Source organism: Anolis sagrei, chromosome X (assembly GCF_037176765.1).
Source record: "Anolis sagrei isolate rAnoSag1 chromosome X, rAnoSag1.mat, whole genome shotgun sequence".
Lineage (NCBI taxonomy): Eukaryota > Metazoa > Chordata > Lepidosauria > Squamata > Dactyloidae > Anolis > Anolis sagrei.
In genome coordinates, this window is record NC_090034.1 from 62,402,592 (window position 1) to 62,546,770 (window position 144,179).

At 45.1% G+C, this 144,179-nt stretch overlaps 4 protein-coding genes across 9 annotated transcripts; all 4 read right to left on the minus strand.

The window, feature by feature from the left end:
* Positions 1-13,566: 13,566 nt before the first annotated feature.
* On the minus strand, positions 13,567-41,093 carry LOC132780872 (nuclear receptor subfamily 2 group F member 6-like). The gene is made up of 4 exons (XM_060784726.2): positions 40,637-41,093; positions 22,041-22,135; positions 20,907-21,485; positions 13,567-16,714 (listed from the first exon to the last, which is right to left on the minus strand). Exons 1-4 carry the CDS (start codon positions 40,912-40,914, stop codon positions 16,434-16,436), a joined length of 1,233 nt encoding a protein of 410 aa, XP_060640709.2. The 5' UTR covers positions 40,915-41,093; the 3' UTR covers positions 13,567-16,433.
* Positions 41,094-49,107: 8,014 nt separating this feature from the next.
* On the minus strand, positions 49,108-83,366 carry FCHO1 (FCH and mu domain containing endocytic adaptor 1). Of its 4 annotated transcripts, none has more exons than XM_067473621.1 (28): positions 83,257-83,326; positions 80,101-80,144; positions 77,234-77,298; positions 67,537-67,628; positions 67,339-67,413; positions 67,010-67,151; positions 66,048-66,200; positions 65,843-65,947; positions 65,630-65,728; positions 64,128-64,224; positions 63,958-64,002; positions 62,948-63,020; positions 62,481-62,505; positions 61,836-61,890; positions 61,053-61,312; positions 60,902-60,926; positions 60,703-60,811; positions 60,516-60,607; positions 57,749-58,195; positions 54,008-54,102; positions 53,819-53,912; positions 53,552-53,663; positions 53,307-53,462; positions 53,086-53,218; positions 51,639-51,844; positions 51,385-51,434; positions 51,118-51,282; positions 49,108-49,645 (listed from the first exon to the last, which is right to left on the minus strand). In XM_067473621.1, the coding sequence occupies exons 3-28, from the start codon at positions 77,258-77,260 to the stop codon at positions 49,623-49,625; spliced, it is 2,955 nt and encodes a 984-aa protein (XP_067329722.1). In that variant the 5' UTR covers positions 77,261-77,298; positions 80,101-80,144; positions 83,257-83,326; the 3' UTR covers positions 49,108-49,622. The 4 variants fall into 4 exon arrangements, with proteins under 4 accessions (XP_067329722.1, XP_067329723.1, XP_067329725.1 ...); XM_067473622.1 differs by having other exon boundaries at positions 83,279-83,299; XM_067473624.1 differs by lacking the exon at positions 77,234-77,298 and having other exon boundaries at positions 83,279-83,366.
* An 11,764-nt stretch (positions 83,367-95,130) lies between these two features.
* On the minus strand, positions 95,131-120,406 carry MAP1S (microtubule associated protein 1S). Of its 2 annotated transcripts, XM_060784721.2 has the most exons (7): positions 120,236-120,406; positions 110,404-110,505; positions 105,605-105,687; positions 104,660-104,800; positions 100,800-103,959; positions 99,615-99,832; positions 95,131-97,502 (listed from the first exon to the last, which is right to left on the minus strand). In XM_060784721.2, exons 1-7 carry the CDS (start codon positions 120,363-120,365, stop codon positions 97,347-97,349), a joined length of 3,990 nt encoding a protein of 1,329 aa, XP_060640704.2. In that variant the 5' UTR covers positions 120,366-120,406; the 3' UTR covers positions 95,131-97,346. The 2 variants fall into 2 exon arrangements, with proteins under 2 accessions (XP_060640704.2, XP_060640705.2); XM_060784722.2 differs by lacking the exons at positions 110,404-110,505; positions 120,236-120,406 and adding an exon at positions 108,140-108,212.
* Positions 120,407-132,489: 12,083 nt separating this feature from the next.
* GNG7 (G protein subunit gamma 7) lies at positions 132,490-141,358 on the minus strand. Of its 2 annotated transcripts, none has more exons than XM_060784732.2 (4): positions 141,224-141,358; positions 135,623-135,705; positions 135,319-135,427; positions 132,490-133,170 (listed from the first exon to the last, which is right to left on the minus strand). In XM_060784732.2, the coding sequence occupies exons 3-4, from the start codon at positions 135,397-135,399 to the stop codon at positions 133,045-133,047; spliced, it is 207 nt and encodes a 68-aa protein (XP_060640715.1). In that variant the 5' UTR covers positions 135,400-135,427; positions 135,623-135,705; positions 141,224-141,358; the 3' UTR covers positions 132,490-133,044. The 2 variants fall into 2 exon arrangements, with proteins under 2 accessions (XP_060640715.1, XP_060640716.1); XM_060784733.2 differs by lacking the exon at positions 141,224-141,358 and adding an exon at positions 137,404-137,499.
* Positions 141,359-144,179: the final 2,821 nt, after the last annotated feature.

The window sequence follows — 144,179 nt, forward strand, 5'->3', positions numbered from 1 at the left end:
GGTTTTGTCATAATTTTAGTTAATATCATCGTCTTGGTCTTATTTATATTAAAGCCCAAACGTTTATCACATTCCTCAATTTTTTTTCTAGCCAATTTTTTATATTTCCCAAAGGATCCTCAATTATGTAAAAGCCCTGACCTTGTATTGCTCTTTTTTCACCTTAGTTCCCTTCAGGTTTTCATCTTCCCTTATTGACCTTATCAATATTTCCAACACTAAAATGAATAAAAGCGGGAAGAGTTGGCATCCTTGCCTCGTACCTCTGTTTATTTATTTATTTATTTATTTATTTATTTATTTATTTCGGGTACTTCTACCATGTCCTTCTCAACCCCCTAAGCGGGACTCAGAGTGGCTTCCAACCGGCATACGTTGATGCCTACAATTCACACAATAAAATACATAGAATCATAGAATCAAAGAGTTGGAAGAGACCTCATGGGCCATCCAGTCCAACCCCCTGCCAAGGAGCAGGAATATTGCATTCAAATCACCCATGACAGATGGCCATCCAGCCTCTGTTTAAAAGCTTCCAAAGAAGGAGCCTCCACCACACTCCGGGGCAGAGAGTTCCACAGGCTCTCACAGTCAGGAAGTTCTTCCTCATGTTCAGATGGAATCTCCTCTCTTGTAGTTTGAAGCCATTGTTCCGCGTCCTAGTCTCCAAGGAAGCAGAAAACAAGCTTGCTCCCTCCTCCCTGTGGCTTCCTCTCACATATTTATACATGGCTATCATATCTCCTCTCAGCCTTCTCTTCTTCAGGCTAGACATGCCCAGCTCCTTAAGCCGCTCCTCATAGGGCTTGTTCTCCAGACCCTTGATCATTTGAGTCGCCCTCCTCTGGACACATTCCAGCTTGTCAATATCTCTCTTGAATTGTGGTGCCCAGAATATTCCAGGTGTGGTCTAACCAAGGCGGAATAGAGGGGTAGCATTACTTCCCTAGATCTAGACACTATGCTCCTATTGATGCAGGCCAAAATCCCATTGGCTTTTTTTGCCGCCACATCACATTGTTGGCTCATGTTTAACTTGTTGTCCACGAGGACTCCAAGATCTTTTTCACACGTACTGCCCTCGAGCCAGGCATCGTCCTCCATTTTGTATCTTTGCATTTCATTTTTCCTGCCAAAGTGGAGTATCTTGCATTTGTCCCTGTTGAACTTCATTTTGTTAGTTTTGGCCCATCTCTCTAATCTGTCAAGATCGTTTTGAATCCTGCTCCTGTCCTCTGGAGTATTGGCTATCCCTCCCAATTTGGTGTCATCTGCAAACTTGATGATCATGCCTTCTAGCCCTTCATCTAAGTCATTAATAAAGATGCTTAACAGGACCAGGCCCAGGACGGAACCATGCGGCACTCCACTTGTCACTTCTTTCCAGGATGAAGAGGAAGCATTAGTGAGCACTCTCTGGGTTCGTCCATTTAACCAATTACAGATCCACCTCACCATAGTTTTGCCTAGCCCACATCGGACTAGTTTGTTTGCCAGAAGGTCATGGGGGACCTAATAGTAGGGTGTATCTGGAATAATGAGGATGAGGATGATATGGCATTATTCTATGGAAACAAGTCAATATATCCAGTTCAGCAAAGTTTGGCTGTTTGGTCAGCCCTTCACTTGGTCTTCCCAGTGTCTGGCTTAGCTTCCTTTGCAATGGGTGGCCTTTTTCAGGTCATCTCTATCTGTATCATTATCATTTCTATAAAGCAGAGTCTGGATGTCCCTCTGTTGGGAGGGATTGGGTGGTGAAAATGGGGTTGGGATGGGTGACCTCTGAGGACACCTTCCGAGGATTCCATGGTTGCCTTTGTGGAAACTGGGGCAGGCATTGTGCCCAATTCCCAAGCCTGACCTACTTCCCAGGGTTGGCGTGTTTAGGGCCCAAAAGCCTTGGTGGAAAAGAAGGAAGGAGCAGGAAGCAGCAAGCAGGATTTGTGTCAATCAAGATTTATTTGGGCGGATAAGGAGAGATCTGCCCAGGAAAATGTTTCAGTTTCTGCAAGGCCTAGACTTGGTTGGGGGTGAACAGGATCCCCTCCCCTTCATTCATTCCTATGCATTCATTCATGTGCATTGCAGCCAAGCACTGACCCCCTTCAGTGATTACCTTCTCACCTTGCTACTGGGTGATTTTAATGGGGGCTGATCTGTATGCTCGCCACAGCAGGGACTCACAGGAAAGGGGCAACTCAGATTTATCACTTCTCTGGGTTTCTGTCAATAGGCTTCTTCCTGGTCTCACTGCCAGAGTTGCCTCCTAAATTGGGGGCAACATTAACTAATAATAATAATACACCTTATATTACCTTGCTCTTTTCTCTCTCCATTGGTGTGGAATTTGCATGATCTCGCCCACTGCCGCTCCCTTTCCTACACTTTCCTCATGTTGATTCATGGAGGAACCAATGATACTGCTAGGCATACTTTTCAAAAGATCATAAATGATTTTTGAGCTCTAGGAACAAAGCTAAAACAATGTAATGTACAGGTGGTCTTTTCATCCCATCTCCCAGTCGTAAGACACGGTCCTACAAGGGCCAGAAAAATATTACAGGTCAATAACTGGCTTAGAAAATAGTGTCAGGAGGAATGCTTTGGTTTCCTCTACCATGGCCTTCTGGCAAGGGATGGGGTGCATCTCACACAAGTAGGAAAATACCTTTTTGCTCACAGAGTCGCAAACCTCATTAGGCGCACTTTAAACTAGGTCCACTGGGGGAGGGGGACAGCAGCCTTGCGAACAGTACTTTACCCGCAATGTCAGGGAACTGCCAGAAGGCTAAACGGAGGGCTGCACAAACCTAACGAGGACCAAGTACCGAAAGCACAATAATCCCAATTAAACAGCTCAGGGGAAGATCTCAGGGGCCCACATGTCTTTACACTAATGCACAGAGCATGGGAAATAAACATGACAAACTCCAACTTTTAGCACAACACCACAAATATGATATCATAGGCATCACTGAAACCTGGTGGGATGACTCCTATCGCTGGAATGTAGACATGGAGGGCTATAACCTCTTTCACAGAAACCAAACAAAGGGGAGAGGAGGCGGAGTAGCCTTATATGTCAAAAACTCTTATGCTGCAGAAGAGATGCAAGACAGCAATCCGGGAAACCAGCTTGAAAGCATATGGATAAGAATCAAGGGAACTGGGAGTCAAAAAGATCTAGTCGTAGGCCTCCAAGCCAGGAGGAACTTGTAGTTCCTCCTCCAAGTCAGGAGGAAGAACTACAGACCTCCAAGCCAGGAGGAAGAACTTGATGAAGTCTTCTGCCAACAGTTGACAAAACAGGCACAGAGAAGAGATGTAGTAGTCATGGGCGATTTCAACTATCCCGATATTTGCTGGAAAACAAACTCGGCCAAGAGTACAAGGTCCAACAAATTCCTCGCTTGCCTTGCAGACAATTTCATGGTTCAGAAGGTAGAAGAGGCAACAAGGGGATTGGCTACTCTTGATCTCATCCTAACAAATGCGGAGGACCTGATCGATGCGGTTGAAGTGGATCCTTAGGGGCAAGTGACCATGTGCTCCTGCAATTTGAGGTACAAAAGAAGACTGAAACTAAGACAAGTCAAACCCACATTTTGGACTTTAGGAGAGCTGATTTCCAAAAAATGAAGGAAACACTAAGCAGCATTCCGAGGACACAGATATTAAAAGACAAGGGAGTTACGGATGGATGGGAATTTCTCGAGAGTGAAATACTCAAGGCGCAATTGCAAACCGTGCCAACAAAGAGAAAAAATAGGACAAGTGCAAAGAATGGATGTCCAAAGAACTTCTAACTGTGCTAAGACACAAAAGAGACATGCACAAAAAGTGGAAAAAGGGAGAAATCACCAAAGAAGAATTCAAACTAATAGCCAACACCTGTAGGGAAAAGGTCCGCAAGGCTAAAGCACAAAACGAGCTCAAGCTTGCCAGGGACATTAAAAACAATAAAAAAAGGGCTTCTTTTCTTATGTCAGTAGAAAAAGGAAAATCAAGGAGGCAATAGGGCCTCTTCGAGGAGAAGATGAGGCAATGCTGACGGGATCGGGAAAAGGCAGAACTACTTAATACCTTCTTTGCCTCGGTCTTCTCACAAAAAGAAAGTCATCTTCAACCTCAACCTCAAAACAAGTCATCCAGGAATACCTGGTCGCTATAAATGAGTTCAAGTTCCCGGGGCCAGATCAACTACACCCAAGAGTATTGAAGGGACTAGCGGAAGTCATTTTGGAACCATTGGCAATAATCTTTGAGAGTTCTTGGAGAACGGGAGAAGTTCCAGCAGATTGGAGGAGGGCCAATATGGTCCCAAACTTCACTTGGCCAATATTGCGTTCACAAGGAACCGTCCGGCAGAGCTGTTCCGAGTAGTCAGAGGGTTGTTGAATCCCACCTCGAGTGGGTCCCCTGACGACTAGGCAGCGCGCTGTGAAGCATTTGCTCAGTACTTTGCAGACAAAGTCGCTTTGATCCGCACGGGCTTTGACACCACATTAACTGCAGTCTGAGGATGTAACTCAAGCATCTGCTTGTCCAGTTTTGTTGGATTCGTTTCAATCTGTTCAACTCGATGAGGTCATCAGGGTTCTGGGAAAGGCGAGACCTACCACATGCATCCTAGACCCCTGCCCTTCCTGGCTGGTAAAAGAAGCCAGAGGGGGTTTGGCAGAGTGAGTAAAGGTGGTGGTTAATGCCTCCCTTCGGGAAGGCAAGATTCCAGCCAGCTTAAAACAAGCTGTCATCAAACCGCTGTTGAAAAAACCATCACTAGACCCCACCCAATTCGTCAACTTTCGGCCAGTCTCCAATCTCCCCTACTTGGGCAAAGTCCTGGAACGTGTGGTGGCCTCGTAACTCCAGGAATTCCTGGTGGACACGGACTATCTAGATCTGTCACAGTCTGGCTTTAGGCCAGGACATGGTACTGAGACAGCCTTGGTCACCTTAATGGATGATCTTCGCCAGGAACTGGACAGGGGGAGTGTGTCCCTGTTGGTTCTGCTGGACCTCTCTTCGGCCTTCGATACCGTCGACCACGGTATCCTCCTGGGACGCCTCGCGGGAATGGGTCTTGGGGGTACTGCCTTGTTGTGAAATAAATAAGGGAAAAAAGGATGACCCAAACAACTACTGTCCGGTCAGCCTCACGTCGATACCAGGCAAGATTCTGGAAAAGATTGTCAAGGAAGTGGTCTGCAAACACTTAGAAACAAATGCGGTCATCGCTAATAGTCAACACGGATTTGTCAAAAAGAAGTCATGCCAGACTAATATGATCTCTTTTTTCAATAGAGTTACAAGCTGGATAGATGCCGTAGATGTTGCGTACCTGGATTTCAGTAAGGCCTTCGACAAGGTCCCCCATGACCTTCTGGCAAACAAACTAGTCCAATGTGGGCTAGACAAAACTACGGTGAGGTGGATCTGTAATTGATTAAGCGAACGAACCCAGAGGGTGCTTACTAATGCTTCCTCTTCACCTTAGAAAGAAGTGACTAGCAGAGTGCCGCAGGGTTCGTCCTGGGCCCGGTCCTGTTCTTTATTAATGTCTTAGATGAAGGGCTAGAAGGCAGGATCATCAAGTTTGCAGATGACACCAAATTGGGAGGGATAGCCAATACTCCAGAGGACAGGAGCAGAATTCAAAACAATATTGACAGATTAGAGAGATGGGCCAAAACTAACAAAATGAAGTTCAGCAGTGACAAATGCAAGATACTCCAATTGGGCAGAAAAAACGAAATGCAAAGATACAGAATGGGGGACAAAGCCTGGCTCGAGAGCAGTATGTGTGAAAAAGATCTTGGAGTCCTCGTGGACAAGAAGTTTAACATGAGCCAACAATGTGATGTGGCGGCAAAAAAAGCCAATGGGATTTTGGCCTGCATCAATAGGAGCATAGTGTCTAGATCTAGGGAAGTAATGCTACCCCTCTATTCCGCTTTGGTTAGACCACACCTGGAATATTGTGTCCAGTTTTGGGCACCACAATTCAAGAGAGATATTGACAAGCTGGAACGTGTCCAGAGGAGGGTGACTAAAATGATCAAGGGTCTGGAGAATAAGCCCTATGAGGAGCGGCTTAAGGAGCTGGGCATGTTTAGCCTGAAGAAGAGAAGGCTGAGAGGGGATATGATAGCCATGTATAAATATGTGAGAGGAAGCCACAGGGAGGAGAGAGCAAGCTTGTTTTCTGCTTCCTTGGAGACTAGGACGCAGAACAATGGCTTCAAACTACAAGAGAGGAGATTCCATCTGAACATTAGGAAGAACTTCCTGACTGTGAGAGCCGTTCAGCAGTGGAACTCTCTGTCCCAGAGTATGGTGGAGGCTCCTTCTTTGGAAGCTTTTAAACAGGGGCTGGATGGCCATCTGTCAGGGGTGATTTGAATGCAATATTCCTGCTTCTTGGCAGGGGGTTGGACTGGATGGCCCATGAGGTCTCTTCCAACTCTTTGATTCTATGATTCTATGATTCCTATGGCACACAGCAAACACAGAGGAATTGAATGGGATTTTCCTGCTTGGCAGAATGGAAGAGACCTCGTAGAAGACCCACGAGGTCTCTTCCAACTCCAGGATTTTCTGATTCTCTGAATTCCCAAACCGCAGCAGACCCCAAGGGCCATTTCTTCCTTCAACGCCTTTGTTCTTTATTTTCCCAGGAAAGATCAATGGAGGCGAAAAGGCAAGTTAAAACAAGGGGAAAGACCAAGGTGCCAGACAAACAAAAGCATCCTCCTTTAGGGATTATATACATATGTGTGTGTGTCTATATGATAGGCAAGGAGCTAGTCCCTTCCGTGAGATTTCGCAGGAAAGATAGGGAATTCCCCAAAGGACATTCTGCAGAAAGACTTCCTTGACATTTCCTGGCAAAACCCAGTGGATAAGGCAGCTTGGGAAAGGGTTAAAAGTCTGTGATAATCATTATATATTATATTCATATATAATACCCACTATTATCATTTATAATATTATATAAACATATATATATATACACACACACACATATATATATATAATGTTATGTAATTCTCTCTCTCTCTCTCTCTCTCTCTATATATATATATATATACTGTATATACTCAAGTATAAGCCTAGTTTTTCAGCCCTTTTTTAGGCTGAAAAAGTCCCCCTCGGCTTATACTCCAGTCAAAGTTATTTATTATTTTACTCTGTTATTATCATTATTGTCATCATCATCATCATTATTATTACATTTATCATTTTATTCTATTATTATTATTGCATTTATTATTTGCCTTTATTATTGCTGTTATTACATTTATTTTACTCTATTATTATTATTATTATATTCTCTTTATTATTATTGGAAGCTTACGTAAGCACATTTACAATGAAGAAGGTTAGAAGGTTAGAATAATGCTTTGATCAGAGTTCTGCAGTCTTAAATTATAGTTTTATGTAAATATTCAATATTCTATCTTGTGGGGTTCCTCAGGGGGCCATTCTCTCTCCTCTGTTGTTTAACATCTATATGCAACCACTTGCTTAGCTGGTTCGAGGTTTTGGGCTGGAGTGTTACCAGTACGCCGATGACACTCAGCTGGTGCTGAAGATGGAAGGCCGACCGGACTCTGTACCCGATTATTTCCATCAATGCCTCGAGGCCGTTACTGGATGGCTGCATGCCAGCAGGTTGAGGGTGAATCCAGCAAAGACGGAGATCCTATGGCTAGGTCAACCGGGCAGTGGGGATATCCAGCTGCCTACCCTGGATGGTGAGGCGCTACGCCCGTCATCATTGGTAAAGAGTCTGGGAGTCCTTTTGGACCCTCTGCTGACGATGGAGGCCCAGGTCTCCGCCATTAGCAGAACCGCCTTTTTTCATCTGCGGCAGGCTAGACGGCTGGCCCCCTACCTGTCCAGGGACAACCTAGCTACGGTGATCCAGGCCACGGTCATCTCAAGACTGGACTACTCTAACGCCCTCTACATTGGCCTTCCTCTGTCAGTGATCCGGAAGCTCAAGTTGGTACAAAATGCAGCTGCTCGGCTTCTTGCGGGAATTCCGATGAGATGCCACATAACACCAATCTTACTGCAGCTGCACTGGTTACCAATTGAGCACCGGATCACTTTCAAAGCGATGGTACTCACCTTTAAGACCTTGCACGGTCTGGGACCGATGTACCCGAGGGACCGCCTCACCCCCTACCAACCCCAGAGATCCCTCCGTTCTGAGGACCAAGATCTATTGGAAATTCCCAGTGTCAAGACCTTGCGTCTAACAGCAACCAGACGCAGAGCCTTTACAGCAGTGGCACCATCACTCTGGAACACTCTGCCACCTGAAGTCCGTGCCTTGCGGGGACTTACCAGCTTTCCGCAGGGCATGTAAGACATACCTGTTTCGACAGGCCTTTGATTGTTGATATTGCTGTTTTTAAATTGTTTTTAAACTGTGTTAGATTTTAGCCATTCTTGTAAGCTGCTCCGAGCCCCAGGGGAGTGGTGGCATATAAGTTCAAATAATAAATAAATAAATAATTATGTATCTACTCATCTATCTACTTTCTATTCATCCACTTATCACTATTATCTCTGTCTATCTATCTATCTATTGCCATCTCGCTGTCCATCTACCACTATTAGCTCTCCATCTATCTCTATCCATTTATTACGATTATCTATATTGTCTATTGCCATCCATCACTATTATGTATGTACTCATCTATTTACTTTCTATCTATCCATCTATCACTATGATCTATCTATTGCTACTGTCACAATGATATCTATCTATCTATCTATCTATCTATCTATCTATCTATCTATCTATCTATCTATCATCTATCTATCTATCTATCATCTATCTCAATGATGGGCAACCTTTTGAGTTTGGTGTGTCAATACTCGCCAAAAAACCGAGCATAACTCGAGGAGGATGTCGCTTCGAGAAAAACCCATAATTTCATGATATTTATAGTTTAGTAAGAAAAATATATTATTGTAATATATAACTGTATTTAATAAACCAAAAACTAATTATTTAAGTTACCTGCTTTTTCTATAATGCCATATATCTCGGCATTAGAGAAAAATGCTGGTGTAGGAGCCGAGGATGAAATGTCCTTCACAGCATGCGGCTGTGTGTCATCGAAAATGGCTACGCGTGTCAGTGCTGACACACGTGTCATAGGTTCACCATCATGGCTTCTATCACTATTCTCTCTTTCAGGGCATGTAAGACATACCTGTTTCGACAGGCTTTTAATGTTTGATACTGCTGTTTTTAAATTGTTTTAAATTGCTTTTAAATTTTGTTAGATTTTAGCTATTCTTGTAAGCCACTCCGAGCCCCAGGGGAGTGGTGGCATATAAGTTCAAATAATAAATAAACAAATAAATAAACAAATAAAAACATTTAACCTACTGATGCCTCAATTGATGTACTTTTACTGGTTTCTATTTTTATTTTGAAATTGACCCGTAGCTGGGTTGTCGTAGGTTTTTCCGGGCTATATGGCCATGTTCTGGAGGCAATTTTTCTCCTGACGTTTCGCCTGCATCTATGGCAAGCATCCTCAGAGGTAGTGAGGTCTGTTGGAAGTAGGAAAAATGGGTTTATATATCTGTGGAATGACCAGGGTAATGTTTCAGCTGATCACCTTGATTTGCATTCAATGGCCTGGAAGCGCCTGGGGGGAATCTCTTGTTGAGAGTGAATTGATGTGCCTGATTGTTTACTCTCTGTTGTTTTGCTGTTGTATTTTTTGAGTTTTTTAATACTGGTAGCCAGATTTTGTTCATCTTCATGGTTTCCTCCTTTCTGTTGAAATTGTCCACATGTCTAATGTGGATTTCAATGGCTTCTCTGTGTAGTCTGACATGGTGGTTGTGATAGTGGTCCAGCACTTCGGTGTTCTCAAATAATATGCTGTGTCCACGTTGGTTCATCAGGTGCTCTGCTATGGCTGATTTCTCTGGTTGGAGTAGTTTGCAGGCACATCAATTCACTCTCAACAAGAGATTCCCCCCAGGCGCTTCCAGGCCATTAATGCAAATCAAGGTGATCCGCTGAAACATTACCCTGGTCAATCCACAGATATATAAACCCATTTTCCTACTTCCAACAGACCTCACTACCTCTGAGGATGCTTGCCATAGATGCAGACGAAACGTCAGGAGAAAAATTGCCTCCAGAACATGGCCATATAGCCTGGAAAAACCTACAACAACCCAGTGATCCCGGCCATGAAAGCCTTCGACAATACATTGACCCGTAGCTGCTGCATTTTCCACCCTTGGCTTATACTCAAGTCAATAAGTTTTCCCAGTTTTTTGTGATAAAATTAGGTGCCTCGGCTTATATTCGGGTCGGCTTATACTCGAGTATATATGGTATGTATATGTATATATATATAGAGAGAGAGAGAGAGAGAGTTGTTGTTCTGTAGGCATGCTTCCTCCGAGGCCTTGGTTCTGTTTCGGAGGCTTGCAGTTCAGACTTCAAAGTGGAGCGGATACCACTTTAAGCTGGGCTTCTAGCTTCTTTCGGCCCCGCTGCTTCCTGTTGGCTCTTCGTGCGTCACTCGTTTCTTGGCTTCAACCCATGGCTTTCAAGCAACTCAAATAAAAACAAAGGTGTTGGATGCAGCGCGAGCAGCACTTCTGGCACGACTGATTCTTGAGTGCAAGGATTTGGCCAACGACAGGCACTTTCAAGATATTACGTCACTTTAAATATCATTATAATATTGCTTTAAATGTATATTACTTTCCTGCCCTATTTCTGCCATGAGCCAAGGTGAGGCTGTGGCAGAAAAGGCAAATGCGATCCTAGGCTGCTGCATCCATAGTAAACGAATATAAGAGAATGGATGGATGAGGGACAGTTGGAAATAGCCGTAGGAAATGCATCAGAAGCTGAAGGTGACCCTGTGCTGTAATGTTGCAGTAGGAAAGGCCTTGAAGGCAGCAACAGCAGCAGCAGCTACAACCACAACAGCAACTAATGACTCTGCCATCAGTCCAAAGCAGGCCCACACTTCCCATTGAAAGACTTAAATGCTCTGCATTGTAAATACTGTATCGTTCTTTCATGTCAGATGTCTGTACCCTCTTTCTCCCCACCTTTTCTTTCTTTCTTTCTTTCTTTCTTTCTTTCTTTCTCATTATTTCCTCTCTTCTACTATTCCCCCCTCCTCCCTTTCCTTCTTCGTACTTCCTTTTATCCCTTCCTTCCTTCCCTTTCTCTCTCTCCGTCTGTTTCTCATTCCTTCTTTCCTTCCGTCTCTCCCTTCTGATTTCTCGCTTTCCTTTTCTTTCCTTCCTTTCATCTCTCCTTCCTTTCCTATTTCTCATCTGTCTCAATTTTTCATTCCTTCTTTTCGCCTTTCTTTCCCTCCCTCTTTCCTATCTCCCCTTCTATCTCTTTTTTCTCTCCTTTATTTCTCCCTCTTTTCTTCCCTTCCTTTTTGTACTTTCTTTCTCCCTTTCCCTTCTTTTTCTTCTTTCTCATTCCTTCCTTCCTTCCTTCTCCCCTTGTCTCTGTTTCAATTTCTTTCAGCCCTTCTTTTCTCCCTCCATTTTCTTTCTCCCTTTCCCTTCTTTTTCTTCTTTCTCATTCCTTCCTTCCTTCCTTCTCCCCTTGTCTCTGTTTCAATTTCTTTCAGCCCTTCTTTTCTCCCTCCATTTTCTTTCTCCCTTTCCCTTCTTTTTCTTCTTTCTCATTCCTTCCTTCCTTCTCCCCTTGACTCTGTTTCAATTTCTTTCAGCCCTTCTTTTCTCCCTCCATTTTCTTTCTCCCTTTCCCTTCTTTTTCTTCTTTCTCATTCCTTCCTTCCTTCCTTCCTTCCTTCTCCCCTTGTCTCTGTTTCAATTTCTTTCAGCCCTTCTTTTCTCCCTCCATTTTCTTTCTCCCTTTCCCTTCTTTTTCTTTCTCCTTCCTTCCTTCCTTCCTTCCTTCCTTCCTTCCTTCCTTCCTTCTCCCCTTGTCTCTTTCTGTTTCAATTTCTTTCAGCCCTTCTTTTCTCCCTCCATTTTCTTTCTCCCTGTCCCTTCTTTTTCTTGCTCTTCCTCTTTACTCTCTCCTCTTTTATCTCCCATTTCATAGGTCGCCCATTTTTCCCACCACTTTCTATTGCCATGAAGGCGAACCTATGACACGTGTGTCAGCACTGACACGCGTAGCTATTTTCAATGACACACAGCCGCATGCGGCCGCATACAGAGAAGATGGGGCCACATCCCAAGAAGGACATTTCATCCTCGGCTCCTACACCAGCATTTTTCTATAATGCCGAGATATATGGCATTATAGAAAAAGCAGGTAACTTAAATAATTAGTTTTTGGTTTATTAAATACAGTTATATATTACAATAATATATTTTTCTTACTAAACTATAAATATCATGAAATTATGGGTTTTTCTCGAAGTGACACCCCACTTGAGTTATGCTCAGTTTTTTGGCGAGTATTGACACACCAAACTCAAAAGGTTACCCATCATTGATCTATTGGTTTCAACAACTCAGGGGTGCCATCCTGTGGTGGCATGGGATATTACAGGAAGGCCCATTCAGGATTATCTTCCCAATTGGAAGCATTATTACATTTTGTGTCAAGAGTGACTTGAGAAACGGCAAGTCTCTTCTGGTGTGAGATAATTGACCATCTGCAGGGACGTTGCCTAGGAGATGCCCTAAAGGTCTTTCATGTTTTCCCATCCTTGTGAGAGGCTTCTCTCATGTCCCTGCATGGGGAGCTGGAGCTGACAAAGGGAGCTCATATGTGCTCTCCCTGGATTCGAACCGCCGACCTATCAATCTTCAGTCCTGCCAGCACAAGGGTTTAACCCACTGTACTGTGGGGGGGGGGGTCCATGGGTTGCTGTGCATTTTCCGGGCTGCCTGGCCATGTTCCAGCAGCATTCTCTCCTGACGTTTGGCCCACATCTATGGCAGGCATCCTCAGAGGTTGTGTTGGAATCTAGGCAACTGGGGTGTATATATATCCCTGTGGAATGGTGTCCAGGGTGGGAGAAAGAAAGAACTCTTGTCTGTTGGAGACAACTGGGAAAATTGCAATCAATCACCTTGACTAGCATTGCAAAAATCAGGACAGTAAATGAAGAGTAACACTCAAAAAACAGGGGAATTCTAGACAGGATATAATTAGGGTCAGCTAACACCTCCCAACGAAGGATTTCCCCCAGACAGGAAGCAACCAGGCCTTGAAGCTGCAAGGTTTGCAATGCTAATCAAAGTGATTAATTGCAACAGACGAGAGTTTTTTCTTTCTCCCACCCTGAGCATCATTCCACAGATATATAAACCTTTCTTGCCGAGTTTCCAATATACCTCACAACCTCTGAGGATGCCTGCTATAGATGAGGGCAAAATGTCAGAAGAGAATCTGCTGGAACATGGCCAGATAGCCCGAAAAACTCACAGCAACCCAAGATCACTATGCTGCCGCCTTCTTCTCCTTCTCCTTCTTCTTATTATGCAGTCCAATCTCTGTTGCTAAGCCTCCAAAGCAGGGGAAGCCCAAGAGCCATTTTAGTAATAAGAAAAAAAAAATGATAAGAAAGAAGAATTATTTTTATTGATTCATTGGTTGAGCATCAATCAGAACAAAAGAGGGAAACCGGAAACAGAAATCGTTGCAAACAAATTAAGACAATTCACAATCAGCGGCCCTTTTCTGGTCCTCCTTCAGGTCTCTTTTGCTGAGCAGAGAAAGCGAAAGGAAGAGAAGGAAGGGAAGAAAACTGAAAGAATGAGAAGGAAGGAAAGGAAGAAGAGAGGAGAGAAGAAAGGAACAAAAGGAAAAGAGAAAGGGGAAGAAAAGAGATGGAAGGAAGTAATGGAAAGGAAAGAAACGGAAGGAAAGGAAGGACAAGTGAAACATTTGGGGCTTTCTAGGCCTTTGAGAGTGCACCGAAAGATGGGAACGAATCACATCCAGAAGAAGAAGGGAAATGAAAGAGTGACTTAGAGACAGAAAGGAAGGAATCAGGGAAAGAGGGAGAGAGAGAGAAGGGAAAAGAACAGAAGGAAGGAGGAAGGAATCATGGAAAAGGGAGGGAAAGGAAGGAAGGGAAAGAATAATGAAAGGAAAGAAGAAAGGAAGGGAGGAGAAGAACAGAGAGGAGATGGGAACAAATAACATTTGAAATAAGGGATGGAGGACGAGAGGAAGGAAGGAATCAGGGAAAGAGGGAGGGAGAGAGAAGGGAAAAGAACAGAAGGAAGGAGAAAGGAATCATGGAAAAGGGAGGGAAAGGAAGGAAGGAAAGGAAGAGGAAAGGCAAGAATAATGAAAGGAAAGAAGAAAGGAAGGGAGGAGAAGAACAGAGAGGAGATGGGAACAAATCACATTTGAAATAAGAAGGGATGGAGGAAGAGAGGGAGGAAGGAATCAGGGAAAGGGAGAGAGAGAGAAGGGAAAAGAACAGGAGGAAGGAGAAAGGAATCATGGAAAAGGGAGGGAAAGGAAGGAAGGAAGAGGAAAGGCAAGAATAATGAAAGGAAAGAAGAAAGGAAGGGAGGAGAAGAACAGAGAGGAGATGGGAACAAATCACATTTGAAATAAGACGGGACGGGGGAAGAGAGGAAGGAAGAAATCAGGGAAAGGGATGAAGGAAAGGAGGGAGGAGAAGGAAACAGAACGAAGAAAGGATAATAATGGGAAAGGAAGGAAAAGAGTGAAGAAGAAATCAGGGAAAGAAAGAGGAAGGGAAAAGGAAGAAAAGGAGGGAAGGGGGAGAAGGGAAAGGAAGGAAGGAACTGACAAGAGGAAAGGAGGGAAGGAAAGGAGGGAAGGGAACATACAGAGGAAGAATAATAAAGGGAAAGAAAGGAAAGAAGAAGGAAGGGAGGAATCATGAAAAGAAGGAGGGGGAAAGGAAGGAAAGAAGGAAGGGAAAGGAAGGAAGGAAGGAAGGAAGGAAGGAAGGAAGAAAGAAAAGAAGGAGGGGGGAAAGGAAGGAAAGAAAGAAAGAAGCAGGGAAAGAAGGAGGGAGGGAGGGAGGGAGGGAGGGAAAGGAAGGAAGGAAGGAAGGAAGAAAGAAAGAAAAAAAGAAAGAAAGAAAGAAAGAAAGAAAGAAAGAAAGAAAGAAAGGAGGAAGTGATGGTAGGTGTTTGCATAGATGAGTTTTGAGCCTTGAAAGTTTTGAGCCTGCCGGCAATCAGGCCTTTGTATAGCAGCGGCCTCACAGACATCATTTCATAGAATCATAGCGTTGGAAGAGACCTCATGGGCCATCCAGTCCAACCCCCTGCCAAGAAGCAGGAAAATTGCATTCAAAGTTCTTTGGGGGGGCAAAAGAACAAAACAACAGGTTTGATTTTCGGGGGGGACAGGGAACATACAGACATTCAAAGTAGGTGAGACTCCAAGAGGGGAAGGAAGGGGAACTCCCTCCCTCCCTCCCAGACACAACAACTCCTCTTCCTTGTGGGAGGGTGAGTATTTCCCCTTAGAAGTTCCTTTTTCTTGAGGGGGGGTTCTTCCCTCCGCTCCAAACATCTTTGGTACCGAGTTTCTTTTCAAACCGTCCCTTGGGCCCCTTTTCTCAAAGCATGTACGCAATGGGATTTCTTCCAACAGGCGACAGATCGGGACCCAACTTGGCACACAGACCCGTCAGGACCAATTGTAAACACTGGCTGGGTTTGGGGGTGGCTGTGGTGGAGGATGATGGGAATTGTCATCCACCCCAATTGAAACAGCTTAGTGACTCCCGCCAATGATGGAATCAACCCAAACTTGGCACACAGACCCATCAGGACCAACAGACAGTAATGGAGGGGTTTTGGGGTGAAAGATGATCTTGGGAGCTGTAGTCACCGAAGCCTGGATCTTGTAGTGACCCTGGTGTTGCAGCCCATCCCCTTCCAGAGAGAGAGCAGTTGTGAATCCTACCAATGATGGATTTGGCGCAAACCACCTTTAAAGACTGGTGCAGATTGCAGGTGCAATGGCAGGAGGTGTAGTCGCCCTGGATGATGGGAGTTGCAGTCCACCCATATTCCAGAGCGAGAGCACTATGACGCCCACCAACGATAGACCAAACCAAAGCCTTTAATAACTGGTGCATTTTGGGGGTGTAATGGCAGGATGCTGGGAGTTGTAGTCCATCCCAATGCAACTACCACCAATGGATCCAGATGGGCGTTGCGTGACGGAGACAAGGGCAAGGGGACGTGCATGCGTGTGTGTGTTTCCCACAGAAAGCACTGCAACATCAGGATGCTGGGAGTTGTAGTCACCCCGGAAGACAGGAGTTGCAGTCCATCACCATCCACAGAGTCCTACCAGGGGTGGATTTGGACCAAACCACCTTTATGGACTGGTGCAGATGGTGGGTGCAATTGCAGGATGGTGGGAGTTGTAGTCCGCTCCAAGGCGACTCCTGCCAATGGATCCAGAAGGCAAGGAGGGTTTGTCACTGCCCACTGGTGGGGCCATAGGGCCAGTTGAAGGTGCTTCCGGAGAGAAGCATGTCCCGGATGAGGGTCTCGATGGGGGTCTTGCCCACCAGGCGCATGAAGAAGAGCTGCGAGATGAGGGCGGCTGGGACAGCGCGCAGGGCGGGCAGGCGCAGCAGCAGGCGGCCAAAGCGTTGGGGCTGCGAGGGGCACTGCATGCGTAGGTACTCTGCCAGTGCCACTTGCGCCTTCTCCTGCAGTGCCTCCACCTGCGAGGAGTCCGACAGCCCACACGCGTCTGCAAGGGGGAAGGGATAGAACATAATATATAAGATATGACTACTACTTCTACTAATAGAAAACAGACGCCTATAACAAAGGGGACAGTGACTCCGTCAGGATGCGCAGGGAGACACACACACTTGCCCTTGCCCACTGATAACATGGATAATAGAAAACAATAAAGTAATATTATAACATCATAATACAATAATTACAAAATATAATATATAATATTTTAATACTACTAATATATATAATATAAAACAATATAATAAAATTTAATAAAAATAGTATAATTCTAAAATATTAAATTTATTTATTTATTTATTTGGCTCGGAGCGCTTTACAGCAGTAGATTAAAACAATACAACCAACTTTAAAATACAATAAAACGAGAACCGACATAGTCCCGAGTTATTCACCCATCAAAAGCTTGTCGGAAAAGAAAGGTTTTACAGGCTTTCCGAAAAGCAAGTAGCTCTCGGATGGTTCGGGTTTCAACTGGCAAGGCATTCCATAAATAAGGGGCCACAATCGAGAAGGCTCTCTGCCTAGTAGAGGACAGATGATAAGTCCGGATGTTGGGGACCTCAAGCAAATTTTGGTCTTCGGACCGAAGTAATCTCTGGGGTTGGTAGGGGGATAAGCGGGCCCTCAGGTACGCCGGCCCCAGACAATATAAGGCCTTAAAGGTTAGTACCAGCACCTTGAAAGTAATCTGGTACTCAATCGGAAGCCAGTGCAGCTGTTGTAGAATTGGGGTGATACGACACCTCACCGGCACCCCGGCGAGATGAGCCGGCGCATTTTGCACCAGCTTCAGTTTCCGGATCACTGACAAAGGAAGGCCAATGTAGTGGCCGTTACAGTAGTCAAGCCTCGAGATGACCGTCGCCTGGATCACCGTAGCCAGGTCGTTCCTAGATAGGTAGGGAGCCAGTCGCCTAGCCTGACGTAGGTGGAAAAACGCAGATCTGCTCACAGCAGAGACCTGGGCCTCCATTGTGAGCAGAGGGTCCAATAAGACACCAAGGCTTTTTACAGAAGGTGACGGATGTAGTGTCTCGCCATCCAGGGTAGGCAGCTGGATCTCCCTCCCACTCGGACGGCCCAGCCAAAGGATCTCCGTCTTCGCTGGGTTCACCCTCAACCTGCTGGCACGCAACCATCCAGTAACGGCCTCAAGGCACTGATGGAAATTTTCGGGTACAGAGTCCGGTCGGCCCTCCATCCTCAGAATGAGCTGAGTGTCATCAGCGTACTGGTGGCACTCAAGCCCAAAAGCTCCGCACCAGTCGGGCAAGCGGTCGCATATAGATGCTAAATAATAGAGGAGAGAGAATAGCTCCCTGCGGGACCCCGCAAGTTAGCGGAGATCTCTCGGAAACCATCCCTCCCCTCACCACACGCTATCCTCAATTCTGGAGGAAGGAGGACACCCATTTAAGGGGTATCCCCCTAACCCTAGTCATGGCTAGGCGGTGGGTCAATAGATTGTGATCGACCGTATCAAATGCTGCTGTGAGGTCCAATAACACAAGCAGCGCTGATCCGCCTTGATCCATCTGGCAGCGAAGCTGGTCTGTGATGGCAACTAGCACAGTCTCCGTCCCGTGCCCCCTACGGAAGCCAGACTGGAAGGGATCGAGTCCGGCTGTGTCATTAAGGAACTGCTGCAACTGTTCCGCTGCTGCCCTCTCAACCACCTTGCCCAGAAACGGAAGGTTCGAGACTGGGCGGTAGCTAGAGGGAACCGAACGATCTAAGTGTGGTTTCTTCAGCAGCGGAGATACCATCGCCTCTTTTAAACCCTCTGGAAAAACTCCTTGCTCAAGGGAGCTGTTTATTATATTCAACAGAAGTTCACGTAATCCCTCCAGGCAAGATTTTACTAGCCAGGAGGGACACGGATCGAGGGAGCAGGTGGTCGGTCTAGCTGCAGTCATGATCCTATCGACAGCCTCTGCATCCAGCGGGGTGAACCGGTTGAGGATGGGCCCAGCGAGTGGCCACGGAGTCTCAAGTTCACTTACTGTATCAATCGTGGCAGGGAGATCCCGGCGGAGAAGTGAGATCTTGTCTGCAAAATAGCTCCGGGAAACCTTTTACTAATTACTAATTACTAATAGCAATACATAAAATATAAAACAATATCACAACATCTAATAAGAAATATAATAATTAGTAATATATATAACAATGAAATAATAAAATATAATAATAAATATAATTATATAAGAGAATAATGTAACAGAAAATAATAATATAAAACAGAATAAAATAGATCAATAAGAATACATAAAATATAATAATAAAATAATACATTTTAATAATAAAATATATTAAAATATAGTATAAAATTATAATAATATAATAACAGTAAGAACAAAATAGAATAAATAATAATAATTTAAATAATAATGTAATAATAATAAGTATAATGCCTGTCTTCCTCAATGACTGACATGGTGAGAAGAGTGCGATGGCTTTGAGGGTGCAAAAGAAGAATATTATATATATAATAAGAATAATGCCTTCCTGCTTTCAGGTCTCACCATAATAATAATAATAATGATGATGATTATGACTATGATGGCTCACTGACTGACTGACCTGGTGAGAAGGGGGCGATGGCCTTGAATGTGTGAAATAAGAAAATAATAATAATAATAATAATAATAATAATAATAATAATAATAGTAATAGTAATATAATTCTAGGGAAATATGCCTGCCAAGTTTGTCTGGGTACAGCTGAAGGAAGAGATGAACAGCAGATTTGGATTTCAGCACTTTACTATTTGCAAAATAGTGATGACAGTGTCACCTCATGTGCACCCTTTACTGGGGTGGACCTCTACTTATAGCAACTTAAAAGCATGCAGAGATAGCTGATGAACAATGAAATTTTACTGACTAATGTCATCCTTAGACATGTACAGTGAACTCCAACTTGCATTAATCATTACATCAGGTAAACATCCATATCCCGGATGAGCCCCCAAATAGCTGTGGATTTTCAGTATTGGGGGGGGGGGGTAATTAGATTTCCAATTTAGCAAGTTCAAAGTAGTAAAAGGTACATGCTGAGAAGTGCTCTTTTGGATCAGAGCTGGTTTTTCCTCTTCAATAATAAGAATAAGAATAAGAATAATGGCTCACTGTCTGCCCTGGTGAGAAGATGGCCTTGAGTGCGTAAAATAATAATAATAATGGCTCACTATCTGACCTGGGGAGAAGAGTGTGATGGCTTTGAGTGCGTGAAATACGAATAATAATATTATAATATTATAATACTGCTGACCTGGTGAGAAGAGAGTGATTGCCTTGAATAGTAATAATAATAATAATAATAATAATAATAATAATAATAATAATATAATGGCTCACTATCTGACCTGGGGAGAAGAGTGTGATGGCTTTGAGTGTGTGAAATACGAATAATAATATAATAATATTATAATACTGCTGACCTGGTGAGAAGAGAGTGATTGCCTTGAATAGTAATAATAATAATAATAATAATAATAATAATAATAATAATGGCTCACTGTCTGACCTGGGGAAAAGAGTGTCATGGCTTTGAGTGCATGAAATACGAATAATAATATAATAATATTATAATACTGCTGACCTGGTGAGAAGAGAGTGATTGCCTTGAGTAGTAATGATAATAATAATAATAATAATAATAATAATAATAATAATAATAATATAATGGCTCACTGTCTGACCTGGGGAGAAGAGTGTGATGGCTTTGAGTGTGTGAAATACGAATAATAATATAATAATATTATAATACTGCTGACCTGGTGAGAAGAGAGTGATTGCCTTGAGTAGTAATAATAATAATAATAATAATAATAATAATAATAATAATATAATGGCTCACTGTCTGACCTGGGGAGAAGAGTGTGATGGCTTTGAGTGCGTGAAATACGAATAATAATATTATAATATTATAATACTGCTGACCTGGTGAGAAGAGAGCAATTGCCTTGAGTGCGTGAAATAATAATAATAGTAATAATAATAATAATAATAATAATGGCTGACCTGGTGAGAAGAGGGCAATGGCCTTGAGTGCATGAAATAATAATAATAATAATAATAATAATGGCTGACCTGGTGAGAAGAGAGCGATTGCCTTGAGTGCGTGAAATAATAATAATAATAATAATAATAATAATAATAATAATAATGGCTGACCTGGTGAGAAGAGGGCAATGGCCTTGAGTGCACTGTACTCAGCAGCGTCGACCTGGAGGGCGTGGAGCTTGTGCACCTGCTCCTGGAAGAGGCGCACTTGGTCCATGAAAGCCACCACACGGGGGGCAGGCAGCGGGGGGGCAGCGTGGAGCCCAGCGGCAGCCAGGAGTGGGGCCAGGTGCAGCGGGAGGGCCGACTGGGCCGCGTTCAGCACAAAGAGCTCGCTCCAGCTCAGCCGCAGCAGCGCCACCTGGTCCCCGGCCGGCAGCGACGGGAAGGCCGGCACCCCGCGGCACCACTCCACTGCACTGAACAGCAGCCGCGCCGCCAACTCACAGATGTTGTCGATGCCCATCATCCCGCCACCTTCGCCACCAGAAGAAGTGTTATGTGCCAGCTGTGAGCCCAGGCGCGAGGCCGGGTAGGGTTCCGCCCGCAGCAGCTGCGAGATCAGCTCTGGAACTGGGTGGCCATTGAGGAACTCAGAGCCAATGCCACCAACGGGCACCAAGGAGGAGTTGTTGGCACTGGAGTTGGGGCTGGATGCATGCGATGGAGGGATGCGTCCCCGCTGGACAGCTGCAGGGACGGACAGAGATAGAGAGAGGATTGTCATCTGCCAGGAGGGATCACCTGATGCCCCTCCACTAAAACCATAACATAACATAGTAAAAGAATACTACAAAACAAAAAATAAAAGACAACAAAATATATAAAATAAATTGATATTATACAATAAAAAGTGGAATACAAGAAAATATATATGAATACAAAATAATAAAAATATATAAAATACATTATAAATGAATAAATATAATCAATAATATAAAATATAATAAAATAAAGAAATAATATAAAACAATAAAATCATAATATAACATCATATAATACAAAATAAAAATACAACAAAAAGTATATGAATATAAAATAACAAAATGTAATACTAAAATCAAAATAAAACGTTAATAATAATGTTAATTATATTTTATTAGTAATAATATACATATAAATATATTATATTAGTATTACTAATAAAATATTAAATGAAACATGACAATTCAGGGAAAAAGAAGAAGCAACTGCTTGTCTCTAAGGTTCAAGGCCCCTTTACAGGGAACGAACCAGGAAACACACCTTCCTTCCTCATCCCGACACGGAAGCACTTCTTCAGGCGGCAATATTGGCATTGGTTGCGGTGGTGCTGGTCGATCTGACAGTCGCGATTCGATCTGCACGGAATCATAACAAGCATATTATTATTATTATTATTATTATTATTGTTTTACTGACATAAAAACACAATGTGACACAGCAAACGAGATCTAGATGCTGGATTTCACACCAAAAATTCACAAGTCAAGCACTTCCCAAGCGTTTAGGGCTGTGTGATGTATTTCTGAATGATGCGCGCAGATCCAAGTAAGGTGGCCTGTTGCAGTTGACAGATAGTGATTTTGTCAATGTTTATTGTTTCCAAATGCTGGCTGAGATCTTTTGGCATGGCACCCAGTGTGCCGATAACCACTGGGACCACCTGCACAGGTTTATGTCAGAGCCTCTGCAGTTCAATTTTGAGGTCTTGATAATGGCTGAGTTTTTCCTGTTGTTTTTCGTCAATTCGACTGTCACCTGATATGGCGACATCAATATTTTTCTTTTCCACAATCGTGATGTCTGGTGCATTGTGTTCCAGAACTTTGTCAGTCTAGATTCGAAAGTCCCACAGTATTTCTGCGTGTTCATTTTCCACTCCCTTTCCAGGTTTATGATCCCTTTACCAGTTCTTTACTATCACCATTGCTCAGATGATTCATTGGAACTTGTGCCACAAATACCATCTGCCTGCAACAAACAACTGGTGGGATCACAAGCTGGACAAAGTCACACAAAATGAACACGTCAAACTACTCTGGGACTTCCAAATTCAGACAGACAGAGTTTTGGAGCACAATATTCCTAACCTCACGATTGTGTTCAAAAACAAAGTATGGATCGTCAATGTTGCAATCCTATGTGACAGCAGGATTGAAGAGAAACAACTGGAAAAGCTGACACGATACGAGGATTTAGAGTTCGAACTGCAAACACTCTGGCACAAGTCAGTAAAGGTGGTCCCAGTGGTGATCGGCACACTCGGTGCAGTCCCTGAAGACCTTGGCCTGTACTTAAACATAAATTCGTGTTGACAAAATCACCACCTGTCAGCTGCTAAAGGCCATCCTACTTGGATCTGCATGCATTCTTTGACGATACATCACATGGTCCTAGACACTTGGGAAGGGTCCGACGTGGGATCCAGTACAACAGACAGCAGAGTGTCTTGTTTGCTGTGTACTCTTCTTATTGTGCTTCAAATAATAATGATGATGATGATGATGATGTTTATGTATACCCTACTTTTTCGGTCTACAAAGCAGCTAATACTAAAAATCTTTTGAAACACACACATATTTTTATATTATATTGAATTCTATTATATGAATAAAATTATCATATCATATTATATTATTATATAATAATATAATTATAAAGGTTTTGAGACCAAAAGTGGGAGACGCTGGACGCAGGGGCTGTCGATAGGCTCATAGCTGCAGCTAGACCGACCACTTGCTCCCTCGATCCGTGTCCCTCTTGGTTGGTGAAATTCTGCTTGGAGGGATTACGTGACCCTCTGTTGAAGATCATAAACAGCTCGCTTGAGCAAGGAGTTTTTTCCAGAGGGTTTAAAAGAGGCGGTGGTCTCTCCTCTGCTGAAGAAACCAGATTTAGATTCTTCGGTTCCCTCCAGTTACCGCCCAGTTTCGAATCTCTCTTTCCTTAGCAAGGTGATTGAGAGGGCAGCAGCGGAGCAGTTGCAGCAATTCCTAGACGACACAGCCGGACTAGATCCCTTCCAGTCCGGCTTCCGTGCGGGGCACGGGACAGAGACTGTGCTGGTCTCCATCACGGATCACCTTCGATGCCAGCTTGACCAGGGCGGGGCGGCGCTGCTTGTGTTATTGGATCTCACAGCAGCATTTGACACAGTCGACCACAATCTTCTGACCCACCGCCTTGCTGCTGTTGGAGTCCGGGGGACAGCTTTAAACTGGCTGTCCTCCTTTCTTCACAACTGTGGACAGTGAGTGGAGAGGGGAGGCCTGGTCTCTGAGAGGTCCCCTCTACCTTGTGGGGTTCCTCAGGGGACCATTCTCTCCCCTCTGTTGTTTAACATCTATATGCGACCACTTGCTCAGCTGGTTCAAGGTTTTGGGCTTGAGTATTACCAGTATGCTGATGACACTCAGCTGGTGCTGAAGATGGAAGGCCGACCGGACTCTGTACCCGATTGTTTCCATCAGTGCCTCGAGGCCGTTACTGGATGGCTGCGTGCCAGCAGGTTGAGGGTGAATCTAGCAAAGACGGAGATCCTATGGCTGAGTCAACCGGGCAGTGGGGACATCCAGCTGCCTACCCTGAATGGCGAGGCGCTATGCCCGTCATCATTGGTAAAGAATCTAGGAGTCCTTTTGGACCCTCTGCTGACGATGGAGGCCCAAGTCTCCGCCACTAGCAGAACCGCCTTCTTTCACCTGCGGCAGGCTAGACGGCTGGCCCCCTCCCTGTCCAGGGACGACCTAGCTACGGTGATCCAGGCCACGGTCATCTCAAGACTGGACTACTGTAACGCCCTCTACATTGGCCTTCCTCTGTCAGTGATCCGGAAGCTCAAGTTGGTGCAAAATGCAGCTGCTCGGCTTCTTGCGGGAATTCCGATGAGATGCCACATGACACCAATCTTAATGCAGCTGCATTGGTTACCAATTGAGCACCGGATCGCTTTCAAAGTGATGGTACTCACCTTTAAGCCCTTGCATAGTCTGGGGCCAATGTACCTGAGGGACCGCCTCACCCCCTACCAACCCCAGAGATCCCTCCGTTCTGAAGACCAAGATTTGTTGGAAATTCCCAATGTCAAGACCTTGCGTCTAACAGCAACCAGACGCAGAGCCTTTACAGCAGTGGCACCATCACTCTGGAACACTCTGCCACCTGAAGTCTGTGCCTTGCGGGACTTATCAGCTTTCCACAGGGCATGTAAGACATACCTGTTTCAACAGGCCTTTGATCTTTGAAATTGTTGTTTTTAAATTGTTTTTAAATTGTGTTCGATTTTAGCCTGTTCTTGTAAGCTGCTCCGAGCCCCAGGGGAGTGGCGGCATATAAGTTTGAATAATAAATAAATAAATATAATATTTACATATATGAAAGACCAAATGCTGGATACAAATATTATTATTATACATATAAAAGAACAATATTATCTATATCTATCTATATATATACCTATACCTATATCTAATCTATATATCTATATATCTATATATACATTTCTATATCTATATTCCTATATAGGTGGTTCATTTTTAGGACGAACCACCTAAAAACCCAATGTATGTCCGTCATTCAAAAAATTGATTTTGTCATTTGGGAGTTGTAGTTGCTGGGATTTATAGTTCACCTACAATCAAAGAGCATTCTGAACCCCATCAACGATGGAATTGAACCAAACTTGGCACACAGTTCTCCCATGACCAACACAAAATACTGGAAGGGGTTGGTGGGCAGTGTCCTTTAGCTTTGGAGTTGTAGACTAAAACAATGATGGATCTGGACCAAATTCTACACGAATAGAGTTTGGGGATAATAGAATCTTGACATTTGGGAGTCATAGTTGCTGGGATGTATAGTTCACCTACAATCACAAAGCATTCTGAACACCACCAACAATAGAATTGGGCCAAACCTCCCACGCAGAACCCCCATGACCACCAGAGTGGGCCACAGCGAGGCACGGCAGGGGATGACTAGTATATAATAAAAGTATATAAATAAAAGAGAATGTTTGTATGTGGAGAGAGGACTGGGGGGAGGGAGGGAGGGAGGACGAATGTAGGGCGGACGTAGAGCGGAGGTGTATGTGGTAGCTTTCTGATTGGCTACCACTGTGGTACAATTTGCATATGGTCTCTAATTGGCCAGCCTCAATATTCCAAGATTCTGAGATGACAAAAAGAGAAGAGGAGAGGAAAAGGCCTGAGGATGTGTCAGAAAATTACCAATACAGAGCAAACTTGGCACACAGAGCCCCCATGACCCATTCTACATCCTACTGCAGTTTGGAGGAGGATGGCCCATGGATGATGGGACTTGAAGTACCTCAACTCACTTCTGAAACCACTACGACCCTTATCCAATGACTGATCAAGACCAAAGTTGGCACACAGAGCCCCCATCACCCTCTCTACATCCTGGTGCACACTTGTGGTCCTGATCCATCATTGTTGGCAGTTGTAATGGTCTCAGGAAGGGAGTGCAGGTATTGAAAGTCCCATCGTCCATGGTACATCCTCCTCCAAACCGCAGCAGGATGTAGAGTGCATCATGGAGACTCAGTGTGCCAAGTTTGGTCTTTATCGGTAATTGGATGAGGGTTGCAGTGGTCTCAGGAATTGAGCGATGGTACTGCAAGTCCCATAATCCATGGTCCATCCCTGGCCGAACCACACCAGAGCGTAAAGTGGGTCATGAGAGGTTTATGTTCCAAGTTTGGTCTTGATAAGTCATTGAATGAAGGTTACAGCGGTCTCAGAAAGTGAGTGAATGTAATGCAAGTCCCTCAGGCCCTTTCCTTTCCCCTTTCATCCACTTGAGAATGTTAGAATGTTTGAGGCTGGCCAATCAGAAACCATAAGCAAATTTCCTTTCCCTTCTCAGCCACTTGAGAATGTTGGAATGTTGAGGCTGGCCAATCAGAGACCACATGCAAATTATACCACAGTGGCAGCCAATTAGAAAGCTGCCACATACACCTACGTCCTCCGCATACATACATACATACATACATTCACTTTTATTATAGATATAGAAGATATAGATAGATAGATTATTGCCATTATTATTATTATCCTGCTTCTATCTACCTGGTTGGGATGCATAGGCCGGACCACTGAGAGGAAAGAGATACATAACTAAATCCAAAGCCCGACTCATAAAGTCAGAAGAGTAGGAAGGGACCCCTAAAGGCAATCTAGTCCAACCCCCTTCTGCCATGATGCAAGGAAAGCACCACCAAAACCCTCCCCACAGATGGCCACATGTTTCAGAGAGTTTGGCCACAAATAAGAGAAAAGGCAAGGCCTTTTCTGCAGATAGCTATACATACATACACATGCACATACACATAATAAAAGTGAAAATCTGTGTGTGTGTGTGTGTGTGTGTGTGTGTGTGTGGCTGGGGTGCCCACTTACACAGACAAGCTCCTGCCTCCACAAACAGCTATAGCTCCCACTACTCAAGAGACACCAATGGCCCTCCCTCCAATGACATTGCAGGTTATAGTGAGCGCTGTAAACATGTCCAAGAGCCCTGCCGATGACCTCCACAAATACTACACTGCCCACCACCCAAGTGAAGGCTTTCACATGGGGACCATTCCATCCTAGATTTCATGTATTTCCTCCACTACAGGCATCCCAGTGTTTCTGACTCTCTCCATTGGTGAGGAATTTGCATGACCCTGCCCACTGCCTCTCCCTTAAGGGTAAAGGTAAAGGTTGTCCCCTGACATTAAGTCCAATCATGTCTGACTCTGGGGTGTGGTGCTCATCTCCATTTCTAAGCCGAAGAGCCGGCGTTGTCCATAGACACCTCCAAGGTCATGTGGCCAGAATGACTACATGGAGCGCAGTTACCTTGATCTACTCACATTTGCATGTTTTCGAATTGCTAGGTTGGCAGAAGCAAGGGCTGACAGCGGAAGCTCACACCGCTCCCCGGAATCGAACCTGCGACCTTTCGGTCAACAAGCTCAGCAGCTCAGCGCTTTAACCCACTGCAACACCGGGGCTCCGCCTCTCCCTTAACCCTTATTTTCTATGACACACAGCAAACAGGGGAATTGGTCAGCCATTGAACATTCTAGAGAGGTTTGGGGAGAATTCACCATGATTTGTAGAAGTTGTAGGTCCTGGGATGTATAGTTCACCTGCAGTCTAAGAACTGCACTCTGAACTTCACCAATGATGAACCTGGAACTAATTTGGCACACAGAACCCCCATGACCAACAAAACATACTGGAGGTCTTTGGAGGGATTTAGAGGAGTTGTAGTTCATCTACACCCAGAACGCACTGTGAACGCAAACAATGATGGATCAGTACCAAATTTGGCATGTATACTGCCAAATGGGTTCTGAGGAGAATTGGCCTGGACATTTTGGAGTTGCAGGTACTGGGATCTATAGTTCACCTGCAATCAAGGAGCATTCTGAAGTCCACCAAAGAGGGAATTGGACCAAACTTGGCACACAGAGCCCACAGGACCAGCAAAAATACAGGAGGTCTTTGGGGAAAATTCACCTTGATTTGGGACACTGTGAACCCAACCAATGATGGATCTGTACCAAACTTGGTATGCCGACCTGTTATGCCGAAATTTGATTACTGGAGGGGTTTGGGGAGGGCATGAGCTTCCCTTTTGGGAGTTGTAGTTCGCCCACAACCAGAGAAACTGTGACCTCCACCAATGACAGATCTGGACCAAACTTGGCACACAGAACCCCCATGACTAACTCAACCTACTGGAGGAGATTGAGGGGACTGACTCACCATAGTGGGCGTTGGAGTTTACCCTACACCCAGAGAGCACACTGAACCCTAGAGCAAACTTGCTCAACATCACAAACTTTCAATACTCATGGAGTTTCTCAGGGTGAACCTGGCCTAATGTGAACTGTGGTTCACCCACAACCTTATGCATTTTGTGCAATTAAAAATTAACTTTTTCAAATATCTTGGGCAAATATCCTGGACCCAAGTTATATGTATGTATGTATGTATGTATACATACACACATGACCAGAGGCCCCTTTCCTCTTCTTTGGTGCTTTGTGTTGAAGGTAAACACAAGGGTTCAAAGGACAGCAATGGGAGGGGCCTTGTTTGTTTTGTCTGGAAGGAAAACCCTTGCAAAGATGGATGGGAAGAGAAAGAATGTGGGTGAAGCTTTCGGAAAATATAGTAATATTGTCATGAATGAAATCAGAACAACGTAGAAGACATTGAGGAATATATCTTCACAATAACATTGCAATGGGTGAAATCAGAAAAAATGGAGAATTGGTTTTAATAACTGATAACGTTAATATTTAATTTGATAACAATAACAATTTAATAATAATAATAATAATAATAATAGCATGTCCCAGCCTTACAAGTAGCTGATTTTGAGTCTCGTTTGAAGGGGAAAATAATAGTATATAATAATCATCATCATAATATGATAATAAACATAAAGTGAATAAACATAAAATAATAAGAATAAAACATAATAAACATCATGAAAAATAATACCATATATCACACAATAATACAAATATAATAATATAATACAAATAACAAATATATTATGTTTGTTTTTAATTCGTATTATTATAAGAAGAAACATAATTATATGTATTGTCGAAGGCTTTCATGGCTGGAATCACTCAGTTCTTGTGGGTTTTTTCGGGCTATATGGCCATGTTCTAGAGGCATTTCTCCTGACGTTTCGCCTGCATCTATGGCAAGCATCCTCAGAGGTAATAATCATTTTTCCCAGTTCCAGCAGACCTCACCTCTGAGGATGCTTGCCATAGATGCAGGCGAAACGTCAGGAGAAATGCCTCTAGAACATGGCCATATAGCCCGAAAAAACCCACAAGAACTGAGGAATATAATTATACACAATACACATAATTATTAAATAATAAAATAAAAATAATAATACTCATAATATACATATAATAAGCAGAAGAAGAACAGATAAGGCAGTATCCCTCCAAACCGGGTCTACATAATATACATAATCATTAAATAATACAATAAATAATAATAATAAGAAGAAGAATAGATAACTATCCCTCTAAACGGGATCTATAATTATATACACATATAAACATAATCATTAAATAATACAATAAATAATAAAGTAATAATAATACACATCATAAACATCAGTATCCCTCCAAAGGGGGTCCCTAGCTCTTCTGGTGCCCGGAAGCGTGACTCCTGGGCGCCCCGGTGGTCCTAAGGCTGCTCTTTTTCAAAGAGGCTGAAAGGGGTTTCTTTACAAAGGGCCATTACAAAGAGGGGGAAAGAAAGAAAAGGAACTCCCCAAAGCCCCCTTCTTTCTGTCTCTTTGGGGGAAAACACTGCATCTCAAAGAAAAAGACTGTTGTGGGTTCATTCAGCCCCATTATATGTGGGGGAAGGCAGTGAATGGAGGGAGGGGAGGGGGCTTCATGCCCTTAGGGTTCAAGGGAAAGGAAGCCTTCTTCTGGGGGAAGGCGGGGGGGGGTTATTTAGCTCGACCTTCTTGAGACTCCCCTCATGTTTAAAAAGATAGTAGATGGTAGATGACAGAGGCAGGCAGGCATATAGATGGGAGGGAGGATGGATGGATGGCTAAACAGATGGAAGGATGACGGGATAGATAGTTGAATTGATATCTGGATGAACTGAAAGACAGACACAGAGAGATGAGATGAAAGAATAGATAGTAGAATTGATATCTGGATGAATAGAAAGGTATACAGGAGGATTGAGAGCCTTCTAATCAAGATGAAAGAAGAAAGCGCAAAAGCTAGGTTGCAGTTAAACATAAAAAACCAAGACTATGGCAACAAGAATGACTGACAACTGGGAAATAGAGGGAGAAAACATGGAGGCCGTGACAGACTTTGTATTTCTAGGTGCAAAGATTACTGCAGACGCAGACTGCAGCCAGGAAATCAGGAGACGCTTACTTCTTGGGAGGTGAGCAATGACCAATCTCGATAAAATAGTGAAGACTAGAGACATAACACTGGCAACGATTTATTTATTTATTTATTTCGTGTACTTATACCCTGCCCTTCTCACCCCCGAGGGGGGACTCGGGGTGGCTTACAAAAGGCACATCTTGGTGCCTACACAAATACAATAACATATAAAACCAGCAATTAAATTGTCAACAATTAAAACAATTAAAAACAACAATATATCACACAATCAATAGCCAATCTCAGACATAGCGTTCGCCAACTCAGAATTCATATTTCGCTCTACCTTGTCCAGTTCCTATCTATCGTCACAGTCCCTTATTCATCTGCCAGATTGCCCAAACGCCTGGTCTCACATCTACGTCTTTAATTTCTTTCTGAATGAAAGGAGGGATGTTGCTGATCTGATCTCCCCAGGGAGTGAATTCCATAGGTGAGGGGCCACCACTGAGAAGGCCCTGCTCCTCGTCCCCGCCAATCTCACTTGTGACAGAGGCGGGGTCGAGAGCAGGGCCTCCCCAGAGGATCTCAAACTCTGAGATGGGACATAAAGGGAGATGCGTTCGGACAGATACGCTGGGCCGGAATCGTAGAGTTTTGTAGGTCAAAACCAGCACTTTGAAATGTGCTCGGAACTGGATCGGCAGCCAGTGGAGCTGACATAGCAGGGGGGTGGTATGCTCCCTGTATGACGCTCCGGTGAGCAATCTGGCTGCCTCCCGCTGGACTAATTGAAGTTTCCGAACAGTCTTCAAAGGCAATCCCACGTAGAGTGCGTTGCAGTAATCTATCCGGGATGTAACCAGAGCGTGGACCACCGTGGCCAGATCCGACTTCCCAAGATACGGGTGCAGCTGGCGCACAAGTTTTAATTATGCAAAAGCTCTCCTGGCCACCGCCGAGACCTGGGGTTCCAGGCTCAGCGACGAGTCCAGGATCACTCCCAAGCTGCGAACCTGCGTCTTCAGGGGAAGTGTAACCCCGTCTAACACAGGCTGTAACCCTATACCCTGTTCGGCCTTACGACTGACCAGTAGGACCTCTGTCTTGTCTGGATTCAGTTTCAATTTGTTAGCTCTCATCCCGCATAGTTAAAGCAATGGTATTCCCCGTAGTAACCTACAGATGTGAGAGCTGGACTATAGGGAAGGGTGAGCGAAGGAAGATAGATGCTTTTGAACTGTGGTGTTGAGCCCTGCTACATGCACAATGGAGGACCTCCTTGCGGCAACACCAGAGGCACTCCAAGTGGCCAGACACTGGTCAAAGGACATTTAATTGACTACCAAGCTTGCAAATACTGTGTTTTGTCTGTTTGTTTGTTTTTGTTAAAAATGTAATACAAATGTCTGGTTGCTGATAACACAATAAATAAATACTGTGGTGTTGGAGGAAAGTTCTGAGAGTGCCTTGGACTGTGAGAAGATCCAACCAGTCCATACTCCAGGAAATAAAGCCTGATTGCTCATTGGAGGGAAGAATATTAGAGACAAAGATGAAGTACTTTGGCCACATAATGAGAAGACAGGAAAGCATAGAGAAGACACTATGCTGGGGAAAATGGAAGGAAAAGGGGCTGACCAAGGGCAAGATGGATGGATGGTATCCTTGAAGTGACTGGCTTGACCTTGAAGGAGCTGGGGGTGGTGACGGCCGACAGGGAGCTCTGGTGTGGGCAGGTCTCAGAGGTCACAAAGAGTCGGAAGTGACTGAAGTAATGCTACCGCTCTATTCCGCCTTGGTTAGACCACACCTGGAATATTGGGCACCACAATTCAAGAGAGATGTTGACAAGCTGGAATGTGTCCAGAGGAGGGCGACTAAAATGATCAAGGGTCTGGAGAACAAGCCCTATGAGGAGCGGCTTAAGGAGCTGGGCATGTTTAGCCTGAAGAAGAGAAGGCTGAGAGGAGATATGAAAGCCATGTATAAATATGTGAGAGGAAGTCACAGGGAGGAGGGAGCAAGCTTGTTTTCTGCTTCCCTGGAGACTAGGACGCGGAACAATGGCTTCAAACTACAAGAGAGGAGATTCCATCTGAACATGAGGAAGAACTTCCTGACTGTGAGAGCCGTTCAGCAGTGGAACTCTCTGTCCCGGAGTGTGGTGGAGGCTCCTTCTTTGGAGGTATTTAACCAGAGGCTAGATGGCCACCTGTCAGGGGTGCTTTGAATGCAACATTCCTGCTTCTTGGCAGGGGCTTGGACTGGATGGCCCATGAGGTCTCTTCCAACTCTATGATTCTATGAATGAATGAACAACAACAGAGAGACAGAGAGATATATAGATAGATGAGATGATAGAAAGTTGGATTGATAGTTGGATGAATACGAGGGTTGAATGAAAAATAATGCCTCCACCTTCGTAACTCCTCAACAGATGACAGTACTGGTATGCAGCAGGCACAGGCTTGTTCAGTAGACTCTCCTCTACAGTTCCATTTTGGCGTGAAGCCTTAGAATTGATCAGTTTTGTTGTTAAAGTGCAAAGTATGGAACCCTGCGAAGACGGTTGGTCAATGCAACTTAAGCAACATGCAGTCATTGAATTCTTGACAGCAGAAGGTGTCACCCCAAATGAGATTAATCAGAAAATGCAAGCTGTTTATGGTGATTGTGTTGATGTGAGTACTGTGTGTCGTTGGGCAAGTAAGTTTAAAGATGTTGAGATGGGAACATCTGACTTCCGTGACAAAGAGTTGGACGTCCTGTGACAGCAGCCACCGAGTTTCACAAGCAAAAGGTTGACAGATTGATTCAGGACGATCATCATATCACTCAGAGAGAAATTTCAAGCATAATCAGCATTTCACAAGAACGTGTGGGTCACATTATTGCTTTGATTGGCTATCAGAAGATCTGTGCACGATAGGTTGCAGAAACAGAGTGTTGACTTCTTCCGTGACGGCGTCAGAAAACTTGTTCATCCTTGCCAGAAATGTATCCAATTGTCTGGTGATTATGTGGAAAAGTGAATAGTGGTAGTTAAAGAGCGCATTCTAGGGATTATTTCTGCGTTTGATTTATTAAAATATTCCCATCCAAACCCAAGTAACGAAAGTGGAGGCATTACTTTTCATTCAACCCTCGTAGGTAGGTAGATAGATTGATCGATAGATAGAAGGATAGATAGATGAGGGGATAGATATTTGGATGCATAGAAAAGAAGGATAGAGATAGATAGATAGATAGATAATTAGATAGATGAGAAGATAGATATAGATGAGAGAATAGATGGATGAGAGGACAGATAGATGAGATGATGGGTGGATGGATGGATGAGAGAATAGATATGTGAATGGATAGACGGATGGATAGATATAGACAGATAGATGAGAGGATAGATGGAGAGAGACAGACAGACAGACAGATATAGATGAGATGATAGATAGATAGATGGATGAGAGGGTGGACGGATGAATAGAGATAGATGAGAGAATAGAAAGATGAAATAATAGATAGGTAGATAGATGGATGAGTAGATAGAGAGGTAGACAGAAAAACAGACAAAATGTAAAATTAGAAAGATAGGCTTAGGGGTGGAAGAAGGGAAGAGGAATAGGATCAGGTGGACTAGATGGCCCTTGGAGGCCTCCCCGGGAAACCTACAAAACTCCTCTAAGTTTCCAGATGGCTTCCAGAGATTGGACTGCCACTCCCAGAATTCCCACAATGGACCATACGGAATAGGAGAGGCACTGAGGCTGAGAGAGTGTCACCCATTGGGTGACCATAGCCAAGCGACAATTTGAACCCAGGGCTCCCCTTGAATAGAAAGGAGGGGCTTGACAAAAAGAGATTATTATTTTAGGTAAGAGGACACCAATAATAATAATAACTGAAATAATAATAATAATAATAATAATAATTCTGAGACAGGAGGACACAATCTAACCATTCCCAACAGAGTGCCAGCCAGCCTTACCTTAATAACAACAAGAACAACAACAACAGAATCCGAGAGTTGGAAGAGACCCTAAGGGATGTCCCTACTCATGTCAGGCAGAAAAGACACCCAACAGAGGGCCAGCCAGTCTCGCCTTAACAACAACAACAATTCTTCCAGAGAAGAAGATACAATCAAAGCGCTCCTACCAGAGAGCCATCCCATCTCAACCTAATAATAATAAACAACAATCCCCTTTGGGGAGATTAATATGTGTGTGTGTGTGTGTGTGTGTGTGTATCATTCTTCCAGGTAAGAGGGCACCATTCGATCCCTCATGATTGAGGGTCATCCAGTCTCACCTTAAAAAAATAACAATGACTCCAGGTAAGAGGACACAATTAAAGCCCTCTTCACAGAGGGCCATCCAGCCTTACAGTAATAACGATGATGATGACAATAATTCTTCCAGGTGAGAAGGAACAATCAAAGACTTCCTGACAAAGGGCCAGCCAGCCTCACCTCTTATCATTATTAGGATGATTATTATGGCTATTATTATTATTATTATTATTATTATTATTATTAATATTACGATTATTATTATTCCAGGCGAGAGAGCACCACCCGACCCCCCTGTCATAATAATGATGATGATTATTATTATCATTATCATTATCAATATTATGATTATAACAATAATAATGACAACAACCACCCCAGGTAAGAGGACACAATCAAAGCCCTCCCAGCAGATGATCATCAATTATTATTATTATTGTTATTAAAATTATTATTATTCCAGGTGAGAGAGCACCACCTGATCCCTCTTGAGAGAGGGCCAGCCAGCCTCACCTCTATTATTATTAGGATGATTTTAATTGACTATTATTAATATTAATATTAATATTATCATTATTATTATTATTACTATTCCGATCCCTCCCAACAGAGGGCCTCTAGCCTCACAATAACAACAACAACAACAATAATTCCATAATAATAACAATAATAATAATTCCAGGTGGGAGGGCACCACCCGATCCCTCCCGACAGAGGGCCCTCTAGCCTCACTTCTATTTCAAGAGTGAAATACTCAAGACACAATTGCAAACAGTGCCAACAAAGAGAAAAAGTAGGACAAGTGCAAAGAACCCAGAATGGATGTCCAAAGAACTTCTAATTGTGCTAAGACTCAAAAGAGACATGCACAAGAAGTGGAAAAAGGGAGAAATCACCAAAGAAGAATTCAAACAAATAGCCAACTCCTGTAGGGAAAAGGTCTGCAAGGCTAAAGCACAAAACAAGCTCAGGCTTGCCAGGGACATTAAAAACCAATAAAAAGGGCTTCTTTGCTTATGTCAGTAGAAAAAGGAAGAACAAGGAGGCGATAGGGCCTCTTTGAGGAGAAGATGGGGCAATGCTGACAGGGGATAAGGAAAAGGCAGATCTACTTAATGCCTTCTTTGCCTCGGTCTTCTCACAAAAAGAAAGTCATCTTCAACCTCAGCAAGATGACATCCAACCCCAAATTGAGAAACAAGTCGTCCAGGAATACCTGGCCGCTCTAAATGCATTCAAGTCCCCAGGGCCAAATCAACTACACCCAAGGGTATTGAAGGAACTAGCGGAAATCATCTCGGAACCATTGGCAATCATCTTTGAGAGTTCTTGTAGAACGGGAGAAGTTCCAGCAGATTGGAGGAGGGCCAATGTGGTCCCAATCTTCAAGAAGGGAAAAAAAGGATGACCTAAACAATTACCTTCCGGTCAGCCTCACATCGGTACCAGGCAAGATTGTTAAGGAAGCGGTCTGCAAACACTTAGAAACAAATGCGGTCATCGCTAATAGTCAACACAGATTTATCAAAAACTAATCTGATCTCTTTTTTTGATAGAGTTACAAGCTGGGTAGATGCGGGGAATGCTGTGGATGTAGCGTACCTGGATTTCAGTAAGACTTTCAACAAGGTCCCCCATGACCTTCTGGCAAACAAACTAGTCAAATGTGGGCTAGGCAAAACTACGGTTAGGTGGATCTGTGATTGATTAAGTGGACGAACCCAGAGGGTGCTCACCAGTGTTTCTATTCCATCCTGGAAATAAGTGATGAGCAGAGCGCCATAAGCAGGGTTCCATCCTGGGCCCGGTCCTGGTCAGGATATTGATTAATTGACTTAGCTGAAGGCATGATCAACAAGTCTGCAGATGACACCAAATTGGGAGGGATAGCCAATACTCCAGAGTACAGGAGCAGAATTCAAAATGATCTTGACAGATTAGAGAGATGGGTCCAAGCTAACAAAATGAAGTTCAACAGTGGCAAATGCAAGATACTCCACTTAGGCATAAAAAACGAAATGCAAAGATACAGAATGGGGGACAATGCCTGGCTCGAGAGCAGTACGTGTGAAAAAGATCTTTGAATCCTCGTGGACAAGAAGTTTAACATGTGATGTGGCGGCAAAAAAAACCAATGGGATTTTGGCCTGCATCAATAGGAGCATAGTGTCTAGATCTAGGGAAGTCATGCTACCCCTCTATTCTGCTTTGGTTAGACCACATCTGGAATATTGTGTCCAATTCTGGGCACCACAATTCAAGAGAGATATTGACAAGCTGGAATGTGTCCAGAGGAGGGCGACTAAAATGATCAAGGGTCTGGAGAACAAGCCCTATGAGGAGTGGCTTAAGGAGCTGGGTATGTTTAGCCTGAAGATGAGAAGGCTGAGAGGAGATATGATAGCCATGTATAAATATGTAAAAGGAAGTCACAGGGAGGAGGGAGCAAGCTTGTTTTCTGCTACCTTGGAGACTAGGACATGGAACAATGGCTTCAAACTACAAGAAAGGAGATTCCATCTGAACATGAGGAAGAACTTCCTGACTGTGAGAGCCGTTCAGCAGTGGGACTCTCTGCCCCAGAGTGTGGTGGAGGCTCATTCTTTGATAGCTTTTAAACAGAGGCTGGATGGCCATCTGTTGGGGGTGCTTTGAATACAATATTCCTGCTTCTTGGCATGGGGTTAAACTGGATGGCCTATGAGGCCAACTCTATGATTCTATGATGATGATCATCATCATAGAATCATAGAGTTGGCCTCATTATAAACATTATGATTATTACAATTATTACTATTCCAGGTGAGAAGGCACCACTTCATCCCCCTTGACAGATGGTCCTCCAGCCTCAATAATAATAATAATAATAATAATAATAATAATTCCAAGTGAGAGCCCTCCAGCTGATCCCTCCTGATAGAGGGCCCTCTAGCCTCACCTCTATTATTATTAGGATGGTTATGGCTATGACTATTATTATTCCAGGCAAGAGGGCACCACCTGATCCCTCCCGACAGATGGCTCTCCAGCCTCATAACAACAATAATAATGATGATGATTGCAGGTGAGAGGCCCCCATATCTGATCCCACCTGGAAGAATGGTTGCAATCATAATAATAATTGCAACCATTCTTCCAGGTGAGAGGACACAAGGAAAGCCCTCTTGACAGGGGGTCCTCCAGCCTCAGCTCTATTATTGTTATTATATTATTATTATTATTTCCTATATTATTATTATTATTATTTCCTATATTATAGTTAGGACATTAAGATCGTCTGGGGAGGCCCTCCTCTCGGTCCCGCCGGCTTCACAAGCACGCCTGGCGGGGACGAGAGACACGGCCTTCTCAGTGGTGGCCCCTCGGGTGTGGAACGCCCTTCCTGCAGATATCAGATCGGCCCCCTCCTTACTGGCATTCCAGAGAAAAGTGAAGACCTGGCTGTTTGAACAGGCATTTGACTAAGCCGTGCAATTGATTGATTAGCGGAACATGGAATAATGGATAACGAGACTGGATTCTGATTTTATTGATGAGATCTGATGGATTTGTTATATTGATGTATTGTTGTATTGATATTTACTGTTTAATTAACTTGTTATGTTATTGCTTTTAAATGTCCAATGATCTTGTATTGTGTATACTGAAACTGTTGCTGTGAACCGCTCTGAGTCCGCTAAGGGCTGAGAAGAGCGGTATACAAATGAGGTAAATAAATAAATAAATAAATATTATGATTATTATGACTATGACGATGATTATGATTGTGATGCTTCCAGGTGAGAGAGCACCACAAGGAAAGCCCTCCCGACAATGACCCTCCAGCCTCACCTCTATCGTGATGATTATGACTATGAGTAGTATGATTCCAGCTGAGAGGGCACCACCCGATCCCTTCCAACAGAGGGCCCGCCAGCCTCATAACAATCATGATCATGATTCCAGGTGAGAGGACACAAGGAAAGCCCTCCTGACAGGGGGCCCTCCAGCCTCAGCTCTATTATTGTTATACTATTATTATTATTTCCTATATTATGATTATTATGACTATGACGAGGATTATGATTGTGATGTTTCCAGCTGAGAGAGCACCACAAGGAAAGCCCTCTCGACAGCTGATCCTCCAGCTTCACCTCTTACCATGATGATTCGACTCTGGCTATTATGATTCCAGGTGATCCCTCCCGACAGAGAGCCCTCCAGCCTCAGCTGTATTATTGTTTTATTATTATTATTATTATTATTATTATTTCCTATATTATAATTATTATGACCATGACGAGGATTATGATTGTGATGCTTCCAGGTGAGAGAGCACCTCAAGGAAAGCCCTCCCGACAGCTGATCCTCCAGCCTCACCTCTATCATGAAGATTATGACTATGAGTATTATGATTCCAGGTGAGAGGGCACCAACAGAGGGCCCACCAGCCTCAAAACAATCATGATCATGATTCCAGGTGAGAGGACACAAGGAAAGCCCTCCCGACAGCTGATCCTCCAGCTTCACCTCTACCATGATTACGACTCTGGCTATTATGATTCCAGGTGATCCCTCCTGACAGAGACCCCTCCAGCCTCAACTGTATTATTGTTATTATTATTATATTATTATTATTATTTCTTATATTATGATTATTATGACCATGACGAGGATTATGAAGCTTCCAGGTGAGAGAGCAGCACAAGGAAAGCCCTCCCGACAATGACCCTCCAGCTTCACCTCTACCATGATGATTACGACTCTGGTGATCCCTCCCGACAGAGACCCCTCCAGCCTCAGCTGTATTATTGTTATTATATTATTATTATTATTATTCTTTCCTATATTATGATTATTATGACTACGACGAGGATTATGATTGTGATGTTTCCAGCTGAGAGAGCACCACAAGGAAAGCCCTCCCGACAATGACCCTCCAGCTTCACCTCTACCATGATGATTACACTCTGGTGATCCCTCCCGACAAAGACCCCTCCAGCCTCAGCTGTATTATATTATTATTATTATCATTATTATTTCCTATATTATTATTATTATGACTATGAGGAGGATTATGATTGTGATGCTTCCAGATGAGAGAGCACCACAAGGAAAGCCCTCCCGACAATGACCCTCCAGCCTCACCTCTATCATGATGATTATGACTATGAGTATTATGATTCCAGGTGAGAGGGCACCACCCGATCCCTTCCAACAGAGGGCCCACCAGACTCATGATTCCAGGTGAGAGGACACAAGGAAAGCCCTCCTGACAGCTGATCCTTCAGCTTCACCTCTACCATGATGATTACGACTCTGGCTATTATGATTCCAGGTGATCCCTCCCGACAGAGACCCCTCCAGCCTCAGCTATATTATTGTTATATTATTATTATTTCCTATATTATGACCATGGCGAGGATTATGATTGTGATGCTTCCAGGTGAGAGAGCACCACAAGGAAAGCCCTCCCGACAGCTGATCCTCCAGCTTCACCTCTACCATGATGATTACGACTCTGGCTATTATGATCCCTCCCGACAGAGACCCCTCCAGCCTCAGCTGTGTTATTGTTATATTATTATTATTTCCAATACGATGCTTATTAAACCTCTGATGAGGATTGTGAGCGAGGGAAGCCCTCCCGACCGAGGGTCCTGCCGCCTGCCTGCCTACCTGCAGGTGTAGCTGAGGTTCCTGCGGATGGAGCGCTTGAAGAAGCTCTTGCATCCCTCGCAGGTGAAGACGCCGTAGTGCTTCCCGCTGGACTTGTCCCCGCACACGCCGCAGTCCGCCGCCGGGCCGCCCTTCTCCTCCTCGGCCTCGCTGCCCCCCCGCGGCGGGGAAGAGGGCGAGGCCGCGTCCTCCTCCGCAGGGAGTCCACCCCCCGCCGGGTACCCGCCGTTGTCCTCCCCGTTGGCCGGCCCCCACGCGCGCGCCCCCGGCACCGACATCCTCCCTCCTCCTTCCTTCCTTCCTTCCTTCCCTCCCTCCTTCCTCCGCGCGCTGAGGTGAAAACTTCTCCCGCAGGCCCCGCCCACACAGGGGCTGGAGGCGCCTCTTCCGCTGGGAGGATAGGGCCCAAACTACTCTAGGACACGCCCACAGAGACTAGGCCCCGCCTCTTCCGCTACGGACAGAGGGATGGAGGGAGCACACTGTGAGCTGAGGGGAAAACTTCTCCTCAGGACGGGACACGCCTCCTCCGCACGCCTCCTCCCGCCCACTGGGCCCAGGCCCCGCCCCTTCCGCTCTCGGCACGGAGGGACGCACACTGAGGGAAAAGTCTCCCTCAGGCCACACTGGGTGGGACGCGCCTCTTCCGCCGACGTTAACGCTGGGAGGATAGGCCGCAAACTACTTTAGGCCACGCCCACAGAGCCCAGCGCGCGCCTCTTCCGCTACTGACTGAGGCAGGTCGCACACTGGGAGCTGAGGGGAAAGGTCTACTTCAGGCCTACTCCCGGGAGGTCTCGCCAACGTTTTTCTGCCTCACACAGAGGAAAGGCGGGCTCACAATGGGAGAGAAGTAAAAGCAAGTTTCACGCCACGCCCCCCTGTGCGAGGAGAGGACACGCCCCCGGAGTGTAGGCTACGCCTCTTCTGCTGGCGAATTATTAGAATATAATAATATTCTATAAACACCAGAGCCCCCGGTGGCGCAGTGGGTTAAAGCCCTGTGCCAGCAAGACTGAAGACCGACAGGTCGCAGGTTCGAATCCGGGGAGAGGCGGATGAGCTCTCTCTATTAGCTCCAGCTCCTCATGCGGGGACATGAGAGAAGCCTCCCACAAGGATGATAAAAACATCAAAATCATCCAGGCGTCCCCTGGGCAACGTCCTTGCAGATGGCCAATTCTCTCACACCAGAAACGATTTGCAGTTTCTCAAGTCACTCCTGACACAACAAAACATATATATTCTAACATGCTCAAGTGAATAAGAAGAGAAAGGAAAGGGCCTGAGGGATTTGCAGTACCTTAATTCACTCTACATCCTACTGCAGTTTGGAGGAGAATGGACCATCACTTCTGAGACCGCTGTGAGCTTCATCCAATGACTGATCTAGACCAAACTTGGCACATAGACCTCTCTTGACCCACTTTATGCCCTGGTGAGGTTTGGCCGGGGATGGACCATGGCTTATGGAACTTGCAGTACCTTTTCTCAATTCCTGAGACCACTTCAACCCTCATCCAATTAGCAATAAAGACCAAACTTGGCACACTGAGTCTCCATGACACACTCTATATCCTGGTGTGGTTTGGAAGAGGATGCACCATGGACGATGGGACTTGCAATACCTGCACTCCCTTCCTAAGACCATTACAACTGCCAACAATGATGGATCAGGACCACAATTCACACAGAGAGCCTGCACGACCCATTCTACATCTTGGTGCGGTTTGGAAGAATTTGGAGATGGATGATGGGTCTTGCAGTAACTTCACTCACTTCCTGAGACCACTGAGACCCTCGCCAATCATCCAGCACCTTGTTTTTCGGTCAAAGTTCTTAATTTGTTCCATCCCTAGATCATCCAGGCCAGCTGCTTTCTGTTTTTACATTTATTGAGAGCTGTCTCCAATTTGGTAGATGTAAAGGGTTCTGTCCCGCCTGAAGAGTTTCCTCACTAAATGGGTCTTTGTTGTGGAGCCTGGCAGCATGGCAGCTGTGTCCCCTGTTTTAACATGGTAAGATGTGTTCCACACTGAGCATGCGTACTAAGCAACAGAGTAACAAAAGGCTACTCTTAATAATATTGTATAATAATAATAATAATAATAATAATAATAATAATAATAATAATATATTAGTAATAATATGGTTATTTATACTATAATTGCAATAGCATTATATAATAATATAATATTATAATATTAATATTTTATAATGATGCTAACAATATTAGTAATGATCTTGCTATTGACAGAGAGGTGCCTGAATGGATGGAAAGGAAGTGGCGAGATGTTGACTCTTCTTTCCCAAAAGCGGCCTCGTGACCTCTGATCTTTCCATTCCGCAGCCAGTGAAGCCTGACCCCTTTGGTCCCCCATTTGAATCTGAAACAAAAAAGGGGGAAAAGAGCACTGACCTTCAACCTGTGGGTCAAGCCCGCCATCCCCTGGGAAAGTTATTATTATTTGACTCTGAGAGTTGGGAGGGGCCCCCAAAGGACATACAGCCCAACCCCTTCCTTTCTTCCAGGCAGAAAAAGCATCATCAAAGCCTTCCTGACAGATGCCCACCCAGCCTCTGCTTAATATTAATAGAAGAAGAAGAAAGAAAGAAAGAAGAGAGGCCATGGAGTGATGAAAGCAGGATAATAATAATAATAATAATAATAATAATAGCGGCTCAAGGTAGGAGCGCCCGGTGGCGCAGAGGGTTAAACCCCTGTGCCAGCAGGACTGAAGACCGACAGGTTAGAATCCGGGGAGAGACGGATGAGCTCCCTCTATCAGCTCCAGCTCCTTATGCGGGGACATGAGAGAAGCCTCCCACAAGGATAATAAAACATCAAATCATCCAGGCGTCCCCCGAGCAACGTCCTTGCAGACGGCCAATTCTCTCACACCAGAAGCGACTTGCAGTTTCTCAAGTCGCTCCTGACACAACAACAAAAAAAAGCGGCTCAAGGTGGTGAACAAATAAAAATAGCAAAATAAAAGTAACAACAATAATTGGAAGCTTCTCAAAGCATAGCAGACAAAGAATCAGTACAAGAAAACTGCACAACAAACCAGAGCTGACAGCTGGCACAACAAAGCATTACATGGGCAGTTCCTTGACAAAATTGAAGGAAAAGTTGACAAGGAAAAGACCTGGTTATGGCTCAAGAAAGGTACACTGAAGAAGGAGACAGAAGGCCTGATTCTTGCAGCCCAGGACCAAGCCATCAGAACAAATGTCATTAAGGCCAGGACTGGAAAATCAGCTGATGTCCCAAAATGTGCAAGGAAGCTGATGAAACCATGGACCATATCCTCAGCTGCTGCAAGAAAATTGCACAGACAGACTACAAACAGAGGCACAACTCTGTGGCCCAAATGATTCATTGCAACTTATGTCACAAGTACCACCTGCTAGTAGTAAAGAACTGGATCACAAACCTGCAAAGGTAGTAGAAAATGAACACGCAAAAATACTGTGGGACTTTTGAATCCAAACTGACAAAGTTTTGGAACACAATACACCAGACATCACAATTGTGGAAAAGAAAAAAAGTTTGGATTATTGATGTCGCCATTCCATGTGACAGTCGCATTGAGGAAAAACAACAGGAAAAACTCAGCCGTTATCAAGACCTCAAGATCGAACTACAAAGGCTCTGGCATAAACCAGGACAGGTGGTGCCGTGCCAAAAGATCTCAGCAGGCCTTTGGAAATAATAAACATTTACAAAATCGCGATCTGTTAACTGCAAAAGGCCACCTTACTTGGATCTGTGCGCATCATTCGAAAATATATCACACAGTCCTAAACACTTGGGAAGTGTTCGACTTGTGATTTTGTGATAGGTAATCCAGCATATAGATCTTGTTTGCTGTGTCATACTGTGTTTTTGTGTCAGAGTAATAATAATAATAATAATAATAATAATAATAATAATAATAATAGGAGATAGGACCAGAGAGCCCCAAGGCAAAGCTATTTGAAGTGCCCAAGCCTTCAAATACATCTACTCCATTCTTGAACCCTAGGCATTCCCTTCTGCTGGCCATTGAATGAGAGACAGACAGCTCCTTGGGGGAAAGAATGAGGCATACAAGCAGGGTCTGGATCAATATATTTGTCTCAACCGCCGATCAAACAATCGATCGTGTCTGGAGCAGGAAAGGAAGAAGACCCAGCAGGACTAACGGGAATCATTGGCTATGGAGCTTTGTTGTTTAGAAGCGAATCCAAGGTGCCTTCCCTCATTGAATCCCAGTTGGATGGGACTGCTAAAGGCCATCTAGTCCAACCCCTTCTTTCTGCCATCATGCAAGAAAAGCACCAACAAAGAACTCCCAACAGATAGCCATCCTCTGCTTAAAAGCCTACAAAGGAACTCCTATAGATGTGATAGATATTATATACTAGCTTGGGGACCTGGCGGTGCCCAGGTTATTTAAGAAAGTTATTTGCATTGCTTGTCTTTGCTTCAAATTGAGTCTAGATCCAATGTCAGCTGGTTCAGTGGGTGTACATCTGCCTGCCACCTCAGGAGGAGAAGGAGGAAATCCTGCTGCTTCTGTTAATGGTTTTTGAAATAGTGTATTGTAGTTTTCAAAGTTAGTGTTTGTGTGTTTAGTATGTAATGCAATGTGCTGAGAGTATAATTCGTGTGGAAAGAATTAACTGGATCATGGGGAGATCAGCATTCCTAGAGAGTCATAAATCTTAGTGCGGAGAGTATTGGATGCTGCATCGCTGCTTCGTACGTTGTACGTCATATGTCACTGTGGAATGTAAGGAGGAGTGGTAGATGTAGCCGCTGTTTGAGATGAAAGCTAATTTTTGTTCTACTTAGCTTCTAGTGTAAATATTGTTTAATAAGTTAGCTTTTTAGACTAAGGAGATGTGTTTCTTTGCCTTGCTGTGCTGAGATCTACATTGACAGCTTCTCCCCCCCCCCCCCCCCAGCCAGCTAAGAGCAGAAAGGGGACTGAGGAAGAGACTTTTAAAATCACCTGTCTCCTGGCTGTTGCTTACTAAATCTGCCTGCCACCTCAAGAGGAGGAGGAAATCCTGCTGCTTCTCCCCCCCCCCCCAAGCCAGCTAAGAGGAGAAAGGGGACTGAGGAAGAGACTTTAAAAACACCTGTCTCCTGGCTGTTGCTTACTACATCTGCTGGCCACCTCAGGAGGAGAAGGAGGAAATCCTGCTGTTTCTTCCCCCCTCCAAGCCAGCTATGAGGAGAAAGGTGACAGGAAGAGACTTTAAAAACACATGTCTCCTGGCTGTTGCTTACTACATCTGCTGGCCACCTCAGGAGGAGAAGGAGGAAATCCTGCTGTTCCCCCCTCCCCCCCAGCCAGCTAAGAGGAGAAAGGGGACTGAGGAAGAGACTTTAAAAAAACCTCAGGAGGAGAAGGAGGATATCCTGCTGCTCTCTCCCCCCCCCCCCCCCAGCCAGCTAAGAGGAGAAAGGGGACTGAGGAAGAGACTTTAAAAACACCTGTCTCCTGGCTGTTGCTTACTACATCTGCTGGCCACCTCAGGAGGAGAAGGAGGAAATCCTGCTGTTTCTTCCCCCCTCCAAGCCAGCTATGAGGAGAAAGGTGACAGGAAGAGACTTTAAAAACACATGTCTCCTGGCTGTTGCTTACTACATCTGCTGGCCACCTCAGGAGGAGAAGGAGGAAATCCTGCTGTTCCCCCCTCCCCCCCAGCCAGCTAAGAGGAGAAAGGGGACTGAGGAAGAGACTTTAAAAAAACCTCAGGAGGAGAAGGAGGATATCCTGCTGCTCTCCCCCCCCCCCCCCCAGCCAGCTAAGAGGAGAAAGGGGACTGAGGAAGAGACTTTAAAAACACCTGTCTCCTGGCTGTTGCTTACTACATCTGCTGGCCACCTCAGGAGAAGGAGGATATCCTGCTGCTTCTCCCCCCCCCCCCTCCAAGCCAGCTAAAAGGAGAAAGGGGACTGAGGAGGAGACTTTAAAAACATCTGTCTCCTGGCTGTTGCTTATTGTTTCTGTTGTGGTTTCATGTTGTGTTTACTGCTTTTATGTGCATTTTGATATTATGTGCATTGACTTGCTGCCTGTAAACTGCCTTGAGTTGCCAAAAGTCTGAGAAAGGTGGTATACAAATACAGTAAGTAAGTCAATCATAGGGGTCACAGTAGCCTGTGGAAGTGGGAGCCAATCAGAAAGTTGCCATATACCCAAACTGCTGCTCCACTGCACATATACAAACACTGACTTATTATATACTACCTTGGGGACCCGGCAGTACTCAGGTTATTTGAGAAAGCAATTGTTTGTCTGTGCTCCAAGTTTAGTCTAGATCCAATTTCAGCTGGGTTTAATGGGTGCAGGTGAACTACAGCTCCCATATCAGGAGGTAGAGTGAGTAGAGTGAGTCATGTGGTCTCTGTGTGCCAAGTTTGCTCTTGATCAGTCATTGATGAGGGTCGCAGTGGTCTCACGAAGTGAGTGAAGGTACTGTAGTCTCATCATCCATGGTCCATCTTCACCCAAACTGCACCAGGATGTAGAGTGGGTCATGCGGACTCTCTGTGTGAATTGCGGTCCTCATCCATCATTGTTGGCAGTTGTAATGGTCTTAGGAAGGGAGTGCATGTATTGCAAGTACTATCGTCCATGGTGCATCCTCCTCCAAACTGCACCAGGATGTAGAGTGCGTCGTGGAGACTCAGTGTGCCAAGTTTGGTCTTTATCGGTAATTGGATGAGGGTTGAAGTGGTCTCAAGAATTGAGCAAAGGTACTGCAAGTCCCATAATCCATGGTCCATCCCCAGCCAAACCACACCAGGACATAAAGTGGGTCATGAGAGGTCTATGTGCCAAGTTTGGTCCTGATCAGTCATTGGATGAGGTCAACAGCGGTCTCAGAATGTGAGTGATGGCACTGAAAGTCCCATCATCCATGGTCCATCCTCCTCCAAACTGCAGTAGGATGTAGAGTGGGTCATGGGGGCTTTGTGTGCCAAGTTTGGTCTGTATTGGTAATTTTCTGACACAGCCCCCTCTGGCCTTTTCCTTTCCTCTCTTTGTCATCTCGGAATCTTGGAATTGAGGCTGGCCAATCAGAGACCGTATGCAAAGTTACAGAAAATGAACACATCGAACTCCTCTGGGACTTCCAAATTCAGGCTGACAGAATTTTGGAGCACAATACCCCTCACCTCACGATCGTGGGGGAATAAAGAACAAGTATGGATTGTCGATATTGCAATCCCAAGTGACAGCAGAATGGACGAGAAGCAACTGGAAAAGCTCACACGATATGAAGACTTAAAGATCAAACTGCAAAGACTCCAGCACAAGCCAGTCAAGGTGGTCCCAGTAGGGATTGGCACACTGGGTGCAGGGCCTCAAGACCTTGGCCTGCACTTAAAAACAATCAGTGCTGATAAAATTGCCACCTGCTAGCTGCAAAAGGCCACCAGACTCGGATCTGCTTGCATTATTCGTCAATACATCACACAATCCTAGGCACTTGGGAAGTGGCCAACGTGTGATCCAATACAACAGCCAGCCAAGTGTTTGCTGTGGACTAATCTTGTTGTGTATCTAATAATAATAATCAGGAGGAGGAGGAGGACAAGGGCGTGAAGGAGGAAGAGAACCCCCTCAGGGCCATCTGGTCCCAATAATCTATACACATAATAAAAGCAAAAAAAAAGTGTATGTGGCGGAAGTGTCCACTGACACACACAGACTCCCGTTTCCACCATTCAGGAGGCACCAATGGTCCTCCCTCCAAGGTACATTGCAGGTTACAGCAAGTTCCTTACTCTCTCCATTGGTGTGGAGTTTGCATGACCTCACCCACTGCCTCACCCGTAACCCTTTCCTACAATTTTCTATGGCACACAATAATAAGGAATTGATCAGCAAATGAACAGGGGTTTGGGGGACTGTCTCAACGGGATGGAAGTTATAGGATGGGACCCCCACCGACCATGAGCCTGGATCACATTTGGCACACACAACCCCCATGATCAGGTTTGGGGGGAATTCACCTTGATTTATAGGTGTTGTAGTTCACCTACATCCAGAGAGCACAGTGAAGCCAACCAATGATGGATCTGGACCACACTTGCCATGGACGATGGGACTTGCAGTACCTTCACTCATTTCCAGTACCTTCACACTTGGCACAGCCTGCTTGGTCCTGCACACATTATTCGCCGATACATCAGAGTCCTAGACACTTGTTTGCTGTGTACTAATCTTGTTGTGTATCAAACAACAACACAACTACAACAACAACAACAATAATAATAATAATAATAATAATAATAATAATAATAATAATCTATAATGAAAGAACTTAATGATAAAGGTATTGAAATAAAATATAACGAAACCCTAAAATAATACAAATAATGAAATAAAATACAAGAAAGACACAAAATGATCAAATAGTAATAGAAATATTGAAATAAAATATAGCAAATTCACAAAACCATATAATGAAAAATAAGAAAATACATTTAATGAAAGTATGAAAATATAATATCAATAATGCAAAGAATGAAATATAATATGAGAAATACACCCAACAGGGAGCAACACAAAGGCCCCCGAATGCCATTGAATCACAGTGCCCATCGTCCACGGCAGCTTGTGTTCAAATGGGTAAAAAACATTGCACTTTTTGCTCCATTTTTATTAAAGCCAATGATGGCCCGAACCTACAAACTGATGCATTTTTTTAATTAGAAAAAAACAATATATTCTTTTGATATTAAAAGAGTAACAACAGGATGATTGACGGAGAAGCCAGTCAGTTATCTTTTCTTCGCAAAAAACAAAATAAAATGAAACTTTGCATCCGGGCCTTCCAGTGTCACAAAATCCAGTGTTTTTAAAACCGAATCCTATGATAATAATAATAATAATAATTTAAAAACACACAAATATATTCTCTCAAAAATAATAATAACGACAATGCTAAAATAAACAGTCAGAAGGGTCACCATTGTTCACAAGCCGGCGAGATAAATGCCTGGTGGAAAAATAAATAAGATTAGGAATAAATAATACAAATAAATGTCTTATTGAGATAGAAAGATAAATATAATCTGGAAATTGTAGAAATTGTAGAGTATATTCCGTGATTTCAAGCCACGTTTCTCTAACTCACTGCTTTCCATTCCCAACATGGGACAATTCCCATTATTCTGCAAGGTGATGGGAATTGTAGTCTGGTCTTGTAGAAGAAAAGTCTCACTATCTGATCTGTATTTGCCCTGGCTTCCCAACCTCCTCAATGTATGGGACTACAAATCCCATTGCCCTGCATAATGGGTGGAATTTGTAGTCCAGCCTCAAATTAAGAGAGGAAATATCCCATTATCTCAGTAACTTTTGCTCGGACTTTCTAACCCCTCGACGTGGAGCTACAACTCCCATAATCCTTCATAATGGATGGGATTTGTAGTCCAGCCTAAGATGAAGAGAGTAAATGCACCAATATCATAGTCTGGCATTAGGTTGAAATGTCCCAATAGTAATATCAGAGTTACTTTTGTTCTGACTTCCTAATCTCCTCAATAGGTGTCACTACAATTCCTAACGTCCTGCAAAAATGGATATTATTTGTAGTCTGGCCGCAGTGGAAATGTCCCAATAATAATAATAATAATAATAATAATAATAATAATAATATCTGAGTTATTTTTGCTCTGGCTTCCCAACCTCCTCGACACGTGGGACTACAATTCCCATCCCTCTTGCAGGGCAATGGGAGTTGTAGTCATCTGCCTTGAATATAGAGCAGACCAAGAGAGAGATGTCGGTCCTAGCTTCCCAGCCTCCACAATAGGCGTGACTACAACTCCCATCACCCTGAAAAATGGATGTGGTTTGTAGACCAGCCTCAGATTCAGAGTGGAAATATACCAATAATAATAATAATAATAATAATAATAATAATATCTTAGTTACTTTTGCTAACCTTCTCAATACGTCCTCCTCAACATGTGGGACTACAATTCCCATTGTCCTGCATAAGATTGAGATTTGTAGTCCAGCCTCAGATTAAGAGAGACAATGTCCCAATAATAATAATAATAATAATAACAATAACAATAATAATAATGGATGGTAAGGAATGGTGGAGGATGCAGTCTAGGAATAGATGAAGGTGGTGGTAATAAATAACAATAATGGATGGTACAATGGGGATGCCCTCGACATGTGGGACTACAACACCCATCCCTCTTGCAGGACAATGGGGGTTGTAGTCATCTGCCTCAGATATGGAAAAGGCCGAGAGAGATATATAAGTTGGCCCCAGCTTCCCAACCACGTCAATAGGTGGGACTACAACCCCCATTGCCCTGCATAAGGATGAGATATGTAGTCTGCCTCAGATGGGGAGAGGAAATGTCCCAATATCTAAGCTCCTTGTGCCCTGGCTCACTCGTCCCCTCCCTCCTGCAGGGCGATGGGAGTTACAGTCAGGCGGCCGCTCACCGGTGGCAAAGCGCTTCTTGACTAGGGACATCCGGAATCCACTGCCCAGCAGCTCCACGCCAGCCCCCGAGATGCAGCCTCCCTCGCTGGAGAACTGGGCGGCCACCAGGACCGGGCGGCTGGGGCCCTCCAGGGGTTGCCAACTGGCTGTCAGCCGGCCTGAGCCTGCAAAGGAGTCAAGAAGGAGGAAGGAGGAAGGGGTCAGTTGAGCCATGCCCAAACACCAGACCCCAAGCCCCCCCCCCACCACCACCACGCCCCCCTCACCTGAATGCATGTCCCCCAGCTGCCATTGCAAGCGCTTCTCCTCCGGGTTCCTGCAAAAGAAGGGGAGCAGAGGATTGCAGCTCCCATCATCCCCAATGCTAAATGGTAACGACCCCCCCCCCCATTCCTTTGCAACTGGGGAGTGCTGCACACTGCCTCCAGGCAGGCACTCTGTTGTCATTATTGTCATCACCATGATTATATCCATCCCTTCCTAGACTGCTCCTCCCATCGCGCCCCCCCCCCCAACTCACCAGGTGGCCTTGGGCTGTGGCCGGACATTGGCGGCTGGTTCCTCAATGGGCAGCAGCACCTGGACATTGGTGAGGGTGGCTGGAGGAATAGCCAGAGCCCCTGCTTTGTTATAGCCGTAGTCAACGCAGACACGAGTGGCCTCCGGGTCACAGTCCCAGCTGACCGCCAGTTGCAAAGGAGCCCAGGCCTGGCCTTGCTTCGAAAACTGCAGCCAGAGAAGGAGGGAGGAAGGGTCAGTTATATAGGGATGTGTTGTAGTACAGCCTAGGGCTGATGGGTTTACTGATGATTTAGAGAGGACTGTGGGATTTCCAGTGGGTCTTCCTGGGGCACAAAGTGATGAAGATTCAAGTCAGGGAAATGATGGTTCTCTCCGGGGAAAACCTGACTCAGGAAGTGCAGGGCTACAAGGCAAGTCAGAGGAGTCAGAAACTGCAACATTAGATAAGGAGTCGGGCAAAGAGCTAAATGGTATGGAAGGCTCCCAGGGAAAAACACCTGGAGCTACAGAGATCAATAAAAGCCTTCGTTTACACATTACAGCAGAAAATAAGCAGTGCTGGCCAGAGAGATTACATGGGAAAGTTGGGGAGAAAATTCATAGGAAAAGAAATAACTTTATGGGTGCCGATTAATTATCAAGCTGTTTACCTAAGGGTAAGTTCAGGCAATGTAGGGTTTTGAGTGAGAAGCTAGGTTCTTGTTTCAAGTCAAGCCTCAGTTTTGGATTTAAGTATCTTGAGGGTGAAGGGAAGTTCAGCTATGGAGGGAGTCAATGTTATTATTACATTATTATATTGTTATTGTTATATTATTGAGTCCCTTCAGAGAGAGAGACTATTGTCATGAATACTATTATTGTCATGACTAATACTGTTATCCCCCGCTTGAGACCGAAGGGAGAGTCAGCTTATTTATTTATCGTGTCAGGAGCAACCAGACATTTGTATTACATTTTTAACAAAACAAACAAACAAACAAACAGACAAAACACAAAGTTTGCAAGCTTGGTAGTTGGTTAAATGTCCTTTGACCAGTATCTGGCCACTTGGAGTGCCTCTGGTGTTGCCGCAAGAAGGTCCTCCATTGTGCATGTAGCAGGGCTCAGGTTGCATTGCAGTAGGTGGTCAGTGGTTTGCTCTTCTCTACATTCGCATGTCGTGGATTCTACTTTGTAGCCCCATTTCTTAAGGTTGGCTCTGCATCTCGTGGTGCCAGAGCAGTCTGTTCAGCGCCTTCCAAGTCGCCCAATTTTCTGTGTGCCCAGGGGGGAGTCTCTCATTTGGTATCAGCCATTGATTGAGGTTCTGGGTTTGAGCCTGCCACTTTTGGACTCTTGCTTGCTGGGGTGTTCCAGCAAATGTCAGCTGAGGAGGGAGGACTGCTAATGTATCCCCCCACGAGGCGAAGGAAGAGTCAGTTATGGAGGGATGACCGCTAGCGTACCTGGTATCTGAGCAGCGTGATGTTGTAGTAAGGGGCCCCCGGGGAGTGGTCAGCCTGCCGTTGGAGCTGGGTGGTCAAGGCAGCCATATTGAGCCAGAAGTCCCGGCTGGAGGGGTCACTCTGGGAGGGGTCGCTGGCCGAATGGAGAAAGGAGAGTGGGGTGAGCTCATTGCAAGGTCGCTGCGGCCGAAGACACTCTCTATCAACGAATGCTTCTTTACCTGAAGAGGAGGTCAGGGCTGGGCAGGAAGTGGTCAATGGCTGTCGTCCAAAGAAGGCGGAAGCTCAGGACTGGGGCTGAAGGGCAGCCATTGAAGGCGCGCAGGATCCCCGCCGGGAAGGACATGGTCATCTCCCCTGTGACCTTGACCAGGCAGCTGCAGGGAGGGGGATTATTAGTGCCATTCTTAACTATTTTAATTATGATCACTACTGTTGTTATTATTATTATTGTGCTTCTTCTGACCTGTCGGGGCTGTGGCCCTTGAAGAAAGCGTGGACGTATTCGGTGAAGGCGGTGGCTACTGGGAGCCCCCCCTGGGAGCCTGGCACCACTGGGGAGGGGCCCCTCGACACTCCTGGAAAGAAGGAAAGAAAGAATTAAAGAATGAAGCAGAGGAAGGAAAGAAGGAAGGAAGGAAGGAAGGAAGGAAGGAAGGAAGGAAGGAAGGAAGGAAGGAAGGAAGGAAGGAGAGAGAGGAGGTGAATGGACACTTCACCCGACCTGACTTACCGATCCCGGGCTGAGTGGCTACAAAGAAAGCCCGTTCGGCGGCACTTGAGGGGGCTGACAGACTCCAGAGCCGGGAGGGGCTCAGGGACCGGGGCTGCAAGAAGAAAATGGAAGGGGGGAGGTCAAAGATCAGGGGGTGACTGACCCCATCCTATGCTCCCCTCCCCTCCCAAGCTGGTCGTTGCTCACCGTCTCGCTGGCCAGGCAAGCAGCTGGAATGGCCGAGGGGCGCTTGGAATGGGGGCGCCGTGGGGGAGGCACCATGGAGCCCACAGCGGGCGACCCTGGCGAGGCAGATAATAATAATAATAATAATAATAATAATAATAATAATAATATCAAGACCTCAAAATCGAACTGCAAAGGCTCTGGCATAAACCAGTACAGGTGGTCTCAGTGGTTATTGGCGCACTGGGTGCCATGCCAAAGATCTCAGCCGGCATTTGGAAACAAGAAACACTGACAAAATCACAATCTATCAACTGCAAAAGGCCACCTTACTTGGATCTGCGTGCATCATTTGAAAATACATCACACAATCCTAGACGCTTGGGAAGTGTTCAACTTGTGATTTTTTTATACGAAATCCAGCATATAGATCTCGTTTGCTGTGACATACTGTGCTTTTGTGTCAGAATAATAATAATAATAATAATAATAATAATGTGTTGTTGAAGCCTTTCAAGGCTGGTTTGTTGTGAGTTTTCTGGGCTGCCTGGCCATGTTCCAGAAGCTTTCTCTCTTGACATTTCACCCGCATCTATGGCAGGCATCCTCAGAGGTTGAGGGGTCTGTTGGAAACTAGGATAGTGTGGAATCATGTCCAGGGTGGGAGAAAGAACTATTGTACACTTGAGGTAGGTGTGAATGTTTCAATTGGACACCTTGATTAGCACTGAATGGCCTAGTAGTTTCCACGTCTGGCTTCTTACTGTCTGGGGGAATCCTTTGTTGGGAATTGCTAGCTGGCCCCGATTGTTTCCTGTCTGGAATTTCCATTTTTGAGTGTTAGTCTTTATTTACTGGCTGACTTCTCTGGTTGGATTAGTCTGCAGTGCCTTTCACCTTCCTTGATTTGTGTCTGTGTTTGGTGGTCCCTTCTCATCCACAGCTGCATGGTATTCGGTAAGACTCCTGCAGAAGGGAGAGGATCCCTCTTGTCCTTTGCTGAATGTAGCATTTGTTGAATGTTCTTGGTGGATCTGTAGATTGTTTGGAGGTTGTGTTTCTCCCTCAGCTTCCCTCTGCAGTCAGTGGCTCCCTTGATGTACAGTAAGATCCTTTATAAGGATCTTTGTCTTTATTCTCATGGCTTGTTCTTGACCTTGCAGTTTTTCTGATGCCTGTGGCAGAACCTCCATTGGCCTGGAGAGCCCAGTTTAGGGGGTTCCATTCGCCTTGAAGGAGGTGAGCTTCACAGATGCTTTTTGCACCGTCTCCCAGGGCTTTGATTGGGCTTCTTTTTTGACATGGGTGATGGTTAGAGTTCCAGCAGTCACCAGCCACCCCCTCTCCAATGCCAGAGATACAGCTTAATGGTGTAACATTAGAAAATGTTGACCATTTCCGCTACCTTGTCAGCCACCTCTCCACCAAAGTCAACATCGACGCCGAAATACAACATCGCCTGAGCTCTGCAAGTGCAGCATTTTCCCGAATGAAGCAGAGAGTGTTTGAGGACCGGGACATCCGTAGGGATACCAAGGTGCTTGTCTATAAAGCTATTGTCCTCCCAACCCTGCTATATGCCTGTGAAACGTGGACTGTCTACAGACGTCACATGCAGCTCCTGGAACGATTCCATCAGCGCTGCCTCTGGAAAATCCTGCAAATCTCCTGGGAAGATAAGCGGACAAACGTCAGCGTGCTGGAAGAAGCAAAGACCACCAGCATTCAAGCGATGGTCCTCCAACATCAACTCCGCTGGGCCGGCCATGTTGTCCGGGTGCCTGACCACCGTCTCCCAAAGCAGTTGCTCTACTCTGAACTTAAGAATGGAAAATGGAACGTTGGTGGACAGGAAAAGAGATTTAAAGATGGGCTCAAAGCCAACCTTAAAAACTCTGGCATAGACACTGAGAACTGGGAAGCCCTGGCCCTTGAGCGGAGCGACAGCTGGGAAGCCCTGGCCCTTGAGCGGAGCGACAGCTGGAGGACAGCTGTGACCAGCAGTGCTGCAGAATTCGAGGAGGCACGAGTGGAGGGTGAAAGAGAGAAACGTGCCAAGAGGAAGGCGCGTCAAGTCAACCCCAACCGGGACCGCCTTCCACCTGGAAACCAATGCCCTCACTGCGGAAGAAGATGCAGAGCAAGAATAGGGCTCCACAGTCACATACGGACCCACAGGGAAACCCATGATGGAAGACCATCTTACTTGTCCAACGAGGGATCGCCTAAGTAAGTAAGTAAGTAAGGCTAGAGTTTTTATGTATCTGTGTCTGTAGGTTTTCTGCAAACTGCGTGACCCAATTGTTGGTTGGGTTTGTGGATAACTAGGACATCTAAAAATTGGCAGTTTTCCTTCATTTTCTTTTTCTGTGGTGAATGGGATGTTTGGGTGGATGCTGTTGAGGTGGTCCAGGAATGTGTTGAGTTCCATGGCGCCAAATGGTGAAGGTGTCACCCACATATCTGAAGCATATGGTGGGCTTTTTTTGCTGTGTCCAGGGCTACCAGAATTTTAAAAACTCTAAAATCTTAACAGTAAATAAAGACCAACACTCAGAAAACAGGGGAATTCTAGACAGGAAACAATCAGGGCCAACTAACACCTCAAGAGTTGTATTGTCGAAGGCTTTCATGGCTGGAATCACTAGGTTCATGTGGGTTTTTTCGGGCTATAGGGCCATGTTCTAGAGGCATTTCTCCTGACGTTTCGCCTGCATCTATGGCAAGCATCCACAGACGTAGTGAGGATGAGAATGCTTGCCATAGATGCAGGCGAAACGTCAGGAGAAATGCCTCTAGAACATGGCCCTATAGCCCGAAAAAACCCACAAGAACCTCAAGAGTTCTTTCCCCCACCCTGGACATCATTCCACAGATATATAAACCCCACTTGCTTAGTTTACAACAGACCTCACAATCTCTGAGGATGCTTGCCATAGATGAGAATGCTTCTGGAACATGGCCTAACAGACCAGACAAACCAATAATGACAACAACAACAACAACAACAACAATAATAATAATAATAATGTATTGTCGAAGGCTTTCATGGCTGGAATCACTCAGTTCTTGTGGGTTTTTTCAGGCTATATGGCCATGTTCTAGAGGCATTTCTCCTGACGTTTCGCCTGCATCTATGGCAAGCATCCTCAGAGGTGACCTCACCTCTGAGGATGCTTGCCATAGATGCAGGCGAAACGTCAGGAGAAATGCCTCTAGAACATGGCCATATAGCCCGAAAAAACCCACAAGAACTGAATAATAATAATAATAATAATAATAATAATAATAAATGACATTGGCACAAAGGGTTTTCTAATAATAACAACAATAATAATATAGAATCACATTAGCACATAGGGCTTTCTGATAAATAATAATAATAATAATAATAATAATAATAATAATAATAGACCCAGCATGGATGTATCTTGACCTCAGGTGACCCTCTCGGACTTGTGTTCACTGTGACCTTGGGTGACCCCTCCTCAACATGAGTCTATCATGTTTCTGTCTATATAATATCATAATCATCATCATCATCATGATCATCATCATCTCAACATGGGTCCATCATGTCTTTATATAATAATAATACTAATAGACCCAACATGGGCGCATCATGACCTCAGGTGGCCCTCCAGACTTGTGTTCACGGTGACCTCGAGTGACTCCCTCACCAATAGGGGCCTATCATGTCTATCTATTGTGAATAATAATGACAACCCCCATCTGGGTGCCCCCCAGCCCTCCTTCACTCACCGATGGGGTCGGTACGCAGGGGCGTGTCCTCAGGGAGTTCCCTTCCATGGGAGCCCCCCCAAGGGGAGGGGCTGGAGGCGGAGTCCCCACTGCTGATGCTGGGGGGAGCAGGGGAGGAGGAGGAGGAGGAGGCAGAGTTGGAGGAGAGGCAGCTGTCCCCCTCCCCGCCCCCACCCCCAGATGGCACCCTCTGGTGCAGGCCCTCTGCTGGGGGGAGGGGGTCTGGGGAGCCCCCAGGGTGGGGAGGGCCCCACACAGAGGGCCTGGGGGGTGGAGCCTGAGGCACCCAGGGGTCGGGGCCCCGCCATCTCCTCCCCCCCACATGAGCGGGGTCAGAGGCTGCCATGGAGGGAGGTGGGGGTGAGTCCAGTCCAGAGTCCCCTATGTTCTCGGGGGAGGGGGAGGAGAAGGGGGAGGGGCTCGAGGGCAGCAGCCGGGAGGCGGAGCCTGAGAGGTAAGAAAAGGGAGGATCCAGTTAGTTGCCATCCATATACACTCACATAAAATTAATTTAATGTACAATTATAATTAATAGAATAGAATAATTAATATAATTAATAGAATAGAATAATTAATATAATTAATAGAATAGAATAATTAAAATAATTAATATGTACAATTTAATACATTAATGTAATATAATTAATAGTTAAAATTCTTTGGAATATAATAATTAAAAATAATTGATATAATAATTACTAAGAAATTTAATTACTATAGTATGATGACACATTAAACTAAATTAATTATAATAATACATTAATATAATATAATAATAAATTAAATTCATTCAATATAATTAATGTAATTAATATAATAGTTATAGTATATTAACTAAATTTAATTAATATAGTAAAATTATTAAATTTAAGTAATTGAATAATTCATAGAATACAATGTGATAATTAAAAACAGTCAATATTATATAATCATGTAATTAATATAATTTTAATATAATAATAAATATAATTGATATAATATAATCGATATATATATAAAAATGCTCTGTGCATAATGAGTACCTTAAAAACAAAACAACCAATGAACGAAATTACACCAAATTTGGCAACAAAACGTCTCACAACACAAGGAGTGACCATCACTCAAAAGATTATGATTTTGTCATTTGGGAGTTGTAGTTGTTGGGGTTTATAGTTCACCTATAATCAGAGAGCATTCTGAACTCCACCAGCAGTGAAATTGAACCAAACTTGGCACACAGGACTCCCATGACCAACAGAAAACACTAGAAGGGTTTGGTGGGCATTGACCTAGAGTTTTGGAGTTGTAGTTCACCTACATCCAGAGAGTACTGTAGACTCAAACAATGATGGATCTGGACCAAACTTGGCACGAATACTCAACATGCCCAAATGTGAACACTGGTGGAATTTGAGGATAATAGAACTTGACATTTGGGAGTTGTAGTCACTGGGATTCACAGTTCACCTACAATCAAAGAGCATTCTGAACCCCACGAACAACCGAATCGGGGCAAACTTCCCACATAGAACCACCATGACCAACAGAAAATACTTAAGGCCATCCAAGGCCAATTTCCAGATCAACAGACTGGGCCACAGCAACGCGTGGCAGGGGACAGCTAGTATAATATACAGGGTTAGTCAAAATGAATAGGCCAATAAGAAAATTAATTTAATTCTTATTGGCCTATTCATTTTGACTAACCCTGTATTTACTAGGCTTGGGTAACCACGGAAAAATTTGGTTCTAAACTCGTTTCGTTTTTAGGGGGGCCTTTGCGTTTCGTTTTTTTTAAAGAATTCCGAATTTTTCCTTTAAAAAAGTTCATTATATACGAAATTTCGTAAAATTACGAATCGATTCGTTAATGGCGGACGCGATTGCGCAATATGCTAAAAAACCCTCCAAATGGGACAGGGGGAACTTCTGAAGCTTCCCTCTCCCTCTGTTGTTGACTGTTGGTGTGATAATTTATTTTTTATCACTGATAAAACAAACAACAACTATAAAACTTGCACCAAACATACGGAAATAATTACGAAACAATTACGAAACAATTTCGAAACAATTTTGAATCAATTACGAAACAATACCAAATAAATTGGAAAAATTGTTTCGATTTTTAATTACTCCTCACAGTAGTCCTGCATGGCTCAATATTGGATCGTAAGCTAATTTAAATACGAATTAATAACAAATTACGAAATTGACGAACGAAACCGCCCAAGCCTAATATTTACATTCATAGAATCATAGAATCATAGAATCAAAGAGTTGGAAGAGACCTCATGGGCCATCCAGTCCAACCCCCTGCCAAGAAGCAGGAATATTGCATTCCAATCACCCCTGACAGATGGCCATCCAGCCTCTGCTTAAAAGCTTCCAAAGAAGGAGCCACCACCACACTCCGGGGCAGAGAGTTCCACTGCTGAACGGCTCTCACAGTCAGGAAGTTCTTCCTCATGTTCAGATGGAATCTCCTCTCTTGTAGTTTGAAGCCATTGTTCCGCGTCCTAGTCTTCAAGGAAGCAGAAAACAAGCTTGCTCCCTCCTCCCTGTGGCTTCCTCTCACATATTTATACATGGCTATCATATCTCCTCTCAGCCTTCTCTTCTTCAGGCTAAACATGCCCAGTTCCCCAAGCCGCTCCTCATAGGGCTTGCTCTCCAGACCCTTGATCATTTTAGTCGCCCTCCTCTGGACGACTATTGGATTGCATGACAATCCCAGGGGTGAGCCCACCCAAAAAAACCCATTTATTCTCCCCGTTGATGGATTTACCTGCAAAGTCCTCATTTTCAAAGGCAGATTCCAAGGGAGGCCCAAAGAGCGCATTGGCGGAAAGGGGCTCGGGGTCCGCATTGGTGTTGCAACTGCAAAGGAAGGAAGCCAGGGCATTTTTGGGGGGCAATTCATGGGATTCCGCCTGGAGAGGGGAGTCACTTCCCATAGGATTATTCGGGGTCACCTATTGGTCAAACAAGGGGTCATCTTCTTGCTTGGGCCGATCGGAGCGACATTCGAGTCAGCTGAAGAATCCGCCACAGCCGCAGCTGCAGCCAGGGATTTCAAATGCCCTGCCGGGAAATGGATGCAGCAAGTCATATAAACATGACAAAAAATGAACATGAGATAAAGGGGGCATTGAAGAGAGAGAGGGGACTCACGGGAGGAATGCCTCTTCACGGTGTTCTGCAAAAGAGGCACAAAAGGGATATGTAAATGCCCAGGAAAGGGAGCCCCAAAGGCCATCCAGAACACCCCCTTTTTGGCCATAAAGAAAGGCACCCTGACAAGTACATCAGAGAATCCTCTCACCCCGATGCCGATGCCGGGCCCCAGGATGAGGCTCCCCACCGAGGCTTTGAGCTGCTCCATGGAGGCCTGGGCAGCAGCTGCGGTTGCGCTGTTGCTTGACCACGGGGGCTGCTGCTGTGGTTGTTGTAGCTGCTGTGGCTGCTGCTCCTTGGCCTGGAGGGGCTTGATCCGGATATAGAACTTGTGGGGCCCCTCTCCCTCTTCCTCCCCCTCAAAGTCCGAGTCGCTGGATGAGCAGCACAGGCCGCAGGGGGCTGGGCCTGCGGTCAACGGTCAAGGGCAACGCGGTCAAGGCACAGAGGGGGGAGGGGAGGGGCCCCAAAGGACTTCTAGACTGAACCTCCATGCCCAATCATGGAATCATATGCAAACATAAAAATAAAGTTGGGTGGCCATCTAGACCGATTCCCTTTCTGCCAGAGAGCAAGGCACCCCAGAATCACAGGATTGGAAGGGGCCTCCAAAGGGCATCTAGACTGACTACCATTATGCCAAAAAGCAAGACACAAGCCTTAATCATATAGGAAGAGTCCCCCAAAGGCCATTTAGACAGAACCCCATTCCCAATAATAGAATAATATGGAAACATAAAACAAAAAGTTGGGAAATACCCCCAAAAGGCCATCTAGTCCACCCCAAGCATCCTAAAGGGGGGGGGGGTGACTCTAGACTGGCTCCCATTGTGCCAATAAAGCAAGGCACAAGCCCAGAATCACAGGGTTGGAAGGGAACCACAAAGGCCATCTAGTCCAACCCTGTTTTCCATCCGATGCCCAAGGATATCATTCCGGTCCGTTTCTGGCCGGACGGTGAAGCCTTCCTCATCAACTTCGGGAGGCTGAGCATTCAGGACAGGATAATTAAAAATTGTATAATATGATATGAGATGATAAAGGTAATAAGTTCATATGATAATAAAATATGTATTTATTTATTTTATTAAAAGCATTTATATTCCACCCTTCTTGGTTGGCCATGTCTGGGACTTAGGGTGGAGCACAACGTGTATACGGCAAGCATTCCATGCCGGCGGAAGAATAAACTATAAATATACATGAACACTAAAATCACTGTTTAAAACCATCTCAAGTCATCCATATCGTATTCAGTCAGCAGGGTAACGTTTCCTATTGTTGCCTTATTGCACTGCCCCAAAAAGGGAGACGTGTTTGGACAGGTAAACTGGGCCAGGGCCATTTAGGGCTTTATAGGCCAGTCAACACTTTGAATTGTGCCCAGTAGCAAACAGGCAGCCAGTGGAGCTGATGCAACATATTATAAAATATATAATAATATATAATAAATATAATAATAAGTGGATATTCTAATAAAATAATATAATATATAATAAATATAATAAGTAGATACAGTATAATAACAAAATAATAATATAACACAAATAATACAGTAAAAAGGATTTTTACTGACTGTTGACTCAGCGTCCGGAGACTCCCTAGACGAAGGAAGAAAGGAAGGAAGGAAAGAGCCTTGTTTAAGAAAACAAAGCAAAATAATCATCATCATAATAATAGCAAACATAGAAGTTTCCCCTTGACATTAAGTCCAGTCGTGCCCAACTCTGGGACTCTGGTGCTCATCTCCATTTCTAAGCCGAAGAGTCCATAGGTGCCTCCAAGGTCATGTGGCCCCTGGCATGACTGCATGTTTCACCGTTACCTTCCAGCTGGAACGGTACCTATTGATCTACTCACTTTTGCATGTTTTCGAACTGCTAGGTTGGCAGGAGCTGGGGCCAACAGCAGGCGCTCACCCCCCTTCCCGGATTCAAACCGCCAACCAGCAAGTTCAGCAGCTCAATAGTTTAACCCGCTGCACCACCAGGGGCTCCATAATAATAATAAGAGGATAGAAATAAAGGGGATTTTTCTGCTCACACAGAGTCCCTTTCACGCTCCTTTCGGCTCAAACCAGGGATGCGGAAGGCCTTGCTGCGGGTTCGCTTCGGACCTGATATAGAATAATAATATATAATCATACATAATCCTAATCCTAATAAAGAAGGCAAAGGATATAGTTATTATTATTCTAACATTATTATTAGTATTATTGGTAGTATATTATTAGTATTATTATGATTAGTAGTAGTAGTATTGGGAATATTATATTATTAGTAGTATTAGTATTTTATTATTATTAGTAGTAGTAGTATTGCTATTATAACATTAGTAGGTAAAAGGTAAAGGTAGTCCCCTGACATAAAGTCCAGTCATGTCTGACTCTGGGGTGTGGTGCTCATCTCCATTTCTAAGCCGAAGAGCCAGCGTTGTCCGTAGACACCTCCAAGGTCATGTGGCCGGCATGACTGCATGGAGCGCCCTTACCTTCCTGCCGGAGCGGTACCTATTGATCTACTCACATTTGCATGTTTTCGAACTGCTAGGTTGGCAGAAGCTAGGACTGACAGCGGAAGCTCACGCCGCTCCCCGGAATCGAACCTGCGACCTTTCGATCAACAAGCTCAGCAGCTCGGTGCTTTAACCCACTGCGCCACCGGGGGCCCCATAACATTAGTAGTAGTATTGTATTATTATAACAACAACAACAACAACAATACTATTAATAATAATAATAATAATAATAATAATAATAACAACAATAATAAAAATATTAGTAATACTACCAATATTAATGACATTTTAATAAAATACTAAAGCTACTAATAATAACATTAGTAGTAGTATTGTATTATTAGTAGCTTTAGTATTTTATTAAAATGTCATTAATATTGGTAGTATTATTAATATTTTTTATTATTGTTGTTGTTATTATTATTATTATTATTATTAATAGTATTATTGTTGTTGTTGTTGTTGTTGTTGTTGTTGTCGCTGTGACTGCTGCAACTCCAAAGCCCCTTCCCCTGCCCCCTGGTGCTGGTACTTGCCTTCCTGCAAAGGTGCCAAGCTGAGCTCCTCAAAGTCCAAGGGCCCTGAAGGGAGGGAGGGAAGGAGGAAGGCACAAAGATTAGTACTATGAATGCTATGATCTATAATAGAAGACCTGACCTGCTCCCCTTGCGTGCAATTCTATTGCCAAGCCAGAGGCACTTCCAACCTGGTGGGTGTCGCCCGGTGCCTTTGCTTTCAGCAAAGTTCCTGAGCAAGGTCTCCACCCCGATGTTCTCCATGTTTTGCTTGAACTCTTCATGGACCTACAGGAATATACATACAATTTCAACATATTTCATGTTAATATCTTCCAAATGCTCCTATTAACAGGGTTTTTGAATAATATTTTAATGACACCTTCACCATTTGGAGCCATGGAGAAGAAGAACTCAACAGGTTCCTGGACCATCCTAACAGCATCCACCCAAAAATCCAATTCACAATGGAAAAAGAAAATGAAGGAAGACTGCCTTTTCTAGATGTCCTAGTTATCCGCAAACCAGATCAACAAGTGGGTCACACCGTCTACAGAAAACCCACACACACAGATAGATATCTACATAAAAACTCCAACCATCACCCAAGTCAAAAAAGAAGCACCATTAAAGCCTTGGCAGACCGTGCAAAAAGAATCTGCGAACCCCACTTCCTCCAAGATGAACTGAACCACCTCAACTGGGCTCTCCCGGCCAATGGATATTCCACCTCAGACATCAGAAGAGCTGCAAGACCAAGAACAAGCCACGAGAGTAAAGATGAAGATCCACCCAGAGGAAAAGTGTTCCTGCCATACATCAAGGGAACCACTGACCACATAGGGAAGCTGATGAGGAAACACAACATACAAACCACTTACAAACCCACCAAGAAAATCTAACAAATGCTACGTTCAGCAAAGAACAAGAAGGATCCTCTCACCTCTGCAGGAGTCTACCGTATACCATGCAGCTGTGGACAAGTCTACATAGGGACCACCAAACGCAGCATTGCCCAGACACGAATCAAGGAAAATGAAAGGCACTGCAGACTACTTCAACCAGAGAAGTCCGCCATAGCAGAGCACCTGATGAACCAGCCTGGACACAGCATATTATTTGAGAACACAGAAATGCTGGACCACTCTCACAACCACCATGTCAGACTACACAGAGAAGCCATTGAAATCCACAAGCATGTGGACAATTTCAACAGAAAGGAAGCGACCATGAAAATGAACAAAATCTGGTTACCAGTATTAAAAAAAACTCTAAAATTACAAGAGCAAAACAGCAGAGAGGAAACAACCAGGCACATCTTAACACCTCTCAACAGGGGATTTTCCCAGGCTCAGGCAGACCTTCAAATGCTAATGAAGGTAGTCAGTTGAAACATTCACACCTAGCTCCAGCAGGGAAGAGCTCTTTGCCCCACCCCAGCCATTCCACAGATATAGAAACCCATTTTCCTAATTCCAACAGACCTCACTACCTCTGAGGATGCTTGCCATAGATGCAGGCGAAACGTCAGGAGAAATGCCTCTAGAACATGGTCTTATAGCCCGAAAAAACCCACAAGAACCTAGTGATTCCAGCCATGAAAGCCTTCAACAATACAATATTTTAATGTTATTATTAATTTCATTGATAATATAATGTTATTGTACTTCCATACGAAGGTAGATCCTCTTACCTGCCCAATCTGGACGTGGGCGTCTTCCACCGAGTGGATAAAGGAGCCAATCAGGGCCTTCATCTGCTGCAGGTGGGACTCCTCCACTTCCTGGAAGCGCTGCAAGGAAGCAAGCAGAGGGGATGCTGGAAGCTGTAGTCCTTCTCCAGCTCTTCCTTCTTTGCTTCCTTCTGTACCAGCCCCATCCATCACCCCCCTGCCCCGCATCTTTACCGCGGCTGAGTCCCGCATCTTGCGCTCAAAGTCGCTCCGCGCAAAGTTGTACTTCTCCGCTGCGCGACGCAGCGCCTCTGCCGCCTTCCGGGACTTCAGCTCCGCCTGAGAGGAGCAGCAACAAGAATAGTAATACTAATAGGAAAAGTCCCTGCAGCAGGGTGCCCCCCAGCCTCCCCTGAAAGGACGGGCATGCAGGAGGCACCTTCTCAACCTCCTTGGGCCCGGCACCCTCCCTGCGCAGGCGATCCAGCTCCATCCCACGGCTCTGGAAGGCCTCCCTGGCCTTGGGCAGCAGCTGTGTCGCACCCTGCAGTGCCTGCACCGCCTCCAGCGTCCCCGACACCTCTTCCTTCGACTGCAAGTGGGCAAAGACACAAATAAACATAGACCCCCACAGACCTTCTTGTGGGTCCGTAGCTGCTCGTCTTCCTAGCGCCCAAGGTCCTTTCCATCTTTCCTTCCTTCCCTCCCTCTTCCCTTCCCTCTTTTTCATTTGTTCCTTTCTTCATCCCTTTCTTCCATCCTTTCAGCATCCCTCCCTTTCCTCCTTCCTTTTTTCCTCCCTTTCTTTCTTTCCTCCTTCCTTCCTTCTTTTGCATCCTTTGTGTTTCCTTCCTTCCATCCTCCCTCCCTCTCTCTTCTCCTTCCTTCCTGCCCCATAGCCTCCCATAGACCTCCTTCTGCGTCCTCAGCTGCTCCTCTCTTAACCACCTGCCCTCACTTCCTTCCCTTTCCTTTAATCTTTCCTTCCTTCCATCCTTCCTTTCCTCCTTCCCCTTTTTTCCTTCCTCTCTTTCCTTTCCTCCTTCCATCTTTCTTTTCCTCCTTTCTTTCCTCCTCTCTCCTTTGGACAGATCTTGTGTGTCCTGATTTGTTTCCCTCCATAGCACCCCACTTCCTTTCCTCCTTCCTTTCCTTTCTTCTGTCCTTCCTTCCATTCTTCCTTTTCTCCTTCCATCCTTTCCTCCCTCATTGCTTTCCTTTCATGCTTCCTTCCTTCTTTTCCTCATTCCTTTCCTTCTTCCTCTTTTAATTTCCTCTTTCCTTCTCTTTTCTTTCCTTATCCCTCCCTCCCTTCCCTCCTTCCTTCTTTTTCTCCTTCCTTCCTTCCTTCCCTCCCTCTCTTTCCTTCCTTCCCTCGCCCCCTCCCTCCCTCAGAAGAACCTTCTTGTGGGTCCTGCTCTGCTCCTCTGTGTAGCGCCCGACTTCGCGCAGCAGGTCTTGCAGCCTCCGGGCCAACTCCAGGTGGCAGAGCGCCAGTTTATCCGACGAGATGCGGAATACCTCCCACAGCGGGGCGAACGTCCTGCCCGGGAAGACAAGGCAAGGCTAGCCTTAAGGGCACCCAGGTCAGGCCTGCCCAAACTTCGCCCCCCACTCCCTCCAGGTGTGCTGGGCTCCCACAGTCCCCAATAGCTGGTAATAATAATACTATGATAATATCATAAGCAATCCTGCATCTCCCTCCCTCCCTCCCTCTCTCTCTGTCTCACCCCAACTGGGTACTGCTGCCGGCCAGCTTGGACATCTTGGCCATGGACTTGGCATAGGCTTCTTCCACCGCTGCCCTGCAAGGAAGGAAGGAAGGACAGATGCTAGTCTCAAAGGCCCCCAGCAAAGCCCTCCCGACAGAGGGCCAGGCATCCAGGGAGAGAGCGGGGGGAATAGGGACCTCCCATCTACCCACTCACCTCTCCCGGACAAAGTCGGCCAGCTCCTTGGCCGAGACCTGGCCCTGCTTCATGTTCTGGTACAGCACCTCAAAGCCATGGCTCTTCTCCCCCTGCCAATAGCAACAACAACATTATATTTTTTATTATTTATATTATTTTATTCCATTTATTTATATTCTATTATTATTATAGTAATATTATATTATATTATTACTATGTTGTTGTTATATTATATTATTGTTGTATTATATTATTATTTTATTATGTTGCTATTATATATCATATCAATATAGACTAGACTAGACCTATTGAAAGCATAGAACTGGAGAAGCTTAGAGCAGGAACGGGGCCCCTAAAGGCCATCCAAACGTACCCCCTTCTGCCCACGATATATACCCCACACACACATACACATATAAAAAGGTAAAGGTAAAGGTAGTCCCCTGACATTAAGTCCAGTCATGTCTGACTCTGGGGTGTGGTGCTCATCTCCATTTCTAAGCCGAAGAGCCAGCGTTGTCCGTAGACACCTCCAAGGTCATGTGGCCGGCATGACTGCATGGAGCGCCGTTACCTTCCCGCTGGAGCGGTACCTATTGATCTACTCACATTTGCATGTTTTCGAACTGCTAGGTTGGCAGAAGCTAGGGCTGACAGCGGAAGCTCACGTCGCTCCCCGGAATCGAACCTGCGACCTTTCGATCAACAAGCTCAGCAGCTCAGTGCTTTAACCCACTGCACCACCGGGGGCTCTACACACATATACACACATTTATTTATTTATTTTGTTGTGTCAGGAGCGACTTGAGAAACTGCAAGTCGCTTCTGGTGTGAGAGAATTGGCCGTCCGCAAGGACATTGCCCAGGGGACACCCGGATGATTTGATGTTTTTATCATCCTTGTGTTTTTATCATCCATGTCCCCGCATGAGAATCTGGAGTTGATAGAGGGAGCTCATCCGCCTCTCCCCGAATTTGAACCTGCAACCTGTCGGTCTTCAGTCCTGCCGGCACAGGGCTTTAACCCACTACACCACCGGGTGCTTCTATTATTTATTTATTTATAAATTTATAAATAAATAAATGTAAATAAATAATATATTTATGTATTACATTTGTACCCCATCTTTCTCACCCCCAAGGAGGGACTCAGGGTGGCTTCACAACAGGCACTCGTTCAGTGCCATCCACATTCATAAAAATACGTTTAAAACAATTCATTAAAACATTATAGAATCATAGAATCAAAGAGTTGGAAGAGACCTCATGGGCCATCCAGTCCAACCCCCTGCCAAGAAGCAGGAATATTGCATTCAAAACACCCCTGACAAATGACCATCCAGCCTCTGCTTAAAAGCTTCCAAAGAAGGAGCCTCCACCACACTCCGGGGCAGAGAGGTCCACTGCTGAACGGCTCTCACAGACAGGAAGTTCTTCCTAATGTTCAGATGGAATCTCCTCTCTTGTAGTTTGAAGCCATTGTTCCGTGTTCTAGTCTCCAGGGAAGCAGAAAACAAGCTTGCTCCCTCCTCCCTGTGGCTTCCTCTCACATATTTATACATTATTTATTACATTAATAAGGCATTTGTTTAAAATCACGCAGGTTTTAAAATCCAAGTCCGGGTCAGTCCATTGTCATTCATATCACTTGAGTCTTCTTCTGGATTGCTGCCTATATAGTTCAAATGCTTGGCCTCATAACCAGGTTTTGAGTTTCTTTCTGAAGGCCAGAAGGGAGGAGGGCAGTCTGATGTCACTGGGGAGAGAGTTCCACAGGCGAGGAGCCACCACTTGAGAAGGCCCTGTCTCTCGTTCCCACCAGTTGCATTTGCAATGGTGGTGGGCTCAAGAGCAGGGCCTCTCCAGCTGATCTTAAATTTTGTGATGTTCGTAATGGGAGATACGTTCGGACAGGTAATCTGGGCTGGAACCGTTCAGGGATTTACAGGTTAAGACCAGCGCTTTGAATTGTGCTCGGTAGCAGATTGGCAGCCAGGGGAGCTGCCGCAGCAGAAGGGTTGTATGCTCTCTGTATGCTGCAACAGTGAGCAACCTGGCTGACAACAGTTGGACTAGTTGGAGCTTTCAGGCAGTCTTCAAAAGCAACCCCACGTAAAGTGCATTCCAGTAGTCTATTCGGGATGTAACAAGAGTGTGGACCACAGTGTCCAAGTCAGACTTCTCAAGGTATGGACACACAAGTTTTAGTTGTGCAAAAGCTCTCCCAGCCACCGCCAAGACCTGGAGTCCCAGGCTCAGCAATGAGTCCAGGAGAACCCCCAAACTGTGAACCTGTGTCTTCAAGGGGAGTGTGACCCCATCCAGCACAGGCTGTAACTCTATGCCCTGTTTGGTCTTGCAGATGACCAGGAGGACCTCTGTCTTGTCTGGATTCAATTTCAATTTGTTCACCCTCATCCAGATCATCACAGCGGCCAAGCACCAGATCAGGGCCTGAACAGCCTCCTTAGCAGCATAGAATCATAGAATCAAAGAGTTGGAAGAGACCTCATGGGCCATCCAGTCCAACCCCCTGCCAAGAAGCAGGAATATTGCATTCAAATCACCCCTGACAGATGGCCACCCAGCCTCTGTTTAAAAGCTTCCAAAGAAGGAGCCTCCACCACACAGAGAGTTCCACTGCTGAACGGCTCTCACAGTCAGGAAGTTCTTCCTCGTGTTCAGATGGAATCTCCTCTCGTAGTTTGAAGCCATTGTACCGCGTCCTAGTCTCCAAGGAAGCAGAAACAAGCTTGCTCCCTCCTCCCTGTGGCTTCCTCTCACATATTTATACATGGCTATCATATCTCCTCTCAGCTTTCTCTTCTTCAGGCTAAACATGCCCAGCTCCTTAAGCCGCTCCTCATAGGGCTTGTTCTCCAGACCCTTGGTCATTTTAGTCACCTTCCTCTGGACACATTCCAGCTTGTCAATATCTCTCTTGAATTGTGGTGCCCAGAATTGGACACAATATTCCAGGTGTGGTCTAACCAAAGCGGAATAGAGGGGTAGCAGGTGGGAAGAAGTGATAGAGATTAACATCATCTGCGTATAGATGACATCTGACCCCAAAACTCTTGATGATCTCTCCTAGCGACTTCATGTAAAATGTTAAACACTGATCCCTGCGGGACTCCACAAGTCAATGGTTGTGAGGTCGAGCAACACCTTCTGGGAATGACCCTCAAGCAAGGACAAGAGCCACTGCAGAATAGTACCTCCAAGTCTATTGTGATTGTGTTTATTAGAATGTTTATTTTAATTTTTATGTCATTTTGATAATGTTGTTGTATATGCTTTGATTTTATTGCTGTATTATGTTGTCCGGGCTTGGCCGCTCCGAGTCCCCATCGGGGAGATGTAAGCCGCTCCGAGTCCCCATCGGGGAGATGTTGGCGGGGTAGAAATAAAGTTTATTATTATTATTATTATTATTATTATTAAGTCCCATATCAGTGAGGCATCCCAGAAGGATACCATGGTCAACAATATTGAAGGCCGCTGAGAGGTCCAGGAGAACCCACAGGGTCACACTCCCCCTGTCCTGTTCCCTGCATAGATCATCTACTAAGGCAGTGGTTCTCAACCTGGGGTCCCCAGATGTTTTTGGCCTTCAACTCCCAGAAATCCTATCAGCTGCTAAACTGGCTGGGATTTCTGGGATTTGTAGGCCAAAAACATCTGGGGACCCCAGGTTGAGAACCACTGTACTAAGGCGACCAAGGTTGTCTCAGTACCATGTCCCAACCTAAAGCCAGACTGTGCCAGATCTAGATCATCAGTGTCTTCCAAGAACCCCTGGAGCTGTGAGGCAACCACATGTTCTAGGACTTTGCCCAAGAAGGGGAGATTGGAAATTGTCCGAAAGTTGTTCAATTCAGTTCTTGTGGGTTTTTTCGGGCTATATGGCCATGTTCTAGAGGCATTTCTCCTGACGTTTCGCCTGCATCTATGGCAAGCATCCTCTCACTCTGAGGATGCTTGCCACAGATGCAGGTGAAACGTCAGGAGAAATGCCTCTAGAACATGGCTCTATAGCTCGAAAAAACCCACAAGAACTGAGTGATTCCAGCCATGAAAGCCTTCGACAGTTGTTCAATTGTTTTTCTGTATAGTTATAGGTCTATAACTATATATACATACACACACACACACACACATATGTGTGTGTGTGTGTTTATATATGCATATATATACACATACATATATACACATATACATATGTACACACATATGCACATACATACACACATATACATATATGCATATCTATAAATATATATATACACATACACACACACATATATATACATAAACAAACAGATATACATACATACACACATGCTGGATAGATTATAGGATCCTAGAACAGGAAAGGGCCTCCATACACACACGCGCACACATATACATACATACATAAGGTAAAGGTTGTCCCCTGACATTAAGTCCAGTCATGTCTGACTCTGGGGTGTGGTGCTCATCTCCATTTCTAAGCCGAAGAGCCGGCGTTGCCCGTAGACACCTCCAAGGTCATGTGGCCGGCATGACTGCATGGAGCGCCCTTACCTTCCCGTCGGAGCGGTACCTATTGATCTACTCACATTTGCATGTTTTCGAACTGCTAGGTTGGCAGAAGCTGGGGCTGACAGCGGAAGCTCACGCCGCTCCCCGGAATCGAACCTGCAACCTTTCGATCAACAAGCTCAGCAGCTCAGTGCTTTAACACACTGCGCCACCGGGGGCTCCACATACATACATACATATAAACAGGTGTATGTATATATCTAAATATCTCTATATACAGGCCCGTAGCCAGGATTTCGTTTCGGGGGGGGGGGGGGGGCTGAATTTTTTTCAGGGGGGTTTGGGGGGGGGCTGAGTTTCGGGGGGGCTGAGTCTGAGTGAAAGAGGGTCTAGCCTAGCAAATCTTTTGTATCATTACCCCACTACCACCATGCATATGGGATATATTGAGTATGGTGATCAGATCATGATATGAATAAACATAACAGTTTAAATAATGCACCAGTAAGGCCTTCTCGTGGACCACCATGAGAATTTCGGGGGGGGGGGGCTGAAGCCCCTCAAGCCCCCCCCCCCCCCGGCTACATGCCTGTCTATATATAGAATCATAGAATCATAGAATCAAAGAGTTGGAAGAGACCTCATGGGCCATCCAGTCCAAACCCCTGCCAAGAAGCAGGAATATTGCACTCAAATCACCCCTGACAAATGGCCATCCAGCCTCTGTTTAAAAGCTTCCAAAGAAGGAGCCTCCACCACACTCCGGGGCAGAGAGTTCCACTGCTGAACGGCTCTCACAGTCAGGAAGTTCTGCCTCATGTTAGAGCCGTTCAGCAGTGGAACTCTCTGCCCCGGAGTGTGGTGGAGGCTCCTTCTTTGGAAGCTTTTAAGCAGAGGCTGGATGGCCATTTGTCAGGGGTGATTTGAGTGCAATATTCCTGTGTATATATGTATGTGTGTATGTATATATACACACATATACATACACACATACATATATACACACATACATACACATATACATGATGGATATATCCTAGGATCCTAGAAGAGGAAAGCGGCCTCTAAAAGCCATCCTGCTTTTTGCACACCATCAAAGCATTCCCAAAAGATGGCCATCCAGGCATAAACAAGACAGATATATAGGAGGCCATACACACACACACCTAATGGATATATAATAGAGTTGGAAGGGACCCCTACAGGTCATCCACAGACCCCTTTTCTGCCTACAATCGAAGAACTCCCAACAGATGGCCATCCAGCCATAGATACGTAGATATGAGGTGTGTGTGTGTGTGTGTGTATGGACTCCTCCTCCCAGTGTCCTCCCTTCGGTGCCAGAAGGAGCTAAGCACAGAGTCAACAGAAGGAAAGAGAGAGAGAGCGAAACAATGAAAGAGAGAGAGATGGGAGAGAGAGAGAGAGAATAAAAGAAACCGAGATAAAGATAAATAAAATAGATTAAAAATCAATTATAACACTGATTTACACAATACATATAATATGTACAATAAGATTATAATTAGTATCAATACCATAGGCAAAATACATGTAAACATCAATTCATCATTCAAGAAAAATATCCATAGTAAACATTAAACAATAAGTTCTTATCCAATAGAACTAAAACCAGACACCAACCGCACCATTTTCAAATAACCAACACACACACTTCCCAACCTAGTAGTCAATTTATCCAACTTAGTAGTCAATTTATCCAACTACCCCCATCTCCAAAAGAAGCTAATATAGTCAGTAAAGCGTTAAGCATTATATCCACACCTAAATTCAATTTATTCCAGACAAGAATAGAACTGTTTAAACTTTTTAGAACCATTTGATTGAGAGAGCCTTCTCGATTGTGGCCCCTTATTTATGGAAGGCCTTGCCAGTTGAAACCCGAACTATCCGAGACCTACTTGCTTTTCGGAAAGCCTGTAAGATCTTTCTCTTCCGACAAGCTTTCGATGGGTGAATAACTTGGGACTATGTCTGTTCTTGTTTTTATTGTATTTTAAAGTTAATTGTATTGTTTTAATCTACTGCTGTAAACCACTCCGAGCCAAATCGGGAGTAGCGGTATACAAGTCAAATCTATATAAATAAAAATGTAATGTTAGTTCGTGCTACCATCAGAACTCAAAAACCACTGGGGGAATTGACACCAAATTTGGACACAAGACACCTAACAGTCCAATATATGTCCTCCACTCAAAAAAATTGTCATTTGGGAAATGTCGTTGCTGGGATTTATAGTTTACCTACAATCAAAGAGCGTTCTGAACTCCACCAATGATGGAATTGGGCCAAACTTAACACACAGGGCTCCCATGACCAACAGAAAAAACTGGAAGGGTTTGGTGGGCATTGACCTTGAGTTTGGGAGTTGTAGTTCACTTACATCCAGAGAGCACTGTGGACTCAAACAATGATGGATCTGGACCAAACTTGGCACGAATATTCCATATGCCCAAATATGAACACAGATGGAGTTTAAGGGAAATAGACCTTGACATTTGGGAGTTGTAGGTGCTGGGATTTATAGTTCACCTACAATCAAAGAGCATTCTGAACTCCACCAATGATGGAATTGAACCAAACATGGCATACAGGACTTCCATGACCAACAGAACACACTGGAAGGGTTTGGTGGACATTGACCTTGAGTTTGGGAATTATAGTTCACCCATATCCAGAGAGCACAGTGGACTCAAACAATGATGGATCTGGACCAAACTTGGCACGGATATTCCATATGCCTAAATATGAACACAGATGGAGTTTGGAGGAAATAGACTTTGACATTTGGGATTTGTACATACTGGGATTTATAGTTCACTACAATTAAAGAGCATTCTGAAACCCACAAATGACAGAAATGGGGCAAACTTCCCACACAGAACCCCCATGACCAACAGAAAATACTTAAGGCCATCCAGTCTAACTCTCTTCACCAGAGCAAGAAAATGTAATCAGAGCCCTCCTGACAAAGAGCCATCCAGTCATAAATATAGATAGATATGATTCTCTCTCACACACACAGATATAGTATCATAGATTTGAAAGAGACCCTTAAATAAAGAAGGACTATGATATGTTGCATATTCCAGAGTAGGCAAACCAGACACTCTCCACATCAACACTGACAAAGAAACAACAAGAAATACTGTTTACTCACAAGCATAAAGAAATTACATATATTAGAAACCAACACTTTCTCATTACTTTATTTTCCAGATCACAAGACTGGGCCACAGCAACACGTGGCAGGGGATAGCTAGTAATTACTATAAAAAGACTACCGTATTTTCCGGTGTATTAGACGACTTTTTAACCCTGGAAAATCTTATGAAAAATCCAACTCCCTTAGCAGCGCAGCCTGAGAAGGGGAGGAGGAGGAGGGGGAGGGCAGAGGGAAAAAGGGTGTGGGAAAGAGGAGTGACAGGCCACATTGCCACAGAGAGTGTCCAGGGGTGATGGCCCGCTGGGCTGTCCCCTCTGCCCCCGTCGCTCTCACCGCTCTACTTTCAAGACCCTTCTCCACTGCCGCCACTCTCCTCTGAAGGGCACTGGGCTCGCCTAGGGCGAAGGAAGCGCCTCTTGACTTTGACTCTCAGCAGCCCCAGGCGACGGCATACCTTGATGTGCCTGCTAAGGCATTCTGGGAGTTCGGGAACTACGACTCTTACCACCACCACAGTACCACCACCACAGTTTAAAATCCAACTTACCCTACGCCACACTTAGGAGATTAAAACGAAACACCACTTCCCCCGAGGAAGTCATACCAGAGGTAAATGCTAAGGGAGTTGGATTTTTCATAAGATTTTCCAGGGTTAAAAAGTCATCTAATGCACTGGAAAATATGGTAGTCTTTTTTTGAGAAAAAATTCAAAGAAAGAGGGTACCCTACAAGAGTCATCAATACTGCCATTAGAAAAGTTAAGTCCACAGATAGAAATTATTTATTATTATTATTATTATTATTATTATTATTAAACTTTATTTGTACCCCGCTAGCATCTCCCGAAGGACTCGATGTTCCAGGCTCAGCGATGAGTCCAGGATCACACCCAAGCTGCGAACCTGCGTCTTCAGGGGGAGTGCGACCCCATCCAACACAGGCTGTAACCCTATGCCCTGTTCGGCCTTACGACTGACCAGGAGTACCTCTGTCTTGTCTGGATTCAATTTCAATTTGTTCGCCCTCATCCAGACCGTCACAGCGACCAAGCACCGGTTCAGGACCTGGACAGCCTCCTTAGTAGCAGGTGGAAAGGGGTGACAGAGTTGGACATCATCCGCGTACAGATGACACCATACCCCGAAACTCCGGATGATCCCCCCCAGCGGCTTCATGTAGATGTTGAACAACATGGGAGACAATATTGAGCCCTGAGGAACCCCACAAGACAATGGTTGTGGGGTTGAACAGGTGTCCCCCAACAACACCTTCTGAGATCGACCCTCTAGGAAGGACCGGAGCCACTGTAATACAGTACCTCCAAGACCCATTCCCGTGAGGCGCCCCAGAAGGATACCGTGGTCGACGGTATCGAAGGCCGCTGAGAGGTCCAGCAGAACCAACAGGGACACACTCCCCCTGTCGAGCTCCCAGTGAAGATCATCCACTAAGGCGACCGAGGCTGTCTCGGTACCATGTCCCGGCCTAAAGCCAGACTGTGCCGGGTCTAAACTTACTGTACATATTATATGCATTGCGTAAATCAGTGTTATAATTGATTAAGTTACAGAACAACTTAATACTTACACAGAGATATATAGATATCTGTTTAAATATAGATTAAAAATGAGGCAGGATATGTAATATTAGATAGATAGATAGATAGATAGATAGATAGATAGATAGACAGACAGCTAGATAGACAGAGATAGGGATAAATAAGATAGATAAGAGAGAGATAAAATATAGATTTAAAACATCAGGATATGTAATAGATCAAAAGAGATACATAGATATATTAAAAATCAGGAAGGGTATGTAATATTAGAGGGGAGGAAATATGGCACGTTTATTCTGCAAATAATGACATGAAGTCACTCCACGCTAAAAACACGCGTGTTGTGTGCCATCCCCTCCCCTGTAAATATTAACACAGAAGCCAGGAAATAATCTCAGAAATAATGACATGCGTAAAAACACAAAACAAAACCAAACAACTCCTACCCAGAAATGGCTGGTGAAATAGGACATCTTGGCGGGTTCAAGGCCTGGCTTCGGTGCTAGGGCATCTAAAGTGGGGGGGGGGGGACACAACAACAACAACATGTAAACAACAACACACAACAGCCCTCTCCTCCTTCCCTGCTGACAAAAGGAGGAAGCCAAAGGAAAATGTGATTTTCCCACAAGGCATTGCACAGTTAATACATACATATATTTCTATGCATCATATATATATATATAATTTCTTAGTGTGTGTGTGTGTATATATATATATGTATATATATATATATATATAATTCTATGCACTATTATATACCTATTATTATATATTTCATTGTTTATATACATTTATTTTTCTATGCACATACCTATTATTACATTATAAGCTATCTACTACTATATAACTCTTATTACTATTGTATTGTTTTATATATATATATATATATATATATATACACATAATTATACCACTACTGTTAATAACAAATAGAATAACAATAAAAATATAATAATTATAGTATTACTATTACTAAGTAATATAATAATAATACAATTGTCATACTAATAATAATAGTACTACTAGTACTATTAATAATAAACATAATAATGACAATAAATATAATATAATATATAATAGATATATAATTTCGTTGTGTGTGTGTGTATATATATATATATAATTCTATGCACTATTATATATCTATTATTATTATATATTTCATTGTTTATATACATTTATTTTTCTCTGCACATACCTATTATTACATTATAAGCTATCTACTACTATATATCTCTTATTACTATTGTATTGTTATATATATTTATATATATTATATTATATACATAATTATACCACTACTGTTAATAACAACAAATATAATAACAATAAAAATATAATAATTATAGCATTACTATTACTAAGTAATATAATAATAATACAATTGTCATACTAACTAGCCATCCCCTGCCACGCGTTGCTGTGGCCCAGTCTGTGTATATGTGTTTTGTGTGTATATATATATATATATGTATGTGTGTGTATATATGTATGTTTGTATGTATATATATATACATATACATATACATACATATATATATATATATATATATATACACACGTGGGTGTATATATGTGTGTATATATTTGTGTATTTGTGTGTTTATATGTGTATTTGCATATTGTGTATATGTGAGTGCATGTATATATGTACATATGTATGTGTGCATGTATATGTGCATGTTTATATGTATATATGTGTATACGTATATGTATGTGTGTGTGTGTTTGTGCATATGTGTGTGTGTATGAATGTGTGCATGTGCATATGAATATGAGTGTATGTATATATATGGTGTATTTGGGGGGTTTTAAGTCTGCTCCGCTGGGGTTTTGTGTGTGTGCATGTGCGCACGTGTGTATTTATGGGTGATGGACACTCGTTGGACTGTTAGGTGTATTGTGTCCAAATTTGGTGTCAATTCGTTCAGTGGTTTTTGAGTTATGTTAATCCCACAAACGAACATAACATTTTTATTTATATAGATAATAATAGTACTACTAGTACTATTAATAATAAACATAATAATGACAATAAATATAATAATTATACTACTAATAGTAGTAACACTACTACTAATAAATATAATAAAATAAATATAATAATAAATAAACATAACAATAAATAGGTTCTTGTGGGTTTTTTCGGGCTATAGAGCCATGTTCTAGAGGCATTTCTCCTGACGTTTCGCCTGCATCTATGGCAAGCATCCTCTCACTCTGAGGATGCTTGCCATAGATGCAGGCGAAACGTCAGGAGAAATGCCTCTAGAACAGTGGTTCTCAACCTTCCTAATGCCGTGACCCCTTAGTACAGGTCCTCGTGTTGTGGTGACCCCCAACCATAATATTGTTTTGTTGCTACTTTATAACAGTCATTTTACTACTGTTATAAATCATAATGTAAATATCTGACATGCAGGATGCATTTTCATTCACTGGACCAAACTGGGCACAAACACCCAATATGCCCAAATGTGAATGCTAGTGGGGTTGGGGGAGGATTGATTTTGTAATTTGGGAGCTGTAGTTGCTGGGATTTATAGTTCACTTATAATCAAAGAGCATTCTGAACTCCACCAGCGATGGATTTGAACCAAACTTGGCTCCCATGACCAATGGAAAACACTGGAAGGGTTTGATGGGCATTGACCTTGACTTTGGGAGTTGTAGTTTACCTATATCCAGAGATCACTGTGGTCTCATGCAGTGGTTGATCTGGACCAAACTTGGCACAAATACTCAATATGCCCAAATGTGAACACTGGTGGATTCTGGGGAAAATAGATCTTGACATTTGGGAGTTGTAGTTGCTGGGATTTGTAGTTCATTGCAATCAAAGAACATTCTGAACTCCACCAACAATAGAATTGGCTCAAACCTCCCACATGGAATCCCCATAACCATCAGAAAATACTGTGTTTTCTTATGGTCTTTGGCGACCCCTCTGACACCCCCTCGCGACCCCCTCAGGGGTCCCGACCCCCTGGTTAAGAAACACTGCTCTAGAACATGGCTCTATAGCCCGAAAAAACGCACAAGAACCTAGTGATTCCACCCATGAAAGCCTTCGACAATAACAATAAATAAATAATATGATTATATTACTAATAATAAATATAATAATTATACTACTACTAATAATAATAAATGATAAAAATGTTATAACAATAAACACAGTAAGTATAATAATAATAGTAATAATAATTATACTTATTACTTAATAGTAATAATAATTATACTTATTATAATAAGTTTAATAATAATTAAACTACTACTACTACTACTAATAATAATAATAATAATATACCGAAAGGCGTTGAAAGGTCATCCTCTTTGGTGCAGACGATGATCCTAAAGAAGAAGGAAACAAGGGATTTATACCCAGTCCTTGAAACAAACAAACAAACAAGAAAACGGGCCCTTTCAAAAGCTGCCTCTGCAAAAAGCAGCAGAAGAGGAAGAGGAAACCACAACCTTTCGGCTTTGAAAACATCCAAAATCAAGTAAGAGCCAAGGGCAAGAATAACATGTAATAATAATAATAATAATAATAATAATAATAATAATAATACACTTGGGAAGTGTCGTGTGATCCAATACAACCGCCAACATAGTGATCTTGTTTGCTGTGTACTAATCTTGTTGTGTTTCAAATAATAATAATAATAATAATAATAATAATAATAATATTAAAAAAAACAGTCAAGGTGGTCCCAGCGGTGATCGGAACACTGGGTGCAGTGCCTAAAGACCTTGGTCAGCACTTGAAAACAATCGGTGCTGACAAAATTACCATCTGCCAGCTGCAAAAGGCCATCTTACTTGGATCTGCACGCATTATTCGCCGATACATCACACAGTCCCACACACTTGGGAAGTGTCTGACGTGTGATCCAATACAACAGCCAGCAGAGTGATCTTGTTTGCTGTGTCCTAATCTGGTTGTGTATCTAATAATAATAATCGTTCCCAAGACTTCACATGGCCACAATGTATATATACATACACACAAACACATAAATGCACACACACACACACACACACACACACACACACACACACTGTATAATAGTAATATACATAATAAATAATAACACTACTATATAATATAATAACGGCAATAATTATCATTATATTGCTACTAATAATAAATATAATAGTAATAATAGTGTTCCCAAAAATTCACATGGCCATAATTACACACTCACACACACACACACATCTATCTGTATCTAACTAAATAATAAAGTCAGTGTTCCTATGTATGCGGCGGTGCGGGTATGTGGCAGCTTTGTGATTGGCTGCCATTTCCATAGGCTACTGCGACCCCCCACGATTGACGGACCTGGACCAAACTTGGCACATGGTTTAGGGGAAGACAGACCATGGATGATGGGATCTGCAGTACTTCCAAAAACGTAAGCTTTCAAAGACCACTGCGACCCCCACCAATGACAGATCAAGACCAAAGTTGGCCCACTTTACAACCTGGTGTAGTTAGAGGGAGGATGGACCATGGATAATGGGATTTACAGTCTCTTCACCCAATTCACTTCCCACAGAACACTGTGGTCCCCAAAAATCAGAGACCTGGACTAAACTTGCCACTCAGACCCACCATGACCCACTTTAAATCCTGGTGAGGTTTGGGGGACATAGGTCAATGGATGATAGGAGATGCAGTACCTTCACTCACTTCCTGAAACCACTACAAGTCCCAATAATGATGAATCAGGGCTAAACTTGGAACACAGAGCCCCCGTGACCCACTCTACATCATGGTGCAGTTTGGAGGAGGATGGACTATGGATGATGGAACTTGCAGTAACTTCACTCACTTCCTGAGACCACTGCAACCTTCACCAATGCCTGATCAAGATGAAGCCTCGCACACTGAGCCCTCATGACTCACTCTACATCCTGGTGCTATCGGGAGGAGGATAGACCATGGACAATGGGACATGAAGTACCTTCACTCATTCCTGAGAGCACTTTGACCCAAACCAATGACTGACTCAGACCAAACTTGGCACAGAGAATCCCCATGATCCACTCAATATCCTGGTGTGGTTTGGAAGAGTTTGGACCATGGATGATGGGACTTGCAGTATCTTCACTCACTTCTTGAGATGACTGCGACCCACACCAATGACTGATCAAGCTCAAACTTGACATACAGAGCCCCCATAACCCACTCTACATCCTGGTGTGGTCTGTGGGATGACGGACCATGGATGATGGGACTTGCAGTACCTTGACACACTTCCTGAGACTACTGTGATCCACACCAATGACTGATCAAGACCAAACTTGACATACAGAGCCCCCATAACCCACTCTACATCCTGGTGTGGTCTGTGGGATGATGGACCATGGATGATGGGACTTGCAGTACCTTGACACACTTCCTGCGACCACTGTGATCCACACCAATGACTGATCAAGCTCAAACTTGGCATACAGAGCCCCCATAACCCACTCTACATCCTGGTGTGGTCTGTGGGATGACGGCCCATGGATGATGGGACTTGCAGTACCTTGACACACTTCCTGAGACAACTGTGATCCACACCAATGACCGATCAAGACCAAACTTGACATACAGAGCCCCCATGACCAACTCAACATCTTGGTGTGGTTTGGACAATGGGACTTGCAGTACCTCGACACACTTCCTGATACTAATAAATAATATAATCAATAAAATAACAATAGTATCATAAAAATAATAATAACAATAAAAAGAATAATAAAGATAATATGAAATGGGACTGTTGTGTATTAATGCTCCCTCCCCACTAGACCATATAAGCTATTTGTATACTAATAAATAATAAACAGAATGTTGTTTTGACGATAGATAGACGATAGACAATGCAGGGAGCGTATGAGTATGCAAAAAAACGTGCACGCCACAATTGTTATGCAAATATATGCAAATAAGGTGCACACTTCCTGTCCTTACTATATATATATATATACACACATGCAAAAAAGGTACAATTAGACCAATCTATGTAACTAAGATGCACACTTCATGCCATTGCAATACACACACACATATATTAGCATGCAAAAAAAAATTGACAACCACCATATCAGATGCACACTTCATGTCATTACAATATATATATATATATATTGTAATGACATGAAGTGTGCATCTGTTATGGTGGTTGTCAACACACACACACACACACACACCAAAAATGTACAATTAGACAAATCTATGCAAATAAGATGGACATTTCATGCCCTTGCAACACACACACACATATGGATGCATAAAATATTGCAAAACACTATGATAATGTACATCTATGCAAATTAGATGCACATACTATTATATATATGTGTGTGTGTGTGTGCATGCACCTTGGCAAACCCCCTCCCTTTCAAGGCTAATGAAGCCCCCTCCCTCTCTCCCTCCCCGCAGTGGTGGGGGTGTGTCCCGGCCCCCGACCTGTCGCGCGCCGATCCCGCACCTGCGCCGCGTCCTCTGCACACAAAACCAGGCGGGGAGCGGGCACAGCCAGCCCCCCCCACCCCTGCGGAGCACAAGCGCTCCTGATTGGCCTGCCCCGCTGGGCTTATTTGCATGCTTAAAGGAGAAGCGGCCCTATTTCCATCCCGCTATTGGCGTGCGCTTCTGCGCAGGCGCGTACAGGCCTGCCTTACATTGTCTTGTGTTTACATTTATATGCCGCCCTTCTCACCCCGAAGGGGACTCAGAGCGGCTTACAAGATATATTATACATACAATATATTATATTATTAGCATAGTACAATATCAGTATGATATATTACTATATCATACCATACCATTATATTGTAATATTATTAGTAATATAAAATATATAATTATAATATTACATTATTATTAGTATTATATTGTATTACATTATATTATAAATATTATATGTATATACATTACATTACATTATAAACATCTATCTTCTATCTATCTAGCTTTCTATCTATCTTCTATCTATCTTCTATCTATCTATCTTCTATCTATCTATCTAGCTAGCTAGTATCTATCTATCTTCTATCTATCTATCTAGCTATCTATCTTCTATCTATCTAGCTATCTATCTTCTATCTATCTATCTATCTTCTATCTATCTTCTATCTATCTATCTTCTATCTATCTAGCTATCTATCTTCTATCTATCTATCTATCTATCTATCTATCTATCTATCTTCTATCTATCTTCTATCTATCTAGCTATCTATCTTCTATCTATCTAGCTATCTACTATCTATCTATCTATCTATCTTCTATCTATCTTCTATCTATCTAGCTATCTATCTTCTATCTATCTATCTTCTATCTATCTATCTTCTATCTATCTATCTATCTATCTATCTATCTTCTATCTATCTAGCTATCTATCTTCTATCTATCTATCTTCTATCTATCTATCTATCTATCTTCTATCTATCTTCTATCTATCTATCTATCTATCTATCTTCTATCTATCTAGCTATCTATCTTCTATCTATCTTCTATCTATCTAGCTATCTATCTTCTATCTATCTATCTTCTTTCTTTCTATCTATCTATCTATCTTCTATCTATCTAGCTATCTATCTTCTATCTATCTTCTATCTATCTAGCTATCTATCTTCTATCTATCTAGCTATCTATCTATCTTCTATCTATCTATCTATCTATCATCTATCTAGCTATCTATCTTCTATCTATCTATCTATCTATCTATCTATCATAGAATCAAAGAGTTGGAAGAGACCTCATGGGCCATCCAGTCCAACCTCCTGCCAAGAAGCAGGAATATTGCATTCAAAGCAACCCTGACAGATGGCCATCCAGCCTCTGCTTAAAAGCTTCCAAAGAAGGAGCCTCCACCACACTCCGGGGCAGAGAGTTCCACTGCTGAACGGCTCTCACAGTCAGGAAGTTCTTCCTAATGTTCAGATAGAATCTCCTCTCTTGTAGTTTGAAGCCATTGTTCCGCATCCTAGTCTGCAAGGAAGCAGAAAATAAGCTTGCTCCCTTCTCCCTGTGGCTTCCTCTCACATATTTATACATGGCTATCATATCTCCTCTCAGCCTTCTCTTCTTCAGGCTAAACATGCCCAGCTCCTTAAGCTGCTCCTCATAGGGCTTATTCTCCAGACCCTTGATCATTTTAGTCGCCCTCCACTGGACACATTCCAGCTTGTCAATATCTCTCTTGAATTGTGGTGCCCAGAATTGGACACAATATTCCAGGTGTGGTCTAACCAAAGCAGAATAGAGGGGTAGCATTACTTCCTTAGATCTAGACACGATGCTCCTATTGATGCAGGCCAAAATCCCATTGGCTTTTTTTGCCGCCACATCACATTGTTGGCTCATGTTTAACTTGTTGTCCACGAGGACTCCAAGATCTTTTTCACACGTACTGCTCTCGAGCCAGGCATTGTCCCCCATTCTGTATCTTTGCATTTCGTTTTTTCTGCCAAAGTGGAGTATCTTGCATTTGTCACTGTTATTGTAATATTATTAGTAATATAAAATATATAATTATAATATTACATTATTATTATTAGTATTATATTGTATTACATTATATTATAAATATTCTATGTATATACATTACATTAAGGTAAAGGTAAAGGTAGTCCCCTGACATTAAGTCCAGTCGTGTCCGACTCTGGGGTGTGGTGCTCATCTCCATTTCTAAGCCGAAGAGCCAGCGTTGTCCGTAGACACCTCCAAGGTCATGTGGCCGGCATGACTGCATGGAGTGCCCTTACCTTCCCGCCGGAGCGGTACCTATTGATCTACTCACATTTGCATGTTTTTGAACTGCTAGGTTGGCAGAAGCTAGGGCTGACAGCGGACGCTCATGCCGCTCCCCGGAGTTGAACCTGCGACCTTTCGATCAACAAGCTCAGCAGCTCAGTGCTTTAACCCACTGCGCCACCGGGGGCCCCACATACATTACATTACATTATATTATAAACATCTATCTTCTATCTATCTAGCTATCTATCTATCTATCTTCTATCTATCTTCTATCTATCTATCTATCTATCTTCTATCTATCTATCTTCTATCTATCTTTTATTTATCTATCTATCTTCTATCTATCTATCTTCTATCTAGCTAGCTAGCTATCTTCTATCTTCTATCTATCTATCTATCTTCTAGCTAGCTAGCTAGCTATCTTCTATCTAATCTATCTTCTATCTATCTATCTATTTTCTATCTATCTTCTATCTAGCTAGCTAGCTAGCTATCTTCTATCTAATCTATCTTCTATCTATCTTCTAATCTATCTTCTATCTAATCTATCTTCTATCTATCTTCTATCTATCTATCTTCTATCTATCTATCTATTTTCTATCTATCTATCTTCTATCTATCTATCTATCTATCTATCTATCTATCTATCTTCTATCTAGCTATCTATCTATCTTCTATCTATCTTCTATCTAATCTATCTTCTATCTATCTAGCTATCTATCTTCTATCTAGCTATCTTCTATCTATCTATCTATCTATCTTCTATCTAGCTATCTATCTATCTTCTATCTATCTTCTATCTAATCTATCTTCTATCTAATCTATCTTCTATCTATCTAGCTATCTACTATCTAGCTATCTTCTATCTATCTATCTATCTTCTATCTAGCTATCTATCTATCTTCTATCTATCTTCTATCTAATCTATCTTCTATCTATCTAGCTATCTATCTTCTATCTAGCTATCTTCTATCTATCTATCTTCTATCTAGCTATCTATCTATCTTCTATCTATCTTCTATCTAATCTATCTTCTATCTATCTAGCCATCTATCTATCTTCTATCTAGCTATCTTCTATCTTCTATCTATCTTCTATCTGTCTGTCTATCTATCTATCTATCTATCTATCTATCTTCTATCTAATCTATCTTCTATCTATCTTCTATTTATCTATCTATCTTCTATCTATCTATCGATCTATCTTCTATCTAGCTATCTTCTATCTTCTATCTATCTATCTATCTATCTATCTATCTATCTATCTATCTATCTATCTATCTTCTGTCTAGCTATCTTCTATCTTCTATCTATCTATCTATCTATCTTCTATCTATCTATCTATCTATCTATCTATCTTCTATCTATCTTCTATCTATCTATCTATCTATCTCTCTATCTATATTCTATCTATCAGTCTTCTATCTATCTATATAAATGCTCTGTGCATAATGAGTTCCCTAAAAACAAAAGAACCAATAAACAAAATCACACCAAATTTGGCAACAAAACGTCTCACAACACAAGGAGTGACCATCACGCAAAACATTATGATTTTGTCATTTGGGAATTGTCGTTGCTGGGATTTATAGTTCACCTACAATCAAAGGGGATTCTGGACTCCACCAATGATGGAATTGAACACAGGGCTCCCATGACCAACAGAAAAAACTGGAAGGGTTTGGTGGACATTGACCTTGAGTTTGGGAATTATAGTTCACCCACATCCAGAGAGCACTGTGGACTCAAACCATGATGGATCTGGACCAAACTTGGCACGAATATTCCATATGCCCAAATATGAACACAGATGGAGTTTAAGGGAAATAGACCTTGACATTTTGGGAGTTGTAGTTGCTGGGATTTATAGTTCACCTACAATGAAAGAGCATTCTGAACTCCACCAAAGATGGAATTCAACCAAACATGGCATACAGGACTTCCATGACCAACAGAACACACTGGGAGGGTTTGGTGGGCATTGACCTTGAGTTTGGGAGTTGTAGTTCACCTACATCCAGAGAGCACTGTGGACTCAAACAATGATGGATCTTATTTATTTATTTATTTATTTATTTAAAAGGGTCTGGACCAAACTTGACACAAATATTCCATATGCCTAAATATGAACACAGATGGAGTTTGGAGGAAATAGACCTTGACATTTGGGATTTGTAGTTACTGGGATTTATAGTTTACTACAATTAAAGAGCATTCTGAAACCCACAAATGACAGAAATGGGGCAAACTTCCCACACAGAACCCCCATGACCAACAGAAAATACTTAAGGCCATCCAGTCCAACTCTCTTCACCAGGGCAAGAAAATGTAATCAGAGCCCTCCTGACAAAGAGCCATCCAGCCATAAATATAGAGAGATAGATATGATTCTCACTCACACACACACACAGATATAGTATCATAGATTTGAAAGAGACCCTTAAAGAAGGACTATGATGTGTTGCATATTCCAGAGTAGGCAAACCAGACACTCTCCACATCAACACTGACAAAGAAACAACAAGAAATACTGTTTACTCACAAGCATATAGGTATTACATATATTAGAAACCAACACTTTCTCATTACTTTATTTTCCAGATCACCAGATTGGGCCACAGCAACGCGTGGCAGGGGACAGCTAGTTAGTAATATAAAGTAATATAAAATATATAATTATAATATTACATTATTATTAGTATTATATTGTATTACATTATATTATAAATATTATATGTATATACATTACATTATATTATATTATAAACATATATTATAAGCATAGCACAGGAGACAAGGTGGAACTGTCCCCTGCCCCCCCCCCCCTCACTCTGGCCCAGGGCGGCAGTTGGTGCTGGGGGGGAGGGGTTCCCAACTGATGACATATGCAGGAGACAAGGTGGAACTGTCCCCTGCCCCCTCTCACTCTGGCCCAGGGTGGCAGTTGGTGCTGGGGGGTGGGGTTTCCAACTGATGACATACGCAGGAGACAAGGTGGAACTGTCCCCTGCCCCCCCCTCCCCTTCACTCTTGCCCAGGGCGGCAGTTGGTGCTGGGGGGGGAGGGGTTCCCAACTGATGACATATGCAGGAGACAAGGTGGAACTGTCCCCTGCCCCCCCTCCTCTGGCCCAGGGCGGCAGTTGGTGCTGGGGGGGGGGAGGTGTTCCCAACTGATGACATATGCAGGAGACAAGGTGGAACTGTCCCCTGCCCCCCCCTCACTCTGGCCCAGGGCGGCAGTTGGTGCTGGGGGGGAGGGGTTCCCAACTGATGACATATGCAGGAGACAAGGTGGAACTGTCCCCTGCCCCCTCTCACTCTGGCCCAGGGTGGCAGTTGGTGCTGGGGGGTGGGGTTTCCAACTGATGACATACACAGGAGACAAGGTGGAACTGTCCCCTGCCCCCCCTCCCCTTCACTCTTGCCCAGGGCGGCAGTTGGTGCTGGGGGGGGAGGGGTTCCCAACTGATGACATATGCAGGAGACAAGGTGGAACTGTCCCCTGCCCCCCCTCCTCTGGCCCAGGGCGGCAGTTGGTGCTGGGGGGGGGAGGTGTTCCCAACTGATGACATTGCAGGAGACAAGGTGGAACTGTCCCCTGCCCCCCCCCCTCACTCTTGCCCAGGGCGGCAGTTGGTGCTGGGGGGGGGGAGGTGTTCCCAACTGATGACATATGCAGGAGACAAGGTGGAACTGTCCCCTGCCCCCCCTCCTCTGGCCCAGGGCGGCAGTTGGTGCTGGGGGGGAGGGGTTCCCAACTGATGACATATGCAGGAGACAAGGTGGAACTGTCCCCTGCCCCCCCCTCACTCTTGCCCAGGGCGGCAGTTGGTGCTGGGGGGGGGGAGGTGTTCCCAACTGATGACATATGCAGGAGACAAGGTGGAACTGTCCCCTGCCCCCCCTCACTCTTGCCCAGGGCGGCAGTTGGTGCTGGGGGTGGGGTTTCCAACTGATGACATACGCAGGAGACAAGGTGGAACTGTCCCCTGCCCCCCCTCCTCTGGCCCAGGGCGGCAGTTGGTGCTGGGGGGGAGGGGTTCCCAACTGATGACATATGCAGGAGACAAGGTGGAACTGTCCCCTGCCCCCCCCCCCTCACTCTTGCCCAGGGCGGCAGTTGGTGCTGGGGGGGGGATGACATATGCAGGAGAAATGCAAACCAGACACTCTCCACATCAACACTGACAAAGAAACAACAAGAAATACTGTTTACTCACAAGCATATAGGTATTACATATATTAGAAACCAACACTTTCTCATTACTTTATTTTCCAGATCACCAGATTGGGCCACAGCAACGCGTGGCAGGGGACAGCTAGTTAGTAATATAAAGTAATATAATATATATAATTATAATATTACATTATTATTAGTATTATATTGTATTACATTATATTATAAATATTATATGTATATACATTACATTATATTATATTATAAACATATATTATAAGCATAGCACAGGAGACAAGGTGGAACTGTCCCCTGCCCCCCCCCCTCACTCTGGCCCAGGGCGGCAGTTGGTGCTGGGGGGGAGGGGTTCCCAACTAATGACATATGCAGGAGACAAGGTGGAACTGTCCCCTGCCCCCTCTCACTCTGGCCCAGGGTGGCAGTTGGTGCTGGGGGGTGGGGTTTCCAACTGATGACATACGCAGGAGACAAGGTGGAACTGTCCCCTGCCCCCCCCTCCCCTTCACTCTTGCCCAGGGCGGCAGTTGGTGCTGGGGGGGGAGGGGTTCCCAACTGATGACATATGCAGGAGACAAGGTGGAACTGTCCCCTGCCCCCCCTCCTCTGGCCCAGGGCGGCAGTTGGTGCTGGGGGGGAGGGGTTCCCAACTGATGACATATGCAGGAGACAAGGTGGAACTGTCCCCTGCCCCCCCCCTCACTCTTGCCCAGGGCGGCAGTTGGTGCTGGGGGGGGGGGAGGTGTTCCCAACTGATGACATATGCAGGAGACAAGGTGGAACTGTCCCCTGCCCCCCCTCACTCTTGCCCAGGGCGGCAGTTGGTGCTGGGGGGGGGGAGGTGTTCCCAACTGATGACATATGCAGGAGACAAGGTGGAACTGTCCCCTGCCCCCCCTCCTCTGGCCCAGGGCGGCAGTTGGTGCTGGGGGGGTTCCCAACTCATGACATATGCAGGAGACAAGGTGGAACTGTCCCCTGCCCCCCCCCCTTCACTCTGGCCCACGGCGGCAGTTGGTGCTGGGGAGGAGGGGTTCCTAACTGATGACATATGCAGGAGACAAGATGGAACTGTCCCCTGCCCCCCCCCCCTTTCACTCTGGCCCAGGGCGGCAGTTGGTGCTGCGGGGGAGGGGTTCCCAACTGATGACATATGCAGGAGACAAGGTGGAACTGTCCCCTGCCCCCCCTCCTCTGGCCCAGGGCGGCAGTTGGTGCTGGGGGGGAGGGGTTCCCAACTGATGACATATGCAGGAGACAAGGTGGAACTGTCCCCTGCCCCCCCCCTCACTCTTGCCCAGGGCGGCAGTTGGTGCTGGGGGGGGATGACATATGCAGGAGAAATGCATGACATATGCAGGAGAAATGACATATGATGACATATGCAGGAGAAAGGTGGAACTGTCCCCTCCCCCCCTTCACTCTGGCCCAGGGTGGCAGTTGGTCCTGGGGGGGTTCCCAACTCATGACATATGCAGGAGACAAGGTGGAATTGTCCCTTGCCCCCCCCCCTTCACTCTGGCCCACGGCGGCAGTTGGTGCTGGGGAGGAGGGGTTCCTAACTGATGACATATGCAGGAGACAAGATGGAACTGTCCCCTGCCCCCCCCCCTTTCACTCTGGCCCAGGGCGGCAGTTGGTGCTGCGGGGGAGGGGTTCCCAACTGATGACATATGCAGGAGACAAGGTGGAACTGTCCCTTGCCCCCCCTTCACTCTGGCCCAGGGTGGCAGTTGGTGCTGGGGGGGGGGGGGGATTCCCAACTGATGACATATGCAGGAGACAAGGTGGAACTGTCCCCTGCCCCCCCCCTTTCACTCTGGCCCAGGGCGGCAGTTGGTGCTGCGGGGGAGGGGTTCCCAACTGATGACATATGCAGGAGACAAGGTGGAACTGTGCCTTGCCCCCCCTTCACTCTGGCCCAGGGTGGCAGTTGGTGCTGGGGGGGGGGATTCCCAACTGATGACATATGCAGGAGACAAGGTGGAACTGTCCCCTGCCCCCCCCCCCTTCACTCTGGCCCAGGGCGGCAGTTGGTGCTGGGGGGAGGGGTTCCCAACTGATGACATATGCAGGGGACAAGGGTGTATACCTACCTACACATACACACAGGGATTATCTATTAATCTGAGTGTTAAGGTAAAGATTTTCCCCGACATTAAGTCCAGTCGTGTCCGATTCTGGGGTCTGGTGCTCATCTCCATTTCTAAGCTGAAGAGCCAGCGTTCTCTGTAGCGTTCTCCAAGGTCTTGTGGCCTGCATGACTGCATGGAGCAGCCTTACCTTCCCGCCTGATCTACCAATTTATCTACTCATATTTGCATGTTTTCGAACTGCTAGGTTGGCAGAAGCTGGGGCTAACAGCGGGTGCTCATGCCACTCCCTGGATTTGAACCTGCGACCTTTTGGTCAGCAAGTTCAGCAGCTCAGTGCTTTAACCTGATACGCCACCAGGGGCTCTGGAGCCCCTGGTGGCGCAGTGGATTAAACCCTTGTGCCGGCAGGACTGAAGATCAACATGTCGCAGGTTCAAATCCGAGGAGAGGCGGATGAGCTCCCTCTATCAGCTCCAGCTCCTCATGCGGGGACATGAGAAAAGCCTCCCACAAGGATGATAAAAACATCAAATCATCTGAGCGTCCCCTGGGCAACATCCTTGCAGATGGGCAATTCTCTTACACCAGAAGCGACTTGCAGTTTCTCAAGTCGCTCCTGACACGACCAAACCGGGGCTCTAATCTGTGTATCTCTCTCTCTCTCTCTCTCTGTTTGTGTAGTATATATATCTTATCTATATATAAATAAAAATGTAATGTTCGTTTGTGCGATAACATAACTCAAAAACCATTGGACGAATTGACACCAAATGTGGACACAATACACCTATCAGGCCGACGAGTGACCATCACTCATAAAAACACTGAAAAACACAGCGGAAGAGACTTAAAAGGCCAAAAAATAAAAAAATACATTACAACGCATGTTCAAAACCACATATATATATACGCAAACACACATATATATACACACAAAGAACATATATACAGACTGGGTCACAGCAATGCGTGGCAAGGGACAGCTAGTATTATATATATTACTAATCTGAGTGTATATACACACACACATATAGGGATATCTATTAATCTGAAAATGAATGTTTTATACTGTATTCTGTGTATTGTCTAATCTGTTTAATTTTATTGTTTTTTTTTCCCTTTTACATGGATTGTCCTATATTTTGCATATATTCTTTATTGTATGGATCTGTGCCGTCAGCCACCCTGAGACCTTTCTCGGGGCGGGATAGAAATAAAGGTGATTATTCTTCTTAATATAAAACATGGGAAATGCTTGTGGGGAGAGGGAGGGCCGGCTAGAAATAATAATAATCGTCCCTATCATATTAATTGCCTGTGAAAGGGGGGGGTGTCAAGGCTTTCCCTCCGCAATGCCACGGAAAAGAGCAGGGAGGGAACAAGAGTGGGGGAGGCACCTTTCGATCATAACAAGTGGAATTTGCTGCCAGTCTTTTCCCCCAAGACACTACTACGCCCATCCTCCCCTTCTCCTTTCTTCTTGGACCAGCAAGGAGAATAAGGACTGGCCTCCAAGGCAACACTTCCTGCCTCCTCCCCTTCCCTGCCTGTATCCCATGGAGGAGGAGGATGCTCTGCCATGCTGCAGCCCAAGAGAGGGAGGGAGGGCAGCCTTGCCCGCCTGAGGAGGATGGGTGGGCCAAAAGGCCCTTCTGCAGCCATCTTCTGCGGCCTCCCCTGGTCCACAAACAGAGGCATACAAACCCCTTTGTGTTGCCATGGCAATGGACCATTGCATAATAACAATTATTCTTCTATGGCCACAATGTCCTCCCTTACAAAAAAAAAGGAAAGAAAGAGAGGGAGGGTGGAAAGGGGGAAGGAAGGAATAACGGAGGTAGGAAAGGGGGAAGGAAAGAAGGAAGGGCATGAAGAGAGGAAAGAAAGGAAAAGGAAGCACAGAGGGAGAAACGGGGGAAAGAAGGAAGTAGAGAGAGGGAAGGCAGGAAAGGAGGGATGGAGGGAGGAAAGGGAAGGGAGGGAAGGAAGCTGTGAAGGAAGAGAGAGGAAAGGAAGGAAAAGAAGGAAGAACAGAGAAAGGAAAAGGGGAAGGAAAATAGGAAAGGAGGAAAAGATGTAAGAATAAAGGAAGGAAAGGGGGAACAAAGGAAGGATAGGAAAAGAGAAAGTAAAGAAGATGGGAGGCAGGAAAGGGGAAAGGAAGAAAGGAGAGGGAAGAAAGGGGTAATGAAGGGAGGGAGGGAGGGATGGAGGAAGCAGAGAAGAGAGAGGGAAGGAAAGAGGGAGGGAGGGGGTGGGAGGGAGAAGTGAGGGAAGGGCAGGAAGAGAGGAAAGAAGAAAGGAAGGAAAGGAAACAGGAAGTAAAGAAGACGGAAGTAAGGAAAGAGGAAGGAAGGAAGAATGGAGGGAGGAAAGGGGGAAAGAAAGAAGCAAGGAAGGAGTGCAGGAAGGGCAGGAAGAGAGGAAAGGAAGGAAAAAACAAGGAAGGAAGGACAGAGAGAGGAAAGGGGGAAGCAAAGAAGGAAGGAGTGAAGGAAGGGCAAGAAGAGAGGAAAGGAAGGAAGAATGGAGGGAGGAAAGGGGGAAGGAAGGAGTGAAGGAAGAGCGGGAAGAGAGAGGGAAGAAGGAAGGAAAAGAGAACAGAAGGAAGAATGGAGGAAGGGGAAGGAAGGAAAGGACAAGAGGAAGTAAAGACGGGAGGGAGGAAAGGAGAAAGGAAAGAAGGAAAGAAACAAAGAAAGGAGGAAGCAGTGAAGGAAAGACGGGAGAGAGGGAAGGAAAGACGGAAGAAAAAGAGGAAGGAAGGAAGGGAGGGAGGGAGAAAGGAAAAGAAGAAATGATGGACAGAAAGGAAGGAAAGAACAAAGGAAGGAAAAACGGGAGGGAAAGAAAAAAGAAAGAAAGAGGGAAGGAAGGAAGGAATGATAGGAAGGAAGGATAGAAAGATAAAAGAAGTAAGAAAGGAAAAAAAGAAAAAAGAAGGAAAGAGGGAAGGAGAGAAAGCAAGCAAGGAAGGAAGGAAGGAAAAATTAAGGAAGGAATTAGGAAAGGAAGGAAAAGAGAAAAGGGAGGAAAGGAGGAAGGAAGATAGAACCTATGATTCTCCTTTTAAACAAAAGAAGGAAAAGGAAAGAAAGGAGGATGGGAGGGAGGAAGGAAGGAAGGAAGGAAGGGAGGTAAGAATGAGAGGAAAAGGAAAGAAGGGAAAGGCAGGGAAAGGAGAAGGGAACGAAGGGGAAGAAAGATAGATAGAGCAACTCTTGCTGGAAAAAAAAAGACGGACAGGCGGCCAAGCGGCTCAAGGAAAGCAGACCACTGGGACAACTTGCCTCTTTGACATGTTTTATTCCAACTGGTGCAGAATAGTGAACAGAGAGAGGCCCATTAAGCACTGAAGGTGGGCAACACATCTGGGGATGGGGATGTGTTTTCTTCCGGAAGGGATTCCTCCAGAAGAAAACAAACAAGTAAACAATGCTTTAATTCTATATAAAACGCACAGAACATGAACAGGAGCCATCGAATGCAAGGAGGGGAAACACAGGCGGAGGAGGAGGTGGCGGCGGCGGCCCTGGAATGTAAGGACCTGCCATATTCATTTGGAGCTGTTCTTGTTTTTTTCCTGTCCTTTTCCGTTTGTAGAAAAAAATATGTATATACATATACAAAAAATCAACACTGAAGAGAAAAACAACACACACACAGAAAAAGGCTTTAGTGTCACATTGCAAACAATGCGGGGAGACTGTGGGTGCATCTCCCCCTCCCCGACTTTCCTTCAATAGGGAGCTTGCAACAGAAGAAAGAGGTAGAAGGAGGAAAGGGAAGAAAGGGAGGGACTGCTCTGTTGCAGTTTGTGGAAGGGGGGGGGTCAATAGAAGGGGCGGGCCCTCCATTGGTTTCATTGGGCTCTCGCTGGCCTTGAAAGAGAACTGAATGGGAGGAAAGAAGGTGCAATGGAGGAGGAGGAGGGAAGGGAAGAGGGAAGGAAAGGTGGAGAAAGGAAAAGAAGACAAGAGGGGAAAAAGGAAGGATAAAAGGAAGGAAAGGGAGAGAAAGGTAGAGAAGGGAAAGGAAGTGAAAAGGAAGGAAAAGATAAAAAAGGAAAGGGAAGGAAGAAGTGGAGAAGGGAAAGGAAGAATAAAAGGAAGGAAGGAAAGGGAGGGGAAGGTGGAGAAGGGAGGGAAGGAAAAAGAAGGCAAAAGGAAGGAAGAAGAAAGAAGAGGAAAAGGAAAAGAGGGGAGGGGGAGAAGGAAGGAAAAGGAAGGAAGAAGGGAAAGGAAGTCAAAAGGAAGGAAAAGGAAAAGATAAAAAAAGAAAGGGAAGGAAGAAGTGGAGAAGGGAAAGGAAGAATAAAAGGAAGGAAGGAAAGGGAGGGGAAGGTGGAGAAGGGAGGGAAGGAAAAAGAAGGCAAAAGGAAGGAAGAAGGAAGGAAGAAGAAAGAAGAAGAAAAGGAAAAGAGGGGAGGGGGAGAAGGAAGGAAAAGGAAGGAAGAAGGGAAAGGAAGTCAAAAGGAAGGAAAAGGAAAAGATAAAAAAAGAAAGGGAAGGAAGAAGTGGAGAAGGGAAAGGAAGAATAAAAGGAAGGAAGGAAAGGGAGGGGAAGGTGGAGAAGGGAGGGAAGGAAAAAGAAGGCAAAAGGAAGGAAGAAGGAAGGAAGAAGAAAGAAGAGGAAAAGGAAAAGAGGGGAGGGGGAGAAGGAAGGAAAAGGAAGGAAGAAGGGAAAGGAAGTCAAAAGGAAGGAAAAGGAAAAGATAAAAAAAGAAAGGGAAGGAAGAAGTGGAGAAGGGAAAGGAAGAATAAAAGGAAGGAAGGAAAGGGAGGGGAAGGTGGAGAAGGGAGGGAAGGAAAAAGAAGGCAAAAGGAAGGAAAAAGAAAGAAGAGAAAAAGGAAAAGAGGGGAGGGGAGGGGGGAAGGAAGGAAAAGGTGAATAAGGGAAAGGAAGAGAAGAGGATAGAAAGAATGAAGGGGCAAAGGAAAAGATAAAAAGAAGAAAAGGAAAGGGAGGGAAGAAGGAAAATGTGGGGAAGGGAGGATGAAGGAAAAAGAAGGCAAAAAAGGGAAGGAAGGAAAATGAAGGAAGGAAGGTGGAAGAAAAGAAAGAAAAGGATAGACCAGGCATGGCCGAACTTTGGCCTCCCTCCTGACGTTTTGGACTTCAACTCCCACAATTCCTAGTAGCCTACTGGCTTTTAGAAAGTGTTGAAATCCAAAACACCTGGAGGGAGGCCAATGCCTGGGATAGATGGACAGAAGGAAGGGGAAGGGAAAGGGAAAGGGAAAAGGAAAGGGAAAGGAACAGTGGAAAGAAGATTCCTTTAAAACTTGGAGGGGCCCCGGTCACCAAGGCCCCCTTCTAAAAAACATTGATGTGTGTGTGTGTGTGGTGAGGGGTACCCTGTTTCCCAACCTCATGAAAAACACCCTCCCCCCAAACCAAGGGAGGGGCCCAAGGGCCTTCTTCTGGAAAACATGTGTTCTTGGCTCTGGAGGCAGAGCATGCAACGCAACCAGGGAGGGGGCAGGGCCGATCCATAACTGGCAAATCAGAATTCGACTTTGCAGGCGGGGAAGGTCTCATCCTGCATGGCCACGGTGCTGTTGCTGCCCAGGACAGTGACGCCTAGCGCTTGCTGCCGCTCCAGGGTCTCCGTGTACCAATTGTGCATGGCCGCCGAGTCAAAGGTCGGGATCAGGGTCACCTGAGGTCAGAGAGAGAAACAGAGAGAGAGAGAGAGTCAGGGATCATCCAAGGGGAGAAGCCTTGAAATATCATCATCATCATAAATAGAATAATAATAATCTATAGGTAAAGGTTTTCCCCTGACATTAAGTCCTGTCGTGTCTGACTCTGGGATGTGGTGCTCATCTCCATTTCTAAGCTGAAGAGCCAGCATTGTCTGTAGACACCTCCAAGGTCATGTGGCTGGCAGGACTGCATGGAGCTCCGTTACCTTCCCGCCGGAGCGGTACCTATTGATCTACTCACATTTGCATGTTTTCAAAAAGCTAGGTTGGCAGAAGCTGGGGCTAGCAGCAGAAGCTCACACCGCTCCCTGTGAGCTTGTGATCTTTCGGTCAACAAGCTCAGCAGCTCAGAGCTTTAACCCACTGCACCACCGGATGCCCCATCTATCTATACACATAATGAAAGTGAAAAATGTGTGTGCGTGTATATGGTGGAGGTGTCCACTTCCACGGATAGCCTCCAGCCTCCAAACAGGCAGTAGTTCCAAGTGCTGAGAAGCCTCCAAAGACACTCCTCCACTGACATTGCAGGTTAGAGTGAACGCCATGAACATGTCGCCCAAACCCTGCCAATGTTCTCCCCAAACACCATATTGCCTGCCACCTAAGGAATACTGTCATTCGGCAAGAATTTCATCCCAGATTTGACATGTTTTCTCCACCACAGGCAGGCATCCCAGCGTTCCTTGTGTGGAATTTGCATGACCCCGCCCACTGCCTCTCCTTTAACTCTTTCCTATCCTTTACTATGGCACACAGCAAGCACAGGAGGAGCCCCCGGTGGTGCAGTGGGTTAAACCCCTGTGCCGGCAGGACTGAAGACCGACAGGTCACAGGTTCGAATCCGGGGAGAGGTGGATGAGCTCCCTCTATCAGCTCCAGCTCCTCATGCGGGCACATGAGAGAAGCCTCCCACAAGGATGATAAAAACATCAATTCATCCGGGCGTCCCCTGGGCAACGTCCTTGCAGATGGCCAATTCTCTCACACCAGAAGCGACTTGCAGTTTCTCAAGTCGCTCCTGAAACGACCAAAAAAAAAAAACAAAAAAAAACCCAGCAAGCACAGAGAAATTGATCTGCAACTGAACAGACTGAAGGGGTTTGGGGACTGACTCAACAGTTGTAGCTCACCCTGCATCAAGGCAGAGCACTGTGACCCCCTTCGATAATGGACCTGGACCACACCTGGCATGCAGAACCCCCATGATCAGGTTTGGGGGAATTGACCTTGATTTATAGGAGTTGTAGTAATAATAATAGCATTTTCTATAATAATAGTATTTTCTATAATAGTATTTACTATAATGATGATGACAATGCTATAAGGATAATATTACTATAATAATAATAATAATAATAATATGATACATTAACAGCAATAAAAACAAAATAATGAAAATAATGATAAAAATAAAAGTATAATGTTGTAATATTATGATAATAAAATGATACAATAACAGCAATAACAAAATAATGATAATAATATAAGGAAAATGATAATGCTATAAACATCATAATAATCATTATCATCATAATTATATGAATAATTATTATTCAAGGTGTTTGGCTTTCTGTCTACATGAAGTGGTCACATTCTCCACCTCCTTCCCCCAAAAGTGTGCTTTATGACCCTTTGTTTTGTGTGTGTGTGTGTACATATGTATATGAGAGATAGGTTCAATATCATAGATTTGGAAGGGCCACCCAGTCCAGCCCTGTTCTGAATTCAGCCATGGCCGATGCACACCTGTTGGAAATTGCAACCTTCTTCAAGCCCCCTCTAGATATTTGTTTGTATATAATCCTGTTGCTTCCTTATTGTATGTATGTCCTGTAATGCAGCTTTCCTTACTCTATGTTTCTTTTTGTGGGAGGGGCTACAAACCACATGATTAGGCTCTGAGACTGCTCAGACCTCAGACTCCATTAGACTTTGGGACTGTTTAGACCAACACTTGCCTGCTCTTGATTCTAACAGAGATGCCCCAGGCCATCTGCACACAGAAACTATTTCAAACATATCTGTAACTGGTTATGGTTATGAATGCCATTTTCCAAAAGCACCTGTGTGTCGTGGGGCCAGTGCTGCTTCCCGGCCAGGAGAGCGTCCAGCAGGCCCCGCATGGCCCCCTCCTTGAGCTGATCCTGCCCGCTGATGATGTAGCACTGGGAGCGGACACTGCGGAAGAAGCCCTCGTCCACCCGCTGTGCACTGGCTGCCCCCGGCAAGTAGGCCAGCTCCAGGTAGACCGGGGAGCCAGCAGCCGGGACTGAGCGCGGGCCTGCAAGGGGACGACAGTGAAGACAAAGAGTCAAAGGGCAGTATGTCAGGCACCCTAGACCTACATATCACTCTATCAATGCAGCCGAGGATTGCATTGGCCTCTCTAGCTGCTGCATCACACTCCTGGCTTATGATGATAATAATACAATAATAATACTGTAGTAATAATAATAACAACAACATAGGCCCCTTTCCCATTATCATAAGCTCCTGTTCAGCCTATGATAATGATAATAATAATACAATAACAACATAGGCCCTTTCCCATGGCGTTCCCAAGCCCATTCCCTCTATATCTCCATATAACCCTATTGATGCAGCCTAGGATCATGTTGGGCTCTCTAGCTGCCGCATCTCACTCCTGGCTCATGTTCAGCTTATAATAATAAAATAATAATAATAATAATAATAATAATATAACAACAACATAGGCCCCTTTCCCATTATACTAAGCTCATGTTCAGCTGGTGAGAATGATAATACAAGTTAACAACAGCAGCAGCAAAGGCCCCCTTCCCATGGAGTGTTCTCAAGCCAGGTTCCTCCCATTCATCCTATATCATAAGTTAATGCTCAGCTTACGATAATGATAACAATAATACAATAATAGTAATAACAACAACAACATAGGCCCCTTTCCCAAGGTGTTCCCAAGCCGATTCCCCCTATATCTCTATGTAACCCTATTGATGCAGCTTAAGATGGCATCTGCCTCTCTAGCTCAGGTCTGGGCAAACTTCGGCCCTCCAGATGTTTTGGACTTCAACTCTCACAACTGGGAGAGGGCCTGAGTTTGCCCAACCTGGAGGGCCAAAGTTTGCCCAGGCCTGCTATAGCTGCTGCATCACACTGTTGACTCATGTTCAGCTTTTAGTCTGCCATGATGCCTAGGCCTCTTTCCCACAGTGTTCACAAGCCGTCCCCACCCCTAATCCCATCCTCCCATTGGTTCCTGCACTGCTCACCTGAGACAGAGGACCTTCTGGCGGATTGGGATCCCCTGTGGGCAGGTCCCCGCTGCCCCTGGAGAAGGGAGGCCTTCCCGTCCCCGCTCGCCCGCCCGCCGAGGGCTTGTGTCTTGCTGCCGCCGCCAGTGGAAGTCCTGGTCCGCTCCCCTGGGCCGGTGGAGGACGGCTTCGCACGGCCAGTGGGGCCAGCAGAGGCGGTCCTCCCTTTGGCTGGGGCTGACTTCACCCTGCCCTTGTTCCTCTCAGGGTCGGCCATGCAGAGACCTGGTGGGGCGGCCAGCGGGCGGGGGTCCTTCAGGGCAGCAGGCAGTGGGTCGCGGGCCACTCTGGCCAGGCCGTCCTCCTCGTCGTCCTCCGAGTCCATCCCGGCAGCCAGGGGCAGGTCAGAATCCGAGAGCGTGGGCAGCGACTCGCTGATGGAGGTGGGCGTGGTCTCGGTTGGACGCCGGCCTCGGGATGCCTTGCTGCCAGTCATCTCCTGGGAGCCCCCGCTGCTGTTGGAGCGTTCTGACTTGGGATGCTCAAACTCACAGGGGGAGACCAGGCAGAGGTCAACGTCATGGGGTGGGCGTAGGGGCAGGGCCAGGCCGGCCTTGGCTTTGGGGTCCGGCTCTCCTATGGCCACCACAACGGCCTCCTCCTCGCTGACCGGGGGCAGGACCTGCTCGAAGGAGACGGAGAGTGACTCATCTACCTCGGTGGAGTGCGGGGAGCCCACCTCGGCCGGCAGTGATGGGGTGGTCAGGGTTGGGGAGGCATCATTGTTCTCGTGGAAGGCAGCCCCCGGAGAGAGGCGGCCCCCGGACAGCCCCCCTGAGGGCCTCTCCTGGAAGAAGGAGAAGGAGTTGGAGGAGTCAGAGTGGGAGGAGGCAGAGTTGTCATTGCGGCCGCCGTTGAGGACGACGATGACACGCTCCTCGGCTGGAGAGAAGGGCAGCGGGGAGGGACCAGAGGGGCTCCCAGGGGACATCATCTCCAGGGTCTTCTCCTCAGAACTGCCCCCCACTCCGCCACCCTCCTCCCCCTCCCCCATCTCCAGCAGGCCACTTCGGTCCAGGCTCTGGGGGGTCTGGGGTAGTGGTGAAGGGGGGCTGAGGGTGTCCCGGAGCAGGGACGGGGGCTCTCCGCTGGTACTGCGCTGCCGCAAGGCCTGAGGGCTTTCTGCCTCAGGGACTGTGTCCTGGAGGAGGGGCTCAGCGGGGGAGGGCTCTGGCCCACTGAAGGCTGGAGTGACAACCATGCCCTCGTCGGTGGACAGACCACTGGCCTCCTCAGGTGGGTTCTCAGGAGAGGCCTCAGAGCCCTCCGCAGGGGCTCTTTTGGGGGGAGCCTTGCCCTTCAGCTTCTCTGCCTCTTTCTTCGGGGAAGGGGCTGCGGCCTTCTTGAGGCTAGTGCCCCCCAACTTGGCGCCGGAGGAGACCCGCTTCTCCTTGCCAGGCAGCTTGGCTTCCTTCCTGGGCTCCTCCTTCTTGGGGGCTTCTCTCCGGGGGGATTCTCCCTTCCTGTCCTCTTTCTTGGGGGCCTCTCTCCGGAGGGCTTCTACCTTCCCGTTCTCCTTCTTGGGGGCGTCTTTCCGAAGGGCTTCTACCTTCCCGTTCTCCTTCTTGGGGGCGTCTTTCCGAAGGGCTTCTGGCTTCCCGTCCTCCTTCTTGGGGGCGTCTTTCCGAAGAAGTTCTGGCTTCCCGTTCTCCTTCTTGGGGGCGTCTTTCCGAAGGGCTTCTGGCTTCCCGTTCTCCTTCTTAGGGGCCTCTTTCCGAAGGGCTTCTGGCTTCCCTTCTGGCTTCCCTTCTGGCTTCCCTTCTGGCTTCCCTTCTGGCTTCTTGGGGAGCCTCACCTCCTTCTTCTGAGCCTCCTTCTCCAGGGTGCCTTCTTCTTTGGAAGTTGGTTTCTTGGCCTCCTTCTTGACCACCGGCTGCTTCTCCTTGGGCTTCTCCTTTGGATGGGTGTCCTGTGGAAGCTCCTCCTCTTTTGTCTCCTCCTTGAGGGGCTCCACTTTCTCTTTCTCCTTCTCCTCCTCCTTGGGGAGCTCCTTCTTTTCCTTGGGGCTGGAAAGGCTGGACCCTGAGCGTAGGCTCTCCTGGCTGCCGCCACCTGGCCTCCTCCATCCCTGATTGTCCAGGTCGCTCTGAGTGACCAACGGGTGCCGCAGGAAGTCCAGGTGCCGGACCTTCTCCAGCCCCTCCAGGACACGGCTCTGCGGGGTGCAGCCAGGAAAGAGGACCCGCACCAGCTTCTCAGAGGGGCTGGCCGGGTGCCAGACTAGCAGGACACAGACGGAGGTCAGGCAGGGCAAGGGAAGTGCCTCCAGGCCCTTGGGCAGGGGGCCACCGGCCCACTCTTTCCGCAGGAAGTCCAACTCTTTGCTGCCCTTGATTGGGTGCAGCACAAACATATCCAGCCGGCCCACACCCATCTTCTCAAAAAGGACGGTGGGCTCCACTTTCGGGCCGGGACCCCTGGAGAGGGGCAGCGGCCGGACGCCGAGGCGGTCAAGGCAGTGCAGGGTGAGGCGGGCCTCGTCACAGCTCCGCAGCAGCGCTGTTCCCAAAATCGGCTCATCCTCCTTGAGGCCCCGCAGCTTCTCCGCGGCATTGAGGAAGACCACCCCCAGTTCCGGCGAGATAAGGTTCCGGGCACATTCACCGCCCACTTCACAAGGGAGGCCCTCCTGCTCTGCCACTGCCTCCATCTCGGACAGTTTCCGCTGCAGGAGGCTGTTAACCCCAGGGAGGTTGTCGGTGCCCAGGTGGGTGACCAGCAGGGCATCCACGCGGTCCAGGTGCCGCACCAGCTTCCAGAAGGAGGAGCGGGGGTCGGAGCCACCATCCACCAGCACGTTGAAGCCGTTAACAGCAAAGAAGGCTGCATCGCCACGCCCGCCGGGGAAGACGTAGCAGCAGGGCCGCGCCAGGCGCAGGAAGCCCACTGCCCCGGGCGGCTCCAGCAGGTCGAAGGGTGAGGGCGGCTCCAGCGACTCCGAGAGGTACTCCAGGAACTCCCCCAGGCCCTCCATTCCCGCCGGCAGCACCAGGCCCGGGTTGAAGCGAAGCTCCAGGTGCCCCTCCAGCTCCAGGGGGCTCTGGCCAGGGTCCCACCACTCCGGACAGACCACCGTCAGGCGTGGCCGGGCAGACGCTGAGCCCAGCAGCTCCCCCACCTAGATAGGAACAGGAGGCGGCGGTCAGCACAGAAAAGAAGGCTGTGGGGCTTAGGAAGGACTTCACCAGGGGGACCCTCTGCCTCAGTCCAGTGGAAGCTCCTTCTCCTGAGGTTGGATGGCCATCTGTTGGGGGGGAGGGAGGGGGGCTTTGATTGTGCTTTTTGTGTAAGAAGGCAGAAATGGGTTGGACTGGCTGGCTCTTGGGTGGTCCCTTCCAACTCTAGGATTCTATGATTCACAGAATACGAATCAATGACTAGGACTCAGTGGAGCCATGGGTTCAAATGACAGGAACTGAGATTCCATCTGAACCTGCATAATGGCAGAAGGGGCCTTCTTTAAGGTTTCTTTCAACTATACAATGTTATGATTTTGCAGGACCGCTTCCTTCCTTCCTTCCCTTCCTTTCCACAGTCCCACCAACAATGCATCTGGACCAAAATGGGCACACAGGCGGAAAGTCCCAGCCAGGGTTCTGGGCTCCAAGGGGAAATAATAAGAATAATAATAAACTTTATTCATACCCCACCACCATCTCCCAGAGGGACTTGGGGCAGCTTACAACAATAATCATGTAAAGTGCTTGATGAAATCTATGGGAAAGCAACTCCTCCCCTCCCCAAATGCAAGGGGGTCCCAATGGAGTCTGAATGGAAGAAAGGAAAGAAGGAAGAAAGGGGCATCTTGAGAAGTTCACCTCCTTGTCAGCCAGGACCTGGAGGAAGTCCCGGAGGGAGAAGGAGCCCCTCTGCAGGACCAGCTCCCCGGTCTCCTCCACAAACGGTCCAGCAAAGACCACCAGCTTGTCTCGCGAAGGGTCTGTGACCAGGTTGCGGAGCTGGAAAAAAGAAAGCAAGTAAGAAAAAGAAAGAATGATTAACCAATGAGATGTCAGAAATACTGAAAATTAACTAGGTATTTTAATTACAAAAATGTGAGTCAAGCACTGAAAGGGTTAAATTGATACACTGACTCATCAAAAGTTGCAGTTCAATATAAGCTAGTGTGCCTATAGCTTAGTAGCCCTCAGTCTGTGAGAGGTCTCTGTGGAAGAAGGGCCTTAGTGTGTTAGTAACCCTCAGTGTTAGTTCGTCTCAGTGTGAGAGAGGCTCCGGTCTGAGGTAGCCGTCAGTGTTAGCAGACCTCAGTGAGAGTAGGCCTCAGCAGGAAAAAGGCCTGGAGTGAGAAGCTTCGATGAAAGAAGGCCCAGGTTGAAGGCCATCATGTGTAAAGCTGCTGTGTGAAGCTCCTGTGTAACTTCGGTGTGAGAAGAGGCTCTCTGAGAGTGAAACTGTTTATGTGCATTAGAAAGAAGCCCAGCGTGGAAGCGAAGAGGGAAGTATAAAGAGCTTTATTTGTGTTACGGAAACCTAGTTCTTGTAAATAGTGCAATCATATTATTTCACCACAAAGAAAAGCCTCCTAAGGAAGAGATAATATTGGTCCGTGTGTTTTTGTTCTTTTTATCACTTTGGGCTACTGGTGCTGGGTCACGCTGCTGCTAATAAGCTACTCTGCTGTATGAGGAGGGTCTTTTCTTAATAAGCACAGCGCCCAACAGGAGACGGCCAGCGAGCACAGGCGGGACAGCAGACCTCACTCCTCGGGCCCTTCTTGTGGTGTTGAGAGTGAAGCGCCTCACCTCATCACAAACGGATGTGTCCGCGGGGTTCAACAGCACCAGGGCCTCCAGGACGTCTCCACGGTGATGAAGGGCCCGCTGACCTGCAGGGGCCAAAGCAGAGGAGAGAGGTGGGCATCACCCCACTCAAGTCTGCAGTCCTCAATGAGAAGAAGATACGCAGAATCAAGATGGCTGAGGGAACCCCTCCTTTCCCCCTCATTTCTGTTGCCATGCCTGTGTACTCTCTCTCTCCTTTCTCCTGCCATCCCATTGTTATTTACTACTATAATTATTATCAGTATTACTACTACTATTATTATTGTAGTAATTATTACTATAATATGTTATTATGGTTTTATTATTACTATGATTCCACTCTTAAAAGAGACTAGCTGTATTTATTATAATATTACTACTATTACTATTGTTACTAGTAGTATTACATAGTATTGTTACTTCTATTTTCTTATTACTATTACAAGCATCACTATGTTATTATATTATTGGTATTTATTATTTACTAGCTTGGGGACCCGGCGCTGCACGGGTTTTTTAAGAAAGGAATTGTGTATCAAGGTTGGTCATTATCAGTTATTTTTATGGCTCACAGTGTTCTCAGGAAGTTAGTGAAGGTACTGCGAGTCCCATCATTTTTGGTCCATCCTCCTCCAAAGTGCACCAGGACGGAGAGTGGGTCATGGGGGCTCTGTGTGCCAAGTTTGGTCTTGATCAGTCAATAGATGAGGGTTGCAGCAGTCTTGGGAAGTGAGTGGAGGTACCTGAAGTCCCATCATCCATAGTTTGTTCTCCCCCAAACCTCACCAGAATGTTGAGTTGGCCATGGGCGTTCTCTGTGCCAATTTTGGTCTTTATTAGTATTTGGATGAGTGTCGCTGTGGTTTCAGGAAGTGAGTGAAGGTACTGCAAGTCCCATCATCCATCGTCCGTCCTTCCCATAACTTAATATGGGAGAGCTTTCTGGGAGTTGAAATGTGTAAAAATAAGTGTGTGTATATACACATACACACTTATATACATACAGAATCCCTCCCCTGCAAGTTCCCAGCAGCCCAATGGAGGTGCCCAGAGCCCCGAGTCTCAGGCAGCCATGAGGGAAAGGAAAGGGAGGGGGTGGATCTGGAGAAGTGTGCTTTCTCTCTCTCTCTCTCGCTCAATCCTTCCTTCCATCCTTTCTTTCTCCCCTCCATCTCATGTTGGGCTTTTTAAAATGCCCAAGTAGAAATGCAATGGGAGAAAGGAAGGAAGGCAAGCAGGCAGCAACTCCAGGAGGAAGAGCAGGCTGGCTCTAGGTGTAAGGAGGAAGAGGATGCCGCCTCTCTTTCTCTCTTGGCTGGCAAGGAGGTGAAATGCTTTGGACCAGAAGTGTTTGGGAGGGAAGAGGCAGGGGCTAGCAAAAGGGAAAGATGGGCCACCTTTTCCTCCCTCTCTCAAGCCACCTGTCTCTCAACTGTTGTTTTTTTTCTCCTCGTGCAGGAGGGAGGGGCGAGGGAGGGTGTTCTTTTAACGCATGCTCTGTATAGTCATTTAGGCTTGTGGGGGTTTAAGTTCTTTCCAGTTAATTTTTTTGTTTTTTTGAGTGAAGGACATAGATTGCTTTGGTTAGTGTCTTGGGTCCAAATTTGGGGTCAATTTGCCCAGCAGTTTTTGAGTTTTGTTAATCCCTCAAATGAACATTACATTTTTATTTATATTTACTAGCTTGGGGACTCGGCGGTGCTCGGGTTATTTGACAAAGGTATTGCTGATCCAAATTTAGTCTAGATCCCATGTGAACTACAACTCCTATATGCAAGTCCCATCGTCCCATCGTCCATTCTCACCTTCTCCCTTCCCACCTGTTTCCCTCACACTTTTTTAGCACCCTTTCCCACCCAATCTTCCCTTTTTCTAGTTTCCCCCTTCCTATCCCAGTATTTACCACCCCCATTCCCCAGTCCCTCTCTCTCCACTTTCCATCCCAGCCTTTCCCAGGTTCAAACCTCTTTTTCCCATTTCAGTCTTGCCCCCTTTCCCACTGCAGTTTCCCACTTTCCAACCCTCCTTTCCATCCCAACCTTTTCCAGTTTCCAGACCCCTTTTCCACCTCAATCTTTCCTCCTTCCCCAGTTGTCCCATTCCCACCCCAACCTGTCCAACTTTTCCAGATACCCCCTTTCCACTTCATTTCCCCACTTTTTCAAACACCCCTTCCCATTCTTTTTTTCCCACCCTCTTATCAAGTCAGTCTTTCCCACTTTTTCTCATTCATATACACATACAGCATTTTCCCAAAATGTATACTGTTAACATAAACTATGGTGATTATTTGATTATTGTTGTTTTTGTTATTGTTACATTTATTATTTTACTTTATTATTGTTATAATGTTATTATTACATTTATTATTTTCTTTTATTTATTATAATAAATGTATTATTTTTCTCTATTATTGTTATTACAATTTTTTAACTCTAATATTATTACATTTGTTTTACTCTGTTAATATTATCACTACATTTTGTTATTTTTGTCTATTGTTATTACATGTATTACCTTTCACCTTAAGAACAGACAAGCATCCCGAGCTCTGAGGAAGGAATCCCACTGGAGCATTGCAGCGCACCCAAATACCTGGGAGTCACTCTGGACCGTGCTCTGACCTACAAGAAGCACTGTCTGAATATCAAGCAAAAGGTGGGTGCTAGAAACAATATCATACGAAAGCTGACTGGCACAACCTGGGGATCACAGCCAGACACAGTGAAGACATCTGCCCTTGCGCTATGCTACTCTGCTGCTGAGTATACATGGCCAGTGTGGAACACATCTCACCACGCTAAAACAGTGGATGTGGTTCTAAATGAGACATGCCGCATTATCACGGGTTGTCTGCACCCTACACCACTGGAGAAACTACACTGTCTAGCCAGTATTGCACCACCTGACTTCTGCCGGGAAGTAGCAGCCAATAGTGAAAGGACCAAGGCAGTGACATCTCCAGCCCATCCCTTGTTTGGGTACCAGCCAGCACGTCAACGACTTAAATCAAGAAATAGTTTTCTAAGACCTACAGAGACACTCACTGGAACACCCCAGCAAGTGAGAGTCCAGAAGTGGCAGGCTCAAACCCAGAACCTCAACCAATGGCTGATACCAAATGAGAGACTCCCCCCAGGGCACACAGAAAACTGGGCGACTTGGAAGGCACTGAACAGACTGCACTCTGGCACCACGAGATGCAGAGCCAACCTTCATAAATGGGGCTACAAAGTGGAATCCACGACATGCGAATGTGGAGAAGAGCAAACCACTGACCACTTGCTGCAATGCAACCTGAGCCCTGCCACATGCACAATGGAAGACCTCCTTGCAGCAACACCAGAGGCACTCCAAGTGGCCAGATACTGATCAAAGGACATGTAATCAACTACCAAGCTTGCAAACTTTGTGTTTTGTCTGTCTGTTTGTTTGTTTTCTTTAAAATGTAATACAAATGTCTTGTTGGTCCTGACTCGATAAATAAATAAATAAATAACATGTATTACTTTACTCTATTATTACATGTATTATTTTACTCTATTGTTACTATTATTACATTTATTATTTTACCCTATTTATTATTATTGCAAGGATACGTAAGCACATTTACATTGAAGAAGGTTAGAAGAATGGTTTAATCAGAGTTGGGCAGACTTACGGAATCTTAAATTACAGATGTATGTAAAGTTTTCCCAGTGTTTATGGTAAAATTAGGTGCCTCGGCTTATATTCAGGTTGGCTTATACTCGAGTATATATGGTAGTAATAATAATAAATCACAGATTAACTAATGAATAGGACCCGTAAGCAATCAAGAATAGGATGAGGTGGGGATGATGTAATGCAGCAGGTGGTTGGTTAAAAGGAATATAAATGAAGCATGCAACCACAACGTGGGGGCTTCCCTGGAGTGGAGAGTTGGGGGCTTCCCAATGACAGAAGTTGTGGACTTTATATCCAGAGATCAGCACTCTCTTCCACTGCATAGCCTGAAGTTTGATAATGTTGGAAATAGCAACCTTTTTCCAAAACTCCACTAGTTACTTGTTATGTATATAATACAGATTGGTAACTGTATTGTATATGAGTGTATTGGTATGCAGTTTTCTCTAACGCTATGTTGTGGGTGGGGCTGCAGACCATGTGATCAGAACTGGGATTGTTCAGTACTCAGACTTCATTGGACTTTCAGACTAGACAGAGACTTATCAGACTCTCAGACGAGAAGAGATACTTCAGCCTATGGACTGTTAAGATTAAAAGAAAGATGCAGAGAAACTACTTCAAATCTGTAACTGGATAGGCAAAGTACCTGTATGTTGAATACATGAAGTTTGTGAGTAAACCAACTACGTTACTTTTAAAGAAGTCTCCTTATTTTGGTCTCCTGAGAGCATGATGTTTTAAGGGAAAGTAGATGTTTTTGGGCAACTGAAATAACACTTCTGAACCTCTGTGAGATATATATGTGTATGTGTGTGTTTGTGCATTGGCATATCTTTGTCTCTAACAGTTTGAAGAGATATTTAGGTATATCAGTCTAACAGCCAAGAATGGCCTTGCATGAATGCTAGTGTTGACTCAAGCGAGTTTTTAACTCTTCTCAGGGAGAGTCCTGATTTTCCCAAAATAGTCGTTAATCCCATTTCCCAAAAGGTTATGGCACCCTATTTCCAAAAGCCTTGCCTTCCCCCAATAGCAGAGTGCATGCTTTCCGTGGATATGGCTTAGGAAAGAAGCCAAGGGACGGGGGAGATGAGCAGTGTCTCCCTCCTCACCTTTGACGATGTCCGAGAAAGTGGCCGAGTGGCGGGAGACAAAGAGCTTGAGCTGCTGGTCCAGGTTGCAGGCCGCCAGGTCGATGTCCCAGGAGCGGATGCCTAAGCGAGAAACAGACTTATTGTGGAAACAAGGATTGAGGAGGCAGCTTCACTGGAGACCCCATTTCCTCCTAATAATAACAATTCTTCCAGGAGTGGGTTTCTCTTCCTTCATACAGGCAGATTTCCCTCACTTCCTGTTCTCTCAGTCCTGTTCTTCACTAGGAGTTGTTTTCAAGTCAGATGTTTGTAACTCGAGGATGGACCAAAGCCTGTTATTGATTATAGGCAAACATTGGAAGACCAGCAAATGGTTTCATTATTAAAGTACACAATAAAGACAAGTTCTGGGGAAGGATAGTGAAAAACAGTGCAGCAGCCCCCCCCCCCCCCCCAATGCAAGGACCACCAGGGACAAACTCTTAAGAGTCTTAAGAGTTAGAAGAAATTGTGTGGGCCATCTAGTCCAACCACATTCTTCCAGGCAAGGAAAGGCATATCAGAGCCCTTCCGGCAGAAGGCCATCTCGGGGGAGGGCGGGGGACATGATCGGACGGATGACAAAGGCTCCTTTGGCCCCAAAATGAATGCAAGGAGGCTCCGGCGCTCCCTTCCTAAAGAGGAGCACACTTTGGGATCTCACACAAGAAAACAGAGAGGATTCCCTGGGATGACCCCATCCCTCCTCACTCCCTTTGCCCTTTCTAAAGGAGGAAAGAAACACTGCTACTGCCCCTCATATTTCCTGTTTGGTGGAGAGGAGAGGAAGCCCAGGCAAAAGAGGAAGCACATCAACGCCACCGCCTAATAAGGGGTGGATGTCTCTGATCAAGGGGAAGCGCCAAGGCAGATGGGGAGGCACCAAGGAGGGCACTTGGCTGTGAGTCCAGGGGAGGCCACATGTGTCCCTCCCCAAGGGCCTCTCTCAAAACCTGCTGCCTTTTCCAGGCCACACGGAGGCTCCTAGGAACCACAGCCAGAGGGAAGGCCAACAAACACAGAGAAGAGCGCTTTTGCCATGTAGAGGAGAAGGAGGCAGCAGGGACACTTCACAGCTGTTGATCCTCACCTGCCTACATCTTCCAGGAGCAAGGAGGCAGGCAGGAAGGAAGAGGAAAAGGAAAGGAGGGAGGGAGGAATTAAGAAGTCAGAAAAAAGGGAGGGAAAGGGAAGGGGGCAGGAAGGAAGGAAGAGGAAAAGGAAAGAGGAAGAGAGGGAGGAATTAAGAAGTCAGAAAAATAGAAAGGGAAGGGAAGGGGCAGGCATGAAGGAAGAAAAGAACAAAAGAAGGGAGTGAGGAAGGGAAGAATGAAGGAGTCAGAAAAATAGAAAGGAGAAGGAAGGGAAGGAGGCAGGCAGGCATGCAGGAAGGAAGGAGAGAGGAAAAGAGGAAGGGAGGGAGGGAGGGAGGGAGGAAGGAAAGGGGGGAGGAAAAAGGAAGAGAGGGAGGAGGGGGTTAGGAAGAGAGGAATGAAAGAAGGAAGGAAGAAGGACGAAGTTAGGAAGGGAGGGAGGAAGCACAGGGAAACACAGGGAGAGGAAGGGAAGGAAGGAAGGCAAGGGAGGGAAGAAGAGAGATCAAGGGGAAGCGCCAAGAGAGTGAGGGGGAGGGTTAGGAAGGGAGGAAGAAAAGAAGGAAGTTATGGAGGAAGGAAGTGAGTGAAGGAAGGACAGAGAAACAGGAAGAGGAAGGGAGGAAGGAAGGGAGGGAGGAAAGAAGGGAGAGAAAAAGGAATGGCGGAAAGAAGGAAGGAAGGAAGGAAGGAAGGAAGGAAGGAAGGAAAGAAGGAAAGAAGGGAGGGAGGAGAGAGTTAGGAAGAGAGGAAGGAAAGGACAGAGGGAGGGAGGGAGGGAGGGAGGGAGTAAGGAAGGATGGAACAAAAAGAAGAGGGAGGAAAGGGGCAAACAAGGCAGGCAGGCAGCAATAAGGAAGGAAGGCTGTGTCCTTTTCAGGAGAGAGCCTTTTTTGGGCAAAGAGATGGCTGGGACTCACAGGAAGCAGGGCAGCCGCAAGCATGGAGCAAGAGGAGGCAAACGGACAGGTCTTAAACAGGCAGGGGATGGAAGTAGCGCTTCTGAGGGGAGAAAGTGACCGAAGAGAGCTGCGCAGGAAAGGACTCTTGCTACAGCACACCAAGAATGTTTGCCAGGGCTGGCTGTCATGCATAACTTCTCAGTAACTTTAAAGCACAGGTTCTTTTATTGCAATGTCCAGTGTGAGAGGGTATATCAGAACTTTTACACAAAATAAAACAATACCCCATTTACTAGGCTGACCAATTTTGCCGATCAGACTGCTTCTGAAACCAAAATGTAACTCATCTACCTTATCTTTTCCATTTTACTTTATCAATTCGCAAAATCATAACTCCAATTACTTTTTATTCAACCATAAAATACCACATCTAGGTAATATAATACCATTTTGTAACAAGCACCCCATTTTCCTTGGATAGAATTCCACAAAAAAGAATTTCATAAAATAAAATTCAGAATCTCCTCTGTTCTTCCTCCTGCACATTTTCCTTTATAATCACCAAGAGTCCTCCTGTACCAAAGTTTAAAATTCACTTAGATCCTTTTCTACATATAAAGGGTCAAAACTGCATCTTGCCCTAAATTGCAACTCCTGCCATTATTTTTTTTTACCTCTGATCTTTGACAAAGAGACCCCTTCTTCTGTCAATTTACTGTAAAAACAACTCCAAATTCAAATGCTATCTTCCCTCATTGGAAAAGATTTTCCTCTAAATTCCTTTTAAAAATCTTTAGCCTTCCCATGGCTTAAAAACAAAACAACCACAAGCAACTATACCAAGAACCTTCCTCCGCCTCCATATAGGGATTATGGAATTCCAATTCATTGAAACCACTCCAGCATATGTACTTTTCCAGAGAATTTGGACTCTATCTTGTTCCCTCATCGTCTGCAATTCTTCAAGATGGAGGAACAGAAGCCATCATTTCCAGAACAGATGGGATGGCTCGAGAAATATGCTTCCTCCCGGGGGCTCACCAGGCTCCTCAAGCCCCAACACGGTCCCGTCCCCCCATGTTGATTCATGTAGGAACCAATGATACTGCTAGGCATACTTTTCAAAGGATCATAAATTATTTTCGAGCTCTCGGAACAAAGCTAAAACAGTGTAATGTACAGGTGGTTTTTTCATCCCTCCACCCAGTTGTAAGACACGGCCCTACAAGGACCAGAAAAATAGTACAGGTCAATAACTGGCTTAGAAAATGGTGTCAGGAGGAACGCTTTGGCTTCCTCAACCATGGCTTGCTTTTCCAGGAGGATGGTTCACTGCCAAGGGATGGGTGCAACTCACACAAGTAGGAAAACACCTTTTTGCTCACAGACTCGCAAACCTCATTAGGTGCACTTTAAACTAGGTCCACCGGGGGAGGGGGACAACAGCCTTGCGAGGCATGCACAAGAAGTGGAAAAAGGGAGAAATCACCAAAGAAGAACTCAAACAAATAGCCAACTCCTGTAGGGAAAAGGTCCGCAAGGCTAAAGCACAAAATGAGCTCAGGCTTGCCAGGGACATTAAAAACAATAAAAAGGGCGTCTTTTCTTATGTCAGTAGAAAAAGGAAGAACAAGGAGGCGATAGGGCCTCTTCGAGGAGAAAATGGGGCAATGATGACAGGGGAGAGGAAAAAGGCAGAACTACTAAATACCTTCTTTGCCTCAGTCTTCTCACAAAAAGAAAATCATCTTCAACCTCAGCAAGATGGAGTGGATGAGGGATTAGAGGACATCCAACCCCAAATTGGGAAATGAGTTAAAGTCCCCAGGGCCAACTACACCCAAGAGTATTGAAAGAACTAGCGGAAGTCATCTTGGAACCATTGGCATTCATCTTTGAGAGTTCTTGGAGAACGGGAGAAGTCCCAGCAGATTGGAGAAGGGCCAATGTGCTCCAATCTTCAAGAAGGGAAAAAAGGATGACCCAAACAATTACCGTCTGGTCAGCCTCACGTCGATACCAGGCAAGATTGTTAAGGAAGTGGTCTGCAAACACTTAGAAACAAATGCGGTCATCGCTAATAGTCAAAACGGATTTATCAAAAACAAGTCATGCCACACTAATCTGATCTCTTTTTTCAATAGAACTACAAGCTGGGTAGATGCAGGGAATGCCATAGATGTAGTGTATCTGGACTTCAGTAAGGCTTTCGACAAGGTCCCCCATGACCTTCTGGCAAACTAGTCCAATGTGGGCTAGGCAAAACTACAGTGAGGTGGATCTGTAATTGGTTAAGCGAACGAACCAAGAGGGTGCTCACCAATGATTCTTCTTCATCCTGGACAGAAGGGACGAGCGGAGTGCTGCAGGGTTCTCTCCTGGGCCCGGTCACCACAACTGAAGAGATATTGACAAGCTGGAATGTGTCCAGAGGAGGGTGACTAAAATGATCAAGGGTCTGGAGAACGAGCCCTATGAGGAGAAGCTTAAAGAGCTGGGCATGTTTAGCCTGAAGAAGAAAAGGCTGAGAGGAGACATGACAGCCATGTATAAATACGTGAGAGGAAGTCATAGGGAGGAGGGAGCAAGCTTGTTTTCTGCTGCCCTGAAGACTAGGACGTGGAACAATGGCTTCAAACTACAAGAAAGGAGATTCCACCTGAACATTAGGAAGAACTTCCTGACTGTGAGAGCTGTTCAGTAGTGGAACTCTTTGCCCCAGTGGAGGTTCCTTCTTTGGAAGCTTTTAAAACAAAGGCTGGATGGCCATCTGTTGGGCATGCTTTGAATGCCCATGACATTGGACATACAGACATACAGATTCTATGCAACTACATTGGATTTACAATTACATGGCTAACAACCAAACAAAAAGGGAGTTACATTTTCGATCACCATTCACACACATACTCATTTAGATGATCCCTCGTTGTCCGAGTAAGATTGTCCTGGCGGTGGATACTTGGAGCCCTATTCTTGACCTGCATGTTCTCCCGCAGTGAGGGCATCAGATTTCAGGTGGAAGGCGGTCCCGGTCAGGGTTGACTTGACGCGCCTTCCTCTTGGCATGTTTCTCTCTTTCACCCTTCATTCGTGCCTCTTCAAATTCGAAGTCTTCTGATCACAGCTGACTTCCAGCTAGAGTGCTCAAGGACCAGGGCTTCCCAGTTCTCGGTGTCTATGCACAGTTTTAAGGTTGGCTTTGAGTCCTCTTTTCCTGTCCTCCAACATTCTGTTTTCTGTTCTTGAGTTCGGAGTAGAGCAACTGCTTTGGGAGACGGTGATCGGGCATCCGGACAACGTGATCGATCCAGCAGAGGACCACTGCTTTAATGCTGGTGGTCTTTGCTTCTTCCATCACGCTGACATTTGTCCGCCTATCCTCCCGCGAGATTTGCAGGATTTTTCAGAGGCAATGTTAATGGAATCATTCCAGGAATTGCATATGTCTGCAGATTGTACACATTTCACAGGCATATAGAAGTGTTGGGAGGACTATAGTTTTATAAACAAGCACCATGGTATTCCTATGGATGTCCCGGTCCTCAAACACTCTGTGCTTCATTCAGAAAAATGCTGCACTCATAGAGCTCAGGAGGTGTTGTATTTCAGTGTCAATGTACATGCATTCATCCTCAAGCATCCAAATATTACCATATCCTTTTCTCCCTCCTTGGAGAAGTACGTCTTAGGCCAGACCCTGCTTTCCTGCAGCCTGCCAATGTACAGTTCCAAAACTGCCATTACTTGAAAACTTGAAAACTCCAAAATGCATCCTTTCCCTAAGCAGAATGGCAAGGACGAGATCTCTGTTTTCCATACAGCAGAACCTGACTCCCTGTTTCTTTGTCAGTGTTGATGTGGAGTGTCTGGTTTGCCCACCCCTGGAATATATAACATATCATTGTCCTTCTTTAAGGGTCCCTTTCAAACCTAAAACTCCAAAAGTGCACTTCTTCCTCTTCCCTTGAGAAAGAAGCCCCAAAGTAACCGGACTGCTCTCTTGCAAATCTGCCACTCTCCGAATACACTATCTTTTCCTTCCCATGGAGCAGAGCATGGTGGGTGGAACGGACTCAAGTCTGCCACACTTTGAGAATTATTAGACTGAGTCTTTTATAGGAATATTCTGCTGATGTAGTTTCAAAGTTGTAAATTAATGATAGACGTCTTCCATCCTGGATCCATCTCAGTTTCCTGGCCACACGCTGACTCTTCTTGACACAAAGCTTGTGTTGACTTCCTTCTTAACATTGTAAACATTTATCTTATCACTGTCCCATTCTTATCAGAGTTTAATTTTCAGTTCTTATTAGCAACTTTTAATTACAGTCCTGCAAGCAGGTTTAGTCATTGCAGGCCTTGGTCTTTTAGAATTAGTGTCTCCAACATTATTAACTCCATCCATACATCCTTCCATTCATTCCCACACATATATTAAATTCACATTTATCAAATCTGCAATGACATTTTCATTATATGGACAGTTCCCTTCCAAAGAGGCCATGCGCCAGAGGTGGCCCCAGGGCTTTTCCAGCACAAGCTCCCCTTTCTTCCAGAATTGGGTTTCCTGGGGCTGCAGCCGCATGATCTGCGCCTGGATCCTCATGCGCTTCTCCCTACGGTGCAAGCATTAATCCCATGCCCTTCTAGGCCTGATTCATGCGTCTCTCTTGCGGAACACGTTACATTACATTTTGTTTGTAGACCTTCTGTTTCTAAAGAGCAACCAGGGAAAAGCTCAATGATATGATAACATATTTCTAAAGAGGGTTTACTGTCTTATGGTCTTAAAAAATATTTATTTCACCCATTTGTGTCCCATTCTTCTCACCCCCGAGGGGGACTCAGGGCAGCCTCACAATACATTCCTGTTTACTTTGACAGAAACCCAGATGCATGCATCTGTTGATATAAAGTTACTCATATAAATGGAGCATAAGCATAAAACCAGGAATGTAATACAATATATTATTATTATATTTATACCCCGCTTTATCTCTCCCAAAGGAGGATCAAACATATAGTATGTATAACTTCTTTTCATTGTCAGTAATGTAAAGCAACACAATCATCACTGCATATAACATATGGGTAATATTGTATACAATAGCATAAAATAATATAACAAAAGAATGATACCTTATACACCCCCTCCCCAATAATTTGTCCCTCCTCAATTTCCAAAATCTATCTTGAAACATAATAATACAATATACATTTTAAAATATAAATGGACAAATGCCATATAAAAAGCCAGATCTGGCCACAGTGGTCCATGCCTTAGTTACATCTCGGATTGATTACTGCAACACACTCTACGTGGGGCTGCCTTTGAAGATGGCTCAGAAACTGCAATTAGTGCAAATGTCAGCAGCCAGATTACTAACCATGGCTAGCTAAAGCAGCTCCACTTGCTGCTGACAAATTTCCAGTCCCAATTCAAAGTGCAGGTTATCACTTGCAAAGACCTATATCAGTGGCTCTCAACCTGGGGTCCCCAGATGTTTCTGGCCTTCAACTCCAAGAAATCCTAACAGCTGGTAAATTGCCTGGGATTTTTGGGAGTTGTAGGCCAAAAACATCTGGGGACCCCAGGTTGAGAACCACTGACCTATGTGGTTTGGGTCCTGCCTATCTGTGAGGCTGCATCTCCTTTTGTGAACTGGCACAGGCTCTAAGATCTGCCAGGAGACCCTCCTTTCGGTCCCGCCTCCTTCTCAACCACAGTTGGTGGAGACAAGGGAGAGGGCCTTCTTGGTGGCGGCCTCCTGGCTAGCCCCCACACTTCAATATTTTCAGAATAACGTGAAAATATGGCTCTTTAAACAGGCCTTTGAACATGATTAGAACTCCAAACATCGAAAACATGAGACCTAGTGATTCATCGCACTCCAGCACTTTATGTGACTGATATTGATCACAGCCAAGATAATACACTTATAAATGGAACCATTGCGTATAAATAACTAGCTGTCCCCTGCCACGCGTTGCTGTGGCCCAGTCTGTTGATCTGGAAAATAAAGTAATGAAAAAGTGTTGGTTTCTAATATATGTAATTTCTTTATGCTTGTGGGTAAACAGTACTTCTTGTTTCTTTGTCAGTGTTGATGTGGAGAGTGTCTGGTTTGCCCATCCCTGGAATATATAACATATCATTGTCCTTCTTTAAGGGTCCCTTTCAAATCTATGATACTATATCTGTGGGTGTGTGAATCATATCTATCTATCTAAATATATATCTATGACTGGATGGCTCTTTGTCAGGAAGGCTTTAATTACGTTTTCTTGCCCTGATGAAGGGAGTTGGATTGGATGGCCTTAAGTATCTTCTGTTAGTCATTGGGGTTCTGTGTGCGAAGTTTGCCCGATTCTGTCGTTCGTGGGTTCAGAATGCTCTTTGATTGTAGGTGAACTGTGAATCCCAGTGACTACAACTCTCAAATGTCAAGGTCTGTTTCCCCCAAACTCCATCTGTCTTGGGTGTATTAAGTGTTTTTGCCAACTTTGGTCCAGATCCATCATTGTTTGAGTCCACAGTGCTCACTGGATGTAGGTGAACTACAACTCCCAAACTCAAGGTCAATGCCCTCCAAACCCTTCCAGTATTTTCTGTTGGTCAGGGGAGTTCTATCTAGCTAGCTAGCTAGCTAGCTATCTATCTTCTATCTATCTATCTATCTATCTTCTAGCTATCTTTCTATCTTCTATCTATCTAGCTATCTTCTATCTATCTTTATCTATCTATCTGTGTACCAAATTTGGTTCAATTCCATCGTTGGTGGAGTTCAGAATGCTCTTCGATTGTAGGTGGACTATAAATCCCAGCAACTACAATTCCCAAATGACAAAATCATAATTTTGTGAGTGATGGTCACTCCTTGTGTTGTGAGACGTTTTGTTGCCAAATCTGGTGTGATTTCGTTCATTGGTTCTTTTGCTTTTAAGGTACTCATTATGCACAGAGCATTTAGATAGATAGATAGATAGATAGATAGATAGATAGATGATAGATAGTTAGAAGATAGATAGATAGAAGATAGATAGAAGATAGATACATAGATAGAAGATAAGATAGATACATAGATAGAAGATAGATAGATAGAAGATAGAAGATAGATAGAAGAAAGAGACGTTTTGTTGCCAAATTTGGTGTGATTTCGTTCATTGGTTCTTTTGTTTTTAAGGCACTCATTATGCACAGAGCATTTAGATAGATAGATAGATAGATAGATAGATAGAAGATAGATAGAAGATAAGAGATAAATAGATAGAAGATAGATAGATAGATAGAAGATAGAAGATAGATAGATGATAGATAGATAGAAGATAGATAGATAGTAGATAGATAGATAGATAGATAGAAGATAGAGACGTTTTATTGCCAAATTGGCATTTTTATATATAGATATAGATAGATAAGTAGATAGATGATATATATAGATATAGATATAAATAGATAGAAGATAGATAGATAGATAGATAGATAGATGGTAATAGTAACAGTTGCGATGCTGCTTAGATGAAGTAGGTCATAGTCCATACACTATATCAGGCATCCACAAACTTGGGCCTCCAATTCCAAGAAGCCCTAGCCAGCTTGTTCCATGGTCAGGAATTCTGGGAGTTGGGGGCCAAAACGGTTGAAGGGCCGCAATTTGAGGATCCCTGCACTATACAATACCCCAGAAAACTTGTAGGGTATCATACACCACAATACCATGGAGTGAGGCAAAAGAGGATGCAAACCCCGCCCCCTTCGGGACCCCCTCCCCACTTCTGGCCCCTTCCCCCCACTTCCGTCACGCTCCTCACCTGCTCTGAGGGCCTCCAGCGTCGCCTTCCGTAACCCGGCCCGGGCGCCTCCGGGGCCGAACACCGCCAGCAGCGAGAATGGGACCTCTCGGGACTCCGCTCCCGTCCCTGCTTCTGCCGCCGCCGCCATCTTGCTTTGGCGCCTCAGAGGCGTCGCTAGGCCCCGCCCAATGCAGGCCCCGCCCTCCGCGTCACTGGCAACCTATGGGAGAGGCAGATTGCCTTAGGGGAAGGGCTTTTTCTTTCGGAGACAGAACCCCTCCTCCGCCGCCGTCACAGGCGACCAATGAGAGAGGAGGATTGGCTGATGGGCGGGGACTTTTCCTTTCGGATAGAGAGAGAGGAGGTCGCTCCTCGCGTCACTGGCGACCAATGAGAAGTGGATTGGCGGGAGCTTATCCTTTCAGAAAGAAAAGGCCGCCGCCTCCGCCATCTTGGTGTGGCGCCTCATAGGCGTCTCTCGGCCCCGCGCCCTCCGGCCCCGCCCCAATCGCGTCACTGGTAGCCAATGAGAACAGCGGATTGGCAGAGGGGCGGGTCTTTCCCTTTCTGAGACAGAGAAGACCGAGGAGGCGCTTTTTGAGCATGCGCATAGGTGGCCTAGTCTTCATATCCCGCTTTCTCTCTGCATCTATCTATCTATCTTCTTTCTTCTATCTATCTATCTATCTATCTATCTATCTATCTTCTATCTATCTACTATCTATCTATCTATCTTCTATCTATCTATCTTCAATCTATCTACTATCTATCTATCTACTATCTTTTATCTATCTTCTATCTATCTATCTATCTACTATCTTCTATCTATCTATCTTCTATCTATCTGTCTTCTATGTATCTATCTATCATCTATCTATCTATCTTCTATCTATCTACTATCTATCTTCTATCTCTCTATCTTCTATCTATCTATCTATCTTCTATGTATCTATCTATCTATCTTCTATCTATCTACTATCTTCTATCTATCTATCTTCTATCTATCTATCTTCTATCTATCTATCTATCTATCTTCTATATATCTATCTATCTTCTATCTAGCTAGCTATTTTCTTCTAACTACTATCTAATCTATCTATCTTCTATCTAGCTAGCTATCTAAATGCTCTTCTATGTATCTATCATCTATCTATCTATCTTCTATCTATCTACGATCTATCTTCTATCTATCTTCTATCTATCTATCTATCTTCTATCTATCTTCAATCTATCTTCTATCTATCTATCTATCTTTTATATATCTATCTTCTATCTGTCTATCATCTATCTATCTTCTATCTATCTACTATCTATCTATCTTCTATCTATCTATCTTCTATCTATCTATCTATCTATCTATCTAAATGCTCTGTGCATAATGAGTTCCCTAAAAACAAAAGAACCAATAAACAAAATCACACCAAATTTGGCAACAAAACGTCTCACAACTCAAGGAGTGACCATCACTCAAAAAATTATGGTTTTGTCATTTGGGAGTTATAGTTGCTGGGATTTATAGTTCACCTACAATCAAAGATCATTCTGAACTCCATCAACAATGGAATTGAACTAAACTTGGCACACAGAACTCCCATGACCAACAGAAAATACTGGAAAGGTTTGGTGGGCATTGACCTTGAGTTTGGGAGTTGTAGTTCACATAAAGCCAGAGAACACTATGACTCAAACAATGATGGATCTGGACCCAACTTGGCACAACCCCATGAACAACGGAAATGGGGCAATCTTCCCACGCAGAACCCACATGACCAACAGAAAATACTTAAGGCCATCCAATCCAACTCCATCAGGGCAAGAAAATGTAATCAAAGCCCTCCTGACAGAGCCATCCAGCCATACAGATAGATAGATAGATATGATTCACACACTCACAGATATAGTATCATAGATTTGAAAGGGACCCTTAAAGAAGGACAATGGTATGTTGCATGTTCCAGGGTGGGCAAACCAGACAATCTCCACATCAACACTGACAAAGAAACAGCAAGGAATACTGTTTACCCACAAGCATAAAGAAATTACATATATTAGAAACCAACACTTTCTCATTACTTTATTTTCCAGATCAACAGACTGGGCCACAGCAATGCGTGGCAGGGGACAGCTAGTACGATATAGCTCCATACGTTATAACGTTGTTTTGTCGAAGGCTTTCATGGCCAAAATCACTGGGGGGTTGTGTGTTTGACCATGTTCCAGAAGCATCCTTGTTTTTATCTTCGCACATGGGCCCAGCGCACTCTGATTAACTCCTTACCCCTAATCTTATTTTTACTTTATATCCGGTGTTATATCCTGTTATGCTAATCTCCTTTCGTTGGTTTTTTTTTAATCATCTTTATTGAGAACATTTTCTATTTTGTGCAAAGAAAAAAAAAAAGAATAAAGTAGTGTTAAAAAAATGGGGGGGGGGAGGACTGAGAGATAGAAGGGAAAAGAAAAGAAAAAAAATCTCCTTTTGTTGTTTGTGTGTTATTGGTTTATGGTTGTACTTTATTTTAATTTCTATTTTGATTTTTCATTTTAATTATTATTTGCTGTATCTTATTTGTTTACTGTATCCGTTGGGCTTGGCCTCATGTTAGCCACCCCGAGTCCCTGAGGGGAGATGGTGGCAGGGTATTAATAAAGTTTAATAATAAATATCATTATATTATTGAAGCCGTGGAGGAATTTAAAAGGGTCTTGCCCTGAAGGAGAGACCCTGCGGACCCACCAAAGAGGGTTCGCTACTTTGGTGAGCAAAGAAAGGAGAAGCCGCAATCAAAAGATTTCCCTGAGTTCCCAAAAGAATCTCACCAAAGCTGAAGGAAGTGCCACCAAGTTGATTTTATTGCGATCCAGCTAGAAAGGATGCAAAGCAGCAATATTTCGCCAAGCAGAGCATACAGTGTACATAAATAAAGGCCTTTTTATTTTTCCTGAGAAAAATATATAATATCACAAAGGACTACCACCTCACCCGCCTCATAGGAAACCTGCTACAAAACAGGAGCTTTTTTGTTGAGTTCCAGGGCCAGAGAAGCAGATGGCGGAAACAGAAGAACGGCCTGCCTCAGGGGAGCGTGCTCGCTCCATCCATGTTCAACATCTACGCAAATGACCAGCCACTGCCAGAAGGAACAGAGAGTTTCATCTATGCTGATGATCGTGCCATTACTGCTCAAGCAGGGAGCTTTGAGATGGTAGAACAGAAGCTCTCCGAAGCTCTAGGTGCTCTTACTGCCTATTACAGGGAAAACCAGCTGATCCCTAATCCATCTAAAACATAGAAATGTGCCTTTCACCTTAAGAACAGACAAGCATCCCAAGCTCTGAGGATGACCTGGGAAGGAATCCCACTGGAGCATTGCAGCACACCCAAATACCTGGGAGTCACTCTGGACCGTGATCTGACCTACAAGAAGCACTGCCTGAACATCGAGCAAAAAGTGGGTGCTAGAAACAATATCATATGAAAGCTGACTGTCACAACCTGGGGATCACAGCCAGACACAGTGAAGACATCTGCCCTTGCGCTGTGCTACTCTGCTGCTGAGTACGCATGCCCAGTGTGGAACACATCTCACCACACTAAAACAGTGGATGTGGTTCTTAATGAGACATGCCGCATTATCACGGGGTGTCTGCGCCCTACACCACTGGAGAAATTACACTGTTTAGCCGGTATTGTACCACCTGTCATCCGCCGGGAAGTAGCAGCCAATAGTGAAAGGACCAAGGCAGAGACATCTCCAGCTCATCCCCTGTTTGGGTATCAGCCAGCACGTCAATGACTTAAATCTATAAATAGTTTTCTAAGATCTACAGAGACACTCGCTGGAACACCACAGCAAGCGAGAGTCCAAAAGTGGCAGGCTGAAACCCAGAACCTCAACCAATGGCTGATACCAAATGAGAGACTCCCCCCTGGGCACACAGAAAACTGGGCGACTTGGGAGGCGCTGAACAGACTGCGCTCTGGCACCATGAGATGCAGAGCCAACCTTCAGAAATGGGGCCACAAAGTGGAATCCACGACATGCGAGTGTGGAGAAGAGCAAACCACTGACCACCTGCTGCAATGCCACCTGAGCCCTGTCACATGCACAATGGAGAACCTTCTTGCAGCAACACCAGAAGCACTCCAAGTGGCCAGATACTGGTCAAAGGACATTTAATCAACTACCAAACTCACAAATTTTGTGCTTTGTCTGTTTGTTTGCTTTGTTCTGTTAGAAATGAAATATAATGGACTGGTTGCCCTGACACGACAAATAAATAAATAAACAAATAAATGGCCGGAATCACTGGGTTGTTGTAGTTTTTTTCGGGCTATATGGCCATGGTCTAGAGGCATTCTCTCCAGACATTTCGCCTGCATCTATGGCAAGCATCCTCAGAAGTAGTGAGGTCTGTTGAAACTAGGAAAAGGGGTTTATATATCTGTGGAATGACCAGGGTGAGACAAAGGACAATTGTCTGCTGGAGCTAGGTGTGAATGTTTCAACTGACCACCTTGATTAGCATATATTGGCCTGACAGTGCCTAGAAACAAACAAGGACATCTAATTACATTCACTTCACTTTATTTCTTAATTAGTTGCTCTCCACCAAGGTGCTCCGAGCAACTTACAATCTAAGATAGCATTTACACAATATAAAAACATTCAACATGAAAACATTCAACAGTGACTATTTGGCAAATTAGATCTGATTACTTAAATGCACAACCAAACAGCCAAGTCTTGAGCGCCTTTACAAAAGGTCGCAACTCCGACATTGCTCTAATGTATGGAGGCAATGAGTTCCACAGAATTGGAGCATAGGTCGAAAAAGCTCTACGCCTTGTAGCTTCCAGGTGCACCTCCCTAGGGCCCGGTATGTATAGGAGATTTTCCTGGGTGGATCAAGGTGACCACTGATGGAGAAAAGGAATGAGACAGTCCCTAAGATATAAAGGTCCTTGGCCATTTTGAGCTCTAAATGTCAGGATCAGTGTCTTGTAAGAGATCCGATGTTCTACTGGTAGCCAATGCAGTTGTTGCAGAATCGGTCAAATCTTGTTTTACAGCACTTAGCTATTAACTTTTTACCTACCTTTTTGTTACTAGAGAGGGGTATCTAAAATTCCATCCCTATACTAATCAATTTAATAGCATTTCTCTCTCCCTCTCCCTCTATTTATATATGCTCTGTTTGCTTTGAGTGACATGATAACTCAAAATCTGCTGGACGAATTGCTGCCGAATTTGGACACAAGACATCTACTAACCCAAGGAGTGGCCACCACTCAAAAATTGATTTTGTCATTTGGGAGTTGTAGTTGCTGGGATTTATAGTTAACTTAAAACTCAAAGAGCATTTTGAACTCCACCAATGATTGAATTGATCCAAATTTGGCATACAGGACTCCCATGACCAACAGAAAACACTAGAAGGGTTTGGTGGGCATTGACCTTGAGTTTTGGAGTTGTAGTTCACCTACATCCAGAGAGCACTGTGGACTCAAACAATGAGGCATCTAGACCAAATTTGGCACAAATACTCCATATGTCCAAATATAAACACGGATGGAGTTTGGGGAAATAGACCTTGACATTTGGGAGTTGTAATTACTGGGATTTATAATTCATCTACAATCAAAGAGCATTCTGAACCCCACCAATTATAGAATTGGGTCAAACCTCCCACACAGAACTCCCATGACCAGCAGAAAATGCTGTGTTTTCTGGTGGTCTTTAGTGACCCTTCTGACAACCCCTCGCGACTCCCCTGGGGTCCCGACTCCCAGGTTGAGAAATGCTGCCTTAAGGCCATCCAATGCAACTTTCTTCACCAGGGCAAGAAAACATAATGAAAGCGCTCCCAACAAAGACCTATCCAGCCATAGATATACATAGATATTAGGGCTGGGCAACCATGGAAAAATTTGTTTCTAAACTCGATTCGTTTTTTGGGTTTTTTTGCGTTTCGATATTTAAAAGAATTCCGAAATTTTTCTTTAAAAAAATTCGATATTTACGAAATTTCATAAAATTACGAAACAATACAAAACGAATACGAAACGAATACGAATCGATTCGTTAATGGCGGACGCGACCGCGCAATACGCTAAAAAACCTCCATATGGGACAGGGGGAACTTCTGAAGGTTCCCTCTCTCTCTGTTGTTGACTGTTGGTGTGATATTTATATTTTTTTTCACTGATTAAACAAACAACAGCTATAAAACTTGCCCCAGACATGCGGAAATAATAACGAAACAATTTCGAAACGATTTCGAAACAAATACGAAGCAATTACGAAACGAATTGAAAAATTCGTTTCGTTTTTTAGATGCTCCTGAATGGTTCGTTATCGCTTCGTAACAAAAAAAAATAACGAATTTTTAACGAATTACGAAATTACGAAACGAAACCGCCCAGCCCTAATAGATATATATGATTCATACACACACACACACATATATGAATATGGCAGATTTGAAAGGGACCCTTAAAGAAGGACAATTATATGTTGCATGTTCCAGAGTAGGTAAAACAGACAATCTCTACATCAACACTGACAGAAAAACAAGAAATACTGTTTACCCACACAAGCATAAAGAAATTACATATATTAGAAACCAGCATTTTCTCATTACTTTATTTGCCAGATCACCAGACTGGGCCACAGCAACGCGTGGCAGGGGACAGATAGTACTTTATATAGATGACATAGGAGCGAGATTGACTGGTAATTCCTGGCATTGTAAGCATCTTTACCAGGTTTTAAAATAGCAATGATCTTAGTTTTCCTCCACAGTCTGGGAATCTGTTTGTGCACCAAGCAGTGATTGTAGAATTTCAAAAGCCAGTTTTCAGCTTTGGGGCCCAAGTGTTTGATTTGCTCCATCATCAGGTCATCTAGGCCAGGTGCTTTACCAGTTTTACATTGCTAAATAACTTCTCTGAGTTCTTTCAGGTTTAGGGGAGATGACAACTGGTGTGTTTCAAGTTCTGGCGCCCTGTTGAGTCCCACCTTTACTCTGCTGCAATTGGTTTTCCCATTCTGTGCTATCTGGTCTAGTGTTGCATTTGCATGTCCACAGTTGACCACAGGGTCACTATCCAGGCGCCTCAGCAATTGCCAAGCTCTTCGGCTACTCTAGATTCTCAAGCATCTCTATCCAGTGGTCTTTCTTTACATTAGCTATGGCTGTAGATAATTTTTGGCCCGCTGTTAAAGTGTCATTTCTGTATGGATTCTTTTGAAATAGTCCTGTAGGTGGTTAAGCGATTCTTCATTTATTTTATTTATTTCAGGTATTTGTACCTTGCCCTTCTCAACCTCCTAGGGGGGACTCGTAGGCTGATCTGGCCGGGGTGGTCCATGCCTTGGTCACCTCTAGGTTGGATTACTGTAATGCGCTCTACGTGGGGCTGCCCTTGAAAACGGCTCGGAAATTCCAACTTGTCCAACAAGCAGTGGCCAGGATGTTAACTGGCGCTCCTTACAGAGAGAGGTCAACCCTTCTGTTCAAGGAGCTCCACTGGCTACCGTTCATCTTCCGAGCCCAATTTAAGGTGCAGGTGCTTACCTACAAAGCCCTGAACGGTTTGGGACCAGCCTACCTGCGTGACCGCATCTCCGTCTACGAACCCATGCGTTCACTACGTTCATCTGGAGAGGCCCTGCTCGTGATCCTGCCTGCGTCGCAAGCGCGTTTGGTGGGGACACAAGACAGGGCCTTTTCCGTGGTGGCCCCCTGTCTCTGGAACACCCTCCCCAAAGATCTTAGACAGGCCCCTACATTGGCAGTCCTCAGAAAGAACTTGAAGACCTGGCTGTTCCGATGTGCCTTCCCCGAATAGGAAACCTCCAATACCAAGTCCCAGAAGCACTTTATTAGAATTAGATCGCTGCACACTGCACACCGCACTTGCCCTATAATCCTTACATATCACCTGTCACATCAGCACTTTTAATCCTGTACCTTTTACTCTGGCCCGGCCCAGTTTTATCGTGTTTCGATGTATTGTTTATTGCTTGTTGTTTGTTTTTAATACTGCTTTAATTGTTTTTAATTTGCTTTAAGTGTATTGTTATGTTGTGTATTGAGGCCTTGGCCTTTGTAAGCCGCATTGAGTCCTTCGGGAGATGCTAGCAGGGTACAAATAAAGTATAATAATAATAATAATAATAATAATAATAATAATAATAGGTAGCTTGTATGACAGCCTCTAGGGCAGTGGTTCTCAGCCTTCCTAATGCCGTGACCCCTTAGTACAGTTCCTCACATTGTGGTGACCCCCAACCATAACATTTTCATTGCAACTTCGTAACTGTAATTTTGCTACCGTTATGAATCATAATGTAAATATCTGATATGCAAGATGTATTTTCAAATCCCAAATACCCAAATATGCCCAAATTTGAATGTCACGGTTGTGGGAGGGATTGATTTTGTCATTTGGGAGCTGTAGTGGCTGGGATTTATAGTTCACCTACAATCAAAGAGCATTCTGAACACCACCAATGATGAAATTGAACCAAATTTGGTACATAGAACTCCTATGACCAAGAGAAAACACTGGGAGGATCTGGTGGACATTGATCTTGAATTTTTGGAGTTGTAGTTCACCTACATCCAGAGAGCACTGTGGACTCAAACAGTGATGGATCTGGACCAAACTTGGCATGAATACTCAATATGCTGAAATGTGAACACTGGATGATTTTGAAAAAAAAATAGACCTTAACATTTGGGAGTTGTAGTTGCTGGGATTTATAGTTCACCTACAATGAAATAACATTCTGAACCCCAACAACGATAGAATTGGACCAAACTTCCCACACAGAACCCATGACCAACAGAAAATACTATGTTTTCTGATGGTCTTTGGTGACCCCTCTGACACCCCCTCGCGACCCCCACAGGGGTCCCGACCCCCAGGTTGAGAAACACTGCTCTAGGGATTGAAAGCCTCAAGGATCTTTTCATAGCTTCTACAAACTATAGCAGGTCATAGCCTGCTATAGGTTCTAGCTGCTTCCAAATTCTCTGTGAACTTTGTCCAGTTCGCTTTATCGAATTTATATCTTCGGTGGAAAGGGACACTTTTTGGTCTCACAGCCTCATATGCTTGGCAGCATATTGGTCTGTGTTGAGTATTAAGTATTGGGTTTAATACCCTTTTAATGCATTGGTGGATTATGCTATCATTTACAAAAATCAGATCAGGGTTATAACCACGTTTCCATCAGCCACTATTAAATAATAATAAAATAATAATAGTAATCTCCGTTCTTGTGGGTTTTTTCGGGCTATATGGCCATGTTCTAGAGGCATTTCTCCTGACGTTTCGCCTGCATCTATGGCAAGCATCCTCAGAGGTGAGGACCTCACCTCTGAGGATGCTTGCCATAGATGCAGGCGAAACGTCAGGAGAAATGCCTCTAGAACATGGCCATATAGCCCAAAAAAACCCACAAGAACTGAGTGATTCCAGCCATGAAAGCCTTCAACAATACAATAATAGTAATAATAAAAAATCCATCTGCTCGGAGGGATCCTTTATGGGGGTTGGACTGGATGGCATTTGGGGTTCCTTCCAATTCTAGGATTCTATGATTATATTATTGTTATTGTTGTTATGGGACCAAGTGGGAAGAGCCCAGAAAACTCTTTATAAAACCTATTATTATATTAATAGTGTTAAATTTATTTTATGTCTTTTAGTCATGATAGATAGATAGAATTAGTAAGCTGCGCTGCTATTCTTGTTTAGAGATAAAAGCAAGGTATTATTCTTAATAATATTGCTTATTTATTTTTATATAACTTAATCATGGAAGCCGCTCCCCGTTTCTCATTTAGAGAGAAAAGTAAGGTATCATATATCAGATGACATTTCCTTCTTGGGAGAGCAAGGAGCAATCTCGATCAAAGAGCGAAGAGGAGAGATCAGTCTGGCAATGAAGGTCCGCATAGTTAAAGCAATGGTATTCCCTGTAGTAACCTATGGATGTGAGAGCTGGACCATAAGGAAGGCTGAGCAAAGGAAGACAGACACTTTTAAACTGAGGTGCTGGAGGAAAACTCTGAGAGTGCCTTGGACCACAAGAAGATCTAACCAGTCCATCCTCCAGGAAGCTGCTCATTCATAGAATCATAGAATCATAGAATCAAAGAGTTGGAAGAGACCTCATGGGCCATCCAGTCCAAGCCCCTGCCAAGAAGCAGGAATATTGCATTCAAATCACCCCTGACAGATGGCCATCCAGCCTCTGCTTAAAAGCCTCCAAAGAAGGAGCCTCCACCACACTCTGGGGCAGAGAGTTCCACTGCTGAACGGCTCTCACAGTCAGGAAGTTCTTCCTCATGTTCAGATGGAATCTCCTCTCTTGTAGTTTGAAGCCATTGTTCCGCGTCCTAGTCCCCAAGGAAGCAGAAAACAAGCTTGCTCCCTCCTCACTGTGGCTTCCTCTCACATATTTATACATGGCTATCATATCTCCTCTCAGCCTTCTCTTCTTCAGGCTAAACATGCCCAGCTCCCCAAGCCGCTCCTCATAGGGCTTGTTCTCCAGTCACTTGATCATTTTAGTCGCCCTCCTCTGGACACATTCCAGCTTGTCAATATCTCTCTTGAATTGTGGTGCCCAGAATTGGACACAATATTCCAGATGTGGTCTAACCAAAGCGGAATAGAGGGGTAGCATTACTTCCTTAGATGTAGACACTATGCTCCTATTGATGCAGGCCAAAATCCCATTGGCTTTTTTGCCGCCACATCACATTGTTGGCTCATGTTTAACTTGTTGTCCACGAGGACTCCAAGATCTTTTTCACACGTACTGCTCTCGAGCCAGGCGTCCCCCATTCTGTATCTTTGCATTTCATTTTTTCTGCCAAAGTGGAGTATCTTGCATTTGTCACTGTTGAACTTCATTTTGTTAGTTTTGGCCCATCTCTCTCATTAGAAGGAAGGATATTAGAGGCAAAGATCCTTTGGCCACATAATGAGAAGACAAGAAAGCTTGAAGAAGACAATGATGCTGGGAAAAGGGGAAGGAAAAAGGAAGATGGGCTGATCAAGGGCAAGCTCGATGGAGGGTATCCTTAAAGGGACTGGCTCGACCTTGAAAGAGCTGCAGGGAGCTCTGGCCTGCGCTGGGAACAGGAGGTCACGAAGAGTCGAAAGCGACTCAACAAATAAACAACAAACAACACACACACACGTAAATATGGAGTCACCGGTGGTGCAATGAACTTGCTGACCGAAAGGTCGCTGGTTCAAATCCGGGGAGCGGGTTGAGCTCCCACTGTTAGCCCCAGCTTCTGCCAACCCAGCAGTGTGAAAACATGCAAATCATAGAATCAAAGAGTTGGAAGAGACCTCATGGGCCATCCAGTCCAACCCCCTGCCAAGAAGCAGGAATATTGCATTCAAATCACCCCTGACAAATGGCCATCCAGCCTCTGCTTAAAAGCTTCCAAAGAAGGAGCCTCCACCACACTCCGGGGCAGAGAGTTCCACTGCTGAACGGCTCTCACAGTCAGGAAGTTCTTCCTCATGTTCAGATGGAGTCTCCTTTCTTGTAGTTTGAAGCCATTGTTTCGCGTCCTAGTCTCCAGGGAAGCAGAAAACAAGCTTGATGATGTTTTTTGATGATGATGTTTTTTGTTAATGATGGACTGTGGATTATTTTATATTGTGTCTTGCATTTTGAACCTTGTTCTTTCTATGTTGTACACCGCTGTGAGTCGCCCCTGGGCTGAGAACAGCGGTATATAAGCAAAATAAATAAATAAATAAATGCTCCCTCCTCCCTGCGGCTTCCTCTCACATATTTATACATGGCTATCATATCTCCTCTCAGCCTTCTCTTCTTCAGGCTAAACATGCCCAGCTCCTTAAGCCGCTCTTCATAGGGCTTGTTCTCCAGACCCTTAACCATTTTAGTCGTAGAATGTGAGTAGAATGTGAGTAGATCAATAGGTACTGCTTCTGCGGGAAGGTAACAGTGCTCCATGCAGTCATGCCTGAGGCCATATGACCTTGGAGGTGTCTACGGACAATGCCAGCTCTTTGACTTAGAAATGGAGATGAGCACCAGAGTCCCAGAGCTGGACACGATTGGAATTAATGTCAGGGGAAAACCTTTTACCTATATGTGTGTGTGTGTGTGTTTGTACACACACACACACAATGCTTAAAATACATGAAAATAAACAAATACAATTAAAACACATAGTACTTCCAAGTAAAGGACAAAAGCAACGCCTTTTATTGATGGGTTTTATTGATCCATCATCTGATCCTTTAAAACAGCGATTTCACAAATAGTTTAAAACACTTATTTATGGCACACTGAAGGGGAAAGTATATGTGTGTGTGTGTGTGTGTGTGTGTGTGTGTATGTATTTTAAAAGAAATGGTAAGAATTCAAGCTCACATTCATTCGTTCATCAAAAGGTAAAATACAGTATTCCGAATGGAAGGCCAGGGTGCAATTGGGGGTGTTTCCCCATTAAGGAGCAGTTTGGCACTGTTTTGGGGGGGGGGGGGGGTTCAGAAAGGGGGCAGGGCCTCCCTGTGGAACTCTGGCCCAAGAGAAGGAGACCCCACTCAGGCGTGGGAATATTCAAAGTGGACTGGGCTTAGCTACAAAGGGGAGGGCCTTAGAAAGGGGGGCTGCAAGGAAACTAGAACAGCCCCTCCCCTTGGCTTCCATTCTCAAGGGCAAAGGGTAGGAAGAGGAAATGCAAAAGGCTGCAAGGGGGGGGGGCACAAAGCCTGCATCCCCCCATTCTTGGAAGAGGAAGTAAAAGCAGGGCTGCTATAGGATGTTGCAGGGCTTCTTGTCCTTGAAGGGGTTCTCAGAGGCTGGGAGGCCCACCAGGAGTGGGTCGGAACGAGACTGCTGCTCACAGAAGCTCATCAGCTCCGAGGAGGCCTTGGAGACCTGGGGAGGGAGGGAGGAAGGAAGGAGAGAAAAGGAAGAAGGAAGAGAGGAAAGGAAAAAAGGAAGAGATGAATAGATAAGGAAGGAGAGAAGGAAGAGAAAAGGAAGGGAGGGAGGGAAAGAAAGAAGGAAGAGAAAAGGGGGAAGAGACGGAGGCATAAAGGGAGGAAGGAGGGAAGGAAAGAGAGAGGAAGAGAAAAAGGAAAGAAAGAGGGAGAGAAGAGGAAGGAACAGAGGAGAGAAAAGGAAGGAGAGAAAGGGAGGGGGGAGGAATGAATGCAAGGAGGGCAGGAGGAAAAGAAAAGGAAGAGAGGAAAGGAACAAAGAGAAAAGGAAGGGAGAGAAGAGAGGGAATGAATACAAAGAGGGAGGGAAGGAGGAAGAAAGAGGGAGAAATGGAGGAAAGAAGAAAGGGAGGGAGGAAGGAAGGAGAGAAAAGGGAAGAGAAAAGGAAGGAGAGAAGGAAGAGAGGAAAGTATAAAAGGAAGAGATGAATAGATAAGGAAGGGGGGAAGGAAGAGAAAAGGAAAGGAGGGAGGGAGAGAAAGAAAGAAGAGAAAAGGGGGAAGAGAAGGAGGCATAAAGGGAGGAAGGAGGGAAGGAAAGAGAGAGGAAGAGAAAAAGGAAAGAAAGAGGGAGAGAAGATGAAGGAACAGAGGAGAGAAAAGGAAGGAGAGAAAAGGGAAGGAAGAGAAAAGGAAGGAGAGAAGGAAGAGAGGAAAGGAAAAAAGGAATAGATGAATAGATAAGGAAGGGGGGAAGAAAGAGAAAAGGAAAGGAGGGAGGGAGAGAAAGAAGGAAGAGAAAAGGGGAAAGAGAGGGAGGCATAAAGGGAGGAAGGAGGGAAGGAAAGAGAGAGTAAGAGAAAAAGGAAAGAAAGAGGGAGAGAAGAGGAAGGAACAGAGGAGAGAAAAGGAAAGAGAGAAAGGGGGGGAGGAAAGAAATGAATGCAAGGAGGGCAGGAGGAAAAGAAAAGGAAGAGAGGGAAGGAACAAAGAGAAAAGTAAGGGAGAGAAGGGGAAAGAGAAAAGGAAGGAGAGAAGAGAGGGAATGAATACAAGAGGGAGGGAAGGAGGAAGAAAGAGGGAGAAATGGAGGAAAGAAGAAAGGGAGGGAGGAAGGGAGGAGAGAGAAGGGAAGGAAGGGAAAAGGAAGGAGAGAAGGAAGAGAGGAAAGGAAAAAAAGAAAAGAGAAGAAAAGGAAGGGGGGAAGGAAGAGAAAAGGAAAGGAGGGAGGGAGAGAAAGAAGGAAAAGAAAAGGGGAAGAGAAGGCGGCATAAAGGGAGGAAGGAGGGAAGGAAAGAGAGAGGAAGAAAAAAAGGAAAGAAAGAGGGAGAGAAGAGGAAGGAACAGAGGAGAGAAAAGGAAGGAGAGAAAAGGGAAGAAAGAGAAAAGGAAGGAGAGAAGGAAGAGAGGAAAGGAAAAGAAAGAAAGAGATGAATAGATAAGGAAGGGGGGAAGGAAAAGGAAAGGAGGGAGGGAGAGAAAGAAGGAAGAGAAAAGGGGGAAGAGAGGGAGGAATAAAGGGAGGAAGGAGGGAAGGAAAGAGAGAGGAAGAGAAAAAGGAAAGAAAGAGGGAGAGAAGAGGAAGGAACAGAGGAGAGAAAAGGAAGGAGAGAAAGGGAAGGGGGAGGGAAGGAATGAATGCAAGGAGGGCAGGAAGAAAAGAAAAGGAAGAGAGGAAAGGAACAAAGAGAAAAGGAAGGGAGAGAAGGGGAAAAAGAAAAGGAAGGAGAGAAGAGAGGGAATGAATACAAAGAGGGAGGGAAGGAGGAAGAGAAAAGGAGGAAGAAAGAGGAAGAAATGGAGGAAAGAAGAAAGGGAGAGAGGGAGAGAGAGAGAAGGAAGGAGAGAAGAGAGAAAGAAAGAGGGAAAGATGGAGAACAGAAGGGAAAGAAGACGAGAAAAAGGAAGAGAGAAAAGATGGAGAAGAGAATTGAGAGAGAAAGGGGAATATATATAATAACAGCAACAACAGAAGTAATAGTAATAGTAATAATAATAATAATAATAATAATAATAATAGTAGTAGTAGTAGTAGTAGCAACAAGTAGTAGGTTCCATGTGCAGGTGGGACAGGTTTCTATGATTCCCCCATGAAATAAACACAGAAAGGGGCCCTTCCGCACGCATGCAACACATGCTAGACCTTTATGCGCTCAATCCCGGCCTCGATCCGCAACTGCTCCACCAGCTTCCGGGCCTGGGCGACGTTGTTAGTGGCCGACATGACCGTCCATCGGCCCCCTAGGGCCTGCCTAGAGAGGAAGACGCCCACAATATTATATTTGCTATTATATTTTGAATATAATTATATAATAATATTCTTAATTCGACTTGCAAATGACTCACAGTTAAGGACGGGGCTGGACTGGATGGCCTTTGGGGACCCCTTCCAAAACTATGATATTCTCTCTCTCTCACACACACACACACACACATACACAGCTTACCTATTGTCAGGTGAATGGCAAAGGCTCAGTTTGCTTGCTTTCTAGTTTGCTTCCTTTGGACGCAGCCTCCTCCGCTAGGTTTCCTGAAAGAAAACAACAACAGAGAGATGCATTCTATGTGTTTGTATGTGCATCTATTGCGTCCTGAGAAGGATCAATGCAATCGATTGAGAGCTCAAAGGGGAAGGGGGGGAGGGAGGGCAAATACGGCAAATGCCAATAGCCATTTTCCTTATAGATCTGACCCCAAAGTGGGTTCAAATGGGGGAAGAGCTCTCTGAGTGCTTTGGGTTAGAAGGAGGGAGTACTATATGGCTGGGTGGCCATTTGTGTGGAGGGATCCGATGGTATAATAATGATAATGATAATAATAATAATAATTGAACAATGGAATCCTAGAGTTAGAAGGGACCTCTGAAGGCTATCTAGTCCACCCCCTTCCTGCCATTCTGTCGGAAAGCACATTTCTGATCCCTCCCTACAGAGGGCCATGTAGACTCTAAATAATAATAATCATCATCATCATCCACAGAAACAGGATTATTTGGTCTCCCGAGGGGTGAAAAGCGCAGCTTAAAAGCTTTCTGCAGCTTTGGAGGAGGATGCGCTGTAATGGGATGAAGGGATGACAGAAGGAGAGAAAGAAAGCTAATCAAGGAAGAGGATTACATGCACACACATGTATTTACTAGTAGTGTATAGACGCAGCTGCAGTGCTGGGGTTTGCAACTCGTTCCCTTCCCCTCTTTTTCTTCTTCCCTTGTTTTCCTTCATACATCTTCCCCCTTTCTTTCCTTTCTCTTTTTTCCTTTCTTTCTTCCCCCTTCCCTTTCTCTTCCTTTCTCTTTCCTTCCCTCATATTGCTCCCTTTCCTTTTCTCTTCCTTCATTTGTTCTCCTTTTCTTTATTTCTTTTGCTCTTCCTTTCTTTCCTCCCTTCTTTCCTTTCTCCTCCTTCCTTTTTTCTCCCTTTCTTTCTTTTGTTTTTTTTCTTTCTTCCTTCCCTTTCTCTTCCTTTCTTCCCTAACTCCATTTTTTCTTCCCTAGCTCCCTCCTGTCTCTTTCTTTCCTTCCATCATTTCTTTTTTCCTTTTCTTCTCCCTTCCTCCCTTCTCTCTTTCTCTAATTCCCCTCATATCACTCATTTTCTTTTCTCTTCCTTCCTTCCTCCTTTCTTTCTTACCTTTCCTTTTCTCTTTCTTTCCTCCCTCCTTTCCTTTCTCTTCCTTCCTTTCTTCTCCCTTCTCTATCTCTCTCCCCTTTCATTTTCTCTTTCTTTCTTTTCTCCTTTCTTCCCTCATATCGCTCCCTTTCCTTTCTCTTCCTTCATTTGTTCTCCTTTTCTTTATTTCTTTTGCTCTTTCTTTCCTCCCTTCTTTCCTTTCTCCTCCTTCCTTTTTTCTCCCTTTCTTTCTTTTGTTTTTTCTTTCTTTCTTCCTTCCCTTTCTCTTCCTTTCTTCTCTAGCTCCCTTTTTTCTTCTCCCTCCTGTCTCTTTCTTTCTTTCCTTCCATCATTTCTTTTTTCCTTTTCTTCTCCCTTCCTCCCTTCTCTCTCTTTCTCTAATTCCCTCATATCACTCCTTTTCCTTTCTCTTCCGTCCTTTCTTACCTTTCCTTTTCTCTTTTTTTACTCCCTCCTTTCCTTTCTCTTCCTTCCTTTCTTCTCCCTTCTCTCTCTCCCCCTTTTCATTTTCTCTTTCTTTCTTTCCTCCTTTCCTTTCTCCTTCTTTCTTTCATACTTTTGTGATACAAACAAACAAACAAACCAGTAATCAAACCTACTTGGACTTGGAAGGCGTTCGTACCAAATCTGGTCCGGAGCACCCAGTCAGTTGTTGGAACACAAACTAACCAGCCAACAGAAGTACATACAGACTTTGACATATATATATATCGCGAGAGAGAGAGAGATAAATATAATTACACAAACACAATGGGAAAAGCAATGAAGACATAAGCTCTGGCAAAGGCAGGAAAGGCCCTAATGGACTCTTTGCCCGGAGGCAGGAGGAGATGCATACAAAGCAAGAGAAGAGGCCGATTGTCCTTCCTCTGACGGAACGGAGCAGCACAGAGAGAGCCTTGCAAATCAGAAAATATCACTAGTCCATTGGAGGAGCATCAGCATCAAGTGGCAGGGAGTTCCAGAGGCAGGAGCCAACAGCAGGAAGGAAGGCCCTACCAATCAACCTCTTCAGGCTCCGCCTCTGATTAGCATACACTTGGCACCAGCCCCAGGGGCCAGTGGAGGCTCCTCCCCTTTCCTTATTCCAGATACAAGTCCCGCCCCTGATCAATATTCACGGTCCTTCCCCTGATTAGCATACAAGCCCCCTCTTCTTGATACCAGCCCCAGGGAGAGGCTGACCTCATCATCACAGGCACAAGTCCCGCCCCTTCCTGATCAATATTCACAGCCGGCCCTATGATTAGCATGCAGCTCCTCCTCCCCTTTCCTCATCTGATACAAGTTCCACCCCTTGTTATATTTGTCGTGTCAGAGCAACCAGTCCATTATATTACATTTCTAACAAAACAAAGCAAACAAACAGAAAAAATACACAACTTGTGAGTTTGGTAGCTGGTTAAATGTCCTTTGACCAGTATCTGGCCACTTGGAGTGCTTCCGGTGTTGCTGCAAGAACGTCCTCCATTGTGCATGTGGCTGGGCTCAGGTTGCATTGCAGCAGGTGGTCAGTGGTTTGCTCCTCTCCACACTCGCATGTCGAGGATTCTACTTTGTAGCCCCATTTCTTGAGGTTGGCTCTGCATCTCGTGGTGCCAGAGCGCAGTCTGTTCAGCGCCTTCCAAGTCGCCCAGTCTTCTGTGTGCTCAGGAGGGAGTCTCTCATTTGGTATCAGCCAGGGTTTGAGCCTGCCACTTTTGGGCTCTCGCTTGCTGAGGTGTTCCAGTGAGTGTCTCTGTAGATCTTAGAAAACTATGTCTAGATTTAAGTCGTTGACATGCTGGCTGATACCCAAACAGAGGATGAGCTGGAGATGTCTCTGCCTTGGTCCTTTCACTATTGGCTGCTACTTCCTGGCGGATGTCAGGTGGTGCAATACCAACTAAGCAGTGTATTTTCTCCAGTGGTGTAGGGCGCAGACACCCCGTGATAATGCGGCATGTCTCATTAAGAGCCACATCCACTGTTTTAGTGTGGTGAGATGTGTTCCACACTGGGCATGCATACTCAGTAGCAGAATAGCACAGCGCAAGGGCAGATGTCTTCACTGTGTCTGGCTGTGATCCCCAGGTTGTGCCAGTCAGCCTTCGTATGATATTGTTTCTAGCCCCCACTTTTTGCTCGATGTTCAGGCAATGCTTCTTGTAGGTAAGAGCACGGTCCAGAGTGACTCCCAGGTATTTGGGTGTGCTGCAATGCTCCAGTGGGATTCCTTCCCAGGTGATCTTCAGAGCTCGGGATGCTTCTCTGTTCTTGAGATGAAAGGCACATGTCTGTGTTTTGGATGGGTTGGGGATCAACTGGTTTTCCCTGTAGTAGGCAGTAAGAGCACCTAGAGCTTTGGAGAGCTTCTGTTCAACCATCTCAAATCTCCCTGCTTGAGTGGTAATGGCACGATCATCAGCATAGATGAAACTCTCTGTCCCTTCTGGCAGTGGCTGGTCATTTGTGTAGATGTTGAACATGGATGGAGCAAGCACGCTCCCCTGAGGCAGGCCGTTCTTCTGTTTCCGCCATCTGCTTCTCTGGCCCTGGAACTCAACAAAAATGCTCCTGTTTTGTAGCAGGTTTCCTATGAGGCGGGTGAGGTGGTAGTCCTTTGTGATATTATATATTTTTCTCAGGAGGAGGCGGTGGTTCACAGTATCATAGGCTGCTGACAGGTCTATGAAGACAGCTCCTGTGATCTGCTGCCTTTCGAAGCCATCTTCTATGTGCTGAGTCAGGTTCAACACTTGCGATGTGCAGCTTTTGCCTTTTCTGAAACCAGCTTGCTGTGTGATCAGACATGGGTCTATTTTTTCCGTAATTCTATGCAAAATAAGTCTCTCCAGAACTTTGTAGAGGTGGCACAACAGGGAGATTGGTCTGTAGCTTTTGGGATCATTACGGTCTTTGCCTGGCTTCAAGATGGCGATGGCTCTTGCTTTCCTCCAGATTTTGGGGATCTGACAGGATACAGTGCAGCTGTTCATCAGCTCCAGCAGCCAGCGCCTTGCTTTGGGACCAAAGTTCTTGATCTGCTCCATCCGTAGATCATTGAGGCCAGCTGCTTTGCCATTCTTACATTTATTGAGAGCCATGTCCAATTCAGTAGATGTAAAGGGTTCATGCAGACTGTGGCCAGGAAATCAGAAGACGCTTACTTCTTGGGAGGAGAGCAATGTCCAGTCTCGATAAAATAGTGAAGAGTAGAGACATCAGACTGGCAACAAAGATCCGCCTAGTCAAAGCCATAGTATTCCCTGTAGTAACCTACGGATGTGAGACCTGGACCTTAGGGAAGGCTGAGCGAAGGAAGATCGATGCTTTTGAACTGTGGTGTTGGAGGAAAGTTCTGAGAGTGCCGTGGACTGGGAGAAGATCCAACCAGTCCATCCTCCAGGAAATAAAGCCCGACTGCTCACTGGAGGGAAGGGTACGAGAGACAAAGTTGAAGTACTTTGGCCACATCATGAGGAGACAGCAAAGCCTAGAGAAGACAATTATGCTGGGGAAAGTGGAAGGCAAAAGGAAGAGGGGCCGACCAAGGGCAAGATGGATGGATGGCATCCTTGAAGTGACTGGACTGACCTTGAGGGAGCTGGGGGTGGTAACGGCCGACAGGGAGCTCTGGCGTAGGCTGGTCCATGAGGTCACGAAGAGTCGGAGACGACTGAACGAATGAACAACAACAAAGGGTTCATGAAGGTTTGTTGTTCTCAATCTCTGGTTGTCTGGCTATTGGTTTCTTTCCTACTTTGGTGGCAAAGTTGGGTTTCCCATTCTTCAAGAGTTGGAGTGCTATCTGATCTGCCTTTATGTTGACATGGGTATTAGTTTGTGAGGGGTCGTTGCTCAACCGTCTCAGCAGCCTCCACGCCTTCTGGCTGCTCCTGCCCATGTCGACCTCTGTGATCAGCTTGATCCACTGTTCCTTCTTGGCTTCAGAGATGGAGGACACAATGCTCTGCGCTGCCTGAAGAGTCTGCTCACTAATGGCACGATCATCAGCATAGATGAAACTCTCTGTCCCTTCTGGCAGTGGCTGGTCATTTGTGTAGATGTTGAACATGGATGGAGCAAGCATGCTCCCCTGAGGCAGGCCGTTCTTCTGCTTCTCTGGCCCTGGAACTCAACAAACAAGCTCCTGTTTTGTAGCAGGTTTCCTATGAGGCAGGTGAGGTGGTAGACTACCACCCCTTGCTGATCAATATTCACAGTCCTGTCCCTGATTAGCATGCAAGCCCCTCCTCCTGATATTAGACCCCGCCCCTCCCCGCATCCCGTGTTATTGGCATGCAGACCCCGCCCACCACCTCACCAAAAGACCCCGCCCTAGCCGCACCAGCCGCGACAGGTGTCCTACGTGACCCTGCCCCCCCCCCCCCCCCCCCCGGCAGCGTGACCTAGGAAGCGGGACTCACTTCGCCTTACCCTTGCTTGCCTTCCTTCCTTCCACCCGCTTGCCTGCCTCCGGCGCAACGCACCCTGCTGCCGAGCCCCAGGCCAAGGTAGTGATCAACAGCCCCGCGTAGCCAATCAGCGAGCGGGACAACCTCACCGCGGAGGCGGGGCTACAGTGCAGCCGCCTGTTCGGCTGTGCCAGTCCTGAGGGTGGGGAAAGGGGAAGGAATAGGGACTTGGCCAGCCAATCAGGGTGCCGCATGCAAATTTAGTAACGGAGCAGTCAATCAAGGCGCCGCATGCAAAGTTTCCGACGGGGATTTTGGCTATGCATAACACGCCAGTCCTGAGGGTGAGGGGAGGAGGAGGAGCGGGGGACGAGGCAGCCAATTGGGTCGCCGCATGCAAATTTATCAACGTTGCAGTCAATCATGGCGCCGCATGCAAATTTGACGACGGGGATTTTGACTATGCATGATTCGCAATAGCTTTATTCAGCGCTGTTCCTTCTGTTGGTAAAGGGACTGAGGGAAAAAGGCGGGAAAGGCAAGAGGCGCCATTCCTCAAGGAGGGCAGTTCTCATGTTGACTTTTTAAGGGGTAAGAGAGGGGTACATAAATAAAGTTTTGTTGTTGTTGTAATTTGTACTGTTTTGAGAGAGAAAGTGGTAATAATGAAATAGAATTTTCATAGTAATTAATATGTCATAATCATAAGTAGAAGGTAAAAGGAAGAGGGGCCGACCAAGATGGATGGATGGCATCCTTGAAGTGACTGCTTGACTTGGAAGGAGCTGGGGGTGGTGACGGCCGACAGGGAGCTCTGGCGTGGGCTGGTCCATGAGGTCACGAAGAGTCGGAGACGACTGAACGAATGAACAACAACAACAATCATAATGATTCACATATTTTTCAAGGAAAATATTATTACATAAAATTATTTATTTATTTATTTATTTATTTACCTTACTTATATACCGCTGTTCTCAGCCCGAAGGCGACTCACAGCGGTTCACAACAAATACGAACAGCAAAAATTCAGTGCTACAGTATAGAAACAGTTAACAACCTAACACATTACACAATTAATAAACAGTTACTACAATACCCATTCACTGTCGTCTCGTCATCAAAAAAATGTTCCAGATTCGTCATCCATTGTTCCATTCCAGTGTTCATTAACCAATCATTGCACTAATTATTCGAACGCCTGCTCAAACAGCCAGGTCTTCACTTTTTTGCGGAATACCATTAGAGATGGTGCTAGTCTAATGTCCGTAGGAAGGGCGTTCCACAGCCGAGGAGCCACCACCGAGAAGGCCCTATCTCTTGTCCCCGCCAGCCGAGCTTGAGAAGCAGGCGGGATCGAGAGCAGGGTCTCCCTGGAAGATCTCAAAGTCCTGGTGGGTTCATAGGCAGAGATGCGGTCGGATAGGTAGCTTGGGCCCAAACCGTTTAGGGCTTTAAAGGCCAACGCCAGCACTTTGAATTCAGCCCGGTAGCAGATCGGTAGCTGTGATAATAAGAAGATAGGGTTGCTGTGAATGACCCACTCTACATCCTACTGCAGTTAGGAGGAGGGCGGACCATGGATGGTGGGACTTGAAGTATCTCCGCTCACTTCCCGAGACCGCTGCGACCGTCATCCAATGACCGATCAAGATCAAACTTGGCACACATGACCCCCATGCAGGGGCGGCTCGTCCATTACGCGAAGTAAGCGGTCACAGAACACTTTTTTTTGCCAGGGGCAAATAAAGACCAATAAAGACCAAACTTGGCACACACGCAGAGCCCCCATGACCCACTCTACATCCTACTGCAGTTTGGAGGAGGATGGATTATGGAATTTGGGACTTGCAGTACCATCACGGCTTTACCATCAGTGCCTTAGACTTAAGATCTAACTTAAGATCTAGCTAATTGTTTCACACTGCCCCCTCTGGCTGACCCGAGTGGTGCAAGCTATATCACCTCGCAGATCTTGGAATATTGTGCTGATAGCCAGTGGAAACACAGTTATCGTCTTCATTGCACCATCCCAGTCGCTAACATCTCCATCATTTCTTCTGGACAGCCAAGAAGATCTGGGGACCTGACCATTGGCTGCCGGCTTGCTTTCCACGGGGCCAAGAAGCTGGGCTCCCACGATTCGAACTGGCTGCCCTGATTGAATGATCTGGACCTATTCGTAGAGACATTAACTTTGAACTATAGAACTGGCTCCTGCACTAAGGCACTTTAGCCCGAGCACTTTACAGTCCTTCTTTAATCTTTTAATCTGCCAGAGCCCGCACCATCAACTTGACTGGTCTAAATTATTATATTTATGATCCAATTATTACTGTAACTATAGCACTTTGTAACAATTACATTGTCCTGCACTGTCACTTTAGTACTAACCACACATACTGTTAACTAGCTGCACTTTATGCCTTATGTCACCACCTATGCCAATCGTGCTGCTTTTGACAATTTATCAACTACTTATACAAGTGCACTTTACGATCCTTGGGCATAGGGAAAGGAACAGGATGTATTAAGGGGCGGGAAGGCCAGGACCTAGCTATGTGCAACCATAATAACAATATTTGTTATCAAATGCTGACAATCGGATTAACAACAGAGGAGAATGGAGGGAACTTCCCCGGGGGCGGTGATTCCGTGGGTGGGGGGGCCGCCATAGAGGTGGTGACAGGTAGAGGGAGATACGGGAAAGGGAGAACAAAAGATCTATTTCGGCCCAAAATTTATAACAATAAATTGGCGAACCTAAGCAGTCTCAAACATAAACAAATTCGGCCCAAAATTCATAATAGAATATTGGCAACTCCAAAGATCACTCAATTTACATCCCAACAACTCATTCGGCCCGAAAGTAACAATGACTCATTGACAACTCCAAAATATTCTCCTGACAAGATACAACCGAGGTGCCAGGTTGGTGGCCCCTCCAGGCTAAAGGTGGTGCTGTTCAATGCCAGGTC

What these genes read in the sequence shown, in the direction of transcription:
- GNG7 (XM_060784732.2), bottom strand. Translation starts at nt 135,399, where the DNA reads ATGTCGGCCACTAACAACGTCGCCCAGGCCCGGAAGCTGGTGGAGCAG. An exon ending in CCGGGATTGAGCGCATAAAG is followed by an intron (nt 133,171 to 135,318) that starts GTCTAGCATGTG and finishes CTCCCTCCCCAG; the next exon opens with GTCTCCAAGGCCTCCTCGGA.
- FCHO1 (XM_067473621.1), bottom strand. Translation starts at nt 77,260, where the DNA reads ATGTCCTATTTCACCAGCCATTTCTGG. An exon ending in AGAGCAGGACCCACAAGAAG is followed by an intron (nt 66,201 to 67,009) that starts GTTCTTCTGAGG and finishes GCCCACTTGCAG; the next exon opens with TCGAAGGAAGAGGTGTCGGG. An exon ending in CTTGCCTGGCCAGCGAGACG is followed by an intron (nt 53,913 to 54,007) that starts GTGAGCAACGAC and finishes TTCTTCTTGCAG; the next exon opens with CCCCGGTCCCTGAGCCCCTC.
- LOC132780872 (XM_060784726.2), bottom strand. Translation starts at nt 40,914, where the DNA reads ATGTCGGTGCCGGGGGCGCGCGCGTGGGGGCCGGCCAACGGGGAGGAC. An exon ending in AACCTCAGCTACACCTGCAG is followed by an intron (nt 22,136 to 40,636) that starts GTAGGCAGGCAG and finishes GATTCCGTGCAG; the next exon opens with ATCGAATCGCGACTGTCAGA. An exon ending in TGTCGGGATGAGGAAGGAAG is followed by an intron (nt 21,486 to 22,040) that starts GTGTGTTTCCTG and finishes CCGTCCCTGCAG; the next exon opens with CTGTCCAGCGGGGACGCATC.
- MAP1S (XM_060784721.2), bottom strand. Translation starts at nt 120,365, where the DNA reads ATGGCGGCGGCGGCAGAAGCAGGGACGGGAGCGGAGTCCCGAGAGGTC. An exon ending in TTTCTCGGACATCGTCAAAG is followed by an intron (nt 105,688 to 110,403) that starts GTGAGGAGGGAG and finishes TGGCCCCTGCAG; the next exon opens with GTCAGCGGGCCCTTCATCAC. An exon ending in AGGTCCTGGCTGACAAGGAG is followed by an intron (nt 103,960 to 104,659) that starts GTGAACTTCTCA and finishes GTTCCTATCTAG; the next exon opens with GTGGGGGAGCTGCTGGGCTC.